At 42.0% G+C, this 121,100-nt stretch overlaps 2 protein-coding genes and 1 pseudogene across 4 annotated transcripts; all 3 read right to left on the bottom strand.

The window, feature by feature from the left end:
- Positions 1-2,143: 2,143 nt before the first annotated feature.
- Positions 2,144-50,923, bottom strand: IPO9 (importin 9). The gene is made up of 24 exons (XM_066624940.1): positions 50,658-50,923; positions 37,688-37,749; positions 36,382-36,468; positions 34,301-34,502; positions 33,288-33,376; positions 31,132-31,218; positions 30,468-30,587; positions 29,271-29,371; positions 27,653-27,711; positions 27,045-27,196; positions 26,074-26,172; positions 22,481-22,587; positions 20,987-21,126; positions 19,720-19,879; positions 18,904-19,130; positions 16,729-16,877; positions 15,987-16,115; positions 11,323-11,598; positions 10,525-10,691; positions 9,057-9,190; positions 8,397-8,516; positions 7,600-7,704; positions 6,305-6,381; positions 2,144-5,145 (listed from the first exon to the last, which is right to left on the bottom strand). Exons 1-24 carry the CDS (start codon positions 50,818-50,820, stop codon positions 5,035-5,037), a joined length of 3,123 nt encoding a protein of 1,040 aa, XP_066481037.1. The 5' UTR covers positions 50,821-50,923; the 3' UTR covers positions 2,144-5,034.
- Positions 47,491-47,607, bottom strand: LOC136650708 (5S ribosomal RNA; annotated as a pseudogene).
- A 5,034-nt stretch (positions 50,924-55,957) lies between the features above and the next one.
- Positions 55,958-115,508, bottom strand: KDM5B (lysine demethylase 5B). 3 transcript variants are annotated; one of them, XM_066623110.1, is made up of 28 exons: positions 115,304-115,508; positions 98,987-99,064; positions 96,486-96,608; positions 95,481-95,651; positions 93,412-93,468; positions 86,486-86,620; positions 84,721-84,817; positions 84,332-84,441; positions 82,354-82,512; positions 80,989-81,108; positions 79,620-79,778; positions 78,794-78,975; positions 78,431-78,593; positions 75,126-75,245; positions 73,972-74,166; positions 73,476-73,657; positions 72,424-72,548; positions 72,083-72,233; positions 69,717-69,831; positions 67,869-68,224; positions 66,774-66,912; positions 63,593-63,772; positions 62,026-62,184; positions 60,969-61,454; positions 58,431-58,542; positions 58,085-58,239; positions 56,991-57,308; positions 55,958-56,792 (listed from the first exon to the last, which is right to left on the bottom strand). In XM_066623110.1, exons 1-28 carry the CDS (start codon positions 115,439-115,441, stop codon positions 56,655-56,657), a joined length of 4,623 nt encoding a protein of 1,540 aa, XP_066479207.1. In that variant the 5' UTR covers positions 115,442-115,508; the 3' UTR covers positions 55,958-56,654. The 3 variants fall into 3 exon arrangements, with proteins under 3 accessions (XP_066479207.1, XP_066479208.1, XP_066479209.1); XM_066623111.1 differs by lacking the exon at positions 93,412-93,468; XM_066623112.1 differs by lacking the exons at positions 93,412-93,468; positions 95,481-95,651.
- Positions 115,509-121,100: the final 5,592 nt, after the last annotated feature.

Raw genomic sequence — 121,100 nt, 5'->3', positions numbered from 1 at the left:
TCGTACTGGTGTTTGTTGTGTCACATCTGGCCTCCCAACCACCAGTAATGATGTCTTCACCAGTTACTTCCAGTGGTATGTCGAATAGGTGGACTGTGTGAAGCAGTACAGGACAAACATTGAGAAACATTGGTGTAACAGCCCAATCCTATGCATTACTCAGAAGTAAGTCCCATGATAGTCAAGGTTTACTCTCAGGTAAGCATGCACAGGATTGGAGCCTAAAGGGCCTAATCCTATCCAACTTTCCAGCACTGTTGTAGCCATCCTGTGGGGTGTGCACTGAATCCTGTGGTGGGAGGATAATTATGGAGGCCTCCATGAGGTAAGGGAACGTTTCCTTAACTCAGGGCTACTTTGCAGCTGCACCGGTGCTGGAACGTTGGATGGGATTGGGATCCTATCCATTACGGGGTACAAGCCATGATGTGTATGCGCAACCTTCTGATTTTAGAAATGGGTTATGTCAGAATGCCTACACCATCTCAATGGGGGGAATTTGGCAAACACTCCCTGGGTTTTTTTAAAGCAATCTCCTCTGTTGCTACCACACCTGCCCATGTGTGAGTGAGAATGAGTGAGCTCTACCTTGCTGCACGTGTTCTGGCTACAGAGATTTTTGATCCCCTCTTCAGCCTCTTTGCTGGCTCAGGGGCTCCAGGAGAATTACTGTTCCTTTGCAAGGGGAACCTCTTCCAGGACTATTTCCCTGCCTGGGCAAGGCAGAGCCTTTTTGCAGTGTTTTGGGCTGCTTGTGCAAGGCAAAGGAGGCAAAGATGTGTGTGACCCCCCATGAGAAAAATCCACAGATAAAAAATCCGTGGATAAATAGGCTGTACCTGTATATGCATTTTTAATGCATAGACAGAACTTTGGAAGGATATTTGCAATATAACAAAACTGTGCAAGAGCTCTTATTAGAGGGCAAACAAAAGGAAATTTTCATAATACGTAATTAACTAACTTGTGTTAATACATTCCTCCAGTGAATTTAACTTATGAATCTCATTGTCAAGACTTTGGCGGCTGATGCTCAATCATCTGTTGACTTCAAATGGTGGCTTTAAAAAATCACTTTCATAAGATGGGCAGCTTTTAGCACGGACAATTAATGCACATTATTTATAAGTGCTGCAGCTTCCTGATGTGCATCACGCTTTGGTTTTACTAAATACCTATAAGCAAACATGCACCAGCATTCTAGGGACAAAGTGTATAGTGTTAAGGATGATGATTTTTTACGTGATTGGTAAGAAACAGAGGACATCACTGTGGTAAAAATGTAAGAAGCCTAAATGATTGGCCAAGTTAAATATTTACACTTTGACAGCACAATCCTATGCATGCTAACTCAAAAACCCTATTAACCCATTTTTGCCCAGCCCACAGGTATACACATTTGATCTCTGTTGTGTACATGCAACACTGGGCAGAAATGGCTTAAGTGAACATTACACCTAGGTTAAGTGTATATAGGATTGCAACCTAAAAAGAAGCAGCAGAGCCTGCATCATTTAAACATATGCATATACATACGCACAGGCAAGCCCTTGTATGCAAAAGAAAAAAAACCTTTTTGTATGTTTGTAGAAATGTATTAAACTATACACAGAAGCAAGCAAATAACAATATTTATGGATAAGATTCTAGTTTCATTTGATCTAATCACATTTAATTTATGTGAAATTGTGAGTTCCTTAACATGATCCTCACTTTTTATGGATGTAAGTCCCAATTTTCTTTCACCAAGTAATACACAGAAGATTATCAGGCACCATTTTAAGTAGCAATAAAAATGTCCCATACTCTTGCAACCCAGTTTTATGCATGTTTATGCAGAAGTCTCACTAAGTTCAATGGGGCTAACTCCCAAGTGTCCATAAGATTGCAGCCAAAGTCCATTTTTCAGAATGCTAATATCTTGTATTGTTACTTAAACTATAAAAGAACAATGATTATGACAAAAAGATATTTCTGGTGCCCTAAGTAATAGTTTAAGCTATCCTGAGCTATTAACTTCTTTGTTATGCATATTAGCCTCACTTATTTTAAAACACAAGATGCCAAACACTCTTTAATTTTACATTTTTTAAAATTAATTTTTAATGATTTTAAAAGTTTCAGAATCACACATAGACTTATGTAGAAATCCTAAAGAACATAAAGAGGAAACAGAAGGAGAAATCACGTAGGAAGAAAAAATTTAATAGTTTGTCTTGAAGTTGTTTTTCTCATAGTATAGAGTTTTCAGGCTGATTGGTCCTTTTCTAATTGACCACTTTGATCAAAAACTGCCTTAAGGCATCTAACTTACCAGTTCACTCAAACATCTTTGGCAAAACAAATACAAACAAAATTTAGTTTTAAAAGTTGCAATATTTCACAGCTCTTTTGATAGAGATCCTTTAAAAAAAATTGGTATCAACATTTCAAGAAAGCCACTACTTTCATAAAATATTTCAAGCTCAGATTCAATTATAAAATGGTTTGTAAACTATCACATCTTGTTTTTAACTACTGGTACCTCAAATCTAGTTATGCAAGTTCTAGTTAAAGGGATAGCTGGTAGGCATACTAATCACCCATACAGGATCCAGCATACATTAATGGGATTTTGACAAAGGCATTTAAAATAGGTTGAATGTAGGACCTTGAGCACAAATCACGAAGAGCCACTCTAATCTATGGTTCTTTTCATTAACGGTTTCAGGAGTGCCAGAAGATTACACTGGTTTTTGTTGCCCAGCGAAGGAGAGGACTTATCTTTTCAGTCCAGCACTTCAGTTTCATTGCTCAAGTCAAATGTGTACATGAAATGTCACATATGGCTAACAGCTGTTTTGCAGCCCCCTTTAAAGAATCCAAACAGAGAAGCACTTTGAGGACCAGAGCCCAGTCATACACATTCTTTATGCAACAAAAATTTAATGAAAGATGTTGTACAATGATGCAATGGCCTGAAAATCTGTAACCATGGTGGCCAGAGGTAGGAAAAGTGGTATTTGCTTTTTCAGTTACATAGAAAATGATCTGCTACAGGAATTTAAAATTAATGAATTTCAACAACTCTGGCAACAGCCTCAAACAGACAAAATGAGCTCCAATGAGACTGGTCCTCACTAACACAAGCAAAATAAGCTGTGGGTCTAAGATGTGGTGCCAAATTGCTACCATCCAGATGAATCAATTTCTAAGTGTTTCTACTCAAGCATACTGTTTAATTTTCGTAAACATGCCCTTAGTATCAAATATGCAAGTGTCAAGGAATAACTGAGGTGGAGAGAAGTGCATTTTGCATACAGAACATCCAAAAGGCACTATAAATAGCCATTAATCAGGTCCAAGTGTGCCCCTTTCAATTAATTATATCGTGGGAAGAAAAAAAGAACACTTAACATTTGGTCTCTCATTTAACCTTTGCATGCATGAGAAAAAGTGTTAAGTTTGATGCTTTAACTTTTCAATTCCTGTTACTTATGCTGTGCCAGGTAATGTTTTCCCTCTTTCACGTTAATCTATAAAACCACTCTGTGCAACTTGGGTCTCTAAAAATCAGGGCTGAAATTTCTGTCAGTTGCTAAACCAAAAGTTAGTGAAATGTCCAGCTTTCTTTATGCTAGATTTAACTCAAATTTTAGTCATTAATGTGACTAAACCGATTGGATAAACTAAAGTACGGTTGGTACAAAAACAGCCTTTAAGATTTGCAGCAACAGCTACATTGCATCATGTAGCATCTACACCACATTACTTTTCTCAATGGTGTTTTTACAGAATTGGTGGAGCAAGAGGCCTTTGTGCATCTGCATTTGGAAGACACCTATATATTTTCTGTTTTGGAGATTATGCTAGAGCTCCAAAATCATACACTCATCCCGTCTCCCACTAAGATAGAAGATGCAGACTCCCCCTTCAATCTGTTAGAGAAAAAGATACAGATCCCTGATGGCAATTAAAGTTGTTTAATTTTGGTGTTATTCATGAGGAATTGTTTAAAATATCAAAGGATATAATTTTCTTTTCTGAATCTTTTAAGAAGAAGGATACCAATGTATATTTGAATAGTTTTATTTTAATTTTCCCAAAAAGGGAGAAAAAGGCAAAGAGGTGTTGTAAGATGCATCACACTGTAGTTTCTTGAAGATTAGTCAGTGTTAATTTTACTGCCCTATAAAAATACACATACTAATTTGTGGACTACAGCTTAGCTGTTCTGTATAATTCATGTGTGTGAAGGAAGCAAAGGCATTTGAAAACTGTATTCATGAAGTAAATAGACAAGTTAAATACAATCAGGATTTTGTATAAAAAGTTTGCTTGGTTACAAAACCAAAGTCATCAGTAACCACAGGAACTGAATTTTAAGTAGCAATTCTGCTCAGTATGGGTGCATGATAGTTTTTAGTAAAGAACTGGGAAAATGACAGAGCCCAGAAGGAAGCCATTAACCTCCACTGATGAATGGAAAAAGATTAAGTTAATTTTATTTTTTAAGGTTTAATTCATATTCCTGTTTTGCTGTGGATTCCATTGCATTCAAGTGTCTGTTAGAAACATCCACATTTCTATAAAAAGATGTCATATGGTAAGATCAAGATAATTTACCCTGTGTAACACAAGTGCGAAATGGGACAAAGTTCTCAGTTTCTATAAACATCCAAACAAACTACAGACAACCACAATGCCTTCTTTAAGCTGTGCTGTGAAAAGTCAGTGAAATGAAGTGCCTTTTCAATGAAGAAGAAGTTGGCTTTAGGGCACATTATTTGAAAGATCTCCTGGAAAACTGATCTGAAGAATTGTGTTCCCCTTGTGTGACTCCAGTCTGAAAAACCTCTGTGCATCTGTCTCTCGTTGCTTTTAACAATCCTTCTTTTAATCCACATTGTGACAAGAAAAGGAACAGTACTTCAAAATGAAGGTAATCACATCTGTAATATTTGGTGAATAATGGAAGATGCTTCATGTTTAAGTCACAAAAACATGACATAAACCAGAAACGTATTGTCCAGATATGACTACAATGCTCTGGATTTATATGCCAATGGCCTGAAGCACTCTTCTCTCATTCTCATTGAGATGATTGGAGAACATGGTATAGCAAGGCTGTTGTGCAAATTGACCCAAGAAGTCTGTAAGATAAGCCTAGAAGAAAGACAAAAGAAGTTAATTTCACTTCCACAAGTTACAGTAAGCCTTTTTATACATGAAAGATTGTATAACATGAAAGGGAAAAAAAACACATTCATATAAGAGGGGGGTGACCACATGATATATTTATAGTGCAATTCTATGCACTATAGTCTACAAAGAAGTAAGTCCCTCTACATTCAATTAAGCTTAATACCCAGGAACGTGTTACAGGATTGCATCCTTAGACCCTCAAATACAAGTAAATAGTGCAGCAAAATAAGTCCCAAGATTCTACAATGCAACCACAGATATTTAAAACAAAGTAATTACTTTCGGAAATCAGAGAGCTGGCAGAACTTAATGGGTGCACATTACACATGTACTAACTGGTACATTTCAGTCAGAATGGCCATCTTCACTGAGAAGGAGTGCTAATGCTTTCTTCCCACTGTTAATTTTCCTACTCCTCTCCCCCTTCTGCTGTTTCCACCATGTAGGATTCCAGCTATGGGTTTAAGAAGGATGTGTGTGTACATACATATTCTGAAACCTGTTTGCTTAAATAACAACAACAATGCAGGAAGAGAATCTCCTTCCATCCCCAGCATGCTCTGCCCAACCTGTTGTAAAGAAGTAGTTGGCAGAACAAACCTCTTTCAGAAGCAATCAGAAGAGAAATGCAGTAGCTTCTTGCTTTCTCCTCCAGCCTTGATACTGCAATGCTTGATTGTGGCAACAGTGCTGATTGTGGCAACAGTGCTAATTGAACAGGTGGGTCATTGTTGCTCCAATTCTCCTGTTCACTCTCCATGTGAAGCTGCTGGGTGGGGGCCACAGGTCTGGTTATGTGACAGGCAGGTGCGGGACACCGTCACCAGTCTGTGACCTCTCCCAGATTATTCTCAAAGCAGCTGGTTCACTTGGCCTTATTAGGCTAACCCTGAGCAAAAGTTTCCTTCAGACTTATCAGTGGTGCAGTTCAATATTGCAGCAGCACTTTGAAAACTTAATTGCAATTATCCAGTGCTGTTGGAAGTAGATCATAAATCCACAAGAGAAAACCCAATAAAGAGAACAGAACTTTAATAATATTATTCTAGCCATTAGGTTATTTTTTAAAATAGTTGGGAAATGCCTATTAGAATTAGATTTCATACGCAGAACCATTCACCTGTAAATCTATCTGATACAAAGGATCCTTCAGTGCATCTGGATCATCCTCCTCATCATCTTCATAATAATCTTCATCTGTTATGCAAACCATTTTTGAAGTGAAGTTATTAGAGAGCTAATATTGGCAGAAAAAAATCTGATATACAATTTTAAAAGAAATAATATAGGGCTCAGAGGTGTTCAACATTTCTGCCACATTTTTATTTAACACCGAGAAGAATATTGAACAATGAAAAAATGGAACAGAACACAAATAAGTACATTTCAGTTCTTCTACCAGTAACAATTCTAAACCACACAGTGAAACAGAATGTTTGCTATAGAATGAAAAATTCTTCCTGCAGACTTCTGGACCACAGTCATAAAGTTTAACTCTTCCTAACGTTTTGCCGTCTACTACGTAGGGCATTGTCAAAGAACTAAAACACAACACCTAAAATCTTGAAACCCCTAGGAGTAAAGATGTAAACACTCCACTAAAGTACAAACAGTAAAGACTAAAACACAAATTACTCCAGCTAGAACTTCACTAAACCACTAAACTTGGGTAAATTCAATTTAAAATCTGGCATCTACAAAAGCTCACTTCCATCTGAATACAGAAGAAACAGAAGGGTATTTATAACAAGACTTTCCTGAACCAGGAAGACTCAGCTAATCAGCTCACAGATTGCTTTACTCCTAACTGTAATTAATCAACCACCTGTTCCATCCTTATTAATCTGTTTTTGCCTGGCCCACAGGAGTACACTTTTGATCCCTGTTGCATATATGCAATGTTGGGCAGAAATGGTTTAAACCTACTACTCCTTCCTGATCTACACTGGACACCTGGTGTTTACAGAATTCTGTGCGACTCTGGTAAGGTATATATCGGTACCACAAAAAGGTCCATCAACACTAGGTTCAAGGAACATCAAAGATACTGTCAGTTAGGGCAAATTGACAAGTTGGCTGTAACTAAGCATGCCTTTAATACAGGGCATCAGATTATGTTTGCCCAGACATAGGTACTGGTTAAAGAACAACATTTCCAAACCCGGATCTATAGAGAGGTTACAGAGATCCAAAAACATCACAGAAACATGAATCGGAATGAGGAGACACTTAGCCTTACTCATACATGGACCCCTGTACTCAAACACACCAGAATCTTACAGTCCTCCTACTCTAAGATATTTTGAGAACCTGACTCCTTGTCTAGCACTTACCTATAAAATACTAATATCCAGAGCATGGGGTACTTGCCTCACCCCAAGAAAATGTTTACAAGTTTAGAACTGTTTTGCTTACCATATTTGTTTGTGGCAAGAATATCTGACAATAACTGGCCAGTTAACCCTTCATCCTCCTCTTCTTCCTCATCTTCCTGATCTTCCCACATATCATTGGACTCTTCTGTTAATTAAAAGAGAAGCAGCTTCTGTCATGAACACTTTTTAAAAAATTATTGCTGCAATAATCACCACTGGTATTTCAAATTTTAGTTTTATTAGCAAGGATGCATACTGAAAGTTATTTCAATTTGGGCAGAACTACACATTTCTGAGCAAAACATCTATTTCCAAGGAGACGAGAATTTTTACAAAACAATGCTGAACAGAAAATCCTAGATTTACAATGGAACATTCTACTCAAGCACATTAATTGCTTTCATCTCAACCCTACGAACACATACCCATAACAAAATTCTATCAATTTCAACTGCATTTACTACTACGTAACTTTGTTTTAGGATTAGGTATTATTTGCACACACCATTCTGACTGAAAACACTGATTTATAGAGTATTTGAACAAGTTCCCTGAAAACCTCACCCTTCCCTAGTTCAGAGCCTAGCAAAAATTGTTCACATGCTGCAAGTCTTCTAACTGGAGGGCTAACATTTAGAAAACGATCAAACCATCACTAAACTCTATACCAGAAATGAAAATGTTACAGTTTGCAAAAATCATGCAAGAACTAATGCAAAACCATTTTTGTAGACTACCGAGTTCATACTGTGCTGTGCTTTTTTTATTCAGAAACAACAGTAATATATGACAGTTAAGACCAAAACCGTAAAAGGTTAAGTCACACTAAAATGGTACCTTGGCTCCAGTCTGCGGCAGTTTGGCGAGAAGCATTTGCTTCCATTGCATTAGAAAGTTCATTTATTATCAACTTTAAAATTTTAACTAACAAAGGAATGTTTGTCCAGCGTTCAGGATCTGTAAGAAACAAAACTTTTTAAAAATTTTTTAAAATTCTCATTAAACTCAATGAAATTAATGGACATGACCACTACTGCTTTGAAGAAGTATTCAAAAAATTTCTCAGCCTCTGCAGTAAAAATTTTGAAAGCTGTTGGTTGGAGAAAAATGCCAAGAGCCAACTCTTGTTAACACTGAACCCATGCGTTGCATCCCTCTAACTATGTGCTATGTGTATATCCTCTCTCCACATTGTATCCTGTTGTTAAACAAATGGTGTCTTATCTATTTACGAATCTACAATTGTTCGCTGAATTTGACCAAACATTTCCAATACAGTTGATTACTATTACATGCCTCTCTTTTATATATACACACACATGCACATATATAATTTTTAACAGGTCATTGCTATTCTCAGCTGTACTTAAAACTATCAGATACTGAACCCTGGGCTTTCTAGACACAAAACATGTGCACAACCCCCTGCCAATTAAAATCTGTTTTCCTTCTGGCTGATTCAGTTTTGCAAGAACAAAATAATCTTAGATCACTCACTTTTGGCCGCTTTTGATCGTGTACGTATTCCTTCTTCCATGTTAAATATTTCCTCCCCTTTTACTCTTATATCCTGAAGTCGCTTGTCATCTGTGTTGATACCATACTGGAGGAGTTTACACAGGGCTACAGAGCTAAAACAAAAGTTATTCTATTTATATCTCACTTTTCTCCCTAAAGGACACCCAAGACAGCTTCCAACAACATTAATACATATATAAATTATAAAATGCATAAATATATAATATGCATATGTAACACAATATTAAGTCCCTACCCTCCTCCTTCAAAAGCTAGCTTCAACAGAAATATTTTAAAGCCCCTTCGGAACTGCTCCCCAGAGGGGGATGATCAAAATAATAGTTGGTACCTACATCCACTAGTACTTACAGTCAGTTCTTGTTATTTGCTAGGGTTATGTTCCTGGAAACCCTTGTGGATAGTGAATCCTATGAGATCAATGGGTTAGGTACAAGGGGTATCTGGGGCGGGGGAAAGGGGTACCTTCCTTGCCATCAGAAGAATCCAGCAGAGACCCTCATGAAGCTAGCCGAGTGCAGTAGGAAGTGCCAAAATATCTCTGAATGCTGCAGAGACTTTCCAGAGGCTACAAGAACATTCAGAATGGCGTCCACAACCAGCACAGACCCCTTTAAAATGGCCAGTGGAAGCTTCCTGCCAGCCATTTTAAAAGGGTCCTCTCAAGTCATAGGCACCATTCTGAAGGTCCCTGCAGCCTCTGGAAGGTCTCTCCATAGCAGATAACGACAACAGAGAGGCAGACAGCAAGAGAAGCTAGCAATTCTGACCCTTTTGGATCAGAATTTGCATATAAAGAGAACTGACTGTAATTATTATCAACTTCCTCCAAAATGCTGGAGAGACTGGAGTCATAAGAATGTATTTTCACATATAGGAGAGTTGAAGTGTTAACAGGTTCTGCAAGCAGTTCTTATGAAAGTAATACTGATACACTTTAGTTCTGTACCTAATGCTAAACTGTTAAAATATTGTTAAATGTTATTGAGCAAAAATTACAGGGCATGAACTTGCAGTCTCTCTCATGTTTCCACACCAACTGGAAAATCATAATTTCCCTGCAATACAACAATGGTGTTGACAAGCATGGTTCTTCGTATTAACAGACACATTAATGTGCCTATAACAAGTAAGATGACTGACTTTTATGGATGATTGATATCCAGTCATCTCATTTGCAAATAATGAGTCATTGATTAAATGTTTTCCTGAAAAACATATTGTTTTGGATAGATATACTAATAGTGTACTACTTTGTGTCAGTACTATGCATATCCTTCCTGCCACGTGTAAGTTGATGTATCTTTGTGTTTTGTTTGTTTTCTTACACAAATGTTATAATTTTCCTTTTCCATAAACACAGTTTAAAAAAATGAAATGAACGAAGGTGTTGGGTCTTAAGCACACATGTGATAAAGGAACACCTTACCTAACCTTGCCTTCATATTGCCCATAGAACAAGTGTTGTCGACTCATCCATTCCGACATTACAAATTCTAGAGCAGGTTTGCCTGTTGGTCCTGGTAGACTACAAAGAAATTCTAGCAGTGGTTCCAGCTGAGAATGAACCAGGTGGGCAAATACCATGATCAGAGACTGCAAGAAAACAAAGTAATGGAGATTATTTTTATATATGTGGTTCTGGAACTTTAATGATTTTGTTAATGCTTGAAATGGAACTCAACATACAGATCTTGCCAATTAATTTAAGAGACCAGATAATGAATACAGCTTCTGCTACTGAAATGAACAAAGTAAAAGAGAGAAAATTAAAAACTTATTATATCTAATCTCTATACATTCCAAATACTGTTCTAAAGAATAATTCTCCTGCACTACTGCCAAAAATCCTAGCCATCTCTGGTGTGTGTCTCAATTACATTTTTAGTAGACGTACCACTCTAGAGCTCTCCAATTTTGCAATGTGTAATAATGAATACCTATATAGTATTTTAAATTTCTCTAAGACAGTTTCTAATATTAAAGGGCAAAATGCTTTGTATGCTAATATTCCTCAAAATCACTGGGAACATATTACAGAGGTAATTAATAAGCAGGAATTCAGTCCAGAGAGCCCACCACCTCAGAACTGCAATGACAGCATGTAATTAATGTACCCATCACTAAAACAACTTTGGTTTGGGCTGATTCCATGAAAGGTGAAGGAAAAAGTTTCCCAATTTGCTACATTATAATCAATGTTTATTCTAGATTCTCGCCTCCTTACCTGCATTACAGTAAGTGTTTCCGCTTGTTGCATTTTACTAAGAATTGCCCTCAGGATCTGGTCGAGATTTTCTCCCAGCTCACTCCCTGCTTTAGAAATCAACGTGGAAACTAATCTACCCACAAAGGCAGCTGTGAATTCTGAAGTGCGTGGATCTAGAAGCTGGCTCACCACCTGCATCACATACCACAGTCCATTGTGGCCTTGTTCATCATGCCACTGTGCAATTTGTTCCAGGGCTACTGAGATGTATGCACGTAGACATTCACCACCATTCTGAACAAAACAAAAATATTACCAGAATTCACTTTTTCAGCCTTCTCAGTTTTTTTGCTGTCAAACATTATGATTATAAGCACAAAGAGAAAATTAAATTGATGAAATTGTATGGGAGAACAAATAAAGGTATTTTCCTGTTGCCTTACTCCACTTTTCTTTTTCAAAACCTCTGGTCCTGCTCCAAGGGCAGATACGAGTGCTGTCAAATCATTTTATTTGGCACAAATTACACTGAGGGAACATTTGTTATGACATTTGTTATAACAAATATTTGTTATGACAATAACTTTTGCTATGTTATTTGTTTGAAACTCATGCTCCAACATAACAGAATAGCCTGAAAGCATATGAATGTGGTTCTGGCTCTATAAGCTGTCTAGGTAGGAAGGCCCACTTTGTAAAGGGTCCTAAACTCTTCAGGGGAAGAGCAGACATCAGTATGATAGAATTGAAAGTCAGACAACTACTGAAGACAGGCAGCCGAATCCTGAGCTGCCCAGGCGGCACCAAAAAGGGCTGCCACCGAATCCTGCGCCTCCTGCACTACCACAGGAGGCTCCTTGGGAGAAAGGGACGTTTGTCCCCTCCCCCCGAGTAAGGTAAGTAGCCCTGCAATGAGGCTACTCACTTTATGTAAAGGCGGTCGTGTAGGGTATGCAGCCCTCCACGAGCGACCTAGATCCTGCGGTGCTCAGCTCCGCAGATCCTCCTCCTGCCCGCCCCCCAGCACGTCTCCCACCCGCCCCTCAGCACGCCTCCTCCCTGCCCCCGCCTGCCTCCCCCCTCCCCGGAACACCTCCTCCACATCCCCGCCCCCGCCTGCCGTTCCGCAGCTTGGCGGTCTGGGAGACCACTGAGCCGTGGAACCTGGGCGACCAGCCAGTGCTGGGCTAGAATTGGTGGGAGCCTGGCGGTGAGCCCTGCAAATGTGCCTTATGGCATGTTTGCGAGTGTGGTCAGCGGCACGGAGCCGTGCTGCCAACCACAGGATTGAGCTCTAAACTGGGAGAATTTTTACTTACTAACATTGTAATAAGTAAAGTACTACAATAATTTCTGTATTTACAATTTACAACATTGAACAGACCTGAAATGTAGGCAGGGTAGCATCGCTGCCATCTGAGAGAAAAGTATTCTTAAAAGGATTCCACACTGAATTATTTACTTATACATTTACATATGCTTTAAAAGCATTTTTTTTTAATAAATTCAGCTGAGAGAGAATTCACCCACTCACAACTGGAATACCAACCTGCTCAGTGAATCTATCACCATACCCTAGAAATGATGGTCCACTAAACTTGCTCTAAGCAAGTCTCTTTAGTGCAGGTGTTCTTAAACTGAAGGGCTTGCACCCCTAGGGTGCATAAGGTGGTTCAGACAATATGTGTCCCCAGAATTAAAAACAAACTGTGTCTTTATACACACTTCTTTGACTAGACCAGGGGTCGGCAACCTTAAACACGCAAAGAGCCATTTGGACCCGTTTTCCGGAAAAAAGAAAACCTTGGGAGCCACAAAACCCTTTTGACATCTAAAATGAAGACTGCATATATAGTTTGACATCTAAAATGAAGACTGCATATATAGTTTGCACTCCCCTCTTATAGGTCCCAGTTATATAATACACTCCCCTCTTCGAGGTCCCACTAAAAATCAGGTCCAGACCCACAGTTGGAGAACAACAGTTTTAGATTGTGCACAGGTGAACTGCTTGTGAAGGATACTGTCATTCTTTACTGTCATTTACTTCTGTACTTCTGTAAATGCCTTTCCACACAATACTACCTCTGAACAAGACCACTTAGTACTACTTAACACTGTTCACAAAAGTGCTCCTGAACAAACAAGCTAAGAGTTCAAAACTGCATAAAATAAAAGGCATACTAACAGTGATTACTTCACGACCATGAAATATGCTTTGGTGCTACATATACAGTATGTTACATATACAGTATACAAACATATACAGAATACCATCTGATGCAGGGGTCTCCAAACCCCTTTCAAGTTTCCAAGTGAAGGAAATGGAGCAGTGAGAGTGTGAGTGAGTGACGGGGGGGGGGGTGCTGAGCGGGGAGTTTGAAGGCTGTAATCCTGTGCACACTTTCCTGGGAGCAAGCACAATGGGACTTACTTCTGAGGAGACGCGCACAGGATTGTGCTCTAAGCTTGGGAGGAGGGCAGAGCAGCTGCACTCAATTGCTTGCTTTTGCCTTGGCTCCCTGGGGTCAGGGCTGCTTGTGGGAAGGGGGGTCATCAGGGTGTTCAATGGGACTTACTTCTGAGGAGACACAAACAGGATTGTGCCCTGAGCTTGGGAGGAGGACAGAGCAGCTGCACTCAATTGCTTGCTTTTGCCTTGGCTCCCTGGGGTCAGGGCTGCTTGTGGGAAGGGGGGGGTCATCAGGCTGTTCAATGGGACTTACTTCTGAGGAGACACGCACAGGCTTGGGCTGCGGCTCCGGCAGGAGGGAACGGCGGGGGCGGGGGCTTGCTCTCGGCGGAGGTCTGCCAGCCGTTCGCGCTCTCTCCAATGGGGCGCAGCTGCAGCCCGTGTGCTGGGGCTGTGGCTCAGGAACGTGCGGCGGTGGGGGCTCGCTCTCGGCGGAGGAGCTGCTCCGCCAGCCATTCGCGCCCTCTCCTATGGGGCGCAGCCGCAGCCCGTGTGCTCGGGCTGGTGAGCGGCGGCTGCATCGCGGGAGGGGTGAGCCCCTCCCCCGGGACGGGTTGGCCCCGCACAGAGCCGAAGGCTCAAAGAGCCGCTTGCGGCTCCAGAATGGCAGATTGCCGACCCCAGGACTAGACAAAGACAATTTTTAAAAAAAACTGAATTATTGTCCATGACATTTATTGTTTTTTGTTTTGGTCAGTATTTACAAATATCTATTGAAAACATATGTAAGTGGCACACTGGAGGAAGAGAGAGAGAGGGATAGAGATGCATGTGTCTCTGCATCTTTACTTTACGGAGTAGTTTTTGATAATCTTCTGATTGAGGGGGAAATAGAAGCAGAAAGGGATGGATAGATTGTTTAGGGGGGTGCTCTTTTCCCTCTCACACAACACCAGAACTAGGGGGCATCCATTAGAACTGAGTGTCAGGAGGGTTAGAACAGACAAAATATTTCTTTACCAGGCGTATAATTAGACTGTGGAACTCTGCCACAGGACACGGTGATGGCATCTGGCTTAGGGTGAAATCTTAACCAACTTTCCAGCACCAAGTTAAGGACAATGCAGCTCTGAGGTAAGGGAACAAACATTCCCTTACCTTGAGGAGGCCACACAACTGCAGGATGCAGCACATGCCCCACTGGCACAGCTATGCCAGTGTGGAAAAGTTGGTTAGGATTTGGGCCTTTGATGCCTTTAAAAGGGGATTGGATAGATTTCTGGAGGAAAACTCCACCACAGGTTACAAGCCATGATGGGTATGTACATTCTGAGATTAGCTGGTTGTTCATCATGAAGGCCAGGCAGGAATTTTTTTCTGTCATCCAAATTAGCCGTGGATGGCGGTTTTTTCACCAATCCCAGACTGGCAAGGGAGGGAAGGTGTGTTCAGTAGGTTTCTTGCATTAAAAATTGGTCACTTGTGTTTAATTAAGTTGTCAAGTTAAACCCAAGTGCAATCTGATGTCTTCGTTGGGGGGGTGCAAGGATAAATAGAATGCCAGATGCAGGGGATTCAAGTATCGTGAAATCTTGTGTGCTCCCTGAAGCATTTGGTGAACTATTGTGAGATACAGGAAGTTGGACTAGGTGGGCCCTAGGCCTGATCCAGCACAGTTCTTCTTACGTTCTTCTCACTTTTTGGGGGGGGGGGTAGTTTTTTGATGACTTCAGATTTTGTGAAGTAAACTGATTTTTTTTATGATTGAAATTTTAATCTTTTCTGAAGTTCCACTTTTTGCCACATATGTTAAATTAATTTCAGGAAAATAGTGAATAATAATTGAAATGAAATAAACAAAACAATGTATGTATATTGGAAAGTGTGAACACAAAAGGTTAATTAAGAACTTCGGCTTTAGGGCTATCAAGTACATAGTCTACCTTGAACATATTTCTCCCTTTGTTTTCTGCTTCTCTAATCAATACAGTTCTACACGAGGAAGGCAGATTTACCAAAAGAGAGACACAAACAGACATAGTAGTCACTAGTCTGATCGCTTTCTGGCAATAAGCAAGGCATATTTCAAGCATGAAAGGTGCACCACAGACAGACGTATTATTAAACAGAAGTACCTGTGCTTTTGTGCTTTTAGTAAAATCATAGCAGATTGCCATTTCCAGTCCACGTGCTAGTGGTTGACTAGAACTCAGAAGCTTACAGACAACATACGACCTACCAGATCTCCATTCTTTCCAGTGACTTTTACCTGCATAGTAGCATGGTCATCTGTGTGCAGACTACACTGAGCCACAGCAGGAAAAGCTTGGCAGATTAAGAGCTCTGAAAGGGGAGGTTTGGTATTTCTTACAACAGTTGTTAATATATCTATTGAAGTCTGAAAAGGAAAAATACAGAAAAAGGAGATGATTGGTTTTTAATTAAAGAGGCACAAAACAGTAACAGTTTATCCAACCGTTCACTATACTGATACCAGAATGGAAAAATTTCCTCAGCAGAAGTTTAAATAGGTGAACTTCGGCTAAGTCTCAATAACTTAGAAATAATTTTCAGTTTAACCCATTTCTGCCCAGCTGACAGGTGTACACATTTGATCCCTGTTGTGTATATGCAAGGCAGAAATTGCTTAATAAATACAACACTGAAAGTCTTAGAGAAATATGAAATACACAGTTGGATCACCCTATCTTATATAACCAATGGAAACTGGTCTTAGCTATTATATCTATGAATCTTAAATTGCCATTAATTCAACAACACAATATGCCCAAGGTTTACTGCAATGGCTTCATAGCGTGGTAACCACAAGGCCTGAAAAATCAGAAGATCAGGTGCATATATATTCCTTAAAATATACCCGCCTTTTTTTTTCCATGATATTTAATACATTTTTCAGCAGTAGCTTAGCAAGAAATGTTTTTGTCTTCACATATAAAAACTGGAGGCTACATGGAGGATGTCTCATTTGGAGAAGGTACTCTCATACTTACTGCACAAAGACCTGCTGGAATCTTATCAGCAGGTGCCTGCATGATACTGACAAGAGTTGGGATTAATCTCATCTGCATTGCATCTTGGCAGGCTTCTATTTGTGCTAGTTCCTTGAAGATATCTTGTGCAAGAGAGGCAACAACAGGATCTAAAACAACAAACACAAATTACTACCAAAGCATACCTAGATAAAGTTCATTTCAATAAGAACATGCAGGCAACTGATTTTAAATCTTGCTACATTGAGAAGAAAGCTCTTCTAGAATACATGGCAGAGTGCTCATTTCTACTTAAGTATGGCAGAGTTTGTTTTAAATTATTAGCATTTTAAAAGCAAGATCCATCTCCAGTGGCTGATCCTACTTCAGAGTTGCACATAGGAGAAAATGAATTCTTAATCAACCTCAGAATTTGTACACTATAATATGCCATGCCACTTCTATAGCTAGCACAGACCCTCCATTAACGAGTCACCTTATGCAAAAAATATAGCTTTTCTTAATGCATTAGACTAAGGGCCTGGCCCGATCCTGAACATTGGCACCAGCTCATCACCGGTGTGCAGTGTCACAAACATGCCGTAAAGCACGCCTGCGACACTTACTGCCTGACTAGCAAAGGTGCTGGCTCAGTGCGAGCCTGTGCAGAGCCAGTGACAGGTTGAGGATGGGTGACCGCCACCCAGAGCTCCAGGTGAGTACCAGGTGGTGGTAAAGTGTTTGGGAAGTGTTCTGGGATAGGAGGGGAGGCGGGGAAAAGGTATGGCAGGGGAGGAAGCAGGACGGAAGGGGGTGGACATGGCAGCAGGCCCTGCCGCCATATATTGACTGCCCCCGGGCCCAGGAGAGCCAACATGAGTCTCCTCAAATCTGTGTCCTCTTGATAGCGGGCGCAGATCTGAGGAAACCCATTAGGGCCACCTAGGGTTTACACAGTGTAAGGGAGCATACTTCTTACTCTGAATAGTCCTGAAGGTGCTTCCCAGCCCCTTGATGCAGCAGTAGCCATTTTGGCGCTGATGCAGCCTTGCATGCCGGGCAGCTCAGAATTGGGCTGTAAGTCAGCACATATACTCTACTCTTTGTTTATATAGATCAACAGTTAAGAATAAGGACTAAATAATGAAAAAAGTGTATTTATAATAAGAGTTTGACTTGAAGGTAATGTATAACACCACTGTAAGCCTGACTGCTGAATATTTTAAGGCCTAAAGCAAGTTTTAGAGTTCTTGAAAACAGAAGCTTAAGATGCATTCATAATGCTACAAAACTAATTTATGTCTGGCACTTTCCATTTTCCAAAGATAAGTCTGGGAATCTAAAAGTGCACAGATTCTAGCCACAAACAGCTCAACAACTTTTGGCGGTGTATAATTTTGATCAGTAAGATGCTGGTTGTATTCAGAGACTAACAGTGTACACTTTCTTGAACACAGTGGGACTTACTTCTGAGTGAACATGCAGAGGACTGAACTGGTGAAGTCATTTACAGAGTTATAAGACTATTCCAATTCAAATGACTATAAGCCTAACCCAGTGGTTTTCAAACTTGGGCGTTGTGACGCCCCAGCCTGAGGGCCCTGGCCTCTTTCCCCTTAAGGGGCGGGGACAGGGGAGAGGCAGGGAGGAGGCAGCAATGCGATCCCCAGGATAATTCCACTCAGGAGGGCTGCAGGGACTGGGTTGTACCCAACAGTTCCGGTTTTGCGGAAGTGGAGCGCGATCGCACCACTTTAACTTCTGATTATCTGGGGAGCCCTGCAGACGCTTGTGCAAGGCTCCCCACAGCCCCGACAGGCTGCTGCAGGGACTGGTGAGTGTAACCCAGTCCCTGCAGCCCTCCTGAGCGGCATGATCCTGGGGATCGCTGTCGCTGCCTTCTCTCTCTCTCCCCCCCCCCCCCCGCCGGCCAGGACTTACAGTGGTGCAAACTCTCCTAGAGAGTTTGAAAACCGCTGGCCTAATCTATACTGGTTGTGACCTTTTCTATGGATCTGATTAAGAAATGAGATGGTGAGGTTTTGCTGCATTTTCCCACCCAAGATGGGTTTCACTTCTTTCACAATAAAGCACTCTTCCCCAAAAAACCAACACTTCTGACAGTCTGTAGTTGAATGGTTTCTTGGGAGACTGCCTGTAGCCATAATCTTATCAAGAGTGTGTCTGGGCACATACCATTACTATATTTGAGAAAGATTGCAATGGTGAAGGGGCAGATCTTGTTCTCAACGCTTGCTGTAAAGGCTGGATCTACTGTGCAGACAATGCAAAGTGTTTCCATCACAAGATTGAGGACTTCGGAACTAAACTGAGCTGCTAAGTGGATGAGACCATCAAGGATACTGGGAAGGAATGGCTGTAAAACATGGGTGCTTTCAGAAATCTTCAGTTGGTCACAGTAGCTAGAAAAACAATAGTTTCAATAGAGTCAGTATAAGTGTACAATATTTTGCAACCACGAACATCTATAATTACACATATAACATTTCAACTTTTTTATATTTTGATTAATACTTAGTATTTATATAGCACAGCATTTCTTAACATTTGTCCCCCACTGTACCACTTTGGATGGACCACCTACTAGAAGCACTACCAGAAGTAATTGGCAATGATGTAATTACTCATAGAGTAATGATGCCTCCTTCTGATCTGGGAGGCCAGACACCATGCCACAAACTCCAGTAAGAGGTTCAGTACATGAAAAGCACATGGTGGAGCTCTGCCACTGAGCCGAGCCTTTCAATGCTGCTTGTTGCACTGCATTGCTGGTGTCGCTGCCAGGCAGCAGGAGTCTGGTGGTCACAAGGGTACACTCAGACACAACCTCAAGTACTGCTAGTTGAGAAAAGCTGTATAGTGCATTGTGTATACAAAGCACTTCAAAAGTTTATCTATGTAATTAAAAACAAAACAAAACTTTGACTATATAGCTTTTCTCTTATCATTCCACAATTGACTAAAATATACTCTATTTTCTCATCTACTTACCCCCAAATAGCCCTTACTGCAGAAATTCGCACAGAAGGGGGTTGGGTTTCATGAAGACCACTGACTGTAGCTTGTAGGAACTGTTGGATGAGCTCTGGAGACATAGCAACTGTAAAACGACTGGCAGCCCAAAGAGCACGACCAAGCAAAAAAGGAGACACTAAAAAGAAAAAAAGAAAAATTATTCATTTCTATATTATTCTTCCCTCAGAAGTAAAATATTTGTGCTTTTCAGCACAAAAGCTCACGAAGTGGTTTACACAGCAAAAAATAGAGCAATGTCCAGTTTATTATTGAAAGAAGGTACATATTGAAATGCAGTGAATTGATAAAATGCCTCAGTAATTATGCATTTGTGTGTACAGACTATTCCATTGTAAGTATCCAGGGAAGAGAAAATCAACTAATTATTGAATGCAACTGAAAGACAGGAGGGCACAAAACAGCAAGCCAGCTAAAATCTTTTGAAGCACATATGTACCTTCTTTCTCCCCACAAAGAGACAGAAACCTCTACCACTCTTGGTTGCTGTAATTTAGAGCTCAATTTTAACTGGGCTGCCCATGCCACAATAGAGCGGTGCTGAAACGGCCACCACTGTATTCTGCAAGGGCAAAGAGACAGCTGGAGGTGATCTCAAGGTAATGCAACATTTGTTGTCTTACCCCATATCGAGCCCCAGCAAACTCTATGAGTCTGCTTGGACCTGGACCAGCTAAATCCCTGGCGCAGAACAAAGTAGCCCTGTGTAGAGCTTTCAGGCCTGGGACAGGGATTAAGTTGTGGCAGAAGCTTCCTCCAACATCCCCAAGCCCCCTTCTGGACCTGAACCGCTCTCCTTCCAGCCCCCAAAACACACCCTCTCCACTGCCCAGTGTAGAACTTTTCCCAGTTGGCAGGTGCCACTCCAATGCTGGCGGAGGCCTGCTAGTGCAGGCCTCCCTGCAAGTCGAATTTGCATTCATGAGGTCAAAATGTGTACACATACTGCACACATATTGTCCTACTGTCAGGAGCCAGTTTAGGATTGGGCTGTTTTTAACCTTATGGTTAGAGATCAGTCAGATCAACAAACCTAATCTTGCAAAGAAACAGAAAAGGCAAACAGTTTACATCAGGAAAGGAGATGGATGAGAACACATCTGTATGTTTCTATGCATAACAAAATGCAGTCTCAAAGAATTAATTCTTCAAATATGCATCATGCAAATCCTTTAACAGCTCTTCAGTTTCTAGGCACTAATCATTAAAGCTAGTGATGCGGTACCTGACAGGTTGAGATCTGCAAGAACAACATTTGTTAGGAATCCGTGCATATCAAAGTGTATTCTGCCATTTTTCACGCTGTCTGTGATAAGAGATTTAACTGAACCTAGAGCCAGCATGCAAGCTTCATGTATCTTCCACCTGCAATAAACAAACAACTTAATTTTCCAATGTTTAATTCTGAATATACTTCTAGTGATGTGATATTTTGTCACCATGATCAACACGAAAGGTTATAAAATTTAAACAGCTATTTAAAAAGGTTAGAAATTACAAATTATTTGTCAAATACAGATATGATTCACCTGTAAGTAACTGAAAAAGATTAATCCATATAATATTATATTAATCCATATAATATAAAAATAAATTGTATTTTTAATGAGAGATTACCTTTACTAATAGTATTACTCTTCTGCTGGCTTAAACTGAATGAATAAAAAGAGGTGCACTCTCTTCACAATTCTTAAAGGTAGGGGCAGTCTAAAATGGTAAAAAATGAACATACTGCAATGCGAAATTGGGCTTATAAAACAATAAAATGTGATATCCTGCCCTATCAACGTGGCTACGGACTGTCTGTGGATTGTCCCAAGTGCCTCTGACTGTATTTCTAAGCACCTAATTCCCTCGGAGCTCTGTTGCTTTAACTGGATGTAGAGTCTTTTGAGAATGCTCAGAAGCTGCCAAGGAAAATACATGGAGCCCTATAGAAAGTGAAATTAAGCCATAGTGCACATTTATTCATGAATGGGAAAATCAGTTAATATCTGGTGGAACAAAATGCAGAATTTGGTTGAGTGAATGAGATGTCTCCATAAGAGCTGGAATTACTTCTAAAGTTATTGTTTATAGGAGGTATGGATTTATAAGCCATGTTGACTCTTAGTTGAACAAATATTCTTTACCTTATGAGAAAAAAACTGATTTTCTTTTTGCCTTATATTGTGATTTCAATGTTGGTTATTTTAAATTTTATAGCAGTTTTATAGAATTTTATAGCTAATTTTATAGAATTAGCCTTTTATCAGCCAAAAAACCACATTGTTTAAATATTTCTGACCATCAGGCATATGAATCATTAGGGCTATTCACAGGTTATGTCACGTGTATATACAGTTATCAGCATTCACACATAAACATTTTCATGGGAATGTCTGTATATGTAGTTGACCCTTGGTGTCCATGAGGGATCCATTTCCAGACACCCTGCAGATACAGAAACCCAAAGATAAGTGAATCTGCGGGTCACAGCCATCATAGGACCTCTGGATGTGAATAGAAGTGTGTTCCGGTATCTTCTGTAGGTGTCTTGAAGGCCTGCAGGAGCCTTCTGGGATGCATGTCTGGTTTAGCAGGAAAACCAGAAGTGCGCCTCAAAAGGCTCCAGCAGGCCTTCTGCGGTGTGGGGTGGTCGCATGCACCTCAGAACACTTCCGGCCTGATGACTATCCATTACAATAATATTTTTTATCTGCAGGAACTGCCATCTTACCAATTTTCCGCACCACTGTTTTTGGCTTGCTCAGCTTCCTGCAAGTGTCTTGTAGCTGCTGCAGCCAGAGCTGTTGCACTCTCATTCTGGAAATCAGCTGCCACAGCCTAAGCAGAGGTATGATAATAGCTGACATTTTGCAGACAAGAGAAAAGGACTTCACATAAGTTGCTCATAATCTAAGATAGAAATTACATAGTAACTGGGCATAGTAACTGGTCTCAAAGGACAGAAAATCTGGCAAAAGTAGAAATCAAAAGCGCACTCACTCTTCTCTCCACTTCAGATTGTATACTTCACTAAGCATTTGAGAAGGATCAAAGGGGGTGTAGTAATGACAATATGGATGGAGAACAGGAAACATAGCAAACATCCTCTCTCAGTCATGACAGACTTGTTTTTTGTGAAACATCTTTCAATAAACATTAAGGCTTAATTAGATGCTATGCAGGATGCGCTGCTGCTGCAACTTGCATCTCTCCACATAATCCGATGTTACTCAGCCTAGCATTTTTCCTAGCATCAGCCTAGTATTTGTTGGCTGCTAAATGCAGGGCAGTTGGATGCAACAGAGCACAATGACTCACATCATGTGCTGCTCATATGAGATGCAACCAGGGTGACACTTCTCTGGGGCTGGTACACAGCTCTCCCCTGAAATCCCTTGTCTGTTCTGAAAAACTGGAAGACTGACTAGTGTTCTTTAGCTTCCCCTGGTTTCCTTTGATAAAGTTCCTTAGAATTTTGACTAACTGGTTTGTCTTTATAGTCAGATGTGGCAGTATGGCACTCATACAGATGCAACAAAATCCCACTATAGTTGCTCTATGCAGTGTGATGCTCATTTACTCATACACCCCAAGGCCTGTAAAACCTTCAGTAGCCCTGGTTCCCACTGACCCTGGTCTCTCCATGCCCTTATTATTATGGTGCTTGATTCTGTGTTCTGCTGTCAGTTGGCTGCCACAACCTGATGGTGTCTACTGACAGTACAAAAGAAATGTCAGTAAAAACCATGGAACCCTGGAACCTGCAGTGCTTAAGAGAGCATGCCACACTGCATGGCAGATTTTCTAAAAGTTCTAGAGTTTACTGTACAATCTTGCACTCTTGCCACTGCAGAGAGCAGGCTCAGCAGCAGCTCCATGTCCTGCTGCATAATAAACTAAGTTGCAGCTTAGTAGTCAGGTCACCTGGACAGTCTGTTCAGATTCCTTTGCCAAGAAGCCTCTCCCATCAATGACTGAGCATAGGCTACCACACACCCTGCCATGCCTTTAGACCCTCAGGAACATCACTGACTGGGGTGCAAATCAAGCCTTTGTGTGCTCCTGGAAATAACATTTTAACCCAATTAAGTCCACAAAATTCCTAGATGCAAACTCAGGAGAAGCTCCAAATAATACTGTCCAAACAGAAATGCTTTTGTTTCCTTTGCACATTTTGTGGAGGTTTCTTTCCCACTGAAAGCTTTCAGAAGTATTCACTTTTGGAAGGCGTGCTCCCTTGGAAAGCCTCTTGCTTTGGTAGCTATCCCTATCCTTGAAGGAGCTACTTTCCCTGCTTCCCTTGGTGCTGTTTTATCTTTTCCCTGGAACCTAAGCCTTGCTGCTTACAAGGACAACTAACACTAACCTTCCTAGCAGATTAAAGATTGGTAATTCCCTCTCCTTTCCCTTCGAACCTCATAACAACCCCCTCATTTAGAACCCCCTTCTAAAAGTCATTTTCCCAGTGATTATGTTTAAAGCTTTCTGCTAATTTTCTCATTTTCTCTTGCTGGTTGAGAAGGAAACTCAGCGATGCTGCAGACTGACTTTCACTCCTTTCCTCCATTCATTTAACAAACACCTTTCCAAATGGAGTTGTTTTACACATACTTTCTCTCCCACAACCACTTAAGTTCTGTGAAATTGATTGCTTCATCAAAGCAACTGATCTTTTATAATCATGTGCTTTTGACAAAAGTAGGTCTGTGGGGGAGGAAGAACAGGCTGAATGGGACAGACTGGCTCCAGGAAGGGGGTGGTTTGGTGGCAATGGCGGTTGCCAAATCCTAGCTTCCTTTCTGCACCCAATTCCACGACATGGGTCCATGTGGGCCTCTGATCAGCGATTTTGCTAGCGCGGGTCTGAGTAGACCCCCTCTGTGCTATGGACCTCCAAGACCTCCAAGATTCACTTCCTCCCCAGGAAGGATATAGGGGTAACCATTCTGGCAGCAGTGAGGGAGAGGAAAGGATAAGATTGGGCTGTAGATAAAGCAAATGTGCCTTTTCTTTGTTTGCCTATATTACTTAATAAAACCCATCTTCTTTGAAAAGCTTGGTATTGTGACTACTGGTTACCTAATTTAGAGGTACTTTGAGGTTGCATATACCACTATCTACATCAATGTTCCCCAAACTGTCAGACACTACTAAATTTGACCTCTCACTCTACCATAGCTAATTCCCCTAATCTGAACTTAATTCTGGGTCAGGCAAATCAGGACCTGAGTGCGTGCATGATACATGTGTGAATGAGCAGTGCTAGCAACATTTTGGACTCTACTGCTCTTTAAAGGTCCTTAAAGATTCTTGTGAATCCCCAACATCACCCAAGAATCACAAAAGTGGTCTTACTCTGCACCAATGGTTCTCAAAGTTCTACATGGACTTTGGGAAACCTGTAAATATTTGTGGAGAAGGGGAGGGGCAGCAACACAATCAAGACGATTGTGCTACTGCCAGGGAGGAAAGACTTTTTAAACCTTACCTAGGGTTTGCTATGGCTCTCAGGATGGTCTGGGGAGCCTGAGACCCCCTCTGCAGCCCTCCCAGCAGCTACAAACTGCTGTAAAAAAGAAATAAACAAACCACTTTGTTTTTACTGCAAAACTGGAAGTGGTTTTTTTTCTTTACAACAGTTTGGAGCTGCCGGGAGGGCTGTAGAGGGAATCACAGGTTCCCCAAATCCTCTGGAGAGCTATAGCAACCACCAGGTAAATTTAAAAAATCCCTTCCCTCCCTGGAAGCAGCAAGATCCTCCTGATCATGTTGCTGCCTATTTCTAGACCATTCCCCTTAAAGGGAAATGGCCTTTTTCCAGTTCCCCTGGTGGGTCGCGAACCACCAGTTTGGAAACCACTGCTCTATACTACACCCCAACAGAACCTAGCAAACATTCTCTAGCTTCTGCTTAAGAGCCTCTCCTATCTAAACTTTGCCTTTCTTCTAAAGCTTCACAACACAGTCCCTCCTGTCCTGCATTCCACTCATGGACCTACTTTTAAGACCTTCTATTAATTTCTCCATTGCTCTGCAATCTATTTTACTCTCAGCTTACCTTAGCTCTAAAGCCAAAGGGGCATTCTGAATAGTATATAGATACTGAAGTTCCAAGCACAAGGAGTCAAATACGTATACAATTGTTGCAAGCTGTAAACTCAGATAAATTACATGTAAAAGATTAACTGCTATTAGTACTTAAGGCTGCAATCCTATCCACACTTACCTGGGAGTAAACCCCATTGACTATAATGGGACTTACTTCCAAGGAGACATGCATCGAATCTGACTCTAAGTTCCTCAAATATTCTACTTCTTTCTTACCAGCAATAGGTCCTGTGCAGCAATTCTAACTGTGTAGGAAAATGTATCATCATCTTCATCTTCAACAAACTGTTGTGGGTTTGCAGTCCAGACTTTAATCTGAAAAGTAAGAAAATCACAACAGTCCAGTAACTTTAAAAAAAGGCTCTGCATTCTCTGGACCATAAATAATAATTAAAATAACTGCCAAATGTGAACTGGTTCCAATCTTATTTTTCCCAGAGCATATTCACTCTGAAAAAGTTGCAGTACATACACTTTTTCAAGTGGGTGCTCCTCCTCTATTTAGCAGGGGGAGAATAACTGGCCCTCCTTACTCCAGCAGTGTCTTTTCTAGTGGCTGTCTGCTGGTGCAACTTTTTAGACTGTGAGCCCTTTTGGGACAGGGAGCCATTAGTTATTGATTGTTTTGTAAACCATTTTGTGAACTTTTCTTTAAAGCGGTATATAAATACTATTGTTAATAATAATAATACATCTGGAGTTTCCCCCAGATACTTCCTGTCAAAGGAAAGCTCCTCATAACCCCTAAACCAACTTCAAAAACTACTTTGGAAGTTGGTGTGAAAGGGAAATGAGAGGAACACACATAGTGCAGACAACTTACCATACGGTATAGATTGTTCTACCAAATCCATTAAATCACTGGAAAATAAGAAGCTTCCATATATTGACTGAGTGAGACCAATGGTCCATCTACATCAGTATTCTCAACATGCACTGGCAGTAACTCTCCATATTTCAAATGGGTCCTTCCAAGAGATTGAAACTGGGGTATTGTGAATGCAAAGCATGTGCGCTACCACTGAGACACAGCCCAAGCCTTTCCCCTATACACTGATGTCAAAGGAACTAAGCAGCAGAAAAACATGATCATGACTCTAATGTCTTCTAGAACTAATTTCTGGCTACCTTTATGACAAGAAGTTTTAACAAATTTTGTACGTAACAGTGCAAGTAAGTGCGCCTACCTGCTCTTCTGTGATCTGCATGTAGAGAATGATGTAATATATTAGCTCTGGCAAAGCTTTCTTCACTGTGCTTTTAAATTTGTGGTTTTCCAACAGAGCATGAACAAACTCAAATATACTGAATACTAGGTTTTCAAAGCCCAAAACTTCACCTAAGTTTGAATAAAAAGTTCAATTAGATTTTCTGTACTATGTCATTGTTTTCATTTAGTTACTTTAGGTTATGGAATAACAGTTGTACTATCTTACTCTAGCTAGCAAAATCTGACACTATGGATCAAAGCAACAGAAGCCTCCGAATAAATTAAAAAAAGACTTTAAATTTTGTAAAGCCTTCTCCAGAAAGATCTTTTTATGCTATTTTAACTACCACATATAAAAAGAAACTCTCCTAAATACTGGGGAACAGAACACAGTTGATCTTAAAGAATCTTTCAAAGTTTCTCCATACCAAATCCTTACACTGAATCCTATAACATTGTCACAACAATCTTTCCATTGATGTCTTTCTTTCCACTTCATATGCTGAAAGTTGTTTTGCAACTGCTCATGTGGATTTTCAGTCACACCTCTAGCAATGTCTAATCAAAAACAGGAATGCTTCCTACCATCAGAATCTACAGGGTCTTCAACTTCCTCCGTGTAATTTACTTCTGTTCTCACATAGGTATAAACAAGTTAAGGAAAAATGAATTCAGTCAACAAACTACCACACCATGGTACAAACCTCCTGTAGTGAAATTAATGAATTTCAGTTAGAATAAAAGAGGGAAATGCAACATTTTATTCTATTTGAAAACTATTAGCAAGGAGAAGTCATAGATAACAGTCAAATTTAATAGCAAGGACTAATATCCACTGGATCAATGCTGGGGTTAATTCACAACAAATTTATTATTATTATTTATTTAATTTTTTTATTATTATTAAATTGAATTTTTATCTCGCCTCTCTACCACCCAATGGGGGATCCAAGACACTTAGAAAATAGATTAAGTGACTGCATATTTTAAAAGAACATGTCATTTCAAGGCATGTGAAACTTCATTATGAAGATCAAAGTCCTACATTGCAATCCTACACATGTGTACTTGGAAGCTCCAATGAGTTAAATTAATCTTAGGGCCCAATTCAAACTGGCCTAGCACCAGGTGTTGTAAATGTGTCATAAAGCACATTTACAGCACCCTGAGAGTAGGGAACATCAGTGCTGGGCCAGCACCAGTTGGTGCTGAGCCCCAGCGCAGCTAGCCAGCACTCCTGCGCACCAGACAGAGGTGAGGCTTTTCAGGATGGGGAGAGGCAGAAAGTGGGTGGAACGGGGTGGAGGGAGGGGACGATCAGACCCAAGAACCTCCGCCGGATCCGATGCTCCATGTCAGGCTGAGAAGTCCAACATGGAGCTCCTCCAGTCTGTGCCCACAAAATAGCTGGCGCAGACTGGAGGAGACCCATTGTGGGGCTTATGCCCTTACTTGAGGGAAGGGGACAAACATGAGTGGGTAGTCAAAAATTAAGTAAAACTTAGAAATGTACCATACTTCAATCACAAATCTGTTGATGTACTAGATAAATCCGAGACTGAAGGATGCCAACAACAGATAAATATATCAGCCAAGACTAAGAGGCACTACATGTACATGGGAGCTCTTTATCCTCCTCTTCCAGCAACAGCTCCTTAAAAAGCTACCCCTAAAGGTCAGGGGATACACAAGTATCCCATAAGAAACAAGGGATGGTGCCAGAAAGGAAAACTGGCAGATTCTGTGGGTGTGCATATGTTTTGCACATGTGTGCAAACCTCTTTGGATCCTTTGGTGGGCCACTGTGAGATACAGGAAGCTGGACTAGATTGGCCTATGGCCTGATCCAGTGGGACTGTTCTTATGTTCTTGCTGCAGTGCTTGAAATGAAATGGGTTATATCCTACTTTCGCATAGAGCACGTTCCATCACCAGAAGCTCCATTTGCTAATCGAAGAAACATGCTCACATGAAGGCTCCTTTCACAAGCACAAGGGGTCCTTGCATGGGTGCAACTCTTCTTTGATGAGTGGAAGGAACTTCCAGCAATGCAGTTTTGCTCTTCGCAAAGTCAGGATACAGCTAATGGTAGAATTTCTGATTTAAAGATGACACATTGAAATTTGTTTCCCTTTTCTTACTCCTGCCTTGATACATGGATTAAGAAATCTGAGTGTATTCCAAAGTAAGAAAAAAAGGATATAAGGCTGCACTTTCTGTGAGGGTGTTCCAAACAATGGGAAGGATCTGCTGCATGGAAGAAATCATGTGTCTTGGGTAGTTCTTCACCAAGGCGGTCACTGCCTGGAGGATGAAAAACAAAAACAAAAACCTTAGAATCATTAACATATTTGCATTTCACAAAATGAATCAGTTTTCCCTCCAAGCCCAACCACATTCACATTTCCTCTTTCTGTAGAAGTTTTCTGCCTGACATATTAGCAAGCTGTATTAATAATGACATTGTTAACTAAATGAATACACTTAGACGTATCCAGACAAGCTATTTATCAACTCATTTATTTTGTTGGAGCTAGAGAATGTCACAGACAAAGTTCAAGATAAACAGAGATTTATTCCGCTTACTAAAAACATATTGCAAGTTTTTGTTCATGGCAACCACAAACCTGAAATATACACAAGGAGACTTTTGGCTTGCATTTGGACCTTTAGTCTTAAGCCACGTGACTTCATTCTAAGTAATGTACAGCTTGATAAAACATGCTGGCATAATTTGTTACATAGCATACACACCACTTCTTCAGTAGTACAATTCTTGAAAGAAATATCTACCTCTGATCCCAGCAGAGACATTTTGCTATTCTGTAGGGGTTTTTGAAAGACTATTTTCCTAAAAGCATCTATGTGGCATCCTAAGGTGCTTCTTCCACTTGTAGAAGAAGCTCAGTTTGCACATGGGAGGAGTAATTTTTGCTAATCTCTTCTTCTGTCTGCAGAACTCTTAAGCTTGTCTGAGTTTACAGTCCTGAGAGTACCCCGATCACCAATACCAATCTTCTACTATTCAATATTTAAAAAGTTTTGCTTCTTCTAAAACAGGGTTGCACAGGGAAGGGAAGACTGGGGGAAATTGCCATCTCTCTGTGCAAACGAAGCTTCTTCCATTCATTCTTCCATGAATGGAAGAAGCACTCAGGAAACAACCCTTTGTGTTTTGTGTGAGTTACATTAAAAGTATCCATCAGTCATTTCATTGTGCTTGGTAGATTACTAACTCTTTATGTTGCAAAAAAAGAAAAGAGAAAGAGACAATGTTGCCACATATCATGATGGTAGCAACAGAGCTTAAAAAACCCATTTTTGTTACCTGCTCCAACTCAAACCTTGACTTTAAACTTTAAGTTGTGTGCCAACATGGTGTTCTATTTTGTACCCTTACCTTTAAAACCTCCATTTTAAGTCCACTGTCTGATGTAGGGCCATCAGGCATTTGCAGGGCCTGAACAAAGGCTTCAGTGAACTGCTGCACCACAGGAAAAATCAGAACTTTGGCTGCTCCCTGTAAAAATAGAGATAAAGTATATTTGGATTTTTAACTATGGTAACTTGCAGGTTGCCCATTAGTAAAACAGAAATAAAATTTAAAAGAAAAAGCTGTAAAATTAAGTACCTATTAATTCAAATCCACTTTCCTACCTGCTTCTTAAAAAGAATCCGCTGTTTGTGGATTTAGTTACTTTAGACTTCAAAGTCACACATAACCTCTTACAGTCTTATTTTACTGGTACATTGTCTCCCTCACAGCATTTTGCTCATTTTCTCGACTTACCAATTGAAATGTTTATTGTGAGGCACACTAAACTGTAATAGCAACTGCCAACGACTGTACTCAACTATTCCTCCAGTTGCACAGCAAATGCATGCTTTTCAGTAAATGATTCTTTCTAGGGTTCTTGTTTCTGTTACTATGTTTGACTACTATGCCTCAAAGAGTTAATATGAGAATAGATGAAACAAGAACTACTAGTGAATCTGGAAAATAGAATAGAAATATTATATTAACCGAATGAACACAACTCAAGAAGATGAAAACAGTGAGTTACCTTTTCCAACTCCTCCATGTTACAGATCATATGGGCACATGTAGTGAAGATTTCCACAGCACGTGATCTTGTACGAATGCCATACACCTAATACAAGAGAAAACATGTCAAACTATGATAAAGTCTAGTGTTTTATCAGTATGTTAGCAGTTGCCACCAACAACAGCAAATTAATGTCTGCTTAATTATTCCATTCCAAGTGCACAAGACAGAAAGTCAAATTTAATTTAAATTTCCTTTCCCCAGATCACCTAAATGAATGAGTTCTGAGGCAAGAGTTCTGCCTCAAAACAGAAGCATGTTAGATAATAACACACAGTTCACAAGAAAAGTATACTTCCATAATAGACTTTCAAAGCATATTCAAACCCCTAATTAAAATGTTCTACTTTACAAGAATTTAACCAATGTCAGGCTTCATTACACCTGTTTATAGAGGAACTGATTTCCATTGTTAGAAACAAAAGACACAAAGATATTTAAAAAATTTATGTCCCACCTTTCCCCTAAAATACAGGGTGCTCCTTGTGACTCCCTGTAACTGCCTGGCCCCAAAAATATAGATTATATATATACAATTCAAGCATATTCAAGATGGAAAAGCAAAATGAAAAAGAAAAGTTCTGAGGCCTCACCAGATGGCAAGCAGTGATGCCACAGTTCTTAATTCTACAGGGAGGGGAAAAAATTGGTTCTCTGCACCAGATTTGTCTTTCACTGTCACAGAATTAAAGACTGGGAATTTGGAGGGTTTCTGGAAGAAAGATATTGGGATGGGAGCAAAGATATGGGTTCAGAAGCAAAAGCACCATGAGCTTAGGAGGTAGTTAAAGAAGTTGCCAAATACGTAGGTTTGCTCACCTTGGTTATGCTTTTAATAGTTTACTACAAAGTCACATACTTAGATTATTTCTATACTGCCAAACCCCAAACTACAAGCCTGTAACTCAGTGCTGCTGTGCAGATCCTTACATCTAGAAAGCTCCCCCTACCCGTGTACTTGTGTTCCAGAAGATGAGTGGAGAGGAGGGTGTCAACAACATGAACTTCCCATTTAGTTTCCAACCCAGAACACCAACAGGAACCCTCACAGTGGGAAAGGACCCTATTTCCTAGTGACCTGTGAGGCTATGAGGCTTAAGCAACCCCCCTTCACAGTACAGTTGGGCATCCCTTATTGAGAATTCTGAAATACAGAGTGTTCTGAAATAGGGAACATTTTTGAGTGCCAACGTGACTTTTAAAAAACTTTTTTACCTAAATACATTCACAAACTGTGTTTCATGCACAAGATTATTAAAAATATTGTATAAAGTTACTTGAAGCCTATGTGTATAAGGCTATGAAACATAATTGAATTTGTGTTTAGACTTGGGTCCCATCCATAAGATCTCTCATTATATATATGTAAATATTCCAAAATATGGAAAAATCCAATATAGACAGGCATTGTTTAACAACCTTCTGCATATGACAGTGGTCAATGCACAACAAAGAGGCAATCAGGTCTCCTGTAGCCTGCAGCACTAGATGAACACAATGTTTGCTTAATGACCTACTTGCATAACAACGGGGATAGGAGAAGTTAAGTGATACACACCTGTATTCAAAATGCTTCTGGTCCCAAGAACTTTCGATAAGGGATGCTCAATCTGTATTACATTAACAGTGAAAGCCTATTGGTATTTTGTTATACCTTAGTTAACACTGCTTACAATGCATTTGCCTTTCACCACTGGTCCTTTTCTATGCTCCCATCCCATTTTATCTTCTCTGGGCGCCTAAGTCCACACGCCTGCATTGTGGTAGCTTCTCTGTTCTTCAGAAAAGGGCTATGAGAAGTGCTAATAATGCATTAATATGTGAAAATCAGTGGCAACATCTCCAAAGTTGCCTATTCTGTTTGTGTTACTATTCAAGAGCGACCATTCAGGGTACCTGTTACTTAACAAGACTGCTAAAAGCATTCCTAGAGGATTATTTTCTTCATACTTCCACACTTCAGCCTTTCTACAAAATCTCAAAGGACATACCCAGAAAACAAGCAACAGATGTATTTTGTTCTACTGAGAAGGCATTAACTGTTGTCACTGCAAGAATATAGTATAACTAAACAAAGTGACACAGAATGGAAGATAATGATTTTCCCCCCATACCTCGGCCATTGTAAAAATCTTGTACATCTCAGGAAGAATAACAGGAGCAACAAGGGGCATCTGTGTGTCTGTCACTTCCCGAGTAAACTCTAGGAAAGAGCAAAGCAACTATATAGTCACATAATCAAAGAGTACTTTGGAAGAAAATATCCATTGTTTAATTTTAAGGATCCCAGCTGCATCCCAGCTGCTATTTGCCTTCTAGGGGGAAAAAAGTTCCCATTGGTGACAATGAAGTTTCTCTCTCTATCAAACAGACAATGTCAAATGGGGAGGAGATCCAGATTGGGACAAGGGAGACAAATAGTTAAAGTCCCCCTTCTACTGCAACTATTGCTGAAACTGCATGGGTAACCCTTGAGCATAAGAACATAAGAACAGACCCACTGGATCAGGCCATACGCCCATCTAGTCCAGCTTCCTGTATCTCACAGCAGCCCACCAAATGCCCCAGGGAGTAAACAAGACAACCTGCATCCTGGTGCCCTCCCTTGCATCCGACATAGCCCATTTCTAAAATCAGGAGGTTGCACATACACATCATGGCTTGTAACCCATCGTTTAGCAAACACTTTGCAAATGTGTTGCTAATTGTGTTTGCAAATTGTGCAAATTTGCAAACATTAGCAAACACTTTGCTAATGAGCTCTGCCCCCCCCCCAAATTGGGAGGGACTGTGACCCTCCCAAATTGGGAGGGAATCGACATTTGAAAAGTACTTTGACCCTTGGGAACTGACTAATCAGTTATTTGCTGCAGATTTACTAAATGGATTACAGCCCCATTCCCAATTACATCCACATTCTTCCATCACTGCAATTTCTGAAATTTTCTATGCAGGGGAATTGGAAACTTGAAACCATACTATAAACCTTATTATGAGCTATGTGATTTCTAAGGCAGACAAAAGCACACACAGAGAGCACACTATTTCATTTCTAAAAGACCACGAGTCTTGGTCTTGGAAGCCCCAAGCTTACAAAACTGTCCAGTTAAAGTTGTACAATACACACCTGTAAGTACTCGCATTGCTCCATGCACTGCATTCAGATCCCCACTAACCAGCATTTCCATCAACAGATTGAAGAGCTCAGGCCAAGCTTCAGGCCAATCCCAATGAGCTATTGCTGAAACGGCATAGGCTACACTTGAGCGTACTTTGCTAATTGACTCTCTCAACCCATTGGGAAGCAATTCCCGAATGGCAGCTTTTGCCTGTGGAATGGGAAGAGGGAAACAGAAAAAACTTAGTAAGAGACATCCCTTATTTGCATATAACAGCAGCATTTGCAGATTTGTATTCTCTCTAGTCACATATCAGATATCTTGCAAAAAAAATCCTATAGAAAAGACTATCCCATGCATTAACTAGCCCATATATCAGTGGTTCTCGAACTTTTCTGGCTCCTGCCTCCCCTGATCCTTGTGGCCATTGGCCATGGGTCCCCATTACAACATCTCACCTCAGTTACCCCCAAAATGGGGGTGAATGTGTTATAATTATACCCCTGCTAATTGGGTAAGAGGCACTTTTTCAAGTGGGTGCTCCTTTTTTTAGCAGGGGGAGAGTAACTGGCCCACCTCACCCCAGCACTGTCTGTTCTAGTGGCTATCTGCTGGTATTCATTTGCATCTTTTTAGATTGTGAGCCCTTTTGGGACAGGGAGCCATTTAGTTATTTGATTTTTCTCTGTAAACCGCTTTGTGAACTTTTAGTTGAAAAGCGGTATATAAATACTATTAATAACAACAACAATAATAATAATACACTAGAAACAAAAAAACAGCTGCCAGCACTCTGAGGCTGCAATCCTAACCACAATTACCTGAGAGTAAGCCCCATTGAACAAAATAGGACTTACTTCTGAGTAGACCTGGTTAGGATTGTGCCCTGAGTTTGTTAGCAGCACACCTGGAGGGTTTGGGAAAGGGAGGGGGGAAGTGATGAATTTGCTGGGGGAGGGGAAGACTTTGTTTTGTGTGTATCTGCTAATTGCAAACTGATGCAAACTGAGACCTAGAGACTGTCTGGCTGCAATCCTAAACTCACTTTCCTGGGAGTAAGTCCCATTGAACACAATAGGACTTTACTTCTGAGTAGACCTAGCTAGGATTGTGCCTTTTGTCTTACAATAGCAGCCAACAGAGTACCCTCCCCCCCCCCACAAAAGGAGGCAGGAGGAAAAAGGGGAACGGCTAAAAAGGAATGGGGATTTTTATTTTTAATCAATTTTTGGAGATAAAGCCATCAGGAGTGGCTTTTTTTCTTTTTTGAAGGGGGAGGAAAAAGAAAGGTGAGGATCCTTGGTTAAGCTGACACAGACCCCAAGCCTAGGTAGGTCTACTCAGAAGTAAGTCCCATTTGAGTCAATGGGGCTTACTCCTAGGAAAGCGTGGAAAGGATTGCAGCAAGATTACAACTCACCCCAAAGTAGATGGGGGCTGCTCGCACACATACACCTAACATGCAGATGCCACCCCCGTTCCCCCTAGGCAAGACGGAGGAATGCAGGTTGGGGCATTTGGACACCCCCCAATAAGAGCAGGCTGGTTCCCTCCTTAACTGAGCTTACTCTTCCCTCCCAGTTTGAAGCCTGTCAGGAGCTGTGCTGATGAGAAGCAGCACCTTCACACTCTTCTCCTCTCCTCCAGCCTTGACCAATCCCAGGAGACCCAGGGCGAGGGGCACACTGGGAAATGTAGTCACTGGGGCGAGGCTGCACATGGAGAGAGCTGTGATGTGATGTGGCACCTCTGCGGATGCCCAGCTAGCCTTCTCTCCCACCTCCCTCCACCATGTTTCACACGCCCTCCCCACCTCACGCTGCCCCACCCACCTCTTTCACAGTTGAAGAAAAGCAGCAAGTCAGCAGGCAGCAGGTGCAGCTGAGCAGAGCAGAGCTCTGCAGAATCAACTGCAGCCATCTCTCTCCCCAGATGCTTCATGACGCCCCTATTGGCTAGCTATGCTTCCCCAGGGAGGCGGGATGCACAGACTGAATACCTCAGCCATATATCATTAACATGTAAAATAAAAAACAGCTTTCTTCTAAATTCAAACAGCATGGAAATATGTATTTAAAAGAAGCTTTACCCTTTCTGTAGTCTCAGGAGGTCTAAACTTTTCTGATTGGGAACACCAGTGAGTTTCCACATATTGTTTCAAAATCACAGATGCCAACTATGAAGACAGACAACGAAAATGAAACAGACCAAGGCACTCAAATTTGAGATTCACTTGTAGTGTACTTTTATCTTAGACAACACCAAAGATGAACCAAACTCTTACCACAATAGAAACTGTATTCACTGCATAGCCAATCTTTACAAAGAATAAGTTTAGGATTGTGCTGCATTTCTTGCCTCAACAAACCAAAGCCAGTTTACAAGGCAATAAAGGTACTGTCACAAGAAATACAAAAATCACCTTTTGAATTTCCATGTCTCTAACAAGCACATCATATGATCTTGCTATATGCTATACTCAAAGTTAATGTTCACCTTTGTATTGTATCACCTTCATCTCAGAAAAGAGCCCATGCCCCCGGAAGCTTATAACAAAATTCTAATGTAGTCACACACCTCTAGATTAGTGTATTTTAACTCCTGAAGAGCATAAACCAGCTAAAGTTAAACACTGATTTCAATCTAAAATTAATAGGACTTCAGAACTTGATTTGGGTTGGATAATGTCTAAAATGTTTTAAACACTCATGACAGTTTTAACTAACTGTGGGTTCCAAATCCGTGGGGTCTGGGTGGAGGCTGGACCTGTACCCTCTGAATGCAACTGGCATTATGCTCCGGTTGCACCCAGAGGGCCGGGGAGGCCTCCCTGGTCTTCAAAAGCTCCTCTGGATGAGAGTGGAACAAAGCTTCAGTCGCATTCAGAGGGTTTAGTGTGCCCTGACCCAAGGATTTGATTATCCACAGGTTTTGGCATCCATGGGGGTTCTCATAAACCCCAAGCCTTAGGATTCATTTTCCCAAGCCTGAAAAATAAAAATAAAAAAGTTGCGATCAGAAGTCACTTCTGGTTTCTGATCGTGAAACTGGAAGTGATTCCAATCATGATTTTCTTTATTTTCCAGGCTGGGTGAGCCCTGTGGGGATGTCCACACATCACACATTCCCCCTGGGCCCCATCACTGGCTTCAGGTAAGCCAGAAAACTCCCACTTTCCCCAGCAGCAGCACAGTGCTGCTGCAATCCCCCTGCCCCCATCCCTTAAGGGGCTAGTTGTGTGTGCTTCCCCGGCTGGTGGGTTGTGAACCACCAGTTTGTGAACCAATGCTTTGTACCAATTTATTATCTCAGAAGTATATGAAGTAAATACACAAGGTAAATACACAATTGCAAACAAAACTAATATTTCCATTGCTGTATTCAGAAAGACTCACCTGACGAATGGCCAGTGCTCCTTGGGGATCTACAGTCAGTTCTGCCAAGTGAACACCAAATTCTGAAAGAAAACAATTAGTAAAAGATATTAGAATATTGGCACATGCCAGTTTTAGCATATGCTGATGAAACACAACAAAATACCAATGTCATGACTTCTCATTCCTCACACAATTTTATTCTCCACATTTTCTGTCCTGTGCTTTGACTTCTATCAACTTTTTATTGAAATGTTTTGTAGTCAAAATATTTTCAAGCTAAGAAAGCTCACAGAGAATAGAGAAGAAAATTTTACATGTAGAGATCTGAGCCACCAATGGTGTTATGCATTTTCAAAAGATAATCTATATGTTAATGTCTCAAACTACTGTCCAAGGAATGTTAATATCATTCTACCATTCCTTGCTGCTTGCTTAAACTGAACGAAAACAGAAAATCATATAGATTTTAGCTGAAAAGTAAGATTTCCGATCACTTATCACAGGAAAAACTTTTTCCCTTGTGACCTTTAGGTTATAGTATTATGAAAAATTAATACTAAAAGCTAAAGGTGACAAAGGAAAAAAATTTCCAATTGAGATAAATACCATACAAAAATATAAAGAAATATCCAGTCAGTCCATTTTATGAAGTCCATCCACTCCTACGAAGAGAAATAATACACAAGTATATCCTATCAAGAGGAATTGGTTTCCCATTCTTGAGTATGCTTTAAGAGATACATATTTCAAACAATTGAATTAGAGAAGTCAGAGGCTCACAATTGCTAAGCTAAGGATTTACGCTTATAACCTTGCATGCTTTTCCATGGGAAATGCTTTTCAGTAAGCATGTGCTGAACAGCCAAAACATCATATCCAAATTCTGATGATCTTGCAATGCTAGTACAATACACTAGCAGTCTCCCACAATGCCAGTTCATACTGGCCCCACCACTGCAGCTATTTCTCTACCTTTCCAAGCTCAGTAGAAGACACCGTTTCATTTATTCCATGCCTGCACTTATTTGACAAGAACAAAGATTATATAATGGAAATAACGGGAAAACCTAAAATGTTTATGCAGGGCGCAATCCTATCCTGCGTTGAAACAGGCAAGCCAGGAGGCTTGCACTGTATCTAGCGCAGGATTGTGGCCATAAGCAGCTCAGCCAGAGGCCTTATCTCCGAGTAAGGGCTGCTTGCTGTCGCAAACTTAGGGGGGTTTGGGGTGCTCAGAGTTCTTGGTTCTCAAACCCTAAAGCCCTCAAGGCCCCCCTGTTCAGTAGTACTGCCACCACCCTGTATGTGCCCCTGCCTCAGTCCAGGGACACTGAGACCCTCGAGGCCAGGGGTGCTCAATAGGTGGATCGCGATCTACCGGTAGATCGCGAGGCAAAATGAGTAGATCGCAGAGTGCCGACCCCCCTTCAGGTGCCTCTGGGAGGAAACGCCAGGAGTAAGGCCCATTGTACTCAATGGGGCTTACTCCCAGGTAAGTGTGGCTAGGATTGCAGCCTCACAGCCTAATCCTAGGCATGTCTACTCAGGAGTAAGTCCTGTTATACTCAGTGGGGCTCAAGGTACACCAACATACATTGTACACATAAATGTTATATGTTATGATGGCGCGAACATTGTAAAAAAAACTCTGGTAGATCTCCGGGCCTTGCTGGGTTTCAAAGTAGCTCTCGAGCCAAAAAAGTGTGAGTACCCCTGCTCTAGGCTTAACTCTATCCCTTGCAGGCACTGAGCTCGTTCTCCAATTAAAGCTTCAGTCCTCAAGTTACTACACCTCAATGAGTACTTGGTAGGTTGCTGAACGACTAGGCAGGATTCTGAACCTTTGTCCCCAACAGACAATGAAACAACTTGGTAAAAGAGATTTTAGTTTATTAAGTACATAAGGTTACATAAAGCAGCAAATGCTAGAGGCATAAACATCTAGGAAACATATCAGCAATAAAATAATAAAGCTAGCTGGCTATTTCTATTAATCCCTATCTCTCACCTGGGTCAGTTACTCTTGTAGACCTTTTAGCTCCAGGCTACCTGTGAGGCCAGATGCCCATGGTGGATAATGGAGCTCACTGCATGTAGGATGTTGCACCCAAAACCTCTGACCAAGAAGGGACCTGGACACCCCCTTGCGCCCTTATTATTATACTTCTTATGCTAAAAGTACTGAGGTGACTTCATACTTAGACTGTCCAATCAGAAACTTTTGAGGACAGAACCTTCTTGATGTGGGCCTGGTTGCTAGCCCTTACCCCTGTTACAAGACAGTAGCTTACACTGCACAAGTCACAATGAAAGATCCTCCTAAAGCACAAATTAGACTCTGTGACAGAAAATGAATGTGCACTGAGCCAAGCAGGTCAATTTGTCCTAAAGAAGCATGACTATTGTGTTAAACCATATAGTTCAAAAAGAAGTCTAGAAATGCTGCCCAGAGAAGAGGCAACTTTGGAAGATTTGGAGACTGAATTTATTTTGTGGACAAAAATGGGTTATGTTCAGCATGTCTTTGTCTTACCAGCATGACTACAAAAATCAGGCGTTAAGTTTGAAAGTCTTATTATAGTCATTTTTTTTAACAAATCAGTTCCAAATGACATCATCTATCCCAAGAGCACTGACATATGGAATAACAATTTTCAGGAAGTGGGATTGCCATAGGTAAGAAACTAGACGGCCTTCATTTTATGTTCTCATAATATAATATAATATAATATAATCTGCAAAAGCTGCTTATTCCACAAAGACTACCTTAGGATTCAACCCATTATTATTTGGTACATTTATGAACTTTATACGTATATAGACGCCTGAGTTTAAATAAGAAACTATTTAAGACACTTAGGCCCCGATCCTCTGCTGGGGTAGTGCTGGTGGCCCTTGCGCTGCCCTGGCAACGGCCATCATAAACGTGGTATAAGGTCAATTTATACTGGGCCTCGGGCTGGTGGGACATGCAAGAAGAGTGCACCGTGGTAAGTTCCCCACGAGTACCAGGGAAACATCTCTGGGTGGAGAGAGGAAGGGGAAGGTAGAGAGTGGGTGAAACTGGGTGAGGGGAAGGCAGCTCAGGTTGAAGTTCAAGCCCGGAAGAGAGGCAGGAAGGCAACAGAGGCTTCCATTGGATCTTATCTGCCCCACCCTGTCTGAAAGCCCTACATGGGCTACTGAGATCTGTGCCAGCTGTTTCAATGGTACAGATCTCAGAAAATTCATGGGGGCTGCAGGAGCGCCACACAGAGTAAGGGAACCAATGTTTCCTTACCCTGAGCAGACCGCTGGCTACTTCTCCTGCCCTGCAGGATGCAACAGCAGCTGTTTTGGCATCACTATACCGTAGGGTAGGCAAGCTGCATAGGATTGGGCTGCCAATCTTATTTATTTATTTAAATAAATAAGTTACTTATAAATTTCATAAAGGTACTAAAGCGTAAGGTACTGTGGTCTTCCAATTATTACAAATCTCCTCAGTATTAGAGAAGCAGCAACCTGCTGCAGCCAAAGTTACTTACAGCTCAATCCTATTGGCCCAGCCACCAGCATAATGCTGGTGGTGACTACTGTAAAGCAGCAGTAAAGGGCGCTCCAGCAGAGCACAGAGTAGCTTGTAGCAGGAGTGCCAGTGGAAAGGCCAAACCCTTCCCACCTACATCACCTGATCCTAGAGGACCCACCAAGGCAGGTAAGATGGTGGGGGAGGCAGAACTGGGGCAAGGGAGGGCAGAACAGGGCAAGGGAGGATGTGGTAAGAATCCAGTGGTATTGGTGCATGCTGGATCCTATCCCCTCCGTCAGCAGCTTCCTTGCTCCCTTTCTCTCCTCTGACTGGCACCAGGATCACTGGTACAGATCCAAAGTGATCCATGCAGAGCATGAGGCTTATAGGTGATCTAAATCTGCTCTCCCCTTCGAAGACTCCCAATTCATGCCCCCACCCCTGGATACAGCATGCTCCTTTTCAGTGCGGCTGTCCCAGTGGTGGGAGGGGGATAGAATTGGGCTATTAAGATATCTTAGTTTCGCCAACTGTAAAAAAAAGAAAGGAAAAAAAGTTGAATAGAAACCGTTAGCACTAAAGGAAACAAAACTAAATTTTTGTTATCTGGACTTAGAAACAGTCTTCTCTCCACACTGGATAATGCCAGTACTGTCCAGAAACAGAAGAAACGAATCAAAAACCTGTAACACCTGCCAGTCAGAGACAATGGGAGATGAATGCTTGCATCACAAGCAACAATTTCCCTGTCAAACAGGCTCTGGAGGAAACTAGAGTTGGCCTCCAGGCTAAGGTGACAGTGACAAGAACTTTCAGTAGATCTTGATATTGAGTTAAACTTGAACTCTTCAGTAATGTATAATGATCACATACAGTAAGCACCATGTAAGTAAAATTAGTCACATGAAATCCTTATGCTATTCAAAAAAAAATTACAGCTCTCAGTCTCATGTTTCTGTAATCTTAAACAACTTCTACACGAACAATATTCTGGAACTATAGTTATGATCTCCATCAACTTCAAGCAACTGCAGGTTTGCACAGATTGAAACAAGCTTCTCTATTATGTTACATTAGCCCATTACCCGATTTTGTGTATATATTTTATATATTTATGTGTTTTTCATATGTGCAAAAAATAAAAGAATCAGAAGCCAGAAGTTCTAAGACTTGTACATGCCTGAAGTATACAAAAATTGTAACTACTGAATATTCTAACAGTCTTCTATGATTATGAGCACAATTCTGAGAGGCTAAAGGGCAGCTAGAACTATATTTTAAAAAGCACTTAATTCATTCTAAAAGAGAAAATATTTCATGGTTTTTCCTCTTAGTATCTTCCAAAATAATAAGTTTTCTCATGGGAAATGTTTTAAAAATGACTCAAAAACCCTGCTTTCTCCAATGTTCAATTTCTCCTTGGGCCTTCACATCTCCATCTCTATAATGACTGCATACTAATTTTGAAACATATTTGCTGGCCAGACTGAGGACCCACTTATATCCAGCAGAGACGCCAAACAGCTACTGCTGCATCCTGTTCTAAGAGATCTACTTGGAGTAAGGGGACATTTGTCCCCTTACCCCAAGTAAAGCCCCAGCCTGCTTAATGGGGCTTCTCAGAGCTGCACCAGCTATTTAGCTGGCACAGAATTGAGAAGCCCCATGTCAGCCTTCTGAGCCCAGAAGGGGCAATTGGATTCAGTGGAGAAGGCCTCCACTAATCCCACCCCCTCTTGGGCTTGCGCCCCCATTCTGCCCTCTCCCCAGAAACAACTCCCCCAGACCCTTCTGCCACCATCCCCATGCCCCCACGCTACTTTGTGTTTACTTGGTCTCCAGTAGCAGCCAGGGCTCCAACTGCAGCACCAATGGGGCACTGCAGGCCTTGACACCAGTGCCACTTACTCCCTGGGTGGCGCAAACATGACTTACAGCACGTTTGCAACACCCAGCATTGGTGCTGCAGTCACAGCATTGGCACTAGGACAGTGTAGAATCAGGCTGTGAATCCGTTCTGTGTTATACAAATAATTTTTAATTTTAGTTGAACTGTTACACCACTAATAACTTTTGAGGAGAGAAGTTCACTCTTACAAGGTGCTGCTTCCTGCTAAATGGGCAAAAAGGCACTTTTTCAAGTGGTGCAGCTCACATTTAGAAAGGGGAGAATGTCTCTTTTCACTCAACTATAGTGTCTTTTCTAGCGGCTATGTGCTGGTAGTGTACTGTATCTGTTTATATTATAAGCCCTCTGGGAACAGGGAGCCTTTTAGTTATTATTTTTATTATTATTATGCTGCTTTTGAACAAAGGTTCATAAAGTGGTTTACAGAGATAATAATAATAATAATACGAGATTTATGATGCTTTAAATTTGTCAATTCACACCCAAATAGAATTGAACTATCAGCTTGTAGAATCAGTAAATCATCAGCTTGTAGAATCAGTAAACCAGTTTGTCACCAGAACTCATATTTATATTTTCATGTGTATACTTCCTCCATTTAATTAGAAATACAGCAAATACAATGTATCATATAAAGTTAATGAAGCATATAAGGAGTGAATGAAAAACTCAAAAGGAATCCTGTTTTGCAATTGCTCCTGTCTTTTGATGGGACATTGTTCGTATGTTAGGTGCAAGACCATCTCAAGCAAAGAAAATAGTGGTTTTAAAAGACTGACACATACTTTATGCATCTCAAGCTACTTGTAGAACCAAAGCCAAGACTAACAGTAAAAAAAAACTGCACAACTGGCCTTCATCCGAGTGCAGGCTCCATCAGCTAGGTTCAATGAACACCACATGCTCAGGACTGAGTCTTGATTCCCCGAGGGCTCTCCCTTCGCAGAACAGTGTTTAGGCTATATTGGAAGAGATTCAGAAAACCTCAGATGAGAACTGGATTGTAATCTCTTGACTTCCAAGTTAGAGGAATCATTTTACAACCACTAACTACTTGTAACTATGGACTAGGAATAACAGCTGTCAATCAAGGAAGGGGTGCAGAGCTGTTCACAACCCATTGAAACACAGGTAGATTTCTCAAACCTTCTCCTGTAAGCAGATGGCCAAATTAGTTGGACCAACAATCCAACTTCTAACTGGAAGCACTATATTCACAATGCAGGCCAAATCACATTACCCAAAATGTATAACATAGCCCAGCGGATGTGTGTGTTTTAAACACTGGTAAAAGATTATCACTGTGAAGGAAGTGGAACCATGGTGAGGGGATACAGTGACTTTAGGACTTTGTCCCTTTGTTCAAATCCCAAACGTCCCCCCATTTATGCTGTTTTAAAACAGGAAGAAAAAGTTTCCACTGGCTTCAGCACAGGATCACTATGTTCCAAGTAAGGATGGTTGTAGCAAGACAAGGACACAACAGTCAATAATATTGAGAGCATCAAGGTCAGCTCTTTAGACAGGACAATTGCAAAGGAAAGAGGAAATTATAAAACATGTAGAACACTGCCACCTGCCAAACCAACTGCAGGATTCCAACTAGTGCTTCTGCCACCAGAAACCACTTCATGAACAGAAGCTCCTTCACAACACTTCTTCCTTTCACAAAGGGAACTTCTGGTAATGGAAAGAGCTCTAGTGGGATCCAATTTCAATTTCACCTGTTTATACATACAAGACAACACTACTTACTTACTTGAAAACAACAGCCAAAAGCAAGAGCACAAATATCCTGAATACTAGAAAAAGAAGCAATGTCAGATATATTCAGCCCATGTATGGAAGCATCTTATAACAAAGTTTAATTATCTTATTCAAAATTTAGAAGGGTAGCTATGCATTCACTACAGGAACTCCTCTACTTACAAACATTCAACTTACAAAGTTTAAAAGACAGGAACATGCCTGACCACATATGCACATTGCTTGTTTAGCACAATAGTTGCCAAGTTCAACCACTGTGCAATACTTGGCATTAGCACCCATTCCCAGCATCCCCACCGCCACTGTAGTTGTTGCAATTGCCTACATTATTGGTACATTTTCTGAGTTTCTTCATGAATATTATCAACCCCATTCTGATAGTAGGTTGACTATAAATGTATTTTTCCATGTTATACAACATGTTTACTACATACAATACTGGTATTGAACTTAGGAATAAAACAATTTCCAAAACAGATCACTGGTACATGTTGTTGGCAACCTTCAGTCTCGAAAGACTATGGTATCGCGCTCTGAATGGTGGTTCTGGAACAGCGTCTAGTGTGGCTGAAAAGGCTGATTCGGGAGTGACAATCCCTTCCACATAATATGATCATAAACAGATAAGTAACTAGGTAAGAACAATGTTTCTATAACCTGGGATTTTTAGCCATATCAAAGATATGCTGGGCCTTCATTATTTCCCACTAGCAATAATAAACATTCAATTGGGTTCACTACTAAGCATACATTGAGCAGGGAGCTACAGCCAATCCTAAATCCTTGCCAAATATACATATATTTACTTAAATTGTATTCCACCTTTCCACCTCAAGCACAGATGCTCAAAGTAGATTGTGTACAGCTTCAACAACTAAATCTGAAATTAACTCATCACTTAACAAAAGAACCAAAGTAAAATATAGCATAGTTTTTGTTATACAATACATGTGTTTGCCACAATCTCACTTTATGTATTCAAATGCACACTTAAAATGTGTTACTGAATGTATACATCTGAGAAATGCAATGTATAAATTAGCCCTTGATATTGGTAGCTTCTGATACCAACAATCACAGTACCCTTCCAGACTACCTTGCCAAGTTAACAACAGTCTAATTCTATCCAACTTTCCATTGTCAATGCAGCTGTGCCAACAGGGCACACACTTCATCCTGTGGTAGTGTCACAAACTCAGGTAGGTGGACAGTCATGGAGGCCTCATCAAGGTAAGGGAACGTTCCCTTACCTCGGGGTGCATTGCAGCTGCATTGGCACTGGAAAGTTGAATAGGATTGGGCCCTAAGTAATAGCAGCCAAAGCATATTTAGATATTCTTCTAGAATAGGTATGGATACAAAATAGATAATTAATAACTGGTCAGTTTTTTCCTAGTGCCTATTCACCTAATGTCTATAAACTGCCAAGGTTCCTGCACAGAATACTAGAGCAGGTGGACTATAATCTGATCAGGCAAGATATCTGAAAATTTATAACATGCTCATACCCCGAGTTAGGTATGAGCAAACCTCATACCTTGAAGAATAACTCAATTCCCTTTCAGCAAGGATCTCCTAACTCAGACTCAGAGTCCAATCTTATTCAACTTTCCAGCACTGATGCATCCATGCCAATGTGGCTCGTGCTTCATCCTGAGGTGGGGGGGGGGGCGGTCACAGAAGCCCCCTCAAGGTAACATTTGTTCCCTTACCTAGAGGCTGCATTGTGGCTGCACTGGTATTGGAAAGTTTGATAGGATTGGGCCCTCAGTCGTTTTAATAGTTATGGCATAACTAAGCATGTAATTTCGCTTTATAAATATAACATATCAGAGGACACAAAGGGTCTCTAGTAAACCATGCAGAATTGAAATCAGTTGATCCCTGTTCCAAAGTTCTCTGTATAGAAGTATTTGAGAGAACTCCGATGATGATCTTAAGAACTGCTGTAGTGCAATGGCTAAGAATCTGAGCTAAGAGTCGTCTGTTCAAGTCTCGGTTAACCCATAAATTCATGAGATTGCTTTAAGCAAGTCACACCATCAATTGTCAAGATTTTTACACACTGGAGTGGAACAACATCAGAACCACCTCCACCTTTCAAACCAGATCAAACAAGTCAGATTGAAAGAAAGCTTACTGAGCAGTTTTAGAAGCACTGACCAGTCAGTTACCCATTTCTCTCTCCTGTTACAGTATTTATACAGAAATATATGGAGTTAGTTGCTTTCCTTCTACAGTGCTACTGTATCTGGACAGTAAAACTGATTCCCATATTGTACTATTTAACTAGGCCAGAGGTGCTAATGGGGCAATAACTTTTCTCTTTCAGCAACCCCACCCCCCAAATTGTCAACCTCAAACTACCACTTTAGCTTTTTTTGATGCTACCAGAAAAGTAAAATGATGGATTTAACTCTGTACAGTAAATATAAACTGCCTCTGCTTGTGAGATGTTGCCACAGCAACACTGATGCCCCTTTCACAAACTGTATTGCCTCACTCTCACATTAAACACATATGCATGGAAACCTTTATGTATTTTTGATTTCTAGTCTGACGACATCATAAACTTAACAAAACATTCCTTAATTTATTGGTTGGCAACCTTCAGTCTCAAAAGACTATGGTATAAGCCTACAGCACCCAGTATTCCCAGGTGGTCTCCCATTCAAGTACTAACCAGGCCTGACCCTGCTTAGCTTCCGAGATCAGATGAGATCGGGCATGTGCAGGGTAACAGCTGCTGTCAGTTAATTTAATTATTATTTAATTTAACAGTTAATTTATTATGATATACAATATAACAGTTACCATACACAAACAAAGAAGAAAGCTGGTATATAAATCAAATGAATAACAGAACAGTCCTTATCTACAAGTACAGTCTTTGATAATAAGACTAAAGCAGACATGTTCCCCTCAGAACCTTCAGCAAAATAAATTGGTTCCTCTTAAGAATGCACATATGCAACTCTAATGATTGAGGGAGAATCTATGTTTCAGTTTTCACATGCAGCAAAGAGCTCGTGAACCTCATTAAACAAATAATAGCAGAGCAACTAGTTTTACCAAGATAGAATATGAGTTCAAATCTTGTATAATCACTCTACAACAAAAGCAGCTTACTATATGCATATAGAAACATATAAAACTGCCCTGTCCTGAGTCAGACCACTGATCCATAGATTAAATCTAGGTCAATATTATCTATGTTGAGAGGCAAGCAGCTTAGTCTGAGGTGACAGATATTGAATCTGTAAGTTTCTACATGCAAGGTATGTGCTCTACCACTGAGCTATATATACTCCCTTTGTTCATGGAACTGCTATGTCAATCCAACATTCCTGAGTTGGCATCCTTCAGTCTCGGAAGACTATGGTGTCACGCTCTGAATGGTGGTTCTGGAACAGAGTGTCCTCTCCAGTGCGCGAAGCCTGGGTAAAGTAGGTATGGAGGATAGGCTGTTACCCATGCAGCAAATCCCCCCTCTCCACGTCGCTGAAATGGTCCAATGGAAAGGCAGAGGCCAATACGGTTGGTTCCAGCGGCGTCGCAGGAGTTGCCAGAACGGGACTGTGTTCAGCCATGAACTGCCTCAGGGACTCCGGCTCCAGATTTTGCCTCGAGGTTGACTCCTGAAGCCTTTTCCATAACTGAATGTAGCCACAAGGCAGTGGAGGTTTTGGATCAGAGTTTTCCTTCTCTCAGATGAGCTGCCTTCCCAGGCTGACGAGCCCCATCTACCTGGTGGCTGTTTAGTCGCCTCTTACGACAAGTACAGCCAAACTGAGGGCCTATTCTTATCCCCAGCCCCCAGGGAAAACCAACATTCTTAGGTCTATGAAATATATACAGAAGACTTCTCAAGGCACATCCGGCCAACCTAATTTGGGCATTAAAGAGTATAATTACAGTACAGCAATCCAGACAAGCTGAATGTGCTTCTGTCCCTGGCTAGTCTCTATCACTCCAAGTGGTGAATCATGACCAATATGGGGCTACTGCAGTTTGTGCAACCCATACAGCTAACTAATGAAAATAACAATGTTTCAAGGAAGGGGATGAAACAAAGTAAAAAATATTTCCATTGCTGTCCTGGTGACAGGGTGTAAGCAAGGTTCATAAGGGAGGCACACTTCCAATTAGATACAGTTCAGCAAATACTAAGATCTAAACATCTTCATCTCACTTTATTGTACTTAATGATATTATTACATACCACCCTCAACAACTGCTTCTGACCTCCCTCCAGGTGTACACACCCCAATCACTAAAAAAAAAAGCCCTATGGAAATATCACATCAAATTGTGTCCTAAATTTCTGTAACTGCTTAGCTTTACATACGCTTTGGTGCACTTACTAGGAAGATGCCCACAAAAAACCAAAGGCAAAGCATCCTCTATTGCCGTACTTCATCCTACCTCAAAGCATCGAACCCGTCTAGCCCAGCGTTTCTCAATGCTTGTCTTCTACAGTACCACTTCATATGGTTCATCTATCCGAAGCACTACTGGAAGTAACTGGTGATGACATCATTGCCAGTTATTTCTGGGTTGGGAGGCCAGATGCAATGTGACAAACACCAGTAAGAGGCTTGGGATGGATGGAAGGGCTTTTCAAGCACTGAAAAGCATACTTTGGAGCCTCCTACAGTTATCTGTTGTGTTCCATTCCTGGTCTCACTGCTAGGCAGCAGGTATCCAGGTGTCTTCCAAATACCACTAGAAACCACCTCAAGTACCACTGATCTGATCAGCGGAATCTGATCAGAGCCTAAAGTAAATGTGGAATCGGCAGCAAAAAGAAAGAAGGTACATGTTTCCTAAGAAAATAAGAAGAGCCACATTGGATCAAGCCAAAGACCCATTTAGCCCAGCTTCCTGCATCTCACAGTGGCCCACCAGATGCCCCAGGAAGCACACATGACCAAAAGACACCTGCATCCTGGTGCCCTCCCTTGCATCTGGCCTTCTGAAGTAGCCTAATTACAGAACCAGGAGGCTGCACATCACCATCACTGCTTGTAACCTGTGATGGACTTTTTATCCAGAAATCTATCCAATCCCCTTTTAAAGGCAACCAGGCCAGATGCCATCACCACATCCTGTGGCAAGGAGGTCCACAGACTAACTACATGTTGGATAAAGAAATATTTTGTTTGGTCTGTCCTAATTCTCCTGACACTCGATTTTAGTGATGTCCCCTGGTTCAGGTGTTCTGTGAGAAAGGAACATCCCTCTATCCACCCCCTGGCACATGTGGCAAGGAATTCCACAGGTTAACTACACAATGGGTAAAGAAATATTTACTTTTTTCTGTCCTAACTCTCCTGCCACTCAGTTTCAGTGGATGCCCCCTAGTTCTGGTGTTGTGTGAGAGGGAAAAGAGCATCTCCCTATCCACTCTATATATCACTATATCCTGTGGCAGGGAGTTCCATAGACACTCCATGTCCGTGAATGTTCCCTAGTTCTGGGGTTGTGTGGAAGGGAGAAGAGCACCCCCTGCCCACTATCCACCCCTCGCGTGTCTCCAACATGTCCCCCCTCAGGCGCCAGACCGAGAGGCCCAAGTGCCGCAGCCTTCGGGAGGTGCCCCAGCCCAGGCTCTCCCCTGCACCTCCCCCCCCCGGTCACTTCTAGCCCCAAGCGCCCCTCGGTGCTTGCTGAGAGCTCCATCTCTGGCGCAGGCAGAGCGGACAATGCGAGCAGCTTCCCGGCTTCCCCCCCGCCCGCCTCCCCGCTTCCGACTGCAGGGCCGAAGCCCACCTTCTCCCCCCACACTCACTCACACTCACCCTCGGTCACCTCCAGCACCTTCACCTGCTCCTCGGCGGCGGCGCGCACGCCCTGCACCGGGCACAGGATCCCGTTGAGGGTCTCCACCAGCGCCTCCTTCAGCCCCTGCGCCACGGGCCCGGGCCCGAGCCCGGGCCCCGCGCCCGCCGCCGCCCCGGACATCCCCGGCCCAGGCAGCCTGCTCGCGGCGGGAGGGAAAGAAGAAGCGCCTCGCCAGGCAGGGAGGAGCAGGAGCAGCGGAGGTGGCACCACCAGCGCGACGGGCCGCCGCCGCGCGCCAAACGCGCACCGACAACGCGCTGGCGCGAAAGAGCGGCGACTGCGAGCGCCGAGCCGGCACGGGCCTCGGACAGCGACCCCTGTCGCCCCGCGAGGGAACTGGCCGGTGGGCCTGACGGAAAGCGGGAGCGCCGTCCCCTGGGCTCTGCTGCCCCGTCTGGGGAACGTGGACACCCGGGGGACTCGGCAGCACCTTTAGCGCAGGGACTGCGGTGGGTGGGGAGGCAGAGTCCTTGAAAAAACACCACGTGGGGAGGCACAGAGTTGTTCTAAAAGTGCCCGGTGGGGAGGCAGGGGAGGCAGAGCCTCCCCACCAAAGTTCTTCTAAAAGTGCCGTGTGGTGTTTCATATTAAACACAACTGAAGTGAAAACAATATGTTCAGCTAATTCCATCAATCACCAGTTAACTAGGCCTCTTGTGCCCTGTTAATAACAAAGGACACAGTCCTAACCCATTGTCCCACACTGACATAAGGGCAATGCAGGTAAGGGAACAAACATTACCATACCTGGAGGAAGCCTCGGTAACTGCCCCCCAACTGCAGGATGCAGCACATGCCCCACTGGCACAGCTGTGCCAGTGCTGGAAAGTTGGTTAAGATTGCACCCAAAGGCACTAAAATGCACCAAAATTATTAATCAGGCTTTTAGCCTTATAGCCCAACCCTATCCCTCCCTCCCTCCCTAGCGCTGATGCAGTGACATCCAAATGGCAACTGTGCATCCTGCTGCCACAAAATTGGGTCCAAGAAGGTGGATATTGGTGACATGATCCCGACCACTTCCAGACCAGATTCATCCACCCCAACCCTGCCCTCCCCCACCCTGTTTCACCATTATGTTTAGCCCTCCCAGCATGCCCCGCCCCCAGACTCTCCTGCTAACTGACCTTCATCAGCAAGCAACAGAAGTGCTGGAGCAGGTGGGAAGGTGCTGGCCCAAGTGACATACTGTGGGAGCGACTTTTATGACTGGCTCTGACTGCAGGACAACACACAACATCACAAGGAAAGGATAGGGTTGGACTGTTGATTCCTTTGCTTCAATTCAGTATTAAAATGTACCTGGACAGGATCTTCCACTCACTTTGGTAATCATGACAATAACCAGGCTGGTTCAATTTTGTTTGACTAGGGCTTCAACATTTGCATTTTGCCTTAACTATCAATTCATGATGTAATTGATATGTAGTGATGATTGCTTTTGTACTGTAATGGCAACATTAGTTTCCCCAGCTTTGCAACAGAGTGTTGCCAACACTGCTCCACCAATCTGTTATGCCTGCATTCTCTGGCAATCTGTTGCCAACACTGCTCCTTCACATGTACATGTGTGCCCTACACATGTCATGGGCATATACACAAATACTTGAAATTGGGGAGATTAGCAAGCCAAAGGTCAAATCTAGCAGTGTGACAAGGTTTGGGATGATTGACATGGATGAGCAGTGCAACCAACCTCAAAGTGCCTCAAAATTAGGCTAACAATAACCACAAGACAGAGCCTTTCAAAGAAGATAAAGAGTTTATTAAAGAAATAATCTTTTGGGAAAAGAGAGAAAGAGATCAAAAGGTGGGGGGAATCACCCCCCCCACACCCACACCCACACCCACACCCACACACACACACACACACACACACACACACACACACACACACGTCTGCTGATTTGCTTGAATGTGAAGTCCTTCTTGAACAGCAAGGCAGGGCTGAAAAGTTCCTAGGTTCTTCCAAGGTGAAATGCCAGGCTGTACTCCTCCACTGCCGCTTCTAGAGCAGGGAAGTTATAGGCTTTTCACAAAGGAAACAAAAGGAATATCTGCAGGACAAAGGAGTTTGGAGAGCTTCTTGAGTGATGCATTTTCCTGGCCTTGATTGAGTTTCTTGATGGCCCATCCAGGAAGTTTCTACTGAAGTTTCTAGTGTGGCAGGGTGTGTTATCTCAGGTGGAAGGAATGTTTGTAGCTTCTTCCTGAGCTTCTTGGCCTTGTTTGAGTTTTCCAAGAGGACACAAAAGAGCTTGATGGTCCATCCAGGAAATTTCTACTGAACAATAGTGTGGCAGGGTGTGTTATCTCAGGTGGAAGGACTTCTTGGCCTAGGGTCTGAAAAGGAACTACCCACTTGGGCAATTGTAGTTCAATGTAACATTCAGGCAGGACTTGTTCTTGCTAGCTATCCTTTGTCAGACCTCAAGCACTCAGATTTAATCAATCATAGAGGGGCCTTTCCTTGGGAGCCAGCAAAATCTCATCCCTTTTGCACTTCAGGGAGGCCTGCCCAACTCTGAAATGAAGATGGAGTCAGTTTAAACTGGACACGTGTTTGGGAAAAGAGGGTGTCTGTAACAAGAGGGATCCAGTCCCAAATTAATACCTTAAGGCAATGTTTCTCAAAGGCAATTGTGGATCAGGACCCACTAGGTGGGTTGCGAGCCAATTCCAGATGGATCCCCATTCATTTAGTCAAGTGAAGTCAAGTCAACCTTTATTAGGCATAAACATTTGGTAGGTGAAGACTCTGTACGGAAACCGTAGAGAGAATATAAACCTAAGTAGTACACAAATATATGTATATGTGCACACCTACGCCCCATTCATTTAATGTGTATTTTATTTTTAATAGATTAAACTTGATTAGACTTGGTGCTACTATTGTAAGTACTGTATTTGGGGAAATATTGTAGATCTGTACCTTTAGCTGATTATAGATCTGTACTTTTAATATATGCTTTCAACAATGATAGTCAATGGGGCTTACTCCTGGGTAAGGGACCAGACAGGAAAAGAGGCAGACCAAGTGGGGTGAGTGAGGGAGATGCTGCCGAGGCACTGGAAAAGTACCATTATCATCCACGTCAATCTTTTAGCAGCATTGCTTAAGAACATAAGAACAGCCCCACTGGATCAGGCCATAGGCCCATCTAGTCCAGCTTCCTGGATCTCACAGCGGCCCACCAAATGCCCCAAGGAGCACACCAGATAACAAGAGAGCTGCATCCTGGTGCCCTCCCTTGCATCTGGCATTCTGACATAACCCATTTCTAAAATCAGGAGGTTGCGCATACACATCATGGCTTGTACCCCGTAATGGATTTTTCCTCCAGAAATTTGTCCAATCCCCTTTTAAAGGCATCCAGGCCAGTCGCCATCACCACATCCTGTGGCAAAGAGTTCCACAGACCAACCACATGCTGAGTAAAGAAATATTTTCTTTTGTCTGTCCTAACTCTCCCAACACTCAATTTTAGTGGATGTCCCCTGGTTCTGGTGTTATGTGAGAGTGTAAAGAGCATCTCCCTATCCACTCTGTCCATCCCCTGCATAATTTTGTATGTCTCAATCATGTCCCCCCTCAGGCGCCTCTTTTCTAGGCTGAAGAGGCCCAAACGCCATAGCCTTTCCTCATAAGGAAGGTGCCCCAGCCCCGTAATCATCTTAGTCACTCTCTTTTGCACCTTTTCCATTTCCACTATGTCTTTTTTGAGATGCGGTGACCAGAACTGGACACAATACTCCAGGTGTGGCCTTACCATCAATTTGTACAACGGCATTATAATATTAGTCGTTTTGTTCTCAATACCTTTCCTAATGATCCCAAGCATAGAATTGGCCTTCTTCACTGCCGCCGCACATTGGGTCGACACTTTCATCGACCTGTCCACCACCACCCCAAGATCTCTCTCCTGAACTGTCACAGACAGCTCAGAACCCATCAGCCTATATGTGAAGTTTTGATTTTTTGCCCCAATGTGCATGACTTTACACTTACTGACATTGAAATGCATCTGCCATTTTGTTGCCCATTCTGCCAGTCTGGAGAGATCCTTCTGGAGCTCCTCACAATCACTTCTGGTCTTCACCACTCGGAAAAGTTTGGTGTCGTCCGCAAACTTTGCAACCTCACTGCTCAACCCTGTCTCCAGGTCATTTATGAAGAAGCTGAAAAACCTTGGCTTGCTTCTTCCAAGGTGTCACTTTTTGGAGCACCTGAGTTGCAAAGTGATGCGTCAGCACAAATGGCATGGCTGAAAAGGCAGCACGCGTGATAATTGGATCTCCCAGCATGCAAATTGGGTTCTGTCATATCTTGAAAATATGATTAAAATTTTTATATTTTTTCTTCTGTCATTTGCAACTAATGAGTTCCTACACAAGAACAAAGTGTGTTATTTATGGCCATTATCTGCACACTCGTGGCACTTCCTGCTTACTGATGGCACTTCCAGCCCTCAGCAAACATGAATAATATCTGGCCCACTGTATGAAATGAGTTTGACACTCCTGGGGTTGGAGAATTTCCTGACATAAGACACACAGAAAAACCAAGGCACAGCTGGCACACCACTGGGTAAGAGGAAGCAGCATTTAGTCTTGGGCTCACGCTACCGGGGACAATTCAAATTTGCCACAGGTAATCAGAAAGTAGGTATTAGTCTGAAAAGCAATAGGGAGTTGGGAGCACTGTGTGTGCAGGGAACAGGAAGAAGGCAACATGATCCCCAAGATCATGCTGCTGCTGGTGGGGGAGTGGGGTTTCCAATTTTCCAGGGAGAGTGCCAGCCTCCAGGGGGTGCATGGAGCCCTGCAGACACCTCTGCAATAGTAAAAAAAAAAAAAAACTTGACTGAAAACCACTTCTGGTTTTCAATCATGAACAGGAAGTGGCTTTTAATCGAGCTTTTTTACTATTACAGAGGTTTGGGGAGCAAATTCCCCTGTAAAGAGGCATCTGCAGGGCTCCCTGCACCCCCCAGAGACTGACACTGCATCTGGTAAGTTGGAAAAAATCCTCTTTTCTGGCAGCAGCGCGATCCTGGGGATCGTGTTGCTACTTTCCCCCTTCCCCACCCCTTAAGGGGCTATAGCTACGTGCTTCCCAGGTTGGTGGGTCATGACCCACCAATTTGGGAAGCCAATGACTTGGATGCTTTAAAAAAATGTCTGTGAAGATATGTGTCAGAACTGATCAGGTGGGAAATCGTTGCAATTCAACATCTCTAAAGACACTAAGACTGAATTTTATAACATAACCAAGGGTTTATTCCACAATATAAACTGCAACATTTGATACAAGCTACCAAAAAGAAGAAAAAAGCCAAAATACAGCTGTGGCCATTACTTTACAGAGCTTTTCTGTCTCCTACATCACTATCCATCAGTGACACTAGACCTAAACATTTCTTTCTGTACATTAACCAATGCTAAGAGTACCAACACGCTGTTCAGAATTATAATTCCAGTCACTGAAACCAGACACAGAAGTTATTGCTCAGATAAATAAAGCTAGTCTACAAAATCAAAGTGAAGAAAAAAATCTAAAGTTTCAAAAATGTCAAGAGTAAACAGGGATTTCTTCAAAAAGAGGACCTATGGGAATTCTCAGTGCAGTGTTTTGCACTGAAACAGAGCTGATTAAGTGTGCTGGTAAATTCCAAAGAGGTAATTTAATGCTGTACATTAAAAAGGTGCATGTTTTGATGCCTTTCAAATTGGCGAAAACCCCTGGCTAAACAGTCAGCATTTCAAACCTCAATAACCACAAACAGCTTAAAGGAACAAAAAATATAAAAGTGTCAAATTGTTTTAAGTTCTGAAAAATGATCCCATGAGAATAGAAGTAGCACCATTTGCAAATTGGCTCTAAAACCAGCTATGTGGCTTTATGGGAGAAAAAAATATCATTCTCTTGCAGAGTCCTGAATGCTTATTTGGGTTTACTTTTGATATGGAGAATCTTTTCCAGTACAGCTGACACAGATGTAGTCTTCCTTTTCTGCCATTTCTGAAGAAACTCCCACACACACCTGATGGAACCACTGGTTGCAGCAGCCATCACACTGGACCCAGTCCACCTAGACAGAAATAGCAGACAACTCTTTAGAAAGCAATACAGCAAATATAGCATTTCACTTTTATGTCTGGTCATTTTCAAGTATTACGTGAAACTACAAGCATTATGTGATCACTACAATGATAAGTGATCTATAATTTCATGCATTTTTAGAAATCATTCCATTCTTATATCCCCTGCAGTTTTGCCCTGAACTTACCTCATCACCTTCAGGTTGCAGGCAGTTGACAGCTGGACAGATGGCATCCTCATCTTCAGATTCTTCCTGTTCAGAGAATGACATATCTGAAAGGAGCAACTGGTTTTCACTGGAGCGCTGAATGTCAAACAGCCTTTCTTTTTCCAGCTTGCTGGTACTCAGCTCCCTTAAATGAGTGAGTTTCAGTTTTTTCTTACTAGGAGTTATTTTTCTGACTCTTGTTCTCTTCTCATTGCAGATATCCCCTCTCTCAAAGCACCGCTTTAGTTTCCTTTCCATGGAGCAAATTCCATCTCTCTTCACTCGGCAACAATCATTCTAAGACAAGCAAATTAAAATAAGATGATAAAGTACTATGTAGCCAGTTCTTATTATCCAGTCTTATTCAGCGACTCTTCACATACTGAATCAGAAGCACATCTTCAGCATAGTACTTCACTTTTGAGTGATTCTGAAAGTAATGATGCCAACATATAGATTTGTTTAACTTTGAAAGACAGACATCATTCTCTTCTTCCCCAAACAATTCCAGAGTTCTCAGGGTGCACTTTATTGATTTGATAAAAACTAGTTTTACCAGCTTTTAGAACTGGTAACAGTAATAGGAACTTTAAAAGAAGAACAGAAATAGCCTGGATGTTAGTTGCCAATGTGCTGCTATGCACTGAAGTCTGAACACTGGAGCTTCACTTTGTTGAAATGATATCCCACTAGATACAGATTGAATTTTAGTGATGCAATGGAATGCTAACAATTCTTCTGACTGCACTAAATGCTTAGGAATGAGGAGGAATATGTATTGCTATCTGGAAGAAGTGCAGGGAAGCAAAGAAAGCTGAATTTCTGATGTGCCCAGTTTTTTTCCCCCATGGACATTACCTTTCACTAGTGGTTGGCAAAATTAGAGGAAAACATGGAAGTTATGTTTGATAGAGTACTTCCATAAGAGTAGTCATGCTGTTGGTAACAAGGGGGAAACTACACTTGGGATAAATCAAGTAAAACAAACCTTTTCACAAAATGTCACTTGCATTACCAAAACTTTCATATTGTTTTCCCCCTTTTTGGGAGAGACTCCATTCTTAGATACTTGCCTTTTCATTCATTGGTCCTACTGGTGATCTCTGTTCTGACTTTGAAACTGGGCTCTGCTTTCTGAATAAGATCTCATAGAGCTCTTGTATTTCAGGTAACGAAACCTGTAGTAACTGGGCTTCCATCATCAATTCATTCAGCTCTGCACTAATAGCTACAAGGACAACACAAACATTTTTAAGTTCACCATAGTGGATAAGTGTTTAGCTTGGGGGAAAAAATTAGAATACATAACATCAAAAAATTAGTTTATAAACTACCTGCCTACAGGAGCTTGCACAAGGATGACCTCCTAATTTTATATTAGAATTTCACATTCAGTGCTTATATGTAATCCATACATACCATGAAGGGGGATGCAGTTTTGTCCTGTAGAAAAAGGAGAATGTAAATGCATGGATCTGTTATTCCAGTCATGAGGCAAAGAGAAAGATGTAGCACCAATTGTCTGTGATACCTAATTAAAGAGAAACAGTTAAGCACCACTTTTTCCTAATATGCTTTGAACATGAATGATTATATGTTATGTTTTTCTATAAATCATTTTTTTGCAGATTATTACACACACAAAAGCCCAAGCCTAAGAAGAATCATCATGATGTTTGCAAAAGGTAGTCCTGCTGCAAATGTCTAGTTTTTTGCAAGTGTCAACAAACACGTAAGTAGAGATAGAGGTGTAGATATAGACTGCTGAAAAGTTTTTAAGAAAGTCCTTCACCAAAAATATTTAGCAGTCATGAAATAAGAGGATGAGACTTCGTCTGAATTAGTAGCTGGTTAAACAACAGGAAGCAGAGGGTAAGGGACAAACACAGCTTTCACAAGACAGGAAATTAAGCAGTGAGATTGCAGCAGGCAATATTTAAATTGTATTTAAATGTATCTGTAGGTGACCTGGAGAATGTGGTGTGTTGTGTTGGTGGTTTAGTTTGCAGATCATACCAAATTCAGGATAATACCAAATCAACTGCAAAGAGCTCCAAAACAAACTATCCAAATTGGATGAGAGCAGATGGCATTGTGAGATTCAATGGAAGTGTAACATAATACATAATGGGACCAAAAAATCATAACTTTGAATATACACTGATAACAATCTAATCAGGCTGAGAATATCTAAGCAGATATATTTTAGGGTTATAGTGGACCTCTAATTGAAAAGGTCAACAGAAGGCAAGGGTGCTGAAAGAGGCACATTCCATGTTGGGATTATCAGAACTGAAATCCCTATTTCAAGAAGATACAGAAATGGAAAAAGCAGAAAAAAAGGCAACAAAAATGATTAAGGAGTTAGAGTTATTTTCCTTATGAGGAGAATCTAAACGGTTTGGGGTTTCTTAGTTTAAAGGGAAAAAAAGCAACTCAGGGGTGACACAATAGTGGTTTATAAAATTGTGGAGAGACTGGATAGCTAGATTTTTAATCTGTTTTGCCTTTGAGAGGCATCCACTGTTGGAAACAGGATGCTGAACTACAAGGAGGCTTGTTCTGGGTCTAAATGCACACAATACACTTTTCCAAAGTTAAGTGGCTCTAGGTCTGGTCAGAACCTGAAAGAGGGACCATCTGAGAATGCAAGTTGCCATGAGCTCCATGATGAAAAAAGGGGGGATATAAATGTAAAATAATTTTTTACCACCTCATAAAGTTAGATCTTATATAGCCAAAAGAAAAAGTACTTCTTCACAAAACACACAATTAGGCTGCAATCCTATCCACACTTTCCTGGGAGTAAGCTCCACTGACTATAATGGAACTTCTGAGTAGAAAGGCATAGAATTGGGATTTTAGTTTATGGAAATCACTGCTACAAGCCAGTTGGCTCTAGAAAGGCAGTAGACTATTAAAAAAAAAAGTTCACAAAGCAGTTTACACAGCAAAATAAATGAAAATGAAGTTAATGAAGCATATGTTTATCTATGGCTATTAGCCAGGATAGCAACCGAAGGCACCCGCCTACAAGTCAACCTCACAGATAAGTCGAGGGCAGGTTTTGAGCCAAAAAAATCATGGAATTTTCTATGACCCTCAGATAAGACGGGGGCTAAACTTAGGGGGGTGTCTAACTATAATTTTGTCTGAACCATTAATCAAATCCTTCTCTAAGGTGCCTGGTGAGTTAAGCCAAAGGCTCTACATATAACATACAACTTACAACACATAACTGAGTGTGTGCAATTCAATTCACAGCAGAGAGACAAGCCACAAAGAATATCTGTGAGCAAGTGCAGTAGCACATAGTTGCAACCCTAATTACTCAGAAGTAGACCCACTGCTTTCCATCCATGTGGTTAAGTAATGGTGCACTGAATTGTAGCCTGGGATTTTGTTTCAGATGGAAATTAGGATTGCATCCTGATGTTTTAAAAACCAGACCCCTAAACTTGGGGGTGAGTGAAATTCTTTGAAAATGACTTGCCAGGAACTGTTCTGAGGCAGCAGCAAAAAAGAAAAAAAAAAGGAGGCATTTTACCTTCTTCTCCAAACTGGATGGGAGTTGAAGGTGCTTATGGGAGTTGTAGGCTTTGTGGGGAGTACAGTGCTGCACTTCCACAGCAGCAACCCTCATACAGACTACAATTCCCGTAAGTGCCTTCATTTCTCTTCCTGTTTGGAGAAGAAGCTAAAATGGCTGCCTCTGAATACCATAATTACTCATAAATATTCTCCTTTTTCTTCCACCCCATGTCCTGCTTCTCAGCTCAGTTCCATTAACAAGCTGTGTTATCAGAGGGGTGCGTAAACCACACTCTGAGCCAGCAATACATTAATCACTAACAAAGTAATGTTGGTACAGAGTTCAGATAAATAATATCAAATGCCAAGGAAGTGGCTGAACTCATCCTCTTATGCCCCCTTATCAAGAAGTTACAGGAGTCTTACCTTACTGGTCTCTTGCAATTGGCCTGCCATAGTTTGCCATCTGCTGTACAGTATCCCTGAGCCCACTTTGTCTTGTGTAAGTTTTATATTCCCCGAGGAAAGCATTTGCTGTGCTCTGTGTTGCCAGTTCACGGTTCTCTCTATCATGTACCGTAAAGCATCTCCCTCAGGCAGTCTCACACGAATACGCTGCAAGGAGGCCAGTAAAGGGAGAATCTTTTCTAATGGTGGCTTTTCTGATCTATGACAGTGAGGACAGAGCCACACCCGAGGTTCCTGCAAAGTGCTAGGTACTGAAACACAGCTGGTGTGAAAGACCCCTCTGCAAAGTTCACACTGTATCATTGGTGCTGCTGCCTCTCTCTGGCAAAGGCAAACTTTGATCTCTACATCCTGTTCATTAGAAAATATTTTTTCTTCATTTGCTGCTCTCAGAGAATGCAAAGTTTCCATCTCCTTTAATCGGGCTTCACCAAGTGTGGCCATCTGGAAGCAAGTTAAATGAAACTATTCAAATTTCTCCAAATAAGATTTCATCCATAACAGAATTCAATAACAATGTTTGCTGGGCCCCAGCACATAGCCTACTTCTAGACCCTTGTATGTATATACCACTCCCAGCATGTACCACCTGCCCTAATTCATCCCCTTCTTCTCTCAGCTTACTTAGGGCTGGTGACTGGTAGGTGGGGCAGTTCCTTCCCCCTCTTGCTTGCTCTCAAGTGGTGCAAGCAGGCTGCATTTGCCTTTGGGAAGAGGAAGGATGGGGAAATGCCCATGCAGGTGTTTCCGCCTCCTCTCTCTCCTCCCCAGAGACCAATAAGGACTGCTCCCAGGGACCTGGAAGGGCTGTTGGAAGAATGTGGACACTTGTGGTTGCTTAGAAATTGCATTTTAAAAAAATCACAGTGACTAGATTTTCTTAACTCAGTACTACAAACAAAAATGACAAACTTTTTTGATCATCTTAAAAGAACAGAGCAAAACTTTCTTAGGTTGACTAACTTCATTCACTAAAACCATTTTACCCCAAACATATTTGTAGAGGTATACATACCGCAGCAGCAGTTTCCTTACTCTCAGATAAAGCTCTTTCTAAATCACTTAAATTTTCTAATTTGGTGCTCTTCTTTTTTCCATTTGGAAGAGGCTCTTTTAATTTCTTTGTTTTTCTTTTAAATCCCAGTGTTCCAATATCACATCTTGGACACAAAACCTAATGGAAAGTCAAAACAACTATCATGCATCCTAATGTAAAGTATAGTAATACCATATCTTTTTTTTAAAGAGCCATACACAAAAGATATTAAGGTGCTGGTGCATAATGGACAAGAGAATCAAACCTCTCTACAGTTTAAATCTTACCTCTCCAATTAATTCTCATTAGGTGCTAGGCAAGCCACTCCCTCAGCCTCTTTATGCAAATACATGTAATTCTACCCTGATAAGCCCTTTTTAAGGCCAGAAAAAGGCCATTTTTGGAGATCTAATCAGAATTTGATGAGCTGCAGGGAAGGGAGGAACTGTGAAAGAGTGGGGATTGGGGAAGGGTGGTTAAAGCAAGCAAGCAAGCAGATCAGGGTGTGGCAAAGAAATGGATGTCTCTTTACTATCTTGTGCCCAGGACTGGAAAAGTAGACATTCAGTATGGGGGGGGGGGAAATGCTGGCCTGTATCCTAATGAGCATATATGGAAGGAGGTTTGCAAAATTATTTGCTGCTACCTCAGCACAGCAGCTCTCTGTGGGGAAGGGAGTGTCAGGGGACCTTCCTGGATTAGGATTACAGAGGGCTGGAGAATTAACAGATTCTCCTCCTTTTATGGAAGAAAAGTTCATCACAGGTTACATGCCATGATGGGTATATGCAACCTCCTGGTTTTAGAAGTAGACTATCTTAGAATGCCAGATGCCAGGGAGTGGCAACAGGACACCGGTATCTTGTTGTCTTGTGTGTTCCCTGAGACATTTGTTAGGCCGCTGTGACTGGACTAGATAGGCCTTTAGCCTGATCAGCAAAAATACCCACCCCATGCAAACAGAAATACCTTCCATTTACTGAAGAGAAACTTGGGATACACACTACTGTCTTGTTTTAGAAATGGAAAACAGATTTCTATGACTTGAAGAGCTTGGTGATAGATAAAAAGAACAACTTTGTAAAATTCTAGAGAAGTATCCATGTTAGCCTGTTTCTGCACACAAAGTCACATGACACCTTAAACACCACATCTTCAAATGTATGAAATACTACCTTCAGTGGGAAATATGTACATGCATATAGAGAACATGCATAAAGAGAAGGACGGAGCAGGTTCTGAAACAGTGGGTCCTGAAGGTCACGAAATGTACAAGATAAAGACAGTGCTGTGCACAAGATAAAGACACAAGGAGAGTACTGTAATTTCAAACTGAAATTGCTGAACTGCCTTCAGTGACGTCATGACACTCGCTATATGAACCTGATTGGCTAGAATAACTCCAAGAAGGAAAACACAGACGGAAATATATAGGGCAGCAGCCTGAGGACACAATGGCTGTTAGCATCTGCAAATAGCATGAAAAAGAGTCTTGAAAGTACATTTGTCCCCAAAATGTTCACAGGCAAATATTCTAGATGCTTACCTCAAGAAGAGAATACGTAGAGTTCTCAGTCAAAAATGTATTGGCTGCACACTCTTTCCAAGCCTGAACCTCAGCCACTAATGACTCTAACCTTGGCAGATATTCCAGATGTACTGGAATACAGCGACTTCGTGACACAAGTTCCACAAGTGTATCTAATACAGGTACACGCCCACCAGCCTAACAGTGCAGAAATGTTAAAAAATATTTGACTTAATAAAGACAAAATACTACAAAGTTAAAGATATACAAAATATGAATTAGACATTTTATGCTCGAAGTAGGAATTTCGGAACTGTATTTTTCATACTTTGTGAACTATTTTTTGTTGAAAACCAGTACATAAATATTCTTAATAAAATAATATTTGGTATTATGCAATGATTTGTTCTAGCTACAAAGTCAACCATACAAACACCATACCAGCCTGAGAAGCATATCCCATGGTGTATGTTCTCGAATGCTGGTGCAATGCCAGCTTTCCCAACACAGGCTGTAGCCAGCCTGCTGGTGAATAAGCCCTGGATGTCAGCACCAGCTCAAATCCTGCCAGCAGGCAGCCCAAAATGGAGGCAAGACATGGGTGGGACAAGGAGTCGTTCACATATATCCTAAATCCCCTTCAGATGATGCTCCCAACATCGTAGCTGGAAAAGCTACAACATCAGTGACAGAGCAGACATAGGAAAACCCGTAATGGGGGGTGGAAGAAAACACACCAGTAATTCACATGTTCTTGCACCTCCTCTGCCCCACGTACTTTCCTATGATGGAATATAGAATACAGTAGTGCAGACAGTCACAGCACACCATGCCCAGGACTTAAGCTTCTACCAGAGATAACACAACTCCCATGACAGGCCACACAGCATGAAGCTATACCTCTTTGGTCTCATCATCCACACTAGAACACACATGGGAACTTTGGTGATGGGAGCTATAGAGAAAAGGCACTTGGCACACAAAAGGAGCACTCTGCACAATCTCTTGTCCCTCACAACAGGTGTGGCAAGATAATTTGTGAATACTAGTCTTGTCAGAATTCTTATTGCAAGGATTCTGCCCCAGAAGGACTCCATACACAAACTGCCACATAGAACCTCCACTGCATCACCCCAACAAGGGGAGCAAGGACAATGCAGTCCATGCAAGAAAGTGACAGAAGGCAATTCCATGCTGCAGTGTACTGATGCCACATAATCTGCATCATGTCTCTTTGCCCTCAATACTGACCCTTCAATATTGTCAAATGTGTCTTTGCTATAAACTGCATTGCCTAACCATCCTTTCCTTTTGCAACAGCTAAAAGCAGTGGCCATCTGCTCTCCTGTGATGAATTGCATTGGTATTCCAACCATTACCAGTACAGGCAAAACAGTCATCTGGAAACCTTTTGTTTTTCAACAATGCACCATTATCACATGAGGGAGAATGGTTTTTTCTTACAGAATTTCACTCCTTTGGAAGGGTGGGCTGCAGTAGAATTCTGTGAGAAATAACTTCTCCCTCAATTTCTCCGTTCTCTGCTACCATGGTGTACAGTAGATAGTTTGCAAGGGGACAGATCGGGTAGCAAACTTCAAGTGACACCACCAGGTGCCAAAAATGATGCAAAAGGCATGGGGCAGGTGTGGGTGTATGCCACCTTGAGTTCCCTGATTATCAGGGGGAAGCCAGAATTAAAAATTGTTTAAATCAGTGTTTCTCAAACTGTGGGTTGGGAGCCAATTTCATGTGGATCCCCATTCATTTCAATATTTTATTTTTAATATAGTCTAATATAATAATTAGACTTAATGCTACCATGGTATGTGACTGCATTTGGGGAAGTGTTCCGTACCTGTACTTTTAACTAGCTACTATATGTATATCCCTTTAACAATGATAGTAAATGGGACTTACACCTGCGTAAGTGTGGGTAGGATTGCAGCCTAGGATTGTTAAAAGTTTTTCCTGCTTGATGATGTCACTTCTAGTCATGACATCACTTCTGGTGGTCCTGACAGATTCGCATTCTAAAAAGTGGGTCCTGGTGCAAGATGTGCGAGAACCACAGGCTCAAATAAATAGATAAATGGGCAGGCCACTGCAATAGATGTCCTCTCTTACATACAAGCCCAGTGACTGACCCATGCAGTACTCCCTATGAAAGCTCCATGTGCTATAGTCTCACAGCCAGGTTAACCTGTTTGCAGTGATGCAGGATGCTAAATGTTCCATGAGGTGCTCTTTGCCTGTCTCCTACTGTAGTTGACTGGCTAAAGAGCCACTTCGTGGACTGGCCTGCATGGGTTCTAAACTTGCTTCCATCTTTTTTTTGTCCCAGCCAGGAGTGTTTCTGCATTGTCATGCAAACGGTGTGTGCCTTACTAGATCAGGCAAGCCCCTTGGTGGGACTCAAACCTGTCTTGCCTGGTTGAATCACAAGCTTCCTTCAAGCCTCTACTTTGCTCCTTTGCTGCTTATATCACAGTAGAAGGTTGGGATGCAGTGGCATACTTGTATCATACATATGTTAGCTATTGGGGCATTTCTTCATGAATGGTGGTGGTGACTGTTGCTGTGGTATTTGTTCTAAGGGGTCGCCATTCCAGCAGTGTTTGCAAATTTAACCTGTATCTGCCCCCACCCGCACTTGGTTCACCCTGGTGGTGATCTGTCAATCAACATGAACTGAGTTCATGGAGGACTGGCTCCTTACACATCTGGTTGATGTCACAATGATGTCAGACCACTACTCCTCTTGAGAGTGTGAACACTAGGCTGTGCTGGGGTTTCTATGGATGCTGGCAGTGTTTCTGGATGCATCAATGTGATGTTGCTTAGGCACTGGCATGCCTTCTCCTTTTTTCTGCTAGATGGCCTTTGGATAAGGCAGATCTGCTGATGCACTGTTATTGCTGTGCTGTCAACATAGTGTCAGTATAGGATTGGGCCATAAATATGATTTTTTCCCCAACAATATGCTTCTCGATTACTGCATGAGCATTTAACTGTAAAAAATGTACTGTACTAATGGAAATAAAAGTAACTGGATTTTTCTATAGCAAATCTCCCTAAAGAAACAGCAATTATACAATTTTGCCAATAGCAGAACATCACAATTCATGACATACAGCTCTCAGAAGCAAAGAAATCAAGACCATAAGCATACAACAATGAGTAGGCACAATTTTCCTACCTGTAAGCCCTCCACTTCCTGTAGCCAATCTTTGGCCTTTTTTACAGCCTCTTTCAAAGTTACGCCATTTGGAAGATAGGCAGGAATTTCCGCTATCTCCTTCAGTGCTGCTTCAAGACTGCTTAATGACTGCCGTGGTCTTGAAAGAAATGACAATATTCAGTCAAATATATGGTATCATTTTGTTTATGAAAAATGAGTATGAAATTGTCATCTGCCAAACTGTAAGAGCACATGGCAGCAAGCAAGTGGAAGAGCGGGGGTGGGGCAAGGACCAGGCACTCGTGCTGGATCCTGACCCCATTCCTAAGCAGCCTGGGGCAGCTCTGAGCTGCTCAGATTTCCGCCACCTCTGTAGGTGGACACAGATCTGAATAAACCCATCGGGGCTACTTGGGAGATGAGGGAATAGGAGTCCATTTAAGTTCCCTTTGCCCCAAGCAGATTCCCCTTTCCCCAGACAGAGCCACTTTCAGCCCAAACTCATGCTAGATATGGGGCAGCTGTGCCAGTCTCCCCGTTCCACTGCAAGTTAGGATTGCGCTGTAAAGTTTCCAGTTAAATACACATACCAAGCATGCACAGTATATATTGTAAGTATGCTTATTGCTATTGCTATTGTACCATTTAGCTTGCAATCACAAGCTATGAAAAATAAATTGACTTGCAACTCCAGTGAATACTACCCCGTACCTTTGGCTCACTGAAAATAACCAAGAAAGCATTTAGAATTTCACCACTTATATCCAGTATAGATCTACCTGTCTTAGATTGTAAGCGTGATCCTTGGTGATAAACACCAGTCTACACTTGCCTAGGAAATTCTTTAAGGCACAGTGGATAGCTGTATACTACTACTATGCCTGCTTTCTATCCCTTATATATTTTAACTTCACTGAAAGTTTCAAAATGTTACTGAAGCACATGAAGATTTCGGAAGTGCCAACTAAAACAGGCATGACAAAACTACCATTTTCTTTTCTGTATAGACTTATTTTCCCCTCATTTTTTTGTACAAGGTCAAAAAACAATTTAATTACTTGAAAGCAATGAGTAATCAAATGTAACAGTTCTAAAGGAAGATTTCAATTTTACCTGGCCTTTATCAAGGTCCTAGCCTTGTCATCCCAGTGTTCAGATACTGTTAAGAGCTCTTGCAATCTAGCCATTGCCTTCTCAACTGCAGGATGGGGTGCTAGTCCAACACCAGAGTCTATGAGTCTTCTCATATCATCCAGAGTAAGAGAATTTTGGTCCAAGCAAACATGTTGTACATCTTCCAGCCAGCGTGCTTGCTCTAGGCGTATTCGTAATTCACCTAGCTGAGGAAGTTCAACATCAAAATCAAAACTGACATCCAAGAGTTTCTGTAGTTCTGAAGCACTGGGAATTTCTTCAGAGAGTAGTTTTTGGCTATATTTCTGGAAGTCTTCCACACGATTAAGAAAATCCTGAAATATGGAACAGAAAAGTGTCAAACCTTATACTGAAATTTATAAAAATGAAAATTTTTGCTGAACACACAAATTTTTGCTGAACCCACAACTCACAAGAGTTAACAGCAACAGTCTTCAAGATTACTTTAGGGCAACCGGTGAGTTCAGGCACCTCAGAATGCCAGCCTGCCCTCTCCTGGACATCAAACATCACCTGTTTCCAGTTCTCAAGATTAATACATCATTTCCCCAACTGCACAATGTCCTTGCAATTGTGCAGGGAGCATCCCAAGCCCAAAAGTTTATAGAAATATGCACCGCACATTAGGAAACCACTCACATGAAGGATTTCATCTTATTCTTACACTGACAGAGCAATCCAAACTTAACTTTGAGCCAGCACAAGTCCCTTGCACCATATTCTCTGTGTCACGAACATGCTGTAAAGCACGTTGCGCAACCTCAGGACTTGGGTAGGCCGGTGCAAGGACATGCACCCCCTGTGCTGAATCTGGACCCAACTGAGGTGAGATTGTGCCAGCCGAGGCAGACCAGAGAGGGGGTTTGGGTAGCAGGAGGCAGAACAGGGGCGTTTTGGGGCAGGGGAAAGGCAGGCCAGTGGACGCATCAGGCCTGGGAGAGGGGTGAGACCTGCCCCTGCAACTTAGGCCAGATCCTAACCCCCCCCCCCACAGTAAGTCTGCTTGGATTTGTGTCAGTGATTTTGCTAGCACAGATCTGAATAGTAGGGGTGTCCAAACATTTTGGCAGGAGGGCCACATCATCTCTCTGACACTGTATCAGCAGCCAGAAAAGAAAGGGTTAATTTACAATTTAAAATTTGAATAAATTTACATAAATGAATATATTAGAGATGGAAATTATATGAATGAATGAAGGTCTTGGAATAGCTCAAGGCCTATAAAAGGCCTTTCACAAAGCAAGGCCAGCCTTTCTTTCATTACCACTGCTGCATCACAGACATGAAACAGCAAGTAGTGGAGGGAGCCCTCGTCCCACAGTTCAGATGAGAGGTCGAACAGTTGTCCTCACGCTGAGAGCAGTTGTGTTGAGCCAGCATGGGCTCCAGCAAGTCTCTGGAGGGCCAGAGGCTCATTGAAGACTGGGGGCTCCTCAAGGGCCTGATTGGGAGCCTCCGAGGGCCGCAAGTGGCCCTGGGCTGGGGTCTGGGTACGCCTGTGAATAGCCACATAGGTGTGGCTGGCACGCAACACAGGATAAAATGATGAATACTCCCTTGCTTCAGCTTGCACTCCAGCCAACCCCTACCTTGCACTGGATACAGTGCAGGTCAGTTGGTCTGCCTGTTCCAGTGCAAGTTAGCACTGTGCCCTTAAGGTATTTAGCACATGAGCATTTTTCAATAACAAAGAACACTACAATATTTTTCTTTCAATACAATTTATTGAACATTTTGGTATCTAAAAGGGTATCACTGTACACAGTATTTTGGAAAAAAAAAATCTTCCCTCCACCTGCAACTTACCTTCAACAAGGTTGTTTGGCTGAGGACACATGGTAAAGCATAGAGCTGTCTAACAAACAATCGAAGTTCATTCACTGTAAGCTGATTTTGGGATTTTCCTCCTCCAGACCGATATCTATAATTACGAAGACATATTTCTACACTACTAGAACATTTACAGGACTAATGTATGCTTTAAATTTCTTAATTATTCATGTGAAAACTGAGATAATATGGAGAATATTTATGCTGCAATTTATATTTTTTTCTGACCATTTTTAAACTTAATAAAAACTAATACTTGGCACCCCGTTAGATAGCATGTACTTTCTTTCAGCACTCAGGGCCCAATCCTATTCAAGTTTCCAGTGACGATGCAGCTGCAATTCAACCTCAAGGTAAGTGAACATACGCTCCCTGACTCTGAGGAAGCCTCCATGACTGCCCCCCCCACACCCACACACACTGCAGAATGCAGCATGTGCCCTGTTGGCCGGGCTACATCAATGCAGGAAATTTTGATAGGATTTGGGCCTCATATTATTAAAATAGTCATATACAGTATAGAGGGTTGGTTTCAGGTTTTTGCTGTGATCTCGGGCACCAGACTATCCATGGGTGCCCCTCATCACAGCCCCTTCCTCTGTATCCTGAGTCGCCTATAAAGGCTCCTCCTCCTTGTCTTGCCTGAAACTCTTCAATGCACGCACTCCAGCAAACGGGAGAACGCCCCTGTGATGCAGCTATTAAAGCACTGCTACATCACAGGGGGACTGCAGGAATGGGGAAACCCAAGTTCAAATCCCTGCTCAAGTTATTGAGCTCACTGAGTGACACTGATCCAGTCATCTTTCAGTCTAATCACAGCATTGCTCTGATAACAGGAGAACCCACCCCAAGCTCCTTGAAGGAAGAGAGCAATAAAAATAGTTCATTTCCTAGCGGGACTGGCATGTGGTGTGATACAGTAATATCTGCTCAACTCTCTCCACTTTCTCTTTCAGTGAAGAGTCCCTGTAGCAATCTCCCATCTTACTCTGAATAGAGTGTAGAAGTACAAAGGAGTTGTACTTCTGATGTCATCTCTGTCCTTTGCTGTCATCAGGCACTCCTTCCTGAAGTAGGAAATGGGAAAGAAGTAGGAAATTGCCCAGTCATTCTCATTAGCAATGGGCCTTCTGTTGGACCATGAGCTTCTGACAGTTGAGTGAGACATTTGCTAGGACTCAATTTGCACATTTTTACTGACCAGCATTTGGTACTGATACAAATGCTGATACATGATTTAGCACAGTGGTTCCCAAACTGGTGGGTCGAAACCTGCTTTTAGGTGGGTCACCAAAGGGTGATGGAAAGATCAGATAACTAATTGCTTAAAGCCCTGAGGCTATTCAAAATCAGATACTGTAGCTGCTAATTATCCTGCAAAGAGCAGTTCCTGCAGTGTGCAAAATAGCTGCTAACTGCCCTGCAAGGAGCTGTGATCCTGCAGTTTGCAAGCTTGTGTAAATATAGAGAGATAAATGTTTCTTTTTTCACCACTTTTTTCTGGTTATTATTACTTATAAATAAATAATTTTTTCCCCTCAATCTCCTTCTTTTAAAGCAGGAGTGGACAAACATTTTGGCAGGAGGGTCACATCATCTCTCTGACAGTGTGGTGGGGGCCAAGGAAAAAATAATTTAATTTACGAATTTGAATATATATAAATTTACATAAATGAATTCATTAGAGGTGGAACATTCATGAATGAATGAATTTTACTCACTATAATGAATGTTATAATACACATGAGAACTATAATACAGATTTGTAGAACCACATCAGAACTATGAACTGTTTGCCACACACCTCTTGCATAGTGAAAACATACAGAACAAGCCAGAAACACATGGAGATAGAAGTTGTTCAGCAGCAATGGGGAGTTAAAATAACACCCAGGGAAAAGCAGATAACACATGGAGACATAAAAGGCCTTGCTCTAACTCGGCCTGCAGCTCACATCTGGTGGCAATCTCAGGCCAACACAGCTACAACAGTCTCTGATAGGCCAGAGGCTGATTGGAGACTGGGGGCTCTCTGTAGGCCAGATTGGGGGACCCTGATGGCCGCAAATGGCCCCAAGGCCTGCGTTTACCCACCTGTTTTAAAGTCTGGTAAACCTAAGTGGGTCCCCAGAGAGTGTCATTTTTTTAAAATGGGTCCCGGTGCTAAAAAGTTTGGGAACCACTGATTTAACATACCATTTTTAGCACATTATTCTGAATGCTGTATTCAGCATACTCTTTGAAAGAAAATTTTCAACATTCACTGTAGACTGAAGGGAATGTTACCTGCTTTCCAAACAAATGCTACCATAATTCAAAACATAAGCTACAAAACACACCTGGTTTGCCTTTTGCCATTAAGAAGCTGTTGTGCAACTGAGGCACATTTTTCCGCATCCTGAGTAACTAAACGGAGGTGTCGCAGTAAATCATTGTCTGGAAATTTCCTCATTTCAGATTCTTCAATTAAAGCTCTGAAACTCATGAGACCTTTAGGAGAACAACAATTTTATTGTAATATAGTGGATTACTTTCAGTCTGCCTTTTATTACAAATTGTTATGCATATTTACTTGGAATAAGTCCCAGTAAACATGGCAGAACTTCGAATTAAATATTCTTGGGATTGAATGGCTAGTTACATAATATTTAAAGCACAAGACACATGGTAAGATACATACTTTTTTTATTATTAACTTTTGCTTCCAAAGCTTCGTTGACATTAGAAGCCCATTCATTGTAGGATTCTGCCCGTAACTTAAGTGCATTCATCATTGGATAAAGTTCGTCTAGTGTATATCGGTATCTGAAAGCAGCACAGAATTCATACAACTTACTTATATACCTGACTTGCAGTTTCTAAGCAATATACAAGATTGCATATACTCAATGGCAGACAAATGCTGTGAACTGTTAGTTTCAAAGAAAGGAGCCCAGGCAAGTTAATGACAAAATTGCTATAATCCTATGGCATCAGACTATATGAATGCACACAACCACATTTTTTAAAAGTCACAGAGAACCTACATTGGCCAAAGAAAGCGACAGTGAGAAAATGTATTCTGGTAGTTGTTCTCAGTTTTTCAGTTGTGATATTATGATGGAAGAAATCCTGAGAAGCAGTCGTGAAATTGCTATGGGTATATAGGCTATAATTTTTTGTTTTTATTGAATGTTTCGTCTTTTACATCATGACAAGCAAAGCAACATATGAACTAAACTCAAAGACAGAACTGTCTACTGTCCAAGAAAGATGACTAATGTGTCAAAACAGACTACAAAGGAAAGTATATTCAGAAAGCTGTTTTATGATGCGATGACCGTCCAAATGAATATATACACTACAACTCTTAGAAGCCTATGCTTGGAAGTCACCAAACATCACTTTTCCAGCCTAATTGTGATCTTCCAACACAATTCCTTTAAATTAATCTATCCTCTGCCAAAAATTGGACAAGTGGCCAGGCTAATGAGTACACTGCTTCCCTCTCCCTTGCTCCTCAATGAAAGCTGAACCTTTAGAGAAGTATTCTCTAACCATCCCTGAAGGGGTTAGACAGACCCCACAACTCCCCCACCCCATTACATCTCTGATCTATTATTTAAAAAAAAAAATTTTTTTATTCAAGTTACTGGGTAAAAGAAGCTTCTAAATACAATCTGTAGAACACTTTTTCATTAGATCACTTATCTGATTCAAATTTTAAAGAACCAAACAGCAGAAAAAGCTTACCCCATTTTATATTTATAAGTGGGACACGTACAGAGGTCCTCTACATGATAGAGGCATACCAGCAAGTCAGGGTTACATGAGCAGCAGACGGCAGACATGTAGCAGGTGGTTTTACACTTTACGCACTGTCGTTCGTCATCAGGCAACATTTCAAAATTCATTCTCTCTGAATTAATAACTCCCTGTCATAAAATATAAATAGTGTAAATAGCCACTTCAAACAGCCACTTTACCCCAGTAAAACAACTGTATGTACATATACTGTGCATAGACAAGTATTTATAAGGTGCCACCCAGAGAAAGTCAAGCTTGCTCAAGAGAAATGAATGTACAGGTATTTTAAGCACTGAACTGTACTCTTATGAGTCAATTGCTCCTAAAACAAAAATAAGATTATTATAAAAATGGCTAATCATTTCAAGGGTATAGACATGGGTTTCTTCAACAGGTTGCTTTAAAATTCCACTGCTTTATCATTTAATTTCATGGAACATACCAGCTTACACACAGCCTCCCGTAAAGCTTTTTCATCTTCAATCATAATTGCCATGTCTTTCTCAACAGTCGAAGCTACCACCACATCAAGAGTCTCTGCTTTGGCAGCCATTCTGCATATCATCTCATCATGGGAAAACACACAATAGCGGTTCAATAAGCGATAATGTTCCACACACTGGCGACCCAATGGTAACTAAAAATAACAAGCATGAAATTTTTCTTAGAACACTAAAAGGGAGACACTGCATAGTTACAGGTTCTTACAAATGATTTTCTGGGAGAAAAAAATTTAAGTGATTGCAGTACAGTCAGAAAAAATATATGAAAAAGCCAACCATAGCCCATACTAGGATCCACTACAAATAGTAGAACACATTTATTACAGAAAGGTATTCAACTATTAGTATTAGTATTATGCAGTGCTACATGAAGATTTGAAGCAGCACACACTATCATTCTAACCAGAAACTCTGAAGGGCATTTCCATGTGTGCAAAGTCTTCAACCATTCATTCTTCAATAAGGATATCTATGTGCATAACAGAGCCCTCCTACAGAGCTTCGGATCAGGAATACTGTTTTATAACAATTTGTTCTATAAATAATTTTTCTTTCAGAACATCATTGTTTTCATACAATATATACAATAAATAAAGTTTTTAAAGGGTGGGAGAATAAGGAAGAAAGCATTCAAGATAGTTGAAATCTGAGTTCATATTCTGAAATGAACTTCATGACAATAGTTAGCGTGCAATCTTGATTGCAACTGACAAAGCACATTACATACATTTTTTTGAAAATCCCAGACTTGGCTGTCTTTGAAAATGACAGACTAAGGGCCAAATCCTATCCAATTTTCCAGTGTCAGTGCAGCTGTGCCAATGGGGTATGCACTGCATCCTGTGGTGGGGAGGCAATCACAGAGGCCTCCTCAAGGTATGGGAACATTTGTTGCCTTACCTCGGGGCTTGTATTGCAGTTGCACCAGTACTGGAAAGTTGGATAGGACTGGGCCCTTAGCTGTCACACCACAGTATTTTTCTTAATAATCAAAAAAATCCTTAAAAACAAAGGAAGTCTCACATAGTAAAAGCTGCTACATTATGTTGTTCAACAACAACAACAAAAATCAATGTCATGACCTAAAACATACCCAGTCAACAGTACAGAAATTAACTGCTTCAGCAAAGTTGAAACCTTGATTAAATCCACTGTGATAGGCTCTTGGAAATGTAATCACAAATTCACCAGCACATTGATTAGTCCGGTAAATCTAGGACAAAGCAATGATATAAATTAAAAATCCTTAGCCTTTACTATTAAGAACACAAGAACCACCTGCTAGGTCAAATCCAGGTCTAGCTCAGCACCCTATTTCCAGCTCTGGGTTTCACAAATATCTAGAAGCTAAGGAGCAGGACATGAAATTAATTGCCTTCCCCTGTTCTTTATTCCAAACATCTGGTCTTCAAAAGTATACTATTTCTGCACATTTAGTTACTACATCTAATAGGCAATGACTGACCTATCAACTGTGAATTTGTCCAATTCTCTCCCCACCCTTTTGTAAGGGTTTAAGCTAGTGGCAATTGGTACTTTTGAGCTATTTTGAAAGGCTTGCTGATCCAGACAACTGATCAGCCCTCAAACAAGATGAGCTCTCTCTTCACCCATGGTGGCAAGCACAGTGGGCAGTTTGTTCATACCACGGTAGGGACATAGACTTATATGCATGCAGCAACCTATCTGCCAGGATGTCATAATTATAATCATAATCCCTAATCCACCTTTCTGATAGTCAGAGAGATCACCAGAGAGGGCAGATTAGGATCTAATGCTGAAACCAATTCAGATCATTTCAATGATGTGAAGCCTTCTCAGGAACGTCTCCCACCAAGTGATATGTGGGTGTAAGGCTAGAGGCTAAATTCAATACTTTATCTTCTTAGTTTCCTTTAAGCAAAACCAGATAACCTCCTATATCACATGCTGCCCAAAGGCAGGCACCAGATGTCTTTACATTAAGGCCCCCCATAAAATCTGGAGACAGTTCTGGGAATAATGCATTGACCATTTAAACTTGTGCTCTTCCACTGAGCTATGAGTAGAGCAACACATGTTTTGCATGCAGAAAATCCCAGGTTCAAACACTAGAGTCTCCAAGTAAGGTTCGGAAAGATCCATCTGAAATCCTGTGGAGCTGCTGCCAGTCTGTGTAGATAATGCTGAAAGACCAATGGTCTGACTCAGTATAAGGCAGTTTCCTATGTATATACTTCAGAAAATGATGCTGCAGGAATCCAAGTAATTGTTGATTTTCACCTTAAGAGGAGTTAGGGTGCAATCCTAACCCACTTTCCAGCATCGACATAAGGGCAATGCAGCTTCTAGATAAGGAAATAAACATTCCCTTACTTTGAGGAGGCTTCTGTGAGTGCCCCCCAACTGCAGAATGCAGCACACGTCACATTGGCACAGCTATGCCAGTGCTGGAAAGTGGGTTAGGATTTGGGCCTTATAGAGACCCAACTCTATGAAGTTTAGGGTTTCAATGGCCAAATCAACTTTACCATCTAGTAGAGCATTTCTCAATCTTTAAGGGAGCTTTATTCCCTCAGTAAGGGTTTTCAGGGGCTTTATTTCCTCAGTAAGGGTTTGCAGGGGCTTTGCACCCGCTTTTACTGAACATTCCAAGCCTTGCTGAGCCCAGCAGAAGACTGTGTAGGGCTCCCCACACCTCCTGCAGCCTCCAGCAGCGCTTCCTAGTTACAAGTATGTGGAAAGCACTCTCCCTCATCCTGGGGATCACGTCACTGCCTCTCCCCTTCCACCACCCCTTAAAGGGAGGGGAGAAGCATTACAGGAACTGGTAGGTCACAACCCACCAGTTTGAGAACCACTGACCTTGTTGATGTGTCAAGCTGTTTAGGTTTGGAAATTTCAGGCAAAGATTTAAAATTAAACTTCTAGGGTACTTCTGTGGGAAAACAAATGGGCTAAACATTCAGCCACTACTTATTCACAATACTTCTGAAAAATCCAAAAACAACCAATTAAGTTTGGGGAATGCAGTCCAAACAACAAGGCTCCCAAGTGCCATAAACATATTTTACTGGTCAGGGGGACTGCAACTCTACCATAAACCGTATCAAAATGATAGGAAATAATGCAAGAAAAAGCTATTTTTAACCTCAAAACAGGAAACACAATTCTGCATATTCATTTTATTTTTCCAGATGAAACCTGAGACACATTTAGGGCTCAAACTATGGACCACATGAAGGTCCTGACAGATTGTCTGACATAGATTACAGAAATCAAATTACAGTCTGACCTCAGTATGCATGAGAGGTCCGTTCCTGGACCTCCCTACAGATACTGAAACCCGAAGATAATGGAATCTGTGAGTGAAGGGCCATCAGAGGACCTCCGGACATGACTGCCTTCCAGTCACATCCGCAAGGTCAGTTGAGACCCTCCAGCATGGATCCGCATGTACTCATGCTGAATCAAATCTGTGGATGTCGAACCTGCAGAAAAGAGGTCCCACCTGTAAAGCCAATTGTTATTAGCTATCTTTTCACCATGTGAATGCTTTAATATGGATTTCTTTTTTACCTTTTTTAATTACCTCAATCTGTGTGAATTCCTTTAGATCAGGGGTGCCCAAACCCCGGCCCTGGGGCCACTTGCGGCCCTCGAGGCCTCTCAACGCAGCCCTCAGGAAGTCCCCAGTCTCTCGTCCTCCGGAGATTTGTTGGTGCCTGCACTGGCCCGACACAACTTCTCTCAGTGTGAGGGCAACTGTTTGACCTCTCGCGTGAGCTGTGGAATGAGGGCTCCCTCCACTGCTTGCTGTTTCATGTCTGTGATGCAGTAGCAGCAGCAAAGGAAAGGCCAGTCTTGCTTTGTGCAGGGCCTTTTATAGGCCTTGAGCTATTGCAAGACATTCATTCATTCATATAAGCTCATCTTTAATATACTCATTTATGTAAACTTATGTAAATTTATTCAAATTTTAAATGTAAATTAAATCTTTTTTTCCCTGGCCCCTGACACAGCGTCAGAGAGATGATGTGGCCCTCCTGCCAAAAACTTTGGGCATCCCTGCTTTAGATTGATACTCCCCCAACCTAGTTTTTCCCATTTTGGGGCCCAATCCTATTCAACTTTCCAGCACTGATGCAGCCCTAAGGTAAGGGAACAAACATCCCTTTACCTTTGGGAGGCCTCCATGAATGCTTCCTCACTATAGGATGTGGTGCACACCCCACTGGCATAGCTGCAGCAATGCTGGAAAGTTGGGTAGGATTGGCTGTTTTATTAGCGTATTGTTTATATTTTTAGAAGATCTATAACATTTAAAATGCTGTCAATGAAATGAAAGGAATGGTTTAAAGTGTGAACCTTGCACTAGAAGGGGATGGGATGGGAAAACACAAAAGCTTGATGACATACAGGCACACCATGAGACATCAGTGTATTGGGATTCATAATCGTAACCAGCTGATGTAAAAGGTCTGGCTGAGATTCAAAAAGCTCAGGAGCCAGTTTCTTCATCACTTCTTCTAATTGCTCAGCTGCATATCCTGGAGCTCCATACCATGTTTTAGGCTCCCCCCTGCAAACAGATGTTATAAACAAAGCAGATTGTATGTCATCATTTGTATGTTCACTACTTAAGTTCTTTAAGTTCACTATTACATGGCATAAGTGAGATAGTAGGTGTGTAAAAATGCCAAGAACACACACACACACAGAAGAAGCTATCTTTATATGGTAGCACAAAGTATCTATATGTTTGGTTCATGATAAACTCACCAGTGCAGATAATTAATGGAATAGCTCCAGTGATCTTCAATATGCCAGCAAAATGAAGAAAAGCACATCCCTACATACAGCCAGGGCAACTTCATTCCACATATATCTGCAGTGATATGAGCAAGAACAGATTGCTCCATCACAGGCATATTGTTCAAATTCCATCCACTATCAAGGTACTCCTAAGAGAAAAGCAAAATGTGGAATCAACAGATCTAAAATAAACCAAGTGGAAAAAGCAACGATTTTCTAGTTAATAACGTGTTTTACTATTATATAAGAACTGGCAACATATTATCTGTACCCTCCACCAAGTCTAAGTATTATGTTATCAAACACACACTTTGTTTTCAACAAAACACAGATTTTTTGTTACCTATTCTTGTACTTGCTTCTTAGATATAAATATTACATTACTGCATGTTCGGATAACCACAGAAATCCTAAGTAGATGCATCTCCGTTTTTCCCATCTTTGCCATAAGCATGACACTGTTGGATGAACTATTTATCAGTTGCATTGGAGAGGAAGGGCACAGGATGGGATGGGGAATGATACTACAGTTGCATGGGCCATATTCATATCTAATACCATAGCAATGTTCTTTCCTCACTCCTTCAAAAGATAGCAATCATTTAACTCACAAGTAATATTGAAAGGGGAAAGTGCAATTCGATTCAGGGAAGGAAGGAGGGCAGACAGAGAGAGACTTGGACAAGAAGATAAGGCCAGTCCTAGATGCACTCTTACTTTAATTCCATGAACTATCATATGTGCCTCTAAGCAATCTACGTTCATTCATATTAGCCAAGAATTAAATTGTTACCTCTTCCTCTGGTCTTAGTTTAATTTTCCCACCTCTCACAGGAAACCCACTGCCAAACTCCTTTGAAGCAATATCAGCACCATATTCCACTGTCACATCCTCTTCAATTGTGCTAACAAGGCGCCAAAACTCTTTCTCAACTAGTTCTGTAGGAACCATCTGGGCATGAGACAGACAAAATATTATTCTTATCTTTGCCAGTGAGTAATTAAAAGAAAACCATGTTAAAATTTTGGGAATACAAAGGCGCTAAAACAGACTAATAAACAGTTTACAGAGAAAAAAATCTCTGTGCCACAGAGAAAGCTGACACCTCCCCTGCCTTCCACTGCCACCCCACAAAGGGCAAGCTGAACATACAGCAATTAATACAGGTCACAAAAAAATTAGGACCAAGAAGGGGAGCTGATAAGAAACTCCCAGACACAATGTGAAAAACTACAAAAATCTGAAACAGTCCTCCATCCCCTGGATCAACTGACTACCTGCCTAGGGATCCCTGCATGAACAAACACCATCTCCAAATATTAGAAGGCGGGGTAGTGGCTTCAGGAATTCCAGGCCAGAAGATAGATTTTAATTTTCTATAAAGTCTTGATTCATAAGATTATAATTTATATATTGATTCCTAGGATTATAATTTAATCACAGTATCTAAGGGGCAACAGTAAGAGGCAGCCATATATTTAAGCATCACTGGTTATTTTAAATGATCTTTGTGGTAACTTTCTGTATTCTCCAAACATATGATAACTTAAAAGTTAAGAATTCAGAATTAAATATTTACATAATTACTCTTCAATGATACTTTGCAAACCCATATTGAGCCCTTTCAACAGTCTTAAATCAAAATGCTGGGAAGTTGCAAAATGCAAAAGGTTGCAAAGGTAAAGTTTCTCAGTTGGTAAATATACCAAGTACCAACAGGAAATAAGCTTTCTGGAACAAGCTAGAGGTTACAGCAGAAAGCAGAACTGTTTGGGGGTACGATGCAGTTTGAAAGTACAACATGGACAGATGAGAACCCTCCTCCTGTTCCAACTCCTCTTCCACAACCAGTTCCTCCCAGCTATTTGTCCTAGTAGAGGTTATTTCTCACATATGAAATGAAGCTACATTCTAACACCACCATCCTTCACAGAACCTGCAATGATCAATATTTCAACAAAGGTGTCTGCGCCAGGGTGCAGATCCATTCACTGGCCACACAGCACTCCTCATTTCCAGACGTGCAGTGATGACATCAACCATCATCGCCAGACTTCCAGGAACACTGAGCTCCAAGAAGCTCCGCTTCAGAGAACTTTTTTCCCTGAATATACATTTATAATAGCCCTGTAATGAAGTCCAACTGAAAATACTAACATACATGCACTGGCATATTGAAGTAATCTGACTTGAAGGCATCTGCCATTTCTCCAAATGTGCGAAGTGTGTAGTCTCGTGCTGCCTGTTCAAATCCAAATGCTTCTTGTGGTTTACTACACTCCTAGGCAATTACAAGATTGCAATGGTTAGGAGAGAACGGGGAAAAAATTGCACACCTTACTTTTCAAAACATGCAAGAGAAGTTGGCTTTACAAAGGTGGAACAACAGTGTTCCAATTTTACAATATGGCCTTACCATAGATTATAATATGTGTAATCATGCTTACCGATGGTGTCCATTGCTTACCAACATTCTGACTTGCAACAGACCATGTATATGATGGTTCCTCAGTAGCTGATGGTCTGCCAGCCTGGGACCCTCTCCTGAGCCCACCAAGAACACTCCAAAACCACCCCACCACCACTGCCCATGCACCTGAAAGGTTTCTCTCAATACTCCACTTGCTGACTGCTCTACTGCACATCTAGAAGTGCTGGTTGCCTGGGAACCTCCTCCATAGAGAGTGCTCTGAAACTGCCCCACCACTGCCACTGCCCTTGCACCTGAAAGGCTGCTCTCAACTTGAGGCAGCTCCAATGGCTGGAAAATCCCCCAGTAGGCATAGCACAGGGTCAGCTGATAGCAAGGCAGAATGCCGCCCATTCACTGGCCCTGTGTGATGCCTGCTGGGGTGATTTCTGGAGCAGGAAGCAAGCTGAGAATTGAGAGTAGCCTCTCAGGTGCATGGATTGCAGTGGCAGGGCAGTTTCAGAAGGCTCTCCATGTGCTTAGGAGAAGGCTCTGAGCACCTGTTCGATTAACAACACTGTCAGTTAATGATGGGCTTTGGGGAATGTATACCTGCCATTAACCAACACATACCTGAACTCAAGTGGAAAAAAGGATTAGAACTATAGATACTGCTGCAGCAGGCCCTGCTTTTAATACCCTCTCCAAAAGCCCCACAACCTTCTCCTCAAAAGACTATGAACTGTTGAAGGAATGCTTAGCAAATTCTGGGGTAGTAAGGCTGCCAGTGGCAGTTTTAACATAAAATCGTGATCACGGGGCTTAATTATTCACAGCTGATGGTTCTAACAGAATGTCTCAATGGATCACATAAATTGAAAAAACAGACTAAGGTTGAAATGGGTCAGGAAGAGAAGAGGAACATGGTGGCAGCAGGCAGAACATCTTTGAAAATGGGATGGGTGAAAGGTGATGCAGACAGTGGTCTTCAAGGTAGGGAAGAAATTTTTTTTTAAAGAAATAAAATTCTGTTTTATATACTGTCCTACATTTTTTCTGTTTGCAAGGCCGACAATAAAGAACAAATAGTGTATGTCCAAACACGTTTCTTTTTACCTGAGCTAAGCACTGGGGACACCTCCAGTCCCCCTTGGGAACATCATGAAGAGGTGGAATTAAGCAAAAGGTATGGTAACTGTCATCACAGCCATCACATAACAGCAGACGATCCTCATCATTACCGCTGCCACATAAGAGACATACATACAAATCCACCTATAAAAAGAAATTGATGAAACAGAAAAGAACATTGGCTCCATTATCACTCTTATTTTTATTGCACATTTCATAGTAAACAAACACTTGATCATGATAGAGATTGCATCAGAATGTCATGTCACATGACAGAATTAAGTTCAGGGTTTTAGATATAAACATATACTAACACTTCAATATCTCTAATGGTCCAGCTGTTCAGAGAGAGTAACATAAGAAAAAATGGAAGTGAAGAAAAGCTGGTAAGACACCAACAGTATTATCCTTCAAATAAAATAGAAACATTTATCCTGCCCTTCCATCAAAAAGCACAAAAATGTATAAGGGTTATCCCATTTTACTATCATGGCAGTAGTAGGCAGAAAAATACAGTCAAATATCCTCTACTCAGAGTCTAGAAGCATCAAGTAGAACCAACTTAATCCCATCTCTATAGAGTTTATGTTCAAAGATGAACCAACAGGATAACAGCTGTGGTAGATGCCATGTAGCCCAAAAAGCATTGAAGTGCCAGTTGAGGTGGTGACTCTAAAAAAAGGCTTAAGAAAGGCCACTTTGTCCCTTGAATCCAGAAGATAGGTACGAAAGTGAACAGAATCCAACGGGACATTTATGAACTGGATATACTGCAGAGATCCCAGAAAATACCTCTTCTTATTCACATACTGTCCTAGAGATTTGAGTAGGGCCAAGGTGAAGTCGAGATGTTTCAGGATATATTGATTCTTCTAGTATAAGTTAATTGACCAGATATGTAAAAATTACCTCAACATTGAAGGAATTCTGTGATTATGGCCATACACTTTACAAATATACTCAGTGCCATGAAGATGGCCCTAGAAAAGAGGCGCCTGAGGGGGGACATGATTGAGACATACAAAATTATACAGGGGATGGTCAGAGTGGATAGAGAGATGCTCTTTACACTCTCACTTAACACCAGAACCAGGGGAAATCCACTAAAATTGAGTGTTGGGAGAGTTAGGACAGACAAAAGAAAATATTTTTTACTCAGCATGTGGTTGGTCTGTGGAACTCCTTGCCACAGGATGCGGTGATGATATCTGGCCTGGACACCTTTAAAAGGGAATTGGACAAGTTTCTGGTGGAAAAATCCATTACGGGTTACAAGCCATGATGTGTATGTGCAACCTCCTGATTTTAGAAATGGGCTATGTCAGAATGCCAGATGCAAGGGAGGACACCTGGATGAGGTCTTTTGTTATCTGGTGTGCTCCCTGGGGAATTTGGTGGGCCGCTGTGAGATACAGGAAGATGGACTAGATGGGCCTATGTCCTGATCCAGTGGGGCTGTTCTTATGTTCTTATGCCAAAAGGAAGAAACCAGCACTAATATCATTCAACACAGATGGCTAAATGAAGATAGTTTTGGTGTTGCGGATAGGCTGCTGGCTATCAATATTATATGAAACTTCTTGGTCTTGATGAAGATGCTGATGTCTTGTAAATCATATGGGTTGTAGGCCACCAACACCTTTGGTACCATGAAGTACCTCAAGTAGAAATCTGGATGAGGCTGACAGAGGAGTTATCAGTTCATTATCACCTTTCTGGAGAAGGGTATCTACCTTGACTAGCAGAGGATGGATAGTTGGGCGACTAGGAGCACATCCAATAGGCAAAAGTAAGTGCGGCTCAGTCAATCCTGACAATAGTGAGCATCCTTGACCTGATGTGATAAGATACTTTTCACAACATGAAATCTGAGGAATTATTTTCCCACTACCTATACAATGAACTTCAAACACACTACTATTTTCAGCAGTCAGCATTTAGAATTGCACATATGAGTACTCACTGCATTAAAGCTTTTCTTAGAACGTCCCTTCGGTTTTTCTCTATCAGTTTCCCAAATGGGTTGTTTCTTCTCAACAGCTTCCCGTTTCACTATAACGTGAGATTCTTTATCTAATAAGTGAAACATAATTTAGACTTTATTACTCTTACAACATTTGTGACAAAATAAGAATGCTTTGAAAATGATTTAAATAGGGGTGTCACCCAACTTATGGTCCAATGCTATGGGTCATTTACTATGGTGGATCTATCAATCCACTGTCATAAATGGCCCTGCAATGACACAAATATCATGCCACATTTATGCACAACAGAGCAGCTGGCAGATATGGCCAGCAGGTCCACATGCATGCCAGACTTGCCCAGATGTTTTTCTTCAAATGCACTTACCATTGTCAGACTTTGCAGGGGTACTTCCCATTCTTCGTCTCAAGTTGTGAGTTTTGGTCTCTGTAGTCTCATCCAAATCGGTTTTAATGTTAGTAGCCTTAGGGGAAAAATTAAGTTTAATTTTGTTTTTATTTTAACCTTTTAATCAGTACGAAACTATCAGTCATATGGGCTGGTACTGCACAATAATAGACAGTCCCTCCTAAGTATTTACTGATTATTGGTTTGTAATCTAAATTTCTCTTCTAAGAATGAAGGCACTTCTGTATGCAATGGGAGGAGGATTTTGCTCATCAATCCTTAATTGTGCAACCCTGTTTAGGGTCCCATGATACGGAGCAAGAGGATTTTTGGTGGGATCAGAAGGGTGACGTCCAGCAGGCAAGTTTGCTTCCATGAACTTCTTTCTTCACATGTTCCCTCAAGCACATGCCTTCCTGTGCATTTTCATATCCGTTGCTTAAGGCCCCTTGATTTTGAGGGGTCTTAAGCATACCTAACTTACTTTGATTAGTATCTCAGGTGATCTCTGGTAAGATCATCTCTCAGCCTCAGTTTACTGTCCATAAGGTGGAAGTCAGAGTATTCTACTGAGCTCTTTTGCAGACAACTAGTAAAATACTGTGGGCCCTCACTATCCATGGGAATTGGTTCTGAGACCATGGATACCAAAAAACGCAAATGCTCAATTTCCTTAATAAAATGCATACAACAGTGCAGGGATGAGGATGTTTACCTGGAAGGAGGCTGGGGAGCCCTTGCGGTGGAGGTAGCCTGGCCTGGTATGGGGAAGCCCCAGTCCTGGGCACCCTGGAGGCATGGGCTGCTCACATGCTTCATGCTCAGCCAGGTGCAGTTATGCCAGTGATGCAAAGTTGCACCATACTGGTCAGTTGAAGGAAGGCTTCTCCAGAAGCTCTTGGCCTGCCTCATACCGTGACCCATGGATCAAAGTGATTACAGTCACAGCAAGGTATGCCTACACATACTTGGCACATTGAAAATTTTTTTTCAAATATTTTCAATCTGCAATTGGTTGAATCCACAGGTGCAGATGACATGGATACAGAAGGTCCACTGTATTTTTAAAGCACTATATAAACTAAACATACTATATACATTTTAATATTTAAAATGTGTAGCTTTACTCACTGGGAGGATGCAAGTGAGATAAGAATCTGCTTTCAAATCCTGGAACAAAACAGTGGCTAATACAGGAGGATATTTCCTTCCAAGTGAAAGGAGGGTGCAATCCCACAGACCACCTTTTTTAAAAATCTCTAAGGTTGTATTCTTATGCACCTAAGAGTAAGCCTCACTGAACTCAATGGGGCTTATTCCTGAGTAGATATGCATAGGATTATTCAAGTGGTTCCCAAACTTTTTCAACTGGTGGCTCCCTTGATCTACTGGGTCATTGACTGCAGCTCCCCATTAGGGCCTACAATCCTATACATTGTATAGTGCAGTGAGATTTTCATGATAATTCCACAGCTCCCCTGGTTGGTTTCTATAGCTCCCCAGGGAGCCACAGCTCACAGTTCAGGAACCACTGGAATAAACAATAAGAGTATATCTGCACTGGTCCAACAAGATGACTAAGTACATGCAGGCAATTCTTAAAATTAAAGGCAAAAACCTATAAGAAACTGTGAAAATATTTTTACTGCTTTAACTTCTGCCAAGATGAGGAATTCCTTGTTAAAGCACTTTGGCATTTTTGGATTATATTTTAAAGACTCAACATATGAAGAGGCAGTCCCACCTCTGCTCTCATGCGTTTTGCTCGACGTGCTGGTGGGCATGTTTCAGAAGGCTGAACAGACTGTCTTTGAGGAATATCATGGGGTTTATATTCCTTGTCCTTTGTATCACTTGCAAGATCTTGCTTCTGAAGACACTAAAAATGCAAGCAAAAGTTGAAAAATCTCTCCATATTTTTGTTAAGAAATCTCTCATACAAAATTTATGGATTAGATATAGACACTTGATCAGAAAGATGCTCACATAAGAGGAATTTCCTGTCCCTTTCTCCACAATGCAATCCCAAAACCTCTTGAAAACCTGCTCCTAAGGGTCAGAGGACATTTTGAAATGGTGGGTAGGATGTGATAAAGGGGTATTCCACCCAACTTTGGCTGATTCCCCCAATCACCCTGTAGTTCCCCCATGCCACATCCCACACTATTCTGGAAGGACACCCAATACTCAAAAGTAGCTTTGTGAGTGGACCAGACAGCAGCATAGAGAAAGTGGTGGACAGTCCGTGGAACTCCTTGCCACAGGATGTGGTGACGGCATCTGGCCTGGATGCCTTAAAAGGGGATTGGACAAGTTTCTGGAGGAAAAATCCATTACGGTGTACAAGCCATGATGTGTATGTGCAACCTCCTGATTTCAGAAATGGGCTATGTCAGAATGCCAGATGCAAGGGAGGACACGAGGATGCAGGTCTCTTGTTATCTGGTGTGCTCCCTGGGGCATTTGGTGGGCCGCTGTGAGATACAGGAAGATGGACCTATGGCCTGATCCAGTGGGGCTGTTCTTATGTTCTTATGACAAGTCCCTTACAGTGACCATCCTTCCACTTGAACTTTCTCTGAATTCAGTTCTATCTACAGAATTTATAGATGTGAATATAAACTCATGCATGTATTTTACTTCAGCTATACAGCATGCTGATTGGGTTGGCTAGTGGTATAATACGGTATATGGATGTTACTCAAGACTAACACTATTTTAATTTGTAACTCAAAATAATAGAAAGCCATCTGAAAATAAAGAAATGTGATTAATGTTTTATAAATGACATGCTCTATTCAGCATTTCAATAATAAATAGAGGGTGTAAATACTAATTATTCTGGATTCAGGTTATCTGGCAGTTTTCCAGCAAGAGGACAAACAACAGATATAAAAAAGAGATAATGTCCTTTTTCATCAAAGGTATTCTGAAAATGGCCTGTAAAATTATTCTTTATATCCTCCGCACTTCTGTGACTTGCTAAATTTAACTTTTCTGGGCAGTGGGAAATCTTGATTTGTTTGTGATATTACAAGGGGGTGATTCTACTACAATAAAAGATGCAGTTAAATTAGAGTGTTCATTACTTATAAGTGTGTTTCAATAAATGTGCTACAGATTATCCACAGCGCAAAGGGCTCATACTTGATATGTTAGGATGAAAAATGAACAAAATGCTCTACAAACAGTAAAGGAAATACACTCTGGATTCAGTTTATAAAAGTTAACAAATAATTTGATCACATTTAAATAGTACAGAGCCAGAAAACTACCAAATGAAATTATTTATATATTTTCACATTTTTATACCATCCTTCCTTCAAGGAGCTCAGGGCAGTGTACACAAATTACTAAACAGCAGAATCATGTTGCTTATTAGGCCATTTCTACCCGACGTTGCATATACGCAACAGGGATTTCTACCCGATGTTGCATATACACCTGTGGGCTAGGCAGAAATGGGTTAAGATAGAGAGATTATGCAGGTATGTAGTTCCTGAATAAATCGCTGTCTGATTACATATATTGCAAAAGATAAAACCATTTGTATCTTCAAATTTAAAATAACCAAATATTACGAAACTGGTAATAATATTTCCAATTTCTGATTATATATACCAAGTTCTAAAAAGAGAAGTATGAATTTTTATAAGGAATAAGAAGAAAAGGTACATACATGCCAGATTCAAATGCAATGCTAAACCTGTATTTAACAGAGTTTAGCGTTACTAATCTGAACCTCAGGCTCAAAGAAAACAAAGTCTGCTTCCCAGTTTAAAACAAACAGGAATTTGTCTTGCTTCCAAACCTGGAACAGTTTGTGACCAAGCCAAGACATCACAGTGTAGCAGGGTACAGAGTTAAAGGCCCCTCCACCCATGCCTTGATTTCAATCCAGTTTAGGGTTTCCTGTGCCTGCTATTTGCATCAACACAAAATGAACATTCAGGATCAAATAACATGACTGATGTCACATCTAGTTTGGTCCTAAATCAAAAGGCCTGACACGCTCTTTATAAATTGGGGATAGGGACCAGAAAACTTGGACTTACAACAAAAGACTTATAAAGAGGAAATTTTCTTCCATAAGAAAGAATGTAAATAGAACTTAATGGAGACATCCATGCCCTTCATTAAAGTGGTAAGTTTAAAGTGGAACTTAAAGTGGTAAGTTTTCTTCCATAAGAAAAAACAGAATTAGGTAAAAATAGGGATTGCAGAGATCGTCATTCAGTCCCGAATACACATAAATCAGTATGCTCCCCCAGCAAGGACAGCCCATGCCAGTGAAGTACCTGGGAGGGCCAAGGGGGACAAGTGCCCCAGGGCAGCACACCTGCAGGGGAGGTGCCTCCATCCACTGCCCCCTGCCCAATTCCCTTTTCAAAATTTAAGAAGCTGCCAGCACTGCTGACTTCTTTCACTTTTAAAAAAAGAGTTGCTCTATTTTCAGAGTGAAAGAAGCTGGAAGCACTTCCAGCTTCTTTCACTGAGAGAAAACAAAAAAAGGATGGCTGTTCAGAGCAGTGCGCAACAATTCCAAACGTGTCAGAAGTAATCACTGCAATGTCATCATATCATCACAATTACGTCCGGGTGAGGTGGGGGTAGTATGTGGATACCTGGCTCGCACAACAGCCAGGAACACTAGTAGCCAATACATGACAAACAATAGGGGGAGTAACCCCAAACCTCTGCCCATTTCACTTACCTCTCTTTTTCAGCATCCTTAGTCATCACCACCACTGCTTCCTGTAATAGCTGCAGAGGGAAGGCTGGGCTCCCAGCATTCCCTCCACCAGCCATTAGAAGAGGAGACAATGGTGGAGGCACTGGATACCTGGGGGGATGAGGAGGGCAAGTATCACCTTTCCCTCAACATCCAACACCACCACTGCCACCACTCCCTCTTCCTCCTCCAAAGGCCAGTGGAGGGAAAGGTGATACTTGCATTCCTGTCATGATTATTAGTGAAAGTGGCAGCAGTGGTGAGAAATAAGCAGCAGTGGTAAGGGAGAGAAATAAGCCCTCCCCACCCTTCTCTCAGTGTCTAGTACTAATATCACTGCCACCATCGCCTCTTCCTCCTGGCATCCTGCACTGCTGCTATCACCATGCAGCGACAAGATACAAGATGGATGCGCTATTGCTACGTTTGCTGAGCATCTTACTAGTAACTGATATTAGGAATTACAGCAATAGAATATAATTGGTAAAGGTTACTAAATTGGTAAAGGTTCTGCTGAGATCTGAAAACATGATCAAATGAGAATATCATGAATATACAATGACACAAGGCAGTAAATATGAAACACTTTTAGGCCTTCCTGCATATTAGTTACTTCATTAATATTTAAATTAAACAGAAGGGACAAGCACTATTCACAGAGAAATTTTCAAGAATTGTTCCTGGAACTTCATTGTCTGTGGTTAAATACTATGAATTCCATCTTAATTTGGCAGACAATAGGGCTTAAGTTATGGCAAGACCCTTCATTCGAAATGCATTTCCTCCAGGGGTCTGGTATTGGTTCCTCCTTCTTGGCCTTTGAAAAGTTTCTGAGGATTTTGCTATTGTTCAGATTCCATTAGAGGACTCAGGCCCCAATCCTATCCAATTTTCCAGTGCTGGCGCAGTTGTGCCAGTGGGGTGTGCACTGCATTCTGCAGTGGGGGGCAGTCACTGGAGCCTCCTCAAGGTATGGGAGCATGTGTTCCCTTACCACATGGCTGCATTGTGACTACACCGGAGCTGAAATTGGTTGTTCTCCTAGTTTATTGTTTTACTTTCCATGATCTGAAGCATAGCAGGGAAGAGGGACATACCAATTCTGCTATGAGCATATGAAGGTGGGAAAAAAATGCTAAAGACTTAAATAACGTAGTAAAAACATTAACAGTAATCACATTAGCAATTGGAAAAAGATAGATATTTTCATATCATAAGTTTGATTTATTATTTCGTCCAAATGCAACTAGACAGCATTTTAAATGCACTGCATTGCATATTCTTTTCAAAGCAGCAAATCTGGGCAATTTGTAGGCAACAGTTCTGAAAAAGCTAAGATCATTAGCTCTAACATTATCTTTAAATACGTAAGTTCACTTTTCCAAATGTTATATTTATTTTTTAGACATCTGTGGATGTTCTGAATCAGTGCATCTCAAGTCTGTAAAGGGCTGGATACGGGAAACAGGGTGAAATTAAATCCAGACAAGACAGATATTCTCCTGGTTAAGAGAACTGTTGATATGGCAATGATGTGTTAATCTGTTCCAGATGAGGTTGCATTCCCCTTGAAAGATCAGGCCCACAGTCTGGAAGTATCCCTGGACCCAGCTTTGCTCTTGGATACACAGGTGATGGTTGAGTGGATCCCAGAGGCAACAACTTGTGCCAAGATCCTATCTCCATTCCCTCTCCCATACTCTCTTCAGACTTATACCAGCAAAATAGCTGGCATAGATCTGAGGAGATCCACTGGTGAAAGCAGAGGCTTGCTCCCAGGTAAGAAAACAAAAGTTGAGGTGGCCTCCATGACTGTCTCCTGTCCTCAGGATGGCACAGATAAATGAGTACAGCTGCATGACACTAGGAAAGTTAATTGGCATTGAGCTTTTAGGGCACAATCCTAACCAACTTTCCAGCACCAAGGTAAGGGCAATGCAACTTCAAGGTAAGGGAACAAATATTGCCTTACCTTGAGGTGGCCTTTGTGACTGCACCCCAACTGCAGGATGCAGCACATGCCCCACTGGCACAGCTATGCCAGTGCTGGAAAATTGGTTGGGATTGCACCCTCAGTCACTTTTTGTTTAGATTACTGCTATGAACTCTGCATGCAGTAAGTAAGAACCAAAGCAGATATAACACAAGGGAACTGTGAACAGTTTCCCAGTTTAGTTTTGGTCACTTTAAGCGGATTGAGGGGGGTGCTTCAATTTTGATTACTGCAATGGAATGGAAGGCATTTAACCTTTCCCCACCTGTGTTTTCCCCATCTTCCACCTTTCCCTGCAGCTGCTATTAACCCTGATGGGAGAAGGATACAAGCAAACCAAATCCTAACTCAATTTCCAGCACTGACATAGCTGTGCCATGGGATGTGTGCTGCATCCTGCAATTGGGGGGCACTCACAGAGGCCTCCTCAAAGTAAGGGAAAGCTTGTTTTGTTACCTAGGAGCTGCTTTGCCCTTATGTCAGAGCTGGAAAGTGGGTTAGAATTGTAGCCTCAGTTTCCTGTATTTTATCTCTGGTAGGCCAAATAGCATCTTCTAGTGTGGTGGTAGTGATGAGGATTTAAAAACAAAGGGTTGCTATTTTTCTTAAATGTCACTTTTTTTAGCATGTAAGAAACACTCTAACCACACCATACAGATAAACAGTGAGGAAAAAATTTTCAAACTTTTGACCTCTTTGCCAATGGTGTACTGGCACATGCTTCCTTGCCACACACAAACCTATTCTTACTAAAGTGCTCTCTCCAGCAAAGTGTGGTATGTAGTTTAAACAACATGGTGGTAGCATGGGGCTGTCCAAACAAGGATCAGCTAGATGCATTTCCAAGGTTCTTTATTTGCCTGTCTCTGACCTAAAGCACAAAATATACAGTCAGCCCTTCCAGATGATAAGAATTGTTACCAACTGCAGTCTAATGAAAACCACGAAGGAACAGAGCTCAAGCAAAGAATACCTGACACTTGACTTCTTAATCCTAAAGAGACCATAGAAGCACAATATCCCCAAAATGCTCAAGCAAGCTATGAAGTCTTCTCCAGAAGGATGGACATTGTACCTATGGCAAAACTGAATTCTTCATTCCAGGAAAATAATTAAACATTTCTGAATTCACAGATGAAGCTATAAACTTGTATTAAAGTCTTTGCCACAGTTTATTTCTCTTCAACAAGCTTTCATACCACTCACCACTGTCATCTTTCCCATCCACAGAAACACGGTTCCTAGTATTCCCCTCTCTACTGTCTCCATACAATCCTATCTATGCCTCCTTTCCATTTCCTAGTTCAACCAACAATCACGTGACTGGACCCATTCCCTTCTGCAAGCATTCTCTTTTAGCACCAGAGAACTGACAGGATAGTTGAAGGGAAAGCACCTTATTAAGAACCAGAAGGGAAGGAAACCAAAGCTTCAGTTTTGCTAATACTATACTAAATGTGAACATACAGTCCCTAAATGCAAGAAACACTTTCTAAGTTAGGCAGAGACTTAAACACATGGATGTTCTTATACAAGAGAATTATCTGCAGCAACAAAGAACAAACTGATTTAGATGGCAGGTAGTATATTTCTCCCAACTTCCCGTATCCAGAATGAACTGGATATCTGTACAAGGAGCTCTTGTGACAGCACCAATTAACTTATATTGCATTAAGTCTCCCAAAAAGGGAGAAACCATGTCATTGTAATACCTTGTTACAGAACTAGTAGTGAAAGGTATATAACCAGGTAGCAAAACTGAAAACTTGAATGAATAGCAAAATGAGACCAAGAACAACTTGTGGATTCATTCAATTCACCGACTCACTTCACAGAATAGAAAGTTTCATATTTCATGTAGGAGGATGGACAGGAAGCACCTTAACAACTTAGAACATTGTCATACAAGGAAGGATTGTCATTCAAAAAATTATGTTGAACATACCTTTTCCAGAACTGCATCATCCACTAAACACATCAGTTTGGAACAAATGTCAGGTGCCTATTGCAAGAGAGAGCTTGGAAAGTTACATTTTAAAAGAACTGTGACCCTTTGAGGTCACAAGTAGCTGTCTGAAAATCATTTCTTTCTAAAGCGGTCCTTTACTGAACAGCTATGAGTTTTCATTTCAGACTTCTCAGCCAAATCTGAAGACTACTGAGCTTGGATTAGGTTTTGAATTAGTCAATAGCTCAGTTTTAGAATGCAGCTAAAGACCCTCTTCTGTATGCCTCAGTCCTATCATGAGTAAATATGAAAACCTGATTATACAAAGTCAAGCAGAAGTCTTCACAAGAAGCCACCACTCTATTCAGACTTTAGAGAAAAATGCAAACCTGGATACCAATGAAATGAACTGCTACTTTACCAGTTTCCACTAGGCAATCAGAGTTTACATTAAAAGATATAACAGACATACTAGTTCAGTTTTGAAGGTCTGAAAAACACTAACATGTAACTATGCTTGGTTAAGAAAATACGGGTTTCATTCTTTATTTATCTACAATATATTATCATAAACAGTTGGTCATTCAGTTGAAATGAAGGCATCTATTGACCAAGGGCTGATTCACATACCCTATTAGGCCATGGGCAGCTATGGTTTTCAATTGGTGCATGTTGACTTAACTGTGTAATCCAATTTTGAAGCAGTTCTATGCATGTCATCAATTCAGAATTCAGGTCAGTTAGAATTTGACATACCAAAAAACAACTCCAGGCTGAAACTTGAACTATGATGCTTATGGGCACACAACTGCATCAATTCATGATAAAAGGCAGAACATCCCATCTGAAAACTGAGCTTGCCCACAAGCTGAGAGGGTTGTATGGAGACCAGAATCAAGTTGTGTACAAAATATGCTGACTGAGTGAGTCCCTCACATCAGCTCTCTCATAGCAAGTATGATCAGAATCCTTAAAAAAGGAACATTCTCTGTTCATTCTAAGTGAATGAATGTTCCTCTTCTATAAATGCTGATCATGCTCTAGACTTATGACAAAGACTGTGAAATTTAAAAGGCCTATCATACTGCAGAAGGGTTAACAAGATGTTCTTTATGTATGATGTTCAGGTAGGATTCCTTTAAATTCAGCTGACATAACCCAAAACAAAGCAAGGAAACACAAGATATGCCTACATTATAGAGACAGCTGAAGTTTAGGTTTGACTTTCATACTGATTATTCTCATAACCTATAATGAAGGCTGACAGGGAATAAGAGTGCCACATGGATCCACAGAGCAGTTAGCCAAGTTCTAAGAGACTCCAACTCTAATGATGCTATGAACATTTAGATTTATCTTCAAACCATGACTGAGTAGCACAGAAACTGTGGAGAATGAACACAGGTTGTTCTAAACTACACTATGCTCAAGATGAGGGGGAATGCGAACACAGCAACTCAATTTTTTTGTGATAATAAGTCCTATTCTCAAATGAAAAGCTCTCTCTTTAACATCAGACTGATTAAAAGCCAACCTGCCCAACTGCAAGTATACTAATAAAGTTACTGTACAATTGCTAAAGGGAACACACCAATTCTAATTGCTTTCTTTTATTTAGTTTTTAAGTTTTTTAATGAGTGTACAAGAAAATAAAAAAAAACTTCCTAAGGGGAAAAAAAGAGTCATGGTAGAGAGGAGGTCTCAAGAAAGATCCAACTACACACACCTACTGACTCTCTTTCTCAATGGTAAAAATGCTGTTTAATCATACTAACATTTTTTTAAAATAAAAAGTTACCAAACCCTAATATATTCAGATCATTGCATTTCAGCTGGACTTTTTGTCTAAAGAAAGGAGGAGGAAGCTGATCCAGACCACTTTCCTTTTGAGTAAATAAGAATATACATTTGACTATATTAAATTTTCTTTTGGATTTCTAAAGTGTACATCACCATATAATCTTAGTTGCAGAAATAATTTTAAACAACACATTTACAACCAATGATAAAATATCTGAGAACTTTCTACAATGGACCACCATCTAGGCTAAGTCAACAAAACTCACCAGCAGACTAGCTCCAGACTGGAATAGGTTGTAAGGATAAAGAATGCGCTCATAATGAGCACGGATATGCGAACCCACAGCTTTGCCAGGAGAAAACCCCATCTTGGTGGCTATTTTGGTCCATTTTCTGTCCTTACAGACTAGGTCAAATCCACCTTCTTCTGCAACAAGCTGCAAAAAATGGTTGCGTATCAAAATCTATGTACGCACAAGGCTATTTCTACCACACTTCAGAAAGTTAAACTGCTTTGTCTCAGCAGATGTTTTATCAATACATGTCACACCTCCAGACACTAAAGATACTAATGAGCCACCCAATCCTAAGCTGTGCTGGAGCAGCCAGGCCGTATGGCCTTTACTGCATCCAATGCAGTTTAGGAGGTGGCTGGAGATCTCCTCAAGGTAAGGGGATATATTTCCCCTTATCCCGAGTAAAGCTCCAGCCACCCCATAGGGCTTCTTGAATCCAAGAAGCCAGTTGTATAACTGGCACAAATCTGGGAAGCCTGTTTAGGGCTGCCCGACCCTGGAGCAGGGGTTAGGATATGGCAGAGGAGGCCTCCACCGTTCCTGCCTCCTCCTGAACCTGATTCTCCCCCTATTACACCTCTCACCTAAAAACACCCCTCTCATCTCCAAACTGCCCTCCCATCACCCTTCTTACACCCTGCACTGCCCAGCACAAACATACCTGTGCTGGTGAGGGCCAGCGCATGAATTTGTGCCAGGCCAACTGGCTCCTGAGTAGCCGCAAATGTGCCTTATGGTACATTTGCAACATTGCAACCAGCACAGGGATGGCTGCACTGGCTCAACTTCAAATTAGGATTGTGCTGTCAGTGTGTTAGGCAAAAGTGAAGCTTTAAACAATTAATCAATCTACCTAAGCGTCATCTACCCAGATCATAAAATATGTATCATCTCTATGGCTTTCAAGACAAAGTCTTTGTCTTGTTTCCCATCAAAACCAAGCATGCCTTCATTCTATAAACATATGAGACTTACTCTATTAAGCTGGAACAAATCCAAAATTTTTCTTTCTACATGTGGAATTTTCAGGGTGCATCCTTGAAGTTCCCAGAACTTTGCAATCTGGTCCAAAAAATTCAGTTTTACCCGAGTCTGAGCCTGTAAAATCAAAACGTGTATTTATAATACAGTTTATATAACATTTCAAAGTTTCAACTTGTATTCCCTGATATAGATGATAGAGAACAAAGACAACGACAGAGATGACCCGTGACTCTCATTTGTTTGTGCTTATTTCAGTGATGAACGGCATGGAGGAAACATCTGCTGTACTTGAGATGCTATGTAATCAACTAGAATGTAGCCTTTCTACACAAATACATTTGGCATTCTAACTTAACACTGAAATACATTTGTTTAAAATATTCCTTCCTCTTTAAAAATGGAAAAGCACAATTACTTTACTTGATTCATTAGGTGATGGAATTTTATACTAAAGGAAGTCAAAAGAAGCTTCTGAAGTGGGTGGAACAGGATTAATATTTGTTTAAAACAGAGTGCCAGCATTTTATCAAACTGTTGCACACTCTGTCCTGAAAATGCAACAACAAGCAACAAACACCCTTACATCTGCACTTGTCGAGGGAGCTGGACACAAGTTCAGATAAAATGTGTAACTGCCATGGGAGAAGTGTCAGACAGAAGTGCTGACACACCTGATGTTGTTCCCAAGGAACATTAATGAGGCTTTCCAGTGTTCAGGTTCCCCATCCTGGATGTTTGTTCAGCTTCTGGGGCAGCCAGGTGCTGAATATTGAGGTTCCTCTTCCTTTTCATTGCACCCTGCCTGCATCAATGTCATTTTTGTTTCAGAGTGAATGATTTGTCAATGTCCCCTATATGTGAGAGGTTCAGGGTACTTGCCCCTACTACCTGCCCAACATTTTAATGGGCTGGGAAAGAAACATAATGCCTCTCTGAGCCCCGCAGCGTAAGGCTAGGATAGAAATGTAATGAATACATACAATGTCTAACTCTTCACTATTCTATGTCATTCTTTTCATCTCTTCCCCATGGATATCATTTGAAGGTACATGAGCTGAAAACTGAACTCTGAACAGAAAAATATGGGGTATCTTGCCCCCAAAGGCATCCTACAGGTCAAAACATAGGAGAAGCCACTCCCTGTGGCAGCTGTTGAGGCCTTCACACTTAATCTTCTGTCTTTGCCATTTCCTCAACCTACTGATCTATCTGTTGAGGATGCACCATAAAACCCCTTCTCCCAACAAACAGACCACTGCAGAATGGAGGCTAAGCACCACATGTAGTGGAGATCAAGTGCACAACTGAAATGCTGCTATTCTCAGACTGAACAGCCTAGTAGTCATGCCTTCCCCACCCCATATGGGGTAAGGAAGTCCAGCTCACTTTGTATTCTGGCAACAAGGCCAGGGAGAGGGGGTAAAGGGTGTAATTTGTACCCAGGCCCAGGGTCAAAAAGGGACCCAGAAGCCAAAGGAGGGCGCCCAGAAATTTTCTGGGATCTTACATTTTCCTATCTACTCAGACTTGTTGCTCTCATGGGATCCTGGGGATACTACCACGAGCATTCGGCTGCAGCTGCTGACAAAGCATATATGCTGGGCCAAGGAATGCATGTATGACACTCCTTAACACAATGTCAAATCTGGAGGAAACCGGCCTACTACAGTAGCTCTTTCGCTTGTGGATCTGCTTACCATGAAGAAATGTATAGGAGCTCGGGGACAAAGCTGCAAGACTACAGTAGCTGCAGAAGCAAGTTTTTGTAAGCACAGGACACTTTCCATTCTAATGTGAGCCTAAATACGATGATGCTAATTATCTGCACAATTTTCTATGTTTAAAAGATTTTAGAGAGACTTATGAGTGTGTTTTGTTTTCCATTATTACTGTATCTTGCTACTGATGTCATATGGGTGGGTAGACCAAATGCTTTTCCAACTGTCTCCATCCTCCACCCACTCTGTTTTGCCCTTTCCTGCCCCCATTCAGCTCATCAGTCGCCACCCTCCCCTGCTCTGTTTCACCCCTCCCCCTTTACAAAGGGGCCCAAAAGGAACTTTGTACCCCCTGACAGAATTCCTCTCACAGGCCCTGTCTGGCAATGCTTTCAAAGCATCCATCAGCTGTTAGAAGGTGAACAGGTAAAGGAAGTCTGGGCTCTGAAGTCAAAACTAATACTCAGAGTCCAGATTTATCCAATGAACAACTGGCCATCAAACCTATTTGCTGCAAGGAAAACACTTTGAGAATTTTCATGAACTTACACTTGTCTATTACAAGACAAGGAACTCCTGAGTACAGCTTGGGTTCAGTCATTTTTAAGGATAATGTACATTCCCCAGTTATATGTATGACACCTAAAAATATATCTGAAATAAGAGATGTTATTTTAATTAAACAATAGAACACTGCATGTTTCTCACTGCAATCTCAAATCCTAATTTTAGCAGAGCCTACTGTAAATTTACATTTGTTTATTACTGCCTTACCTCCAATTCATTTAGCCTTTGGATTCGTGGAGTAAAGTGAAGTTTATCAACATCACATGCAAATGGCGGCTGCCAATCCTAAGGAACAGAAAGAAAAAAATCAGTACAAAAATCATCATGTTTTTAGTACAGTGCATTCACAAACAGAAGTTCATACATAAGAAAGATCATTATATTTTCCGAAGTAGAGAAATCTAATAAAAAAAACAGATTTCATAGTTACCTCTTGAAACTATTAAGACAGTGTCCTTCTATAGTGTGGTGTTATGATTTCATAAATATTGAACTTTAATGAAATGTTTGTTTCTCCAGCAATACTATTGTTCTCCAGCAAAACGGTAGACTTGAAGTGTCTCAATAAATGAAAATATAAAAAACCAATATTCCCAGTATAAACCAATTCTATTGTAACTGTATCTCAAGCAGATATCACACAAACTACTTAGTAAGATTGTGTGGAAGTATCCTTGCAGATGGCTATGCTTTTTCTTCAATACAGGAAAGATACAAAACTATAAATAATGGAAACATATCACCTTCGTTCTACAAACTTGTAAAAAAAAAAATCTGCCTTCAAGTAATTGGTACAGGTAATATTTCTCTTTTTCCAGTGACCAAGAACTAAGTATCATCAATTTAGCTGTTTTTAATATCACCAATAAGAACAAAAACAATATACACTGTTGTGCATATATTACATTCAGTTGCTTACAGAAGAGGAGAAACCCCTATGTGTACTGTATAAGGCTAAGTTGCAAACTTTCTTTTTAATAATGAAATATTTGCAAGTCCCACTATGTAGCCCCTAAAATGCAAAAATACCTACACAGTGTTACATTTGATCACTTATATAGCTTGATTCTTGCTTCATCTTTTCTTCTAGAGTTCAATGAAACACAAAATACCTGTCATGTTACAAACCTGGTTGCACAAACTATCATGTGGTTTATATGACTTATATAGCTTGGTTCTTGCTTCATCTTTTCTTCTAGAGTTCAATGAAACACAAAATACCTGTCATGTTACAAACCTGGTTGCACAAACTATCAGTAAGTGTAAAGTCATGCACATTGGGGCAAAAAATCAAAACTTTAGATATAGGCTGATGGGTTCTGAGCTGTCTGTGACAGATCAGGAGAGAGATCTTGGGGTGGTGGTGGACAGGTCGATGAAAGTGTCGACCCAATGTGCGGCAGCAGTGAAGAAGGCCAATTCTATGCTTGGGATCATTAGGAAGGGTATTGAGAACAAAACGGTTAGTATTATAATGCCGTTGTACAAATCTATGGTAAGGCCATACCTGGAGTATTGTGTCCAGTTCTGGTCGCCGCATCTCAAAAAAGACATAGTGGAAATGGAAAATGTGCAAAAGAGAGCAACTAAGATGATTACGGGGCTGGGGCACCTTCCTTATGAGGAAAGGCTACAGCGTTTGGGCCTCTTCAGCCTAGAAAAGAGACGCTTGAGGGGGGACATGATTGAGACATACAAAATTATGCAGGGGATGGACAGAGTGGATAGGGAGATGCTCTTTACACTCTCACATAATACCAGAACCAGGGGACATCCACTAAAATTGAGTGTTGGGCGGGTTAGGACAGACAAAAGAAAATATTTCTTTACTCAGCGCATGGTCGGTCTGTGGAACTCCTTGCCACAGGATGTGGTGCTGGCGTCTAGCCTAGACGCCTTTAAAAGGGGATTGGACAAGTTTCTGGAGGAAAAATCCATTATGGGGTACAAGCCATGATGTGTATGCGCAACCTCCTGATTTTAGGAATGGGTTAAGTCAGAATGCCAGATGTAGGGGAGAGCACCAGGATGAGGTCTCTTGTTATCTGGTGTGCTCCCTGGGGCATTTGGTGGGCCGCTGTGAGATACAGGAAGCTGGACTAGATGGGCCTATGGCCTGATCCAGTGGGGCTGTTCTTATGTTCTTATGTGGTTATGACTCAGTCAAGAAGAAATATGAATACGTAGGGAAAACTGAAATATTTTTTAAAAAGAAAAGAGAAAGCGGTGGGCTCTGCCACCCACCCAGGCCTAAACAGAACAATTTTAAGTTCTGGGTAAAACTGAAGAAATATGAAATACCGTATTTTTCGCTCCATAAGACGCACCTGACCATAAGACACACCTCGTTTTTAGAGGAGGAAAACAAGGAAAAAAATTTTCTGAACCAAATAGTGTAATAAAATATTTAATAAACTATAACAGAATAACATTTGAACCATGTAAAGTGAACAGCAGTCAACAGTGGCATTAAGAACCATTATCACTGTCATTAACAAATGGAGAGACTTAAAGGTTGAGTACTCTAGTTTTCTGGAAAACCCAAGAAATCATCGCTAGAGTCAGAATTTATGAAGCTCACAAAAGCAAGTGCACACAAATAGGGGATCACATTATCTTTCTGCTACAATGATGTTCTGCTAAATTCCAATCCACTGGGCCTCGTGCCCGCTTAAGGCTGATCAGTCCCCCTTGTGCAACTCACCAGTGCAGCAAGCAAAAGTGAGTCCAGTTCCAGTCCACAGATGCCAAGTAAATCAGTCCCGTAAATCAGAGTTACCAAATCAGAGTCCAGAGCCAATAAGCCAAATTACAGTCCAAGGTCAGGTTCCAGGTAGGTCAGTCAATCCATCAGGGTATCCAAGTCCAGTCACAATCCACAGTCAGATTCCAAATTCAATAAATCCAGTCAGTCTCCTCTCCTACCTCCAACCTGCACTCCTTCAAAACCCACAAACCCTTTCTGCCTCTGGTACTCCTTATATCCCTGAGGGCCCTATTGCCTTCCAGTGGCTGCAGCTGTGCAGCACACTCTGCTGGATGCCCAGGCCTTACCCTTAAAGGGGCCACTGCTGACACCACATCTACCTCCTCGCCAGTTCTTCCGTGATTCCAATACAAATGAACAAGTGAAAAGTCCAACCACAACTTGAATTCTCAAGACACAACAAACCTCTGGATTTATGGTGAGAACCGAGCCTTACCTGGGGCTTGTGCAATAAGCAAACACTGGCATTCTGACCAAGGAGACAGTTTTTTCTTTGTGATGGGGGGGGGGGCTTACATTCAGATGCTGGATGAGGTGAGTGAAAGTGCCCCTCCCCTGCTGTGTGAGTGGGGGGGGCAGAGCATCTGTGTGTGTAAGTGAAGGGGGCAGCCTCTGTGTGTGAGAGAGGGGAAAGTGTTTGTGTTGCAGAGAAGTTGTGATGCTCTAGGCTTGGGGGGAGGGAAGAGTCTGTAATGCTCTAGGCTTGGGGGGGGGAAGAGAGAAGCTGTGATGCTCCAGACTTGGGGGGGGGAGAGAGGATGTGATGCTCTAGGCTTGGGGGGGCAGAGAGAGGCTTTCCTGGGAGTAAGCCCCCCTGACTCTAATGGGACTTACTTCAGAGTAGGCATGCACAGGATTGGGCAGCTAGACTGCCACCCCACCCACGCTTTCCTGGGATTGAGCCCCAGTGACTCTGAGACTTACTTCTGAGTAGACACGCGGGCTTGCTCAGCAAGACTGCCACCCCACCCACGCTTTCCTGGGAGTGAGCCCCAATGATGCTGAGACTTACTTCTGAGTAGACACGCGGGCTTGCTCAGCAAGACTGCCACCCCACCCACACTTTCCTGGGAAGCGGAGCCGCGGGCAGGGGGCGGGGCCAGGGGCGGAGTTTTTGTTTGTTTGTTTTTTGCAGTATTCGCTCCATAAGACGCACGCACTTTTCCCCCCACTTTTTTTTGGGGGGGGAAGTGCGTCTTATGGAGCGAAAAATACGGTAGGTATCTTTCCAAACAAGTAACATTTTAAAGTTAATTCTATTAATTTTATCCCTGTTTCTTACTAACATTATATTTCTGCAATCCCTTCAAAAATCAAGTCTGCAAGCAGACTAAAAGCACTAGTTCCTCCACCCCATAGATAATTTTTCACATATGGTTGGTGAACAGCATTCATCACCCACACAAGTTGCCTCACTGAAGAGTTAGCTAACCCTCTTTACCTGACTCATACTATTTCCAACATCTTTCCAAAATCTCCAGTAATAATTTATCCTTTGGCTCTATATTTGCCACTCCATTATTCTTCATATAACATGTATTTATATACCGCTTTTCAACAAAAAGTTCACAAAGTGGTTTACAGAGAAAAATCAAATAACTAATAGCTCCCTGTCCCAATAGGGTTCACAACCTAAAAAGATGCAAAAGAACACCAGCAGGCAGCCACTAAAAAAGACACTGCTGGGGTGAGGAGGGCCAGTTACTCTCCCCTAAATAAATGAGCACTCACTTGAAAAAGTGCCTCTTACTCAGTTAGCAGGGGTTATTATTATTATTATTGTTCTTTTCCTTAACATAATGGGATTGATTTATTAAAGTTTGTTTTCCATCATAATATCAGATTCTGCTGTATAATCAGATTCCTCAGACAGAGGAATGATTGTACAGTGTCTAATAAGATAATAAAAATGAGAACTTACTCATGGTCTGCTTGCCATATAAACAAAGATGTACCAAATAAAACACAATAAGGGTAATTACTATTAATAATATTTTAATGATACATATTAGTTTAAACTAACTGTATTATTTTAAAGCCTAGTTACAACACTAGTACACTCTAGAATTGTAGTAGCACTGAAAAAGGTCAAGAAAATTCTGAATACTGGCTACAGGCCAGATAACCAAGAACACCAGCAGCAACCTTGTTTCTAGATAATACTGTACAGTACCTTGTTTTATCCCAGAAAATCAATTGCTGTATGAACTAATCACTTTAAATATTCAATTTCTCAGTTATCCAATTTCTTATTCACTGCTCCATAGAGAGAACCTGAAAGTTTATTATTCTGTAAAAGTACTGCAGAGCAGAATATAAGAGGTATTTGATCCACTGCTTCATATCAAGCAATCTGCCCTTGGGTTTAAGGTGTGTACACCAAGCCTCTTAATTTACGCTGCACATCAACTCCAAGCTGTGCTAACAGCCTTGGGTGTATTCACTTGTCTCTCTGTCTGGTTCATCACACATTAGGCATGCCTTAGCATGCCATAGTTCACAAGAAATATCAGGTTGGTTGCTACATGTTGAAGGATGCAACAGAACAAGCAGGAGGTCTGGTCTAGCGGGTAGAGCCTCCATTTGCCTGAAGATAACATCCGCAGGTCGCCAGTTCAAGGCCACCGGCACCTTGCAACCTTGAAGCAGCTTGACAAGCTGAGCCGAGTTATTCCATCTGCTCTGAGCGTGGGAGGATGGAGGCCAGAATGTGCGGCCAGATCAGAAAGAAACATCTGAATGTTGTGGTTTCTTGAAAGATAGAACCTTCTTTGAAATTGTAAAAATCCCTACAGGGATTTAATTTGCCTGCCTATGTAAACCGCCTTGAATAAAGTCCAAGGAGAAATCTGAGGACCAAGAAAGGCGGTATAGAAATACCTGAATTAATTATAATTATAATTATAATTATTATTATTTACTTCATCATAGATAAAACATATTTTAGAGTAAAAGTCACTGGGTTACTTATCATTTAGCAAGGTTTGGGTATATCTTTACCTGAACCAACTTGAGCCATCCCTCAGGAAAAAAATAGCATTAATATAATCACACATAGGACGGTCTCTTTAAAATTTAAAAATGAAACACTCTTTAAAATCCACTTCTAGATGTCCAACGAAGGAAAAAGAGAGGATGGTTGTTCAATTAAGCATCCAAGAAGCAGATCCAAGGAAAGTCTACCAAAACAGTCTCAAACTATCATATCCCCAAACAGCTGTTATGGTCACAGTAGGACAGGTTTGGAATATAGGAAGAGTATAGTTAGGATGGAAGATTTCCCAGGAGCAGAAAGCAATATTGGATAAAAGGCCTCCTTCACAAAGGACAGCAGACTTTTCCAAGGGCTGTTCAATTCAATCTGGACTACTGAGAACTACTCAGGATCACAGTGAATGGTTCGCAATGATTGCTTAAGCAAAATGAACTGCGATGGAGTTGGTTATATTTTATAACCAATAAGGAGGGCTTATTTGAAAAATTCAGATAATCACACAATGAAGTGGCTCAGAGAAAGAGAAGAAATTGCTTTGCCTCACAGTTTTAAACCCTTAGGGCCGCGGATCTCAAACTCTCAGGGAGAGTTTGAGCTGCTCCAAGTGCTTGCGGGGCAGGGGGAAGGTAGCAACACGATCATGGCCCACTTCTGGGCTGCAAACGCGAAACTGGAAGCGGGTTGTAATCGTGGTTTTCATTCATTTCACACTGCTGGAAGCCCTGCAGAGCCCCCCATGGGGCTCCCCAGACCCGGGCAGCAGGTAAGGCTTGCTAGGGAAAGCCCCCTCTGCACGTGCAGCGGTGCAATACTGGGGATCACGTCGCTGCCTTCCTCCGCCCCTCAAGGGAGCAGAGTCCATGGTCTTCAGGCTGGGGCATTGCAATGCCCCAGTTTGAGAACCACTGCCTAAGGGTCAACCTACATGCTACTATAAATGCGCAACATGGCTCCTTTTTTGTGTTCCATTTTGTAAAATGCATGCCAGGGGGAACCCAATACCACAGCAGTTGAGAACCTTCAGCTCTTTGCTTCCACTGCGATTCCCACACCATTGCACCCCTTGCATGCTATTTTTATTGAAGTGGGGGGAAAAATGCCATTGGTTTTCAACTGAAGATTTGGATTTTCTTTTAATTAACCCATTTCTGCACAGCACAGAAGGTGTATACATTTGATCCCTGTTGCATATATGTGACGTTGGGCAGAAATGGGATGCATCCCAAGACATAAGGGATGCAATCAGGATGGGAATAAAGACGTTAAACCCTTCTATCCCGGGCACAGTTTTATACCATTCCGAGCTCTCTTCCAGTGTGCTGTTTCAAAAAATTAAGCAATGGGCCACACTATGCATTTGCAACAATGTTGATTTGGCCCTCAGATTTGGTTCCAAGATGCCTTCACTGCACTCCTCAGATTAACAGCATACATAAGAAAAGGATAAACTGAGAATTTCCTATTTGATTGTGGTGCAAACTCCAAAGCACATCCCAAACTCCAGTAACAGATTACACTAAATCTACTTTTTGCTACGAGCCACCACTACAAAGATGCACCCTTATGACTTTCCAATTTGTCTATATTAATATTTTAAAACTAATAATTTCTGCAATCTGAATGCATGGGTTGAGAAAGTTGTTAGAATGTAATGAAAGTTACTAAATACACTCAATAACATGTTTAACTTTAACACAAGGGTACTTATTTTCAGTAATTTTGCTTCTTCCATCTCTTGTTCATTCTAGATTCTATCTGTTCACTCCTCCAGTACTATTCTGTCTAGCTTTGGCAAATTTATGTCAGCCACCTTTTTTCCTGATGAAGTCTGTGCCCTTTGACATTAGGAGGCAGACAAACACAATGGGGGTAGTTCTCCTTCTCCATACTGGGAAAAGCAGTAGTACTTGCATTTCCACTTGCCATGCAACTGTTAAGGACACAGCGCTTGCAACAAACAAAGATGGCTTACAATCAAGTTTATGTCCTAGAACACTGCCTCCATGTTGTTATAGCTCTTGCATGATTCAAACAGATTAGGCAAGACTAAAGATAAGGGAGTAAATGAACATATGAATGAATCTCGGTCAACTAAACTTTTGTATTTTAAGACTTGTGAGACAAAGGTGGATCAGACATTCCATTTTTCTGTATTTAACATACACACATAAGGTCAAGTGCACAACTATAGAATAGGTTTGTTTAAACAAAAAAAAATCTTAGAGGCACTGGTATAGTTAGGGGAGACGTGGATACATGGACCTGGTATCACGCATTGGGAGGTGACATGCCGGCCGCAGCCAAGATGGAGGCAGCTGGTGCGCACTCTTCTCTAAGGTGCCTCTCCATCGTAGTGGCAGTTCTTTGGCTGCAGCAGCTTCTGGCATTCCCACTGCTTTTTTCACGGTCCCTAGAATTGTCCACCACAAGGGTGGCAACCATAGCCCCAGAGGGGAGGAGAGAAAAGTCATGAGGGAATGCCAGAAGCCGCTGCAATGAAGGAGCCGCAGTGACAAAAAAGGAGAGAAAAAAGGGCTGGGTGACCAGAAGGGGGAATGGGATGGGGAGTGGCACAGCAAGTGGGCAGTGAGCGGCCATAACTGTTTCTGCCACTGCTGCCTCCTGCAGTTTCCAGTGAAAAACTGGTGCTTTTTGCAGCTTTTTTTGCTGGAGATTGCAGGAGATGGCCACAAAAATGGTATGTGGCTGTTTGTCACCCGCTTGCTTTTCATTTGGGGGGCAAGCAGGAGGGGCACTGAAGCTTGGACAGGGGGCAGCCACAGACTGTTTTCACCGCTGCTGCCTTCAGTTTCTTTCCAGCAACAAAAATGAGGCACTTTTGCTGGTGACCACTGGGGGCTGGAGGAGAGGCCAGTGGCCTCCTTTTTTCACTTGCTTTCCATTAAAAAAACTGCAGGTGTGATGTCACACTTAGAAGCTCACATCACTTCCAGGGGTGACAGATTAAACTGGGCCCCAGCTATCACAAAGTGCTTAAAAGCAGGCCATGTAAGCATTGATAGCAATTTTATTCTACAAGGAAGTAACATTATACTCTCATTTGGAAAACACTGCTCACAGCAAAGCACTGCTTCATGACAGAGAATACTGGGGGGGGGGGAAGATAACACCTTATCAACTAATGATCAGAGTGACAACTTTTGCACTTCACTGCTCCTGCAGTATACTGAGAAAGTTTGTCATCTTCATTAAAATGAGAGAAGATTTTTGTTTCGATTATGTCTAGTAACAATTACTTTGACTTCAAGGAAAAGTTCTCCTCTTTACTACACTACTTCTGAAACAGGGAAAGTCTTCTTAAAAAGCAGATGTTTTCCAAACTCAGCACTTTTCTACTGAGAGTAAAAACCAAAAGCAAAGCATTAATCCTGACCTGCTATTTTTGCTTATGGTTTATTAGTACTGACCCTCTTCTCAATAACTGCCCTAGAGCAATTTGTACAATGCTAATTTAAAAAGAAAAGTGAGCATCTGAGTTCAACTGAATAAAAAATAATTAACAAAAAAATGCAGCTTACATTGGAAATGAATCATTCTGTAAATCAGTGTTTCTCAAACTATGGGTCGGGACCCACTATGTGGGTTGCAAGCCAATTTCAGGTGGGTCCCCATTCATTTCAATATTTTATTTTTAATATATTAGACTTAATGCTACCATGGTATGTAACTGCATTTGGGGAAATGTTACAGACTTGTACTTTTAACAAGCTACTATGTATATTCTTTTAACAATGATAGTAAATGGGACTTACTCTTGGGTAAGTGTGGGTAGGATTGCAGCCCAGGATTGTTAAAAATTTTCCTGCTTGATGATGTCACTTTAGGTCATGACATCACTTCCGATGGGTCCCAACAGATTCTCATTCTAAAAGGTGGGTCCCAGTGCTAAATATGTGAAAACCACTGCTGTAAATGCAGGCTCAGAGAAAAAAAATACACTACACCTGGATGAACATGAACACACTGTAAGATGAACAGGTGTCAAAGACCATGATTCCTGACCATCGGAGAAAATGACAAAGTTAAAATGGAATATTGATCTAGCATACTTTCACTATACTTTTCAATCCAGATGGGTCTACAAAGTAGCTGACACACACTAATATAACCATCATACTATAAAAGGCAATAACAAAATCAAATCATAGTGCCTGCAGTCAAGTAATCACAGCTCAATGAATCCAAAAACCTTCTGAAATGCAACTGTCTTGATGGGACACCTAGGGCCCAATCCTAACCAGCTTTCAAGTACAGATGCAGTCTCAATGCAGCTCTGAACAACAGCAACTGAGCAGCAACATGACTTTAAGCCACCATGACTGCCCCCCCCCACAGCTGGAAGCAGAGCATGCCCTGTGGGCACAGCAGCATTGATTCAGGCAAGTTGGATAGGATTGGGCCCTTAGACATTTGCAGAAGAGCAATAATATAAGCCTTTCTGGAAAGGAAATTCCACAGCCTAGATGCAGCCACCAAGAAGGTTCTATAAGACTAACACGTTGCATGTTTAAATGTTCAATAATTTCGGCGACATGAAAATGATTTCATTCTACATGGAGTTTTGATAAGCTCATTAGAGTATTAGGCACAGGCTCCTATTAACGTGGCCAAACAGGCCCTTATCTCCACCTAATTAAATTGTATGTATTAATTGTATTAAATTAACTTGGAAAAAGTAGTACACCCAGCTAGTTCCAATTCAAGATCCTGAGCATCAATAAATACAAAGGACCCCCCACTTGCTGTAGGTTCACTTTATGATCAATCACTTTACAATGGACACTCTGTACTCTCCATTGTAAACAAGGTATACTACATAGTAAGTCATTCACTTTACAATGGGCTCACGATTGCTTCTAAGAGGACTTTGTGGGTGATAGAAAAGGCAATCAGTGATGCAAAAGCAAGCATTTTGTAGCATCTCAGCTGACAGCAGTATTTTTAACATTAGGGCTGTGCGTATTGAAGGAAGGATAGAGCGTTCTAATTTTTGGTTTATAATTACAACATTATGTAAGTTAATAACCATAATCCCTAAACAGTGCAATAGTCACTTTTCAAATCATCTTTTAGAGAGGAAAACAGTTTAGTTCTGTGGCATAAACTTCAACTTCCAAGGTTTTGGAACAAATTACCAAAAAAATGCATTATTGAGTCCACATTACAATATTTTCACAATACAATCTCTGGAATTGATTACCATCATACAAGGGGGAATACACTGTATAACTTTACAGACTGTGATGTAAACTGATCATCAGACATGATGCAGGAGTTGGAGAATCCCAATCTCTATAAGAAAGCGTATGAGTGAGATAGGCATACAAAGTGGCTTAGCTCAGAAAAGCCTCAAAACTTTGATTTCTGATCTGGAAGATCCAAAATGGGCTGCAGGGACGTACATAGTATATTCTTCTTTTCCTGTTTTCCTCTAAGCATATTTTGTGAGGGTATTCACTTTGAATGCCCTTCAGGGAGATACAAGGGGTAGAAATTTAGTAAATAAATAATATTCAGATAAACAATAGTTTACATTAACCAGAATTGCCCCTAACCATGGTTTGTAAATCCATTTTAAACTATGATTTAAAATCCTCTAACCTGATTAGAGTTCGTGCTAACAATTATCTGTCCAATTCAGAACTATACAGAACTATAGTTCTGTACTAGAGGTCAACACAGAACTATAATTAGAGGAAACAAGAAAATGCAGTATGAGAAGGATTGAGACCACAAACCTGAAGCATGTTCTTGGTTTCGAAAATCACAATATGATGCCTAACACAGCTAATATGAAGATAATAATGACAATGGGAGGAGGGCCTTGGCTTTGTGTGCAGAATGTTTCATAGAACATGAGATGTAGTCTTGGATTTAGTTCTCTCTACAGAAATATATGGGAAAGATGGAAACAAAGTTAACACTCAAAAGGGCCCAATAATTGAAGTTTTGAACTGGTTGAAAATTTTTCTAGCCCCAAATTAATGTCAGAATGTGATGCTTTTGGATACCCATCTTCTAAGAACACTTCAGTGTTCATGCATACACTGTTCAGTGAAGGTGGTTTGTTTCATAGCTCTTCATTTAGGAAAACTGATACATGATGTCAAACAAACCATTTAATTACCATAGCCCTGCATATGGAGAATACATTTTAGTTCTATTGAACTAACCATGAAAATATATGTATATGTGATTAATAGAACACAATAACTAGATCCATGTATTCTAATATATGAGGTTCCATATTAAGTTTACATGGGTATGCTAAGGCCGAATCTACTCTTCTGATTCTGAGCAACTAAAAACATAGGAACTTGGGTTAGAATCAAATAATTTGACAATGGAAAAGATTTCCAGACCTAACTCTGTTTCCTTCTTGTCCATAAGTTTTGTTATTTTGTTTGCTTTGTACCTTATCCATGGATATAAAGGAAAGGTTTTCCAACTTGTGAACATTTTACATTAAAAGGGCATTTGTCCAGCTCTCATATGAAGGTAATGAATAAAATTTTACTTTGTTTCATACTGTGCTTGTCAAGACTAAATTAACATATTGTTACATCAAGTTTTTCTAATGGTACACAACACCTCACATATATTGCACTGATTTTATTGGGACTCGGCTTTCTGTAACAATCCACCTGATCCTATGCAAAGTTAGGTACTGTACATCTAAACCCATTAATTTCAATAGCATGCCTAATTACATAAAATCAAGTTGTAGGCTGAACTACAACCCATAACATTTTGGCACATCTATCTAAAATGGCTGCTCTACAAGATATTTTCTTCCCAGACTAGCACAATTCTTTATATGCCTACTCAGAAGTGAGACCGATTGAGTTCCATGGGGCTTACTGTCATGAAAGAGTATTAAAAACACGTATCAGGGACCAGTGTTCCCTTCAAAGTATCCATGCTAGTGCGCGGATCTCTGGTAGCTGTGTGACATTGCGATCTGTCACAATGCCACCTCCAGTCATTTGCCAATGATGTCATTGCTGAACTTCCATGTTGCTGAGCTCCACACTGCACACCTCACTGGCTATGAGGTGTGCTGCCACTCAGTCACACGCCTTAGCAGGAACACTACCTGAGAGTAAGCCCTGCTAAACTCAGTGGAGCATAGGATTGTACTGTTTTTTATGCCCATACATTCCAGACTTACCCACTGAATTATCCATTTGAACAAACATCATTGGAAAAAAATAGGGGTCCACAAATAAAGGTCACCAGTGGCAACCATGAATTTAATTCTGGGCTCTAACATATCACACCACCATATTTTCAAAAAAGTTGCCAGCAGCACACACAGGACATGCCTTTTTCAAAAATCCTCCAGATGAATGGCAACTTCATTCAGGTGAATGGCATCCTCTTCGCATCACAGATTGCCCCCAAACATTGTGCAGGTCAGCCACTTCCGGGTTCAGTCAGCCCAGCAGGCCTTGTGCCCAGATTTCTGGGTACATGCGGCTGGCTGATGCTGATGCAATCTGCGGCACAAACAGAAAGCTCCTCCACGGAACAGTAAGCTCCGTTCACCTGGGGGGATTGATTTTCTGGATGCAGTGATCTCCAGTTTGGAGACCGCTATCCTACATGGTAGTCTAGACGCATTTTGACCAATCTACAGCATTTTGTGTAGTGAATGATCAGGCCCTACAATAAAGGTGGTGTCATCTACCAATACAGGCCTCATAAATATGGAGCATAGGAGCTCAGATAGTATGAGACTACGGATTCAGAAGTGAAATTGGGGAATGAGTGCCCTTCCTAAAAGATTTCCTCAAAGAGCAGATTGTCAATTATCTTTTACCTTTCTGGAATACATACATGACTGCAACAATACAATAAAGTTTATATGAAATATGTACAGCATATCTCATTTTTTATTTTTCCAACAAAAATAGCTCCAAGAACTTCTTTCTATCATGCCCTGACTGAATTTGGAATAACCATCGGAGCCAAGTAATTCAGTCCCCTGGCAATGAGTTGATCGTCCTGGCACAAAAAATATATTTACAAATACATAAGCTATATGTCAAGTTTGAAGATACTGCAAACTACACCTGAACACAGCCCACTCAAATTATTTTACAAACACAGCAATTTGAAATGGATATGCAAACACTTCTGTTCCACAATCTTAGAAGCAGAGTTTTTGTCTGGTTCAGGAACAACTTTTCTATGCATTCACACATACAATTAAGATGTAAAGGGAAAACCTATAGACATTGGAAGACATTCTGAGACCAACTACATATAAAAAGTAATTATTTTTAAATCAGAAGGCTGTCTTGCTTAGTGTGAATGCAAGGGCCCTCCACCAGTCATTGCTTCCACACAAACCTTATTGAAACAAATGGAACTGCACAAGAACAAAGGTTGGTAGATCTCAACCAGTACAATAAAGCAAGTTCTCACATGCTTCAGTTGTCAGTCTTTGGTGACATTTTCCAATTAAGATCAAAAAGCTATATGGAAAAGCATCTGAATGTGGAGGATGACTAGAATTAAAGTTTTCCTTACAGAACACCAAGTTCATAAAAAATGTCTCACCTCCAAATTAAACTCTTTCAATGGGCTATTGCAATTATTTCTTACTATAATACAATTAACTATCCAAAGCCCAAGTTATAATAAAATCTTCCTAAATGGGCTGCTTTTAATTTTAGTGAAAACAATATGCATTCCTTTCTAACAAGCAAATCTTTATCACATCCTTCCTCATCCACATAGTTTACCTTTTCTGTGCAAGTACAACAACTGTGCTAATAAAGCTACAGCAAATTAAACTGAAAAACAATAAAACAATCACTGAAGGAAGTTATTGGTTCAAAAAATTATCCCTCTGCAACCTACAGTAGTGTCTGTTTATACTTCTAATGATGAAGACTTATCACCCTTCCCACTATGTAGTGCACTCTAAAATGGTGGCCATGTCTGCCTAGGATTCTGCAAGAAAAGAAAGATCTCTCAGAACTCCAATGTTTATATTTATATATCCTCAACTTCGCTGTATGGATACCTGAAAAAGAATTAAGCCAGATGGCTCTGGAGTGTCCACAGAAAAGCTTTTATGGATATAGAAAACAAGGAAATAAGGAAATCTACAGCCTTAGCTCAACCACAATGCCAACATGGAGGGCAACACCCAAGCAGCTGTCTCACTTAGGTCTTTACACAGTGGCTGCTATACTGTACAGTGATTCTATGAAAGTAGCAGCCCGGCCCCCCAAGAATCTGAGAGAGCTCAAACTTTGTCAGACAAAGCACTTGAACCAAATGCTTAACTACCTTTCAAATGCCTAACTCTGCAAAAAGGCAAACTGTTACAATGGCTGCGTGTTTCTAGGCATAACCATTTCTCTTCAACTACTTTCACTGCAGAGCTCTGTCTGTGTGTTGTTAAAACATTTAAAAATGAATCATAGTCTCTCTTCAATAGGTGTCTACAAGGTAAAAACAAAAGTGTTTCTGAAATTTAAAGAGGAGGCTTGCAGAGCAGTCTTTTGAGCCTGGGAAGTTATTTCAAATGGTAAAGCCAGCACTCCTGATGCCTCACTGGATTCCTGCTACTGTTTAGAAACAAAAGCCTCAACTACCACTCTTTGCAGGCTGTGCTCAGGGCATCCCTTGGCCCCAAGAAGGCACTTCTGAAAGAAGGGACGTGCGCTCTTGCTCTCCGTGGGGCCCTGCTGGAAACGTGTCTCCATTGTGAGCGTGCGCTTCTCTCTTGCTTGACAGACCGCTGGATGGGCACAGGAGACATCATAGGCAACTTTATTTGGGCAGAGGAGCAGGAGGGGGGGACAAAAGCGAGTTCTCAGAGTTGAAAGTGAAGGGGGGGCCAAAAGTGAGGGCGATGTGGGGGGAGTGAGGGGGAGCTCACTGGCAGCCATGTTAGCGTGGGTCTCCCTCGGGGAGGCCAGCCTCCGAGACTCAGCCCAATCCTGTGCATGTTTACTCAGAAGTAAGCCCCATTACAGTCAATGGGGCTTACTCCTAGGAAAGTGTGGCTAGGATTGCCCAATGCTATGCCTGCCTACTCAGAAGTAAGACCCATTATAGTCAATGGGGATTATTCCTAGGAAAGTGTGGCTAGGATTGCCCAATGCTATGCCCGCCTACTCAGAAGTAAGACCCATTATAGTCAATGGGACTTGCTCCCAGGAAAGTGCGGATAGGATTGCAGCCTCAGAGCCCAATCCTGTGCATGTTTACTCAGAAGCAAGTCCCATTAGAGTCAATGGGGCTTACTCCCAGGTAAGTGTGGGCAGCATTGCGGCCTCAGAGCCCAACCCTGTGCATGTTTACTCAGGAGTAAGTCCCATGAGAGTCAACGGGGCTTACTCCCAGGAAAGTGTGGGTAGGACTGGGCTGTCAGAGACACGGAGGGGCCACCCACTGCTCCGCAGACAAAGTCCATACTGGGACGGGGACGCCACTGAGAGCTCCAGCGTGCAGGGACGAGGCAGGCTCTTCGGGGGGGCCCGGGGGCCGCCCCCACCAGGCCCTGAGCAGACAGATGGTTCAAGGGGGGCGAGGCGAAGGGGGAGACAGCCGTTTGCCTGCTGAACGTCCGAGGGGGTGGAGGCGTGAGGCTGGCTGACCGTTGGGGCCCCGGGCGGAAAAGTTTCTGACGGGGGTGCCTGCCGCGCCCCGCCGAGGGTCCCGAGGGGCTTAGTGGGGCCTCCTCCGGGCAGGCCTCGGCCGCTGTCCAGGCTGCACTCACCGGCGGCGGCCGCACCTTGCAGATCCCGGTCTGCTCGGCGATGGGCCGGATCTTGTGGATGAAGGCGAAGGGGTCGGCGAACTCCTCCCAGCTGGGCTCGAAGACCGGGCACTCGGGCGGCGGCAGGAACTCGGCCATGGCTGGCCTGGGTCGGCGGCAGGACGAGCAGAGCCAGAGAGAGGCGCCCGCTCCGAACAATCCCCAACAGCCACAGCGTCGCCGAGCCGCTAGAACGCCCGTCTGCCTCCGCCAGAGCGGGCCGCAAAAGAGTCCGTGGAGGAGGCCGGCCCTGTGGGGAGTGCTCGCTCCCGCCCGCCACAGGAGTTCCCGGCCTCCTCGCCTCCGCCCCGCCCCTTGGCTTGTGGGGGGCTCGTGGGCGCCACTCCCTCAGGGAGCGCTGAGGGACCTCCGCTGAGGCGCCCCCACCCCGGTGCCAACCTCAGGCCTGGGTCACTTGGGGCTGCCCCCTAGGAGTGCCTGCCCCCTACAAGGCCTTCAGGCCCACACACTGTAGGGCCTTGGTCGGCCCCCCTCCCGTTTGCACCCCAGGCACAGATACGGCCAAGCCTGGCCATCCCAGGGACAATGGAGCCACCTCTACTTCAAGTGCACCAAGGAACTGGGCTCCCTTAGGGCCCGATCCTGTCCAACTTCCCAGCACCCTGAGGTAAGGGAGCACTTGTTCCCTCGCCTTGAGGAGGCCTCTGCTGCTGCCTCCCCACCACAGGATGCAGCAAACGCCCGGAAAACTGGACAAGCTGGGGCTACAGTCACACTTTCCTGGGAGTAAGCCCCATTGACTTACTTCTGAGTAGACATGCATAGCATTGGGCTCTAGAGCCTTCCTTGCCCTACTACACACACATTTCCTTGTCCCTGGCCATGCACAACTCCCATTGTCCTTCTCCCACAAAATCTCAGCAGCACCGAAGAGCACCAATCTTCCCTTCTTAAGTGTAATCTTCTTACCTGCTGTCTATTATCCTCCTCCACTCAAATAGTCCCCTGTATTTACAATTTTATGTTGCTGTTTTGCATAATGGATCATAATAAAGTGAAGGGCAATAAGGCTTAGCTCCTGCCACAATCCTTCCTAAATTAGGATTGTTCTCAGGGCATGAAAAACAAAGAGCCTGTGAGTTTGGGTTTGGGTTTGTTTTGTATTTATATCTTACACAGTGTAATGGGAATAGGGCCTCAATTTCTTTGTGAGCAACCTGTTCCTAATTCAAAATGCAGACTGAGGCCAGTGAGGATAGTTGTAAAAATTTCTCTTGTCACACACTAGTTAACTTATTTTCTGATATCATTTGATGTTTCTAAGATTCCTTTGCTCTTTTTGAAATGAAACCCAATAGTCTGTACATGCTTATGGGGAAATAAAACTTCTGAGTTCAATGGTTCCTACTTCAACTAACATTGCAATCCTGTACACAGTGATGATGATGATGATGATGAACAGTATTTATATACTGCTTTTCAACTAAAAGTTCACAAAGCGGTATACAGAGAAAAATCAAATAACTCTTGGCTCAAGAGTAAATAAATCAAATGGCTCTTACTGAACAGTGGTACTTCTGTGCATACATAAGGTTACACTCTTAGGGATGCTTTTATTCCAGTTAGCTTCTCCCCATATCCCAATGCATCAGAGGGGATAATTTAGGGCCCAATCATGTCCAATTTTCTAGTTCCAGTGCTGCTGTGTCAATGGGATATGAACAGCTTCCGTGTTGGGAGGGCAGTCACAGAGGCCTCCTCAAGGTATGGGAACATTTGTTCCCTTACTTCCGGCTACATTGTGACTACCCTGTTCCTGGAAAGTTGGATAGGATTGGGCCCTTAAACAGTAATAGTAATACAAGAAATATGTTCATGAATGAAATGACAATGCTAGAATCCCATTCCTTCTAATTCTTGGTCACTAAACAGTGATCAAAATAAACTGATTTGACACTGATTCAATAGAGGGATACTCAGAGTGTAATCCTATGGACACTTTCCTGGGAGTAAGCCCCACTGAGCAGAACTGAACTTACTTCTGAGTAGACATGCATAAGCTTGTTCTCTCAAGCTCTAATTTACAGAAACCTATAGAGGAAAGAATCTCATGAGTAAGGAAAGCCATAGATCACCTCAGTGTGTACTTTCAACAGTCAAATCCTGCATGGATTCTATCATCAAGCACCATCTCCAAGTTCACAACATAAAAGAGAGGAGGTTAGTCTTTCAAGTGTGCAAATAGACCATGAAATTTAGTACTATGGATTTTGTCGTGTTTTGTCCTAAATCCAGTTCCTCCAGAGTAATCCCTCTATCCTAAAGTAGAACCAGTCACAAATTGTTTAAGCATTTGCAGCCTGCATAAGTATTTCTGCTGTCCATTTCCAAATATATTCAGCATTTAATGTGGGGTGAGGGGAGCACACTTAAAATGCAATAACACATTATCCCTAAGCGTCACTTATAGTTTTTTGCCAAGTTTGCAACAGCAACTGTGTTGATCCAGAATTTTAAAAAAGCATATTGACCAGTTCTAAACTTTATGAAATTAAGCCGGAGGAGGTGACACAGAACTGACAGTTTCTCCCTGCAATTCCCCTTATGCAAAACTTGGTGATTTGTCTTTGTTTCTGGGCTCTGCAATGACAGATTCTCTCCAGCAACAGGGGATAACTGGAGGCCCCTAAGCTAATGAGCTGCATGCACACAACGCCAACCACATGGGTCTCTACTCTCCTAATCCACCTTCCTTGCCTTTATGATCTATGTTTACATGTGCGGAGGGATCCCTTACAGCTGACAGCCACCTTAGTGCCGGCACTTCTTTTTTTAAAGAGCCTTTCTATTCTCTGGGATAGGCCAAAGGCTCGGGGGGACGTCAGAGGGGGAGGGAGACCGAGCTGTTCATTGTCTGCGCCTGGTTTAGTGCAGTGGGAAAGCCTTCTCTTTCCAGTGCAAACCACTGCACGGGGAGGGGGGCGCAGGGTAGCGGGGGAGGAAGACTGGAGCAGCGCTGCTGCTCTCCATGGAGCTTTGCAACTTCCATATCCGACTCAGAGGCCTGTGGCTTCAGTGTTGACTGGCTCCAGGCAAGATCACTGGTGTCTCCTCCAGGACAATCGGACTGGTGTGCATGGTGGGGGAGGAGGGACAGCATTTGTGCAGCAGCCCGGTGACCACAGCCACATTGCCCTGGTACCAACTAAGCCCCACTGCGTTCCATGGGACTTAGGGCACAGCCGTAGGCGTGTCTACTCAGAAGTAAGTCCTATTGTGTTTGATGGGGCTTACTCTCAGGAAAATGTGATAGGGTTGCAACCTCATCATCCCCCAGTAATGCATCGAGTGCAATCTTCCACTTTTACTTTGTTAGGAGCTCGTTCTGCACTGCCACGTTCCTAGGAAGAAAATCCACCGTTGTAGGTTGCATTATTATGGTGAATGCTCCTCCCACTGGACTTTTCTGCAGGGCATGAACGGTTCCTTCCCCCATCTCCGGAAAACACACAGCTTTGTACTCTCTTGTCCCCTTTTGCAGCGACCTGCTGAGTTTCCTGTCCAGGTCTCATCCCCTTCCACAGAAGGTTCCCTTCACAGCTGATCATACACCTTCACCATCACAAGACGAACTCCCTCCCTTCCTCCCTCTCCCCCGTCTTTGTAATCATAGCCAGCAGCAGTCAAGCTGCTCCCAAACAGAGGTCTGGATTGACGCTTCGTCCTTCTTGCTGCTCCTGGAACGATTGCCCACTAATCGTGCCTCCAAACCGGCTTCTTCAAGCAGGGACTGGACGCCTCTCTTTGGAACGATTCCAAACTTTTTCACAGTAACCCTCTCCCCGCCCTGCGTAGTCACTGGAGTGGTGGCGTAGCTGGAGGGGGTGCGAAAGCATTAAGTTTTGCAAGGAGCCTCACCGCAGCCTGCAAGGGGCCCCTCGTCCTCGAAGCCATTCCGTGCGGGGGGAACAAAACGGAGGCGAACGCCTGGAATGGCTCCGAAGGGGAGACTCCCTGCAAAACTTAGTGCTTTGCACCCCCCTCTAGCTACACACTGCACTGGGACCCCTTCCACAAATCCTCCACCCAAGATGGGCGCTCTGTTGTCGGGAAGGGCGCCTCTCTTACAGATCTACCCATCCCCCCACCCCCAACACCCCATGAACCCTCGAAACCCGGGGGGCTCCTATTCTCTACTCGCCTCGGTGCTCATCCCCCCCCCACTCCGTCTCATAGTTCACAAAGCCTCTGGGTTTCGAGTCCCACTGTACTCCCACACAGGGTTTCTTCCAAGCAACCCCGCACAGAGCCTGTGCATGCCCCGAAGCGTGTGCATTTCCCCGGGCACTGGGAAGGCAGACATTGTGCTCTCCATCGAAAAGTCTGTATTCTGTCATCCGTGGTCTAGCCCTAACCAAATCCTACCCACCCCTCCTGATTCTGCTGCTCGTAGTACGGAATGGGAGAACGTGGGATCTGCCTGGGGCTGGGTGGCACTGGCTGCCTGGTCGGGGAGGACAGGAGGAGACCGCTTCTTCTTCTCGACGTGTCACTTGGGCACAGCTGCTCGATGGCTGATGCCCTCAATTCGGATCAGCAAAGAGGAGCTCCTGGGCTGGCTCCTTTTCCCGGCCACTGACTCTCCCATTGCCATTCGATGACAAGCACCAGGACAGAGGGAAGGGGCAGACCTGTCTGGAGTCAGATTATCAAGGAGAGGTACAACCCGCCCAGGATGGGGCCAGGCCCCGTATATGGAGAGCCACCATCCCTCCCCCCCCCCGCATCTGGCAGGGGTCTGGTTCATGGAGGCAGGCAGGCAGGCAGATAGGGGTGGGGTGGGGAGGGAAAGACCTCTAGTGGAGAACAGACACATCAAGTGTTACCCAAGTGGACCACACTAATAAATTAGACTTCCCTTAGGTGCCAGGCCAATCAAAAGCAGTGTGCCCAAAGAACTTTCAGCAGAATGCAGCCCCCAACTATGGAGGGGGGTTCCTCTCCTGGTCACTCTCTAGGACCCAGGGGAGCAGCAGGCGCTGCACGTAGCACACGTGTATTCCCTCCCATGTTTCTGGGCCAGCCTGCTCCTCCCCCACCCAAGGCTTACAGCCGTCGCTCTTCTTTCTCCAGCGCCCTCAGTATCGCCCCCTCTGTTATCCCGCACCCGCCTCTCCCTCCGCTCCGTAGTATGCGGGAGGCAAGTTCACCAGCATAGCAACAGCTTCGAGGCAAGCTGCTTTCCAGCCACGCAGGACCAGGCAGGCTGCTTTGGCTGCACCCTTCTGCATGGAAGGGAGCATCATGCCACAGTATGTGCGGGCGCCGACTGGCGTTTCCACCAGGCAGTTAATAAGTCACCCAAGCGGCAGCCACCTCTGGAATGCCTGTTTCTGGGTAAATTCCACCCTTGTTCGTAGTTGTGATAGAATCAGGAAGTGGCTTTTATTGCTCTGGATTAATTTAAGCCATTTCTGCCCAACGTTGCATATACGCAACAGGGATCAAATGTGTACACCTGTGAGCTGGGCAGGGGCTTGAGGTGGGTGGGAAGGCAGGTGAGGCAAAGCCTACCCACTGGAGTCCTTCCAAAAGCGCCACTGCCATGTGAGGCACCCAAGCACCCACAACCCATGTGCTCTGTGGTAGCACTTCGAAGGACTCTGGTGGGGAGGCACTGCCTCACCTGCCTCCCCACACACTGCATGTCCCTGGGTCTGGGTTAAATCAAGAACAAGTGGTGTGTATTTTTTAAAGTTAATCAAGATTACCAAGTACAAACAAAACCCTGTACCAA

Source organism: Tiliqua scincoides, chromosome 4, assembly GCF_035046505.1.
Source record: "Tiliqua scincoides isolate rTilSci1 chromosome 4, rTilSci1.hap2, whole genome shotgun sequence".
Classification (NCBI taxonomy): domain Eukaryota; kingdom Metazoa; phylum Chordata; class Lepidosauria; order Squamata; family Scincidae; genus Tiliqua; species Tiliqua scincoides.
This window is presented reverse-complemented; position numbering and strand designations above follow the sequence as displayed.

What these genes read in the sequence shown, in the direction of transcription:
- IPO9 (XM_066624940.1), bottom strand. Translation starts at nt 50,820, where the DNA reads ATGTCCGGGGCGGCGGCGGGCGCGGGGCCCGGGCTCGGGCCCGGGCCC. An exon ending in ACATGGAGGAGTTGGAAAAG is followed by an intron (nt 30,588 to 31,131) that starts GTAACTCACTGT and finishes CTATTTTTACAG; the next exon opens with GGAGCAGCCAAAGTTCTGAT. An exon ending in TGCAGATCTCAACCTGTCAG is followed by an intron (nt 19,880 to 20,986) that starts GTACCGCATCAC and finishes TTTTCTTTTTAG; the next exon opens with TGTCTCCTTTTTTGCTTGGT.
- KDM5B (XM_066623110.1), bottom strand. Translation starts at nt 115,441, where the DNA reads ATGGCCGAGTTCCTGCCGCCGCCCGAGTGCCCGGTCTTCGAGCCCAGC. An exon ending in GCCAAACAACCTTGTTGAAG is followed by an intron (nt 68,225 to 69,716) that starts GTAAGTTGCAGG and finishes TCCATATTTCAG; the next exon opens with GATTTTCTTAATCGTGTGGA. An exon ending in AGGACCTTGATAAAGGCCAG is followed by an intron (nt 66,913 to 67,868) that starts GTAAAATTGAAA and finishes ATTTCTTTCAAG; the next exon opens with ACCACGGCAGTCATTAAGCA.